The sequence below is a fragment of the Varanus komodoensis genome, unplaced genomic scaffold (genome assembly GCF_004798865.1).
Source record: "Varanus komodoensis strain SLA01 unplaced genomic scaffold, ASM479886v1 scaffold13_1, whole genome shotgun sequence".
Classification (NCBI taxonomy): domain Eukaryota; kingdom Metazoa; phylum Chordata; class Lepidosauria; order Squamata; family Varanidae; genus Varanus; species Varanus komodoensis.
In genome coordinates, this window is record NW_025335408.1 from 5,806,690 (window position 1) to 5,933,538 (window position 126,849).

The window sequence follows — 126,849 nt, forward strand, 5'->3', positions numbered from 1 at the left end:
GATGGCCACAGTTGGTCCACCCTGAGGACATAGCTAACAATCATACCTGAATATTATTGTCATTCCTACCACAAAATTGTGCTTGGAGACTCTTTGTAGCAATCATTCCTGCAACAATACCAACTGGCTGAAATTCTGATGTCTTTTTTCTCCTGGAAATGATCAAGCAGAAGGATAATTAACTGTAAAAATGAATGTGGAAAGAAGAATATCTGTGTCCTTATTAACAGTGCAGAAAGCTTATAAAAGCCAAATTACACACAGCCAGTTATTTGTATTAAGAAGTAGGCAGTTCTTTCTCCCAAGTTATGACTAAAGCTAATGCTTATAGCATTGGTATTCATTATTTTAAATGAGGCCATGTAAGAAAATGGATGCACAGGAATTGAATAAAAGAGACAGAGGAACTTGTCACTTTGACCATGGGTGAAAATACAGGACCAGCAGACCAAGTCTTACAGATGAAGAAACCCTCAACACCTGCCCGATGTAAAAAAAAAAAGGATGACAAAAATGTACACACTATCCGTTTTCTTTAATTGAGATTTCCCCAGTTTTGAACTTCAGCTTCTATCCATCCCAGCCAGCATGACTACAGGTCAGGAATTGTCTGAGCTGCAGTCCCAAATATATACCTTTAGGCTCCATTTTCCTCTGATTATAGTTAAGCCTCAGGACACACTAACAGCAATAACCACTTGCATCTTTCCTGCTTCTAGCACCCACCAGCTTCCACTGGATTCCATTAATAAGAGTTAATACAAACCACTGAAAGAAGTCCTGCATTGTTACATTTAAAGAAGAGCAAAATAAACAACATGTTCTACAAATGGAACTAAAGTTTGGGATCCTTTTCCCAGCTGCAGAAGAATTTTTAAGAAGAAATCCATGGGAGTCACTGGTCATGTGAACTCCAACTGTCCCAAGTACAAAAGCCGACTTGGCAGGTGGATCTGGCTTTAATGCTGACTATGGCATAGCATCCTCCACTGCACCTGAGGAGACTCAAAGTCCCCTCCTAAACCTTGCTGCCGCCTCATAGCGTGTGCTGCCTGAGGTGACTGCGTCACTTTTCCAAAGATGAAGACCAGGTGTGCCACACCACTGGAACTAGAAATGTGTAGAAAGGGATGCATTCAAAGGCGAGCGAAGATAGAGGGCAGTGGTGTGTGTCAAGGAGAAAATGACAGACAATAGGATATGGAAGATCCATTGCAGGAAAATAGGCCTGAAGCAGGCATGGTTAAAGAGGTATTTTCACTGTGGTGAGCCATTTTGAAATTTAGCCTGTATAGCACAGTCGTATGTAGCATTAAGAATTTATGATAAATTTAATCTTGCTCCGAGGTGGCTGCCATCTGTCCCCATGCTGTGGCTTCCTTTGGGTGTCTTCTCATTTATCTCCAGTTAATTATATCTACCTAGGGGTAAATGTAATTGCTACCTCTTCAGACAACAGCCAAAGGGAGGCAATGTGGCATGTGTTCTAGCCAGAATCTGATTCCTGATTGCATGAAAGTATTACAAAGCTTGTTGCTGTTGTTTAACAGAACAAAACCTGAACTTTTCCCAGTGCTCAAAAAATTAGAGAATCTTTCTCTCTTCTACACAAAAGGATTTGTGTCATCTTAAACACTAGATGTATCATGGGATAGGCATGCACAGTCTATATGTAACCCTAGCGAAGCTGTTTCTCTGTGATAATATGCAGGGGGAGCAAACTACTGAATCAGCCCAGCCAGCAACAGAAGAGACTCTGCAGCGGGGAGAAGGCCAGTGGCCTAGGATTGATGGACTGAGGTGGCCCCTAACTTTACAAATTTCAGGCCCAAGTTGCAGTTCCAGAAAAAATGATCTTTTTGCAGCATCTGTGTGTGAAAAAGGTCCTGGAGAGAGCTTAAACTCTTAAAGCCTCTGTGGATTTCTCACCTAGTTGCTCCTGCAGTGACTCTGCACAGCCTTTCTGACTGTGTGCAGTATAAGTCCTTTTGCAGCTAGAATTGTACTATAGTTAAATATATGCCAAAAATTATTTGGCTTTATAGATTTCTGATTTTTTTAAAGGAACTTATAATTTTGGAGCCACACAAGGTAAAGTATGTGAATTAACCCGTAACTTGTATTAACCAGTAGGCAGGATTACATTTGCACACTTCCTGGTGGCAAGGGCCATAGCCCTATGGTGGTACAGTGCCTGCTGGGTCTCGAGTTCAGCCCCCAGTATCCCTGGACATGGCTGGAAAACTTTCTTTCCAGAGATTTTGCACAGATGCTGACATGAGGCTGGATGGCCCAAGAGTCTGACTCAGAATAGGGGTAGGGGAGCTTCCAATGTCATCACACGTGTATACACTATGCCTCCAATGTTCACAGTTTTATTTTAACCTTTTGCAAACCTTATGATGTGGCTTCAGCAATACACACAAAATAATTTGCTCATTTATTTTGCCAAATATGTGGAATGCTGCTTTTCATGGGCAAACCCAGAAGGAGGCAAAATTACTCACGTTGAGGCTGGCTGAAGTGGAAATCTAGCTGGGATAGTTGGAATCCTCACTCCCTCTCACTAACAAGCAATACAGCAATAGTTATGTGGGCAGCCTTTGACTCAGGCACTCCTAATATATTTTCTCCTCTATTTCATTCCACCTACAAAAGATAGAGGTCTGTCAACTCTTATCCTTTGCTTTTTCCACTATTTGATAAATTCCCAGATGCCCAGCTGTTAAAATAATATGTATTGTGGTCTCCACAACAATGGCTTCCTACCACTTGCTGCTGAGAAAATGAGGTAGAGGAAAGGGAAGACGGATATTTCAGTACATCTTGAAAACTATGAAAAGAGTCCTCCAACACATCCTTATCTTCTGAATCATCTGACCAGTCTAAGATTATTAGAATAGCATCAGAATGCAGTGTCTAGTACAAATAAGGCCTTCTGCTCAGATCTCCAAAATAGTAGCACAACTGCTCAGCTTACATTTGCCCATGTCTTAAAATGAGTAAGATAAGAAATTGATCCCAGAGCTGCACACTTCTGCCATTTTACTTCACTGAAAACCTTTTCAGCCTATCTGTGCAACTTTTTTTTTCCACCCCAGCATCAGTGAAAGGTTTTGGAAGGAATGCAGGCTCCAGTCTATCTTTTATCCATACCATCAGCTCATTTGCCAGCTCAGTGTTCTGTCATCTCAGAAACATCATAGGATGTGATATTACTTTTCCCAGATGGAAGTTGAATTGGTTCTATTTCTTCCTGTCTGAGGTATTACAGACCTTCTTCTGGAGTCCTTCCTAAGGAGTGAAAATAGGAGGGATTCAAAATAACCTTGCCATGTCCCCTTTTTTCCTTTTAGTATGCATAAATGTATGCTTCATTTTTTTAAAAAAAGGTTCTTATAAATAGATTAGCCATGAACTGACAGTATAACTTTGATTTTTCTTCCTTTTCCCCCCTCAGTTCTCATATTTCTGTACCTTGACGCAATATCTGTACTGCCAGCATCCATTGTAACTGGAGTAGCTTCATTCTCTCTGGCTAAGCTAACAACAAAAATAAGAGTTAAGAACACAATCAGACCTCAATGGAATGATGGACTCCAGTCCAAAATGCTCTCCCTGTAAGATCTCTGGGAAGAAGCAGAACCCAGGAGTAAAAATCTGGCTCAAGAAGAAGCAAAATCTTCAAGTGAATGCCAGACTTGAGCAGAGCATGTGGTATGGTTGGAGCTATCCAAGGTCCTGAAACTCCCGCTCGACTCTGCCCTTTCCCTGCCTGACTCGGCAGCACTCAGGTATCCGTAGTGCCCTATGGTCACCTGCTCATGATAACCAACACAGTGGGTAATGGGGGTATTTATTTGTGCAGTTCTTCAGCTGTTCGAGGGCTAAAGGAGACAACAATGGCATGCTGTGGAGGGGCTGAGAGGTTGCCTTGTCAGCATCCTGTCCATTGTTCCACAATTGGGACCATCCCTGCACACTTGCACAGCTCTGTGCACAGCAAACGTGTGAGACTCAAAGAGCTCACAGGAGACTCATCAAAGAGCACACCACTGTCCTCGATGCTTTCTGAAAACCAGAAACAAAAAAAATCCTCCCTTGACAAAGCAGTTTGAAGGATAAGACCAAGGATAGCCCAGGAACCTATTAAAGTACAGCAGTGGAAACAGCTTAGCTGTGAGGGGGGGAAACAGCTCAGACTATTCCACATTCCCACATGGAAGTTACATACATGTAGGGAATCACATGATTCACATGTATATGATTTAAATGTTGCTGTACATATGTACATCACAGTATACCTATGCAACAGTTTCCAGGCATGAAGGATAATCCTAGCTTACTACCTATGTATAGGAATTTTCACGTGGAAATCTTTCCTACATATTTGAAAGGTTTTTGGAATATATGGATGGACAGAGCACTCACCATTCACTCCTATGAAATGGTGAGAACAGATGTCGGAAAGAAAAGATATTTATGAGAAAGAGAGAAGTGGAAAAAGAGCACAATGTGTTCAAGAGAACCCTTACACACCCAACATGCAACTATGATTGCTCAACTACCTCAGCTCAAGACTTCATGAGAGAAAATGGTATAATTAGAGCTAGCCAAGGTCCTGAAACAAAGGCGTCCCATAAAAAGGAAACAACAGCAGCCTTATAACAAGTGCATCTTCAAAGTCTCTGTTTGTGACAATTTTTGCCAGATTTCCCCAACCTGGTGCCCACCAGATGTGTTAGACTACAACTCCCATAACACAACTCCTATAATTCCATCATAGGCCAATGCATCTGGAAAATGGATGCTTTATGCATTTATTTTAGAATGACCATGCATGATAATATGTTCAGTTACATTTTCTGGGAGTGTTTTAACACTGTCAAATGAAACTACATTTTTGTTAATTTATAGTGGTTTATGCCTTCTTCACATATCAGATGGCAGTTGCTGTGATGTCTTGCTGTGACCCTCCTTCTGGCAAAGTACGGCCTTTAAATGGATTTTCTTTGGCAGTACATAAAGAAACGGAATGACACAAGGAAATGGGGAGAAAAAGAAAATGCAAGGAGAGGGAAATGGAGAGGAAAGGTGAACACAATGAGAGAAATCAGTGATCTCAGTTGAAAAACAGACTATTCATCTGAGGTAGAGTGTTAGAAATGAAGGAGTATACATATGCCTCAAATTTTATAGACATGAAGAAACGTGCTCTGACAGCTCAGATGCAATTGTTGAGTTCATGCAAAATGCAGCATCCAGACTGATAGCAGAGACTACAAGTTTTAAATGTATAGCAACCTTATACTTCCTTCCACTGGCCACCTGCACATTTTCAAGTCTGATTCAAAGTGCGGCTTTTGACTTACGCAGTTTCACAAGATCCAGAACTATCATAGCTAGTGGAACACTTCACACACCTGCAATGAACCTACCAAAATTTTATACTCATCATCTAAATCCCTTTTCCAAAAAAAAGGTGGAAAAAATGATAGGAAGATCCTCTTAGTAGTGGCTCACCAATTACAGAATGATCTTCCCCCATGAGGCCTCCTTAGTGCCACTATTTCCTTTACTACAAGACATTTGGCACCAAATGATGAGCTTTGTAGTTGGGGATTTTTATTGTTGATTATCAACATTTTTAGGAATGTGGTTTTTTTTCCTGTTTTAATGCTTATATTTAAACAGCCAAAATATTCTGTGCAGAGGGCTCTAGCTATTGGGTGGTATGGAAAAGTAATAAATGACATAATGGCCCTTAGTGATGAAGCAACACCCTAATTGTTTCAGTGGTCCTTCTCTGCAACCCTGTACCAGTCTAAGGATGTTTATCATTTGTCTACCAGTATGCTATATTTGTGTCACCTTCTTGAATAGTAAATGCATAGACATTGTAACATCTGGGATTTTCTCGAATGAGCCCTTCATTACTAGAATCAAGCACTGCAATTTCCAGGTGGAGGCACCATAGATCCATCTTAGCATTTACTGAGCATGTCCTGAACAGGAGATTCTAGCAGCACCCTGCATTGCTCTTGGAGTCTAGGCACTCCATTACCTTATAGATATATATATAGTGCAAGGAACAAGAAAATGGCTAATATCTTGAAACTGATTGGGTTTGCCTACCAGTGCTCTGTTTAAGTCATTTCCATAGCAACGGAGGAGTCTCCCTTGGCAACGTATCATCCCTCAGTGTGTGCAGCTTTGTTCTGGTGGATCATATACCCAGAGGCCCCAAATAATTACTTGTAAAATGTGGATTGCTATTATTATAAAGGCTATAATTAGTTTTCCCAGATGAGAGTAATAATATTTGTCTCAATATATTATACTATTGCCCTAATAGTCTTATTTTATTGACATCAAGTTACAAAATGGTCATGATGAACACATTTTTTTCTATGACAAGGGGTACATGTATTGCTAAAATAGGGATGTCTTTTTTTCTGGCTGGAAAGGTGAGGTGATCTTCTCCCACTGTGCTTTACGTTCTGGGTTGTTTATGTGCTGTCAAGGAGGACTGGAGACATACACTGCATAATGTGAAATATATTTTTCAGTTCTTATGTACGGAACACCCACCTACACACACACACACCATGTATATTCTGGCATGGATAAAATGTGAGTCCCCTTTCTGGTCACTTAAACGATGAGCACTTAATTCCCCACCATCAGTGCCGATAGAATCTTTGAAGTGCTTTTCTAATCATCATCCTTCTGGTCCTTATCATTAGAAAATCCATTACAGTGCTTGAGCCTTTCCCTCTGCCCAAACACACAGAGCTACTGCTAGGATTGCAGCTAAGTGCAGAGGGAACAGAGAAACCTGAAAGGTCAACAAGCACTATCACTGTCCCTGCTACTCGAAAGGTCCCAGTGCTTAGACGCTGCAGCACAGCTCAAGTACATCACTGGTGGAAGACACTGAGGCTTTAGCCTCCTCACAGAAGTTGACCTGAGATCATTGTCAGTATTTTTGAGGTGTCACGTGACGACTTCATTAATGTTTTGGTTTGACCCAGCATATTCTGAGTAATAGGGTTATCCAGAAAGCAGGTGACAGCACAGGGAAATAGTCAGGCATGAAGGTGTCAGCTAGAAACATAGAAATATAGAAACAGAGCGAGTCAGAAGGAGCCTCCTGAGCCATCTAGTCTGACCTCTGGCACCAGCGGCTCTGCTCACGACATGCCCACCATGTGCACGTCCAGCCTATCCTTGAACACCTGCACTGATGGGGCCTCAACGACCTCTTTTGGAAGCCCATTCCACACCCCTGGGGTCCTAACTGTCAGGAAATGTTTCCTGGCATCCAAATGGAACCTTGGCTCCCTGAGCTTTGCTCCGTTGGAGCACGTTCTGCCTTCCTCTGCAGGGGAGACAGGTCTCTACCCATCTCGGACATTCCCTCACATACCTGTATGTCGCCAACAGATCCCCTCTGAGCCTCCTCTTCTCCAGGCTGAAGAGACCCAGTTCCCTCAGTCTCGCCTCATACCCCATCCCCTGCAAACCGGCCACCAACCTTGTGGCCCTACGCTGCACTGACTCTAACCTGGCTATATCCTTTCCGTAATGAGGGGCCCAAAACTGAGCACAATACTCCAGTTGCAGGCGCACCAGAGTCATGTAGAGTGGTAGTAATACCTCTCTTGATCTAGAAGCCACACTTCTGGCTATGCAACCAAGGGTGGCGTTCGCCCTCTTGACCACCGCATCACACTGCTGACTCATGTTTAGCCTGCAGTCAACCAGCACCCCGAGGTCCCTTTCACAAGTGTTGCTCTCCAGCCACTTGTCACCTAACCTGTACTTATGACACCTATTCCTATGCCCCAAGTACAAGACCTTGCACTTATCCACATTGAACGCCATCCTGTTGTCTCCTGCCCACTTCCATAGTCTGTCCAGATCCTTTTGGATCTGGAGAACCTGCTCCCCAGTTGTGGCCACTGCTCCAGTTTTAGTGTGGTCTGCGAATTTGATCAACAGACTGTTCACCCCTTCTTCCGTGTTGTTAATGAAAAGATTAAACAGGATCAGCCCCAGGACAGAGCCCTGGGGGACCCCGCTTGTCACTGGCCACCATCCCGATGATTCCCCGCTAATGGTTACCCTCTGCTTTTGGTCAGTCAACCATGCCCTAATCCACCGGACAGTGCTTTGTGTATCCCAAAACTCCTCAGTTTCTCCACCAGGATATCATGGGGCACTTTGTCAAAGGCCTTGCTGAAATCCAGGTATACCACATCCACTGCATCCCCTCCATCTAGCCATCTCGAAACCTTGTTATAGAATTCCACAAGGTCTGGCAGGACCTGTTTTTGCGGAAGCCGTGTTGTGTGGCTGTCAGCCTCCCTTCCCTATCTAGCAGCACTAGATCTCTCTCTATTATGAGCCTTTCCATTGTTTTTCCTACAATGGACATAAGGCTAACAGGTCTGTAATTCCCCATGTCCCTTCTGCTACCCTTTTTGAAAATTGGAACCACTGATGCCACCCTCCAGTCCTCTGGAACTTCACCCATTTTCCACGAGGTCTCAAAAAATCACTGTTCTCCACGAGCTAGGTAAGGGAGCAGACAGGCAGAAGCAGCCAATGCACAAGAAGAAGACAGAAACATGCTTGAGTGTGCAGGTACATAAAATCCAGAAGCAGGGTGAAGTAGGAGTTCAAATGTCCAGAGCATGGAACATCAACCACTGTGGCATTGTCTAGGGGGAAAGAGAGCCGGTACTGGTACTGAAGAATACGTGCATCAGTGGGTAAGTATACTGTGAAGGGTGCTAACATCAGATTCTACTGAGCCCTACTCAAGCCTGAGCTGAAGACTCTCAGGGCTGGCCCAGTCACTTTCTCTTGAGGAGTCCTTTTCCACAAGCAAGCACTCCTTTTTAGGAGCCCTCCTAGAATGCAGCTTGAGGTGAAAATGTTCCCAGAAATCAGGGGTTACTTAGCCTCTACAATGGAGGCAAAGTCCTCTTCTGACAAGGCTGGGCCTGCAGCCATTTCTCCCAAGGGCCTAGGTGACTTCAGGTGTTCTGCCTTGGATGACTCAGTGGCATCTGTATGTGGGAGATTGAATGTCTCCTCAGATGCCAATTTCTCCAGCAGAGGCATATCAGTTATTCAGCCAGGCCTTTAAATTAGTTTCAGACAAATAAAAGTTGGGCATTCTTTGTATGTGCTATGACTGATATTATAGACTGAGCTGTTGATTGCATTTTTAATGCTGCATTTAATTTTTTTAATGTTTTGCCATTTTCTTCTATTTTAATATTCATTTCTTATTTTGTAAGCTACCCAGGGAAGATGTGTTGATGGGTTGCCATATAAACCTGGCAATAAGAAAAGTAATAAATAAGTAATTCGTAAATATTGTTTGCTAGGTTTTTTTTCCATATAGTGACAATAGTTTCAGCTGTCAGAGAAACATCCATCATTAATATTGTTTCTGGATATTTTCACATTTTGGAAGTAAATTGCTGTTCTCTGGAGGAAGTGCTGAAACTCTTTGCAACTTACTGATTGCCATTGTTGGCAGCCCCTGTCCTCAAAAAGCAAAGTGCTGCTAGCATGTTGTCCACGTAGAAGAAGGAGGGACAGATGGCTGACACCTGTCCCTCCTTCTGGTTCTACCCCCAGCCAGAGCGTTCCAAGTGGTCTTGTCAACTGCCCCTCTGGCCTGACGGTGCTGCTGCTTAATGCCAGGTTGGCCCACAATAAATCTTCCCTCATCCATGACTTGATTGTGGATGAGGGGGCTGACCTGGCTTGCATAACAGAGACCTGGGCAGGAGAGGGGGGGATGTCGCCCTCTCTCAAATGTGCCCACCCAGGTATCTGGTTCAGCACTGTCCACGTCTGGAGGGGGAGGGGAGGGGGGTTGCTTTGGTTTACCAAGCCTCCATCTCCCTCACGGGACTTCCAGTCCATTCGAGGCCAGTGCTGGAGTGCCTCTACTTGGTGTTGGGCGAACGAGACAGATTGGGGATTCTGTTGATGTACCATGCACCCTTCTGCCCAACAGTCTCCCTGCCTGAGCTGACAGAGATCATCTTGGACCTGGTGTTGAAGACCCCCAGGATGTTGGTCCTGGGGGACTTCAATCTCCATGCCGAGACTGATCTGACCGGGGCGGCTCAGGACTTCACGGCCTCCATGACGGCCATGGGGCTGTCTCAACACATCAGTGACCCGACCCATGAACGTGGACACACTCTGGACCTGGTTTTCTCGATGGAGCATGAAGAGGGTGGTCTGAGGGTGAGGAATTTATGTCTGACACCCGTCATGGTCAGATCACTTCCTCGTGAGGTTTGTGCTCGAGAGCGGCCTCTCCCTCTGTAAGGGTGCGGATCCGATTGTGTGGGTCCGCCCCTGGAGCCAAATGGATCTGGATGGATTCCTGAAGGCCCTGGGGGAGTTTCCGGCTGACAAGACTGGTGCTCCTGTCGAGGCTCTCGTTGAACTATGGAATGGGGAGATGACTAGGGCTGTGGACACGATCACTCCTAAGCGTCCTCTCCCGCCAGGCAGAGTCCACTCTTCCCCTTGGTATACATCTGAATTGCGGACAATGAAGCAGGCCGGGAGACAGCTAGAGCGTAGGTGGAGGAGATCACGGGATGAATCTGACCGAACACACTTGAGAGCCCACTATCGGGCCTATGCTGTGGCGGTGAGGGTGGCGAAAAAGAAATTCTTCTCTGTTTCCATTTCTTCCTCAAAATGCCATCCGGTGGAGCTTTTTCAGGTGGTGCAGGGGCTGGTAAATCTGGGCCCAAAGAAAGATCTGGTTCCACCCTCGAAGGCCCGCTGTGACGACTTTGCCAAGCATTTCAGGGAGAAAATCACTCAGATTCGTCACGAGCTAGACTCTACTAGTGATTCAGAGGCTTCTGGGGAGATACCAATGTCACTGTCTGGTCCAAAATTAATGGATGAATTTCAGTTATTGCAGCCTGATGATGTGGACAAGGTGCTTGGACGAGTACGTCCCACCACTTGCCTATTGGACCCTTGCCCATCTTGGTTAATTAACAACGCCAAGCACGGGATTGGGACCTGGATCTTGGAAGTGGTTAATGCTTCTCTGAGGGAGGGTTGGGTACCTGCCCCTTTAAAGGAGGCGGTAGTCTGACCAGTCCTGAAGAAAGCGTCACTGGATCCAGAGATGGCCACTAATTATAGACCAGTGGCCAACATCCCGTTTCTGGGCAAGGTGTTGGAGCGGGTGGTGGCGGGACAGCTCCAGGCACTCTTGGATGAAACAGATTATCTGGACCTATTTCAGTTCGGCTTCAGACCCGGGTATGATACTGAATCTGCCTTGGTCGCCCTGTATGATGACCTGTGCAGGAAGAAGGACAGGGGGAGTGCGTCCCTGTTGGTTCTTCTGGACTTCTCAGCGGCTTTCGATACCATCGACCATGGTATCCTTCTGGATAGGCTAGCGGGATTGGGGGTCGGAGGCACTGCTTTGCAGTGGTTCCGCTCCTATCTCAATGGCCGATTCCAGAAGGTGGTGCTGGGGGACTATGGCTCTGCGCCATGGCAGCTATGCCATGGAGTACCACAGGGATCCATTTTGTCCCCTTTGTTGTTTAACGTCTACATGAAAACGCTGGGAGAGGTCATCAGGAGGTGTGGGCTGCGGAATCATCAGTACGCTGATGATACCCAGCTCTACCTCTCGTTCTCCACCAATCCAGGTGAGGCAGTGGCTGTGCTGAACCAGTGCCTGGCCAAGGTAATGGGCTGGATGAGGGCCAATGAACTGAAGCTCAGTCCAGACAAGACGAAGGTCCTGTTGGTTGGCGGATCGGGCTTCGGGGAAGGTGAATTGAACCTCATCCTGAATGGGGTTGCACTCCCTCTTATGGACAAGGTCTGCAGCTTGGGAGTGCTCCTTGACCCAGAGCTTTCACTGGAAGCTCAGGTGACAGCGGTGGCGAGGAGCGCTTTCTTTCAGCTTTGGCTGATCCATCAGCTGTGCCCCTACCTGGAGAACGACTGCCTGGCAACAGTGACACACGCGTTGGTGACTTCCCGACTTGACTTCTGTAACGCGCTCTACGTGGGGCTGCCCTTGAAGACGGTCTGGATACTTCAATTGGTTCAAAATAGAGCTGCCAGGCTGCTGATGGGGACTGGGCGTTATGTTCACATGACTCCAGTTCTCCATAAGCTTCACTGGCTTCCCATTGAAGTCCGGGCCCAATTCAAGGTGTTGGTTATGACCTATAAAGCCCTTAACAGCTTGGGTCCTGGTTACCTGAAGGAGTGCTTACGTCCATTTATGCCCGCCCACCCCTTGAGATCAGTGGGGGAGGCCCTTCTCCGCGAACCCTCCGTGAAGGAAATTAGGAGGGTAAGTACCTGGAGAAGGGCTTTCTCTGCGGTGGCGCCCAATCTATGGAATGCGCTCCCCAGAGAGGTCTGCCTGGCGCCGTCGTTATTTGTTTTTCAGCGCCAGGCGAAGACCTTTTTATTCAAATGTTATTTTAATTGTTAATATTATTTATTTATTTATTTATTTATTTGGCCAGGGCAACTTTATACTGTTAAATTATATTGTTTTATATTATGTTATTTATTTATGATTGTGAGCCACCCCGAGGCTTCGGCGAATGGGGCGGCATAGAAGTTCCCTAAATAAATAAATAATAAATAATTTTGTGTGATCAATAGGAATAGCTTGGGCTCTGCATTCCTTTATTTATTCTGTGTCAGTTTAAAAAAATCATTGGCAAACTATTCACATGCAGTCATAATCATACAATATTTGCTTAAATGAAAATGCACAAACATAATGAACTGTTAGATGCTGGTGATCCTTCACTAGAAATGACTGGGAAATGAAGGCCTTCAGAACAAGTAGTTAGAAATGAATATGGACCAATTCTTAAGACCATTTTTCTTAGAAGTTCCTCCATCTCCAATTTTGTGAAGGAAGAAACAAACATTTTGTTCACAGAATTGACTATGTAAATTACTGCCTTTCAGTTTCTCTGGATATCAAAGGCAATGAGGACCTTTTTATTTACCCATGCATTTAAAGCTCTTGTTCTAAAAGCAGAAAAAACACCTTTCAGATACAGTCTCATTTTTGTGTGCTATGTCTTTTCAATATTATATTGTATTTTTCCTCAGTCCTGTAAGTCACCCAATTAATAAAATGTGGAAGCCCATCAACTCAATGTCCAATCCAATAGTGACTTAAGCGAGTTGCTTGCTGAACCCTGCTCTCTGATCTACACTATAGAGATGACCAGGCCTACCTTAAGAATGGCTAATATACATGTCACAGTACCAAGTAACCCTGATCCATCAGTACCCTCTGCTGTTTGCCCTGCCCTTCCTATTATCTTTTTGCTGCTGCTGTTTGCCCTGCCCTTCCTATTATCTTTTTGCAGGTAGTCCTGATTTTCTGTGGCTGCCTCTACCACCCTTAAATCTTCTGAATTTCTGGTAAGTAGCATGGGGTTTAGGTAGTGTAGAATTTGGAATAAGGATTTCAAAATGGGGGTGGGGACACAAACTTTGAACAACAAAATAGTAAATATTTACTGAAGGGGAAAAATATGAAAGGCTACAACACACACACACACAGTAAAAACATGAAAGCAAATATATAAGAAAATGATCAGAGTTCATTGACTGCATTCCTGCTTTATATAATTTTTTCTCCACTGGTATTTTACTGTCAGACTGCTCATCTTTTCCTAGCACTCAGCAGCTCCATGGTTTTCTTTCTCATTCTTCTTTCCTTCCAGTCTTTCTAACTCTTTTATCCTTACTTTGAGCATATACCTCTACCCAAAAACTTAGCAAGTTTCTGACCTGCAGCTAATGCTCCTGTCCTCTCTTGCTGTGTAGACTGCTTGACCTTTTGACTCAACAAATGCTGAAAAAAATATAACCTGTTAACAGCCATACTATACAAAATGATAAGATTCTACAAAATAATTTGAACACTGGATATGCTAATAAAAGACTAAATCAATATGCAAAAGATGAAGCAGCTAATAGCACATTTGTTAGCTTTTTCATCTTCCTCTGTGCAACACATTTCCTGTTCTCAATAGCTATGTTCTGTAATATTTTGTCTGTATCATCTCTTATCACCAAAAGTCAATGGGATGCTAATATCAAGAGGCACATTCTCATTACACTGAATATAACCGGGTCCTAATGCCCTTAGACAGGGAGAAAGACATGCAGATAGCCAATAAAGGCAATGTTGTCTGACAGTATATTTCACAGAAAATTGATTTCATTGTCCTCTTCATCCAGTTCCAAATAAAGGTTGCTTCTGAGACAAAAATATTAATAAACTAAGAAATATGCCCTGAAAGCTGTTTGGTGACTTCTGCTAAACTGTCAGATTACCTTCACTCAAAACTTCTATTAATCATATTTTAAATGGGTGCAGTTATAAAGGCAGTATGAGAAGGGATGTCTTATTCCTATAGACCAGGTACTGCAAAGAGCATCCTCATCTTTGCTTCTGCAATTATATCAGTAGTGACATAAGTTAAACCTTCTGTATAAAATGTTGTTGCACTCTCCATGCTTGTCATCTTCCCATGGCCCTCCCTGACTAGGCTCTCTGAATAGCTATGACCAATTTTGAATCAGATGAGGTGTGATAGTTTAGCAAGATGGACTACTGACCTATAAATTGGCAAGTGCAAGCTTAGATCCAAGGCATGTCACAAGCTTGGGTTGTGTCATTTTTACATATTCTGCTCGAAGCACCACATCACCCAGTTACAAGCAAGCGTTCTGAGTTGAGGGGCCTTTCAGTGAACCACAAAATATGAGCTAATTGGCTACAGACCTAAATTCCTGAACTGGATGCCTATTTTCCTGGACATATTTGTAGCTGTTGGCTGTTTCAGGCACACAAACAGCTAATGTAGAAAACAGATGGCACCTACATTATGCCAGTGTGATGGACAGTGTAAACTTGGGTTGGGGAAATCTGAATTTAACCCCTGATTTGGCCTAGAAGCTCACTGCATGGGGTCTGCACAACTTAATGTATTCAGTCTAGCATACCCCACAAGGATCAATTGAATAATTCCATGTACTCCATGGAAGATGAATGAGATAAAATGACTAATGGTAGTTTCGTGAAGGAAAAGCAAAAGCAGTGAGAGAAACCTGAGGCACAGCGAACGGCGGTTGAAAGTGGACTGATGAGAGGGCGGGAACCTGGCTATTTATACGATGGGGGAGGGAAGGCAAGGTTCCCGCCAAAAATTCTAATGAGCTGAAAGAATCTTCCAGAATGCAGGCGCTGCACAGGTGCAGCATCCATATGTGTGAGGCAGAGACCATGATGAAGGAAGGAAGAAATTCACCACTGTGCAGTCCCAAGGAATAGCAACAGCCCGATAAGTGGACTTCAGTGGCCAGCACCAAGAGTGCAATACGAGTATCATATTTTGTTCTTTATTTGCAGTTTCCAGGAAAATGCAGCCAGTATAGAAGGCTCTTGGCAGCTAACAGTGGAGTGAAACTATTTTTTTTTGTTGGTGGGCCCAGTGCTCATAATCTTCTAGATGTGTGGTTTGTTTAGAAGCCTATTCCAAAATAACAGCAATACATGCTAATAATGTTGTCTATTATCATTTCTCTTCAAATTAAATAGACTGAACCATTCTAAACAGCCATCCAGGTTAAGATATGTGCTGGAATTTCAGTAAAATTTAAAGCTTCCTTGTATCCAACCCTAGGCAGAAATAATGTTCAGGCCAATGTTCTTATTGTGTAGTTAGGGTACACTCCTACTGCGCCACAGCAGTTGTCCATCCTGTGCCCGGCGCAAGGTGCATGGATCTCAATCTCCACTGCTGTTGCATCTTATGCCAAGTTTTATTTATTGTCCAGATGACATCCAGAGAAGATATAATGATGACCACCGGTTTGGATACCTTTAAAAGGCTATTAGACAAATTCATGAAAGAATTTCGCATGACTACGAGTCCTGATGGCTACACACTGTCTCCAGTATCAAAAGCAGTGTGCTTATATGTACAGCAGTTGCTGGGAACTTGGATGAGAGGATGCTGCTGCCCTAATGCGCTTCTCGTGGGTTTCTGATGGGCGACTGATCGGGCACTCTGTGAACAGAACGCTCTTGCAGATGGACCCTTGGTCTGATGCAGCATGCCCCTTGCAGTTGTATGATTTAAAAATGTTGCTGTCTTTCAAACTTTGACATTTTATTAATGAGAGTACTATGGTACCTTTCACTGGCTGACTTGTAAAAAGTTGAATGCTCATTAGATCTAAAATTAACATCCAAACAATAACAGAAATATTTGCATTATTCCTTCTTTGGTTCTCAAGTGGCATTTCTCATGCTGTAACCAAGAGAATTAGAGGTCTAGATCCATGATCAAATCTCAGGATTCCTTTATAAATTCTCTTCTCAGCTTACAATAATCAATTTTCATAAACAGAAAAATATACCAAGTGATAGTTTTTCACTTGGCATTTCTCATGCTGTGAATAACTGGTAATAAAAATTGTCTTTGAAAGATGACAGAACCCTGGAATGATGTGCTACAACAAATCCTAGCCTTATTTAGAATTTCAGTTTTCATTTTACTACATTTAAAGGCCATTAGTGATTATGCAAACAGTGTTATGTTACACAGACTGAACAACAACAGAAATTTTAAACCACATTTATTTTAATACAAAATGTGTTGCACCATTACAGAAGTAATCTTCTCCATGTATTTTCACATGCATGGATAAACTTAGCATCTACATTTTGTTGCAAAATTATGTTGGTCTCCAATACTGTTGGTAAATCTTGGTGGGAATGTTTTCCCATTTGTGCTTTTTCAATCAGTGCTGTATAACTGTCTTGTTTTTTGCATTTTGTAGGGGAAGAAGAGGACCTATAAAAACCTAATTTATTCCAACCTTAAATGCCAGTACACCTCCAAAGTGAATGTTGCAAATTGTGCTTTATATACACAGCATATGTATCAAAGCTGCAAAAGTATTGTGATCCAATACGAAGCACTGAGATAATCTCTGATAATATTGGGTGCAATCAGTTTTGCTGTTGCCATCCATTTAGATAGGGTTTCTATAGGTGTTGCACAAGAAGAAAAATGAAGTTACATACCAGCAGGTACAGTCTTAGTTGACTAACACAACCCAGAGAACTGCAGCTAGAAGGCTGAATATCTCTTTATCTTAAATTATATGTATTTTGGTAGATGCTTTCAAGTACCATGCATTTTATTGGCTAGAGTACTTCTTTCACAGCACAACGAAAGCATTTTTAAAATTTGAAACACCTAGAAGCATATAGCATCTACACTTTAAGTGTATGTACAAATTCAACAAAATATCTACATAAAAAAGCTTACTTAAAATTAAACTTGATGCAAGTTATGAAAAACCAATTTATTGGCAAATGAAACTGAGCATTCCTTCAACCATAGGTTGTTATATAAAATTTTGTATTTGGAGGTAAACCATTCACATGATACAGAGTTTGTGTATATGATTTTCTAACTGATGACAGTGGTCATTTGTGACTAAATTTACTTAGCTTTTGTCAAATTACTTGAAAGCTACAGTTCTTAAGTAGCAATTTACACACTGCTTCATGCCAAGCACATTGCTAAAGCTGTGTCACCGTATTCACTGGGACTTGGACCACTGGAAAAGGACATGTGCGGTTGTGACCATGGTGTCATAGTATATCGTGAGAAGTACTGCATTCCTGTGTTAGCAGAATGTACTATTTAAGCCATTTTTGTATGTAATGCGTAAGTCCATGAAAATATAAGTTGCATTAGCTTCTCCATAGTTTATATCCATAAAAGGTAAAAAAAAAAAAGAAATCTTAATGCTCTTTGAGTAACTTAAATACAAATTCTTCTGAATTAATCCAACTTATCTGGGAATTTAAAAAGAATTAAATTACTTTGGCAATGACAGCAGTTCAAGAATCGTCTGCTATTGTACTGGCCAGGTGTGCACACAATCCATTGGGAACATTTCCTTCAGTGGCCCATGAACAGGTTTAGAGTTGTGCAAGAGCCCTTTTGCAATTCTTTCATTTCATCGTCAACTTGCAGGGGAAATGTTCCTGGTGGGTTATAGCCAGCTACAGTACAATATGGAATGCATATTACTTAAAGGCACTGAATGTATTCTGCCCTGTATGTTTCTGGAATAACTTTTAGCTCATTTGAAAATTTTGCTTCCATAGCTGTACAAATTCCAAAATGTATTACAATGTATATTGTTGTATGCCCTAAAAAAAACCCCCCAAACAAAACAAAAACACAACATACATTGGATGTCAAAAAGAGAACACTGTACTGCAGTAATACTCGATAGATTAGAAAGACTATAAAGTAAGAGAAGCAAAGAGCAGGTATCAGGATCTCAGTAAGCATCAGCAAATGCAGGTGTCATACTTAAAGTCATTGATCATATACTGTACATACTGTTCCTAACTGTCTTGCAAAAAGACATCATGATAGCTAGACATTAAGTCACCAATTTCACAACAATGTCCACAAAGACATTGAAGTTCTATTTAATACTACTATAACACTCTGACAATGAAATGTACTTCATATCCAGGGATTCAGTTGAGGACTGCATAACAAAGTATCAAAATCATTTTCAATGGCATAACTGGCTTTGTCTGTGATATATGCAGCACTTTGCATGCATTATACTGTATTTTCAGTATGCTTAGTTTACATTGCTCTTTTTAGTTTTGTAAAAAAGCAAGTTCTGTGCAAAATGTTTCCAGTTTTGCATTATGATTCATACTTACTGTTGTTATATAGAGTAACGGTTTCACCTATATGTACTTAGAGCATAAACACTTTGCTGGGTAAAACATTGGTTTTCTTCATGTCCATAACATGGGGATGACGTACAAGTGCTTGAAAAAATAATGGCAATGTTGTCGGAATGGGGCACAGCTTCTTTATCTAGACAAATGAATTCATTGCATTAACTGGAGAAGGAGCCTCAGAACTTTCATTTCCTTCTGCAGGTTCTTTCTCTTTTTTACCACTGTATTGTCCAATAAAAGAGCCATCCTCATTGAACTGACCATTGACCCCTTCTCCATAGTCAACTAAACTATCATCGCTGTCCTCCTTTTTCACAGTCCTGTCTGAAGGTGTCCTGCTTCCTTTTTTTAGAGGCTTGTGGTCATCAGCATCACTGAAAAAATAAAGAGGTTTTCTTTTTACAGTAATTGACACATAACTGAGACAAGCAATGTAAAACCCACAGTGCATGCAGATTTTTGAAAAGGATGCGGCATCCCACAGTCATTTAGTAAACCCAATCAAATGGTGGAAACAAATTAATACAATGTAACTGACATGTATATATGGTGCAGTAATGGTTTAAACGCAGAATGCCTCCAGCAGTGGAAGTCTATTTCCCCCACCTTGCATGGCTTCTCGGTGATTACAATAAAAATCAACTCCCAATTTTGAAGCAAAGTAAGAAAAATAATGCAAGCATTAGGAAGGGCCTTTTGTTCTTCAAATATAAAGCTTATGGTGTGTTGTGAAATTAGTCTGTTAAACTTCTTAATTCTTGATTCCTGCAGATGAATGAGGAATGAATTTGATTAAATGAAAAAACACAGATTCTCCTCATTATTAGGAAAATACAATAAACAGTTTTGCATTTGGGGTAATTTGTTACATTACAAACACCAGCTTTGAAACATTTAACCTTACCTTTCAAGAGACCTACATATTCCATTAAAAGGGTGCAGAAGAAACAAATGAAAATAGCCTAAGAAGAAAAGCAAAGTCCATATCCTGATATTGATCAGATTTGGGTTAAATCAGAACCAGAGCTCAATTCACCACATTTTTAAATTAAAGGAAATTGGTGTTTCCACAGAGTGATTGACTATTTTAGAAAGATCTGTTAGCACCTATGGAATAAATGGTTTACCTAGTCATTAGTAGGAGGCGGTGTTGCCAACAGTGTGAAAAGATGCTGCTGTTGCCGGATGGAAATATGATAAATACAGTCTACATACAGTAACGGCACATGCATCATGGTCTATTCCAGTGATCAGCTATGCATACATTGGTAGTCATTCCCACAGTCCAGGCGTGCCAGTGCATCCTGGTGCCCTGCTACCATGCAGTGATGGATGTGGCCTATGCTCTTCTCGAAGTTCAACCATGTAGCTATAGCAGCACCGTAAGAATGGATTTATATTACCAGAACAATTCCAGACTCCATCCCACATGCTATTTGACAGGAAATAGTCACATAGAGGGGTGATGCACGTACCTTATCTCCCAGAGCAGCATGCCTCATCATTAATATGGGAAGCCTTAGTTGTCTAATCTTTATTATTTTCACAAAGGATGCAGCCATGTGGAAATGTCTTCCAAACTATTCTGCCTATGTATAACTCAGACCTAAGCTTGCCAATTAACCTGGGTGACATGTTTTGTAGTTTGGCCATATTCCACACCTGTCACTTCATAGCCACTTTTCTCACCATTTACATGACTAAGAGAGACCATATCCTACACAGCAGGACATGACCTTTAACCTCACTGCAGGGTTATCTACAATGCCAGGTATCCACCCGTGTGAATCTACATGAGGAAGCCAGTGTATGGACATACTACCTATGGGGTGCCTCCAAAGAAGGCCACTTTCTACAGTGTCTTAGCTGAAGTCTTTAGCTTTAGTTCCTGTCATGGATTTGTGCCAATCTGGGCCAAGCAGAAGTATGCAGTGCATGGAGCTTTGCCCATGGAACATAATATATTGACTCAGTGTTGTTCCTTGGAACAGGTATGAATTACATCTAATCATCTCCTTACTTTGTTCTGCTTCTAAACCCAAGCATTTCTATCTACTTTGCCATGTAATTTTCTGTTAGGCAAGGTTTAAAACCCTCAGCATAGAGGAGATAGGAAAAGGACAAGGTAAAGAAATGTGCATTAAGATGATGCACAACTGTAGTACATCTCTTCCTCATAAAATTTTTTTTGGTCTACTCTAAAGTAATTTTTGCTTTTGAAATTCCTTCATTGTTTGATAGATCATCTCATGGGGAAATGCAGCTCTGCTCCTAGTATCACAAGGGATTGATCCTTGATCTTTGCTCTTAGCTTCCATTGGGCTATCCTGTCCTCAAAACTTTTGAGCTTTCAGCCCACTTTCCAGACAGCAAAGAATCTAAGCATTGACAAGGAATACTCATGTTCTAAATGTAGATCGAGATACGGTGTTCGTGGCTATATCTAACAAACAGTTAAACTTGTCTCCTGGAAATTACTGTACTCTTCATTGCATAGAGGAAAAATTGCCTTGCTGAATCCATCTTAAGGTACTGGGTACTGTATGACAGAGTGGATTGTGGAAGAATTTACAAGCTGTGTGTCACATATCAGGAAGAAAATGACTTGACTGCTTTGCATTAATAGCGGACAAACTATTAGATGTCCATGTCCTAATGTTGCCCATGTCATTATTTATCTGCTAGTGCCAATGTGCTATACATTGGAATATATGGAATGCGAACAGCTTAACTCAGACAGGAGAGGAAGGTGAAGGATACACAAGTATATTTAACTTTCAGAGTCACAACTTATTTTGAAAAGTCACAGAAATGGGGCTTGGGGAGAAAAGCTAATCAGCTCATGACACACTCCAAACAATATTTACTCTCAAGTCCTACTAAGTTAAATAGGATTCTTTCATTAGCATAATTAAGTTTGTAGGTGTAGTTTGGTGGAAAGCAGTACACTACACTTGGAATATTATCAGGCATGTGCATAAGATTTTGAATCATTGGATATATATGATTTATATAGTATGTTTTATATTCAGAGGAACACTGTGTAGATTTTACTTCCCAACTACACATTACATGCTCAGTATGTGAATTTTACTTCCATTCACTACAAGCTGTCTCATTCTCTGTCTGTTTTGACCCAGATCTCTCTCTCCCTCAATGTTTCAATTTTGAACAGTATCATACAATATAATTTTTAAACAATACTCTGATGAAATGTGAGTTCCCATATTACAAAATCATCAGATTTTCATTGTGATACAATTATATATGCAAATTTGTGTTTCTTCTGAAGTCTTCAACAGGACTTAAAAATGTTTTGAACTAAACATGTTTTGAACTAAAATACAAATAAAGACACTCCTGAATATTGTAAAGCTATATCACTCTTAAGAAAATGTTATTTATATCCCACACTGGTATCTTGTGTAAGTCATTTTTACCTGTATAAAGCCAGAACAAACTGAAAAATTTACTTTTTGTGTAGTGTTATACATAAGCAATCAGCAAACATGATGAAAAAACAACAGGAATACGGAAGAAATCATGTTACTCCACTGTCCCTATTTTTTCACGTGCAGAATATCACAGCAGCATGCACTTCAGTACATTCTAATGGAGTGATCACTTCTACAGTGGATATTGTTACACAAAAACTTTTGCAATCATAATGACAGCAAATATATTATCTAGCACCAAAGATAATGGAGTAGCTCCTTGCACACTGGAGTCACTCCATGGATATCCATGCTTCCCTTTGGCTTTTCCACTTCCACCTCATTTATTAATTCTTATAGCAATTTTTAACAATATGCATGGCCTATCTGTTGTAACAAACAGTATACAAATTATGACTAGATGCAAAAAAGTTTTGACATATAAGGAAAAGCCTTGTTAAACTAGAACTTACGCTAATGGACTGGAGAGAAAAAAATTAATCTGCTCATGGAAGGAGAACTCCAAGGAACAATGACTGGGTTTTAACAAAGTTTCAGTGGGGATTGAGTATGAGCTACAATGAAATGTGGCTCTTGTTAAAATGTAGGTGAGTTCAGAAGTTCTCAAAAACTGATACCTATTGGAACAATCTCTTACTTTTCCAATATGTGATAGTATAAAGGAGGCTTTAAAATGACAATTAATCTTTATATATGAGTATTGGTTATAATAATCATTCAAATATTAAGATCCTAGTTTAAGATCTTAAACTTAACATCAATCTCATGTTTTTCCATAAATCAACTCCTGCTCCAAAAAGCCTTTTGACAACTGTCCTTGAAGACAGATACTTTCTACTGTTATAATTATATAGGGGGTAGCAGCAAAGTTATTCATAACAGCAGTGAATTGTTCCAGTGAGGTCTAAAGCTTTAATCTAGTATGTTGCTCCTGATTTTAAATAATTGATCTAATGATACTAATAGAGTGTTAGTTGGTGGACAACAGAACAAACCCATCAGTGTGTGATGAACATGGTCTGTATTAGTTTTGCAAAGGTGGTAGGGGAAGCATAACTGCTACAACTCAACTGAGAGATATTCTACACCGTTCTGCCCCCTTGCATTTTCAATGTAACTCTCCAGCATGGTACAGTATACCTTGTTTCACAGAAGATATCATCAAAATGTCTGAGGAAAAGGAATATTTCCACCATCAATCATCCCATCAATCTACTAAAGGGTTAAGAAAATTACCCAGATACATTCACCTTAGGAAAACTGTATGCAAACCATATTGGACAAACTCAGCTGATGTACATTAACTGGACTGTTGATATTTGAGGGTGCAATAAAATGGGAAACTCCCGCCATGCGATCCACCCAGCCCATGTGTTCTCCTCCACCTATGTAAGGAGACTGTGTGGGCTGGCTCTGTGCATCAGCAAACATGTGTGGAAGTTGTGCATCTTCCTAGCGATGTACTCAAAATAACACATGGAGGTCAACGTGCCTGACAATGAATATGCTTATATCTCCCCCATGTGAGGGAAATCTTTGGCTTGTCAGGACTCCCTCCCACCCATCGTGAAGAGTCTCTACATGCACATCAGTACCTGGCTTGTTCTCACACTTGCAGAATGTCTGGTGGCAAGTGCAGCACTGTGAGGGACAAGTGCTACCCTCCTCTCTGCATGTGTGAATGTTCATCTGGACCACCAGCAATCTGGGATACCAGCAAGCATATGTGGCTGAGCACTGATTTCCAATCTGCCATGGTGATTAATTTGGTTTTCAAAAGGAAGTTGACTAACAACACTGCTAAAGATCTACCTTGGTGTTAAGAAAGAGTTCATAGCAGTAATGTTTACAAGAAGGTCACCATAGGATTGTATCTTTCCTGCAGTTCTTTCTGTTACTTATTTATGAAAATGCACCCCTTACTGGATAAAATTGAAATGCACTATTTTTTTTATTTTCATTTGTGGGATCTACGTTTATTCCTGAAGAATTAAGACCATTTTAAAGTATATCATTCCTTTAAAAGAGAATAAAATTCCCACCCTTACATGAATACATTTTGTATGGTTAGTCTAATTTTCACAATCAGGTTTATGCATACTATTGTTTTCCTCAAAAAATCATTAAAAGCTTTCACATTTCCATTGCAGCAGAAAAAAAAACATTATTTGCAGTACTGATACACAGACTGTTTTGAAAACCTGAATATCAAACATGAAATTCAATTGAATACAAATTAAAATTAATGTTTTATATTATATATTATATAAGATATATAGGAACATGCACTCATAAACACACAATAACTACAAAATACAAATGCTATATATAAAAACAGCTTATGCATCCAAAAGGTCCAATAGGTCCAATAATTTTCTGAATTCTTCTTCTTTATTCTTTGTTAATGTTGTAAATATTTATTTTGATTTCTTTTTCAATTAACAATCGCATACTAAAATCAGATCATGCTGAGCCGTATACATGGATAACGTATAGAGGAATTGTTTTGTATTGCATGATACTTCTAGTGTTCCATAGCCCAAAATATTTGGACTTTGCTAAAACCTATATTTTTTTTTCATAAAAGGAGCTCAGTCAAGGAGCTCAAGCATATATATCCGATATACACTTTAGATAAATTGCTTTGAAAATAATGGGTAGCAGCACTCATTTCAGAAAGTTTTTTGTTTCATTTATTACTGTAGAACACAGTAGTTTCTTAGAAAATAAGTTAATTGATCAGATTTTTCTCACAATCTTATTTCTTGTAGTTTTATTTTACAAATATCCATATTTATTGTCTAAATAATGAAAAAATACTTACACAGTTGGTTGAATTGTTTCTGTGATTTTTCTATATGCTAGTAATGATGCAGATTCTAATGTCTGTATAATTAAAAACAAAACAAAAACAAAACTGCAGATTTACACACATGTGTACCTGCACAGAGGTGGACACTAGTGTGAGTGCACTGTTACAGCATATGCAAAAATCATACTAGGAAAAGGGGTGCCCTCCTTTTTGCACACTAAAAAAGGAAGTGATAACACTGTTTCCATAGGGACTGCATCAAAGGTTTAGCTGGGTTACCCAGGGAACCCATCTCAAATGGAAAGGAATGAATTTAAAGTGACATGACTTTTGCAGAAAAATTCTCGTCATGGTTTGGAGCTCAGATGAATGGATTCAGTATTGTTCTGAAGTGAGAAACAGGAACAGGAATGGGGAATCTTGAGTTCCAAGTGAAAAAGGCTGAGCATTAGTTTCTTTCAGTAAAAGTGAATGAAGGGGAACAGTGGGTGTCTTGAGGGAAAGGTAGCAGGGTCTAAAGTAGACTTAATAAATGAAAGGGCAGCAAAATGGTTGTGTGAAAGCAAGGCTGCTCCTACAGCCTATGTTGCTTTCCTCTCTCTAGTTAGTCATAATGCATAACTAAGACTAATCCTAGATACAATCTATTACCTTTGGGTCCTTTAAAACTGTTATTCCAGTTGAAAATCTACACATGCTCAGAAGTATTCTAATTTAGAGTTCCTAAAATTTGATGTTTGATCAATGAAAGCATTATGAAACATCTTTTACTAAGACATAGACAGAACAGGAAAATCACATAATGCATGCAAGAATGACAAGTAAATCCATTTTGCTTATTTGGTTAAATAAAGCTCATCTACAGAATACTCAAAGCAAAGATCGTAAGGCTGAATTCAAGGTTTCACCTTGATTACAGAGGAAATTCTTCCAGGAAGGGCACAACATACTTTCTCACATACTGTACACCTTTGTCTGGTAAGTTGCATTGCACAAAAGAAGAGTCTGTATGCTGCTAGATAGCATATTCTTTTGATTGCTGAAATTTCAGAAGCTAAGTATACCTAGCATATGTTAATAAGTTTATCAAAGAAATTAAAAAAGACTGTGTCTCCCAGATATACCTTGGCATTACAAAGCAAAGTCAACGGTGTCAAAGGAAAATTAATTCTTACTCCTAGGATATGTACTGCAGAAAGCATATTGATTGTCTGACTGGGAACTTTGAAAGATGTAAATGAAAGGTTTGGGGATTTTTAAAAGTTTCCAATAACAGCATTATTTTTTTAATATCAGACAATTTAATATAATGCCACTAATGTTTGCTCTTCCTGCTCATGCAGCTCTACAAACCATTACAATTTTAATATATGTTCTATGTGGCTTATTATACAGATGAATACTTGCATACTAACCCCAGCCCATCTTAGTATATCAAAAATTAACATGAATACCTGAACAACTGCAAAGTAAATACAGATTTCAGGATATCTGGATTTTGTTGAGAGATGAGAGGATGACAACATCAAGTAAAATTGAATATTTGCTATTTGCAGGTATAAAACCTGTTATTGTAAATTAGTCAGTTAAATGTTTACATGAATATTTATTTTATACAAGAAATATAAAATAAATACATATTTGTATTATCTTATGGAATCTTTACTCAAACCATCTGATTAAATTTGAAATTTTCTTATAAATACCATTTAATAGTTTTTATGACACAAATAGCAAACTTGAAGGTGATAGATGAGAGACGCATGCCAAAGTGGTAAGATAAACAAAGTGAGGCTAAAGAAACTTAGAAAATTATACAATATAAATAATGAAGTTCATCAAAAGGTTTTACAAATTCATAGCAAACTTTATCATTTCTTCTCAATTAAATTTTATTACCCACTATTCATCTTCTCACTTCAGAGGCAGGCAGATACAAAATGTAGAAGAGGTGTGTGTGCACCTGTATTGTGAATGTGAGTCCGTTACGCAGATCAGCAGCCAACTCAACTCAATAAATTATTCCATAGATTATGTGCAAATAACTCAACATATGGCTGACAATATATTCAGTTGATAAAATGTATATATTTAGCACAGGAACAAGAAAGAAAAAAATAATCCTGATTGCAGTAGAAGAAAAAGGCATTTAGGTGGATTGAGAAGCACAGATAAGTCAAGTGTGCTTATTATTGTGTTTTTCATGGCAACACCCAGGACACTACATAATCTCTTCATTCATTGTAGGCAACATACCCCTGTAGTACTTGAGTTAAAAAAGTTACCCATGAAATTTGTGGAAGCATCCTGAAAAATATGTAGAAAAGGTGAGGAGCACTAAGTGAATAACATAACACTTTCTGCAGCTTACTGATCCACTTTGCACCCCGGGCACATCCCACAGGCCCTGCCCTAAAATGCTGTTGGCTGGGTTCTGGGAGTCAAGCCTTACAGTGGATCTGAAAGGGAAACTTTTCCTTCTGATTTTCGGAATGATAGGCAGATGATCCTTAGCTACCTGTAGTGGAGATGCAATACTAGAGTCTCTTCACTAGCAGCCTAAGCACTAGAATCTTTCTGGGATAGTGAGTTGGTTTCGGTCAGAAAAAAAAACCATTCTGGATGATTGTAATAAAAGCAGAATGTCTCAATGAATAGGGTGGATTAAGTAGATGGATCTTCAGGTAAGTCTTAAGCTTGGAAAACAAAATCTCTATTAATTAAAAACGTCTGCCTACCATGTGCTGCAGTGTCACCATGCACTGGGCAACTCACAGTGGGGTTTATGTCACACAAATAGTTCCAATAATTTTCTTTATTGTTTTTATTTTTTAAATTGGAAATATAGCACTAAAGTTATGGGAAAAGGTTTGAAATACACGAATTCTTGGGTAAGGGGTGGATAGAGAAAAGTTTCCAAAAGGGCACATTGCATCATGTTTAGCAAGAATCATGGAATAACTGACTCTAGTGGTGGTGGGCCACCCATTTGCTTGCATCTGCCTTGTCTCTAAGCGAAAAGAAGCAAATCCCATTACCACCAAATGGCCCAGGAATTCCCATCTCAAAAGAGATTTCAGTAGAATGAATTAAATGTGTAACTTCTCTTAACTACTTCAGATATTCTGGTTTCATGCAATTATTTACAAACTGGCAATGGAACTGGTGATTTTACAGATTAACATGCAAGTTGTTTTGAGACATATATTGAAATCCTTTCTTAGCTCCCATGTGATTTGATGATTGCATCTAGAACTGAGTTGCTTGACTCGTAAAAACCTTACCAGAGAATTGGCAAAATTCTGCATGACTATCAAGTAGTCCAGGAAAAAAGGCATCCCATGTACAAGCTGCATTTGAATAATTTCTCCTGGTCAATAACTGTCAGTATTTGATTACTTTGGACCATTGTTATTAGTTCACAGTTTTAAAAATTATTGTTTCCCAGCAAAACCGAAATAGAAGAAACTAATAATCTTTAAAATGTTCTGTACTGAAAGAGTCATGGAATCACACCGGATCTACTCTTTGTCATTCAGAATTATACAGTGCATTGCTTACTGCAGTGAATTAAAATACTGAGTTACCATTACAAATGAGAAATAAAGTGTTTAGAATTGCACCACATAAAACTAAACATACATTTAAATATAACACAACATAAAATGTAACACGCAGCACTGATCATTGAAGGAAATAATGCTCTCTTGTTTAAACCCAACTTGTTGGATTAAAACAGTAACAGTATGTTTGAATTATATTACATAGTGCTGCCCCTATATATTCACTAATTTGAAGAGCATGCTTTTTTCAGGCAGAGCATGCAGCTAATTTGTTTTCTTTAAGAATGATTAATGGTTTTTTAAGAAAGACAGACAAGAAGAAACTGCAGCTACTCTAGGGCCATTCTCTGGTTTGTATCCGTTTACTTTATGATGAAGCTCATCTTTTATGTGCTGGTTAGGTGTTTTGCTTTGTTTTGGTCAAACAAGATGCTTAGAATTTTCTGTATCTGATTACTGAGCTACCAAGGCAAAAACCAAAATCTAAGTAGCGCTGCAGTCAATTTTATTTTCACTAAGTTTAAATTTAACTCAGGACAGTTATATGCTCTGCTTTATTCCTGCTTCTAAAGGAATAAGGCGGAAAGTTTAAACTGCAAGAAAAAATAACACATGCACAACACCCCCGTAAAAATCACATTGAACATTAGAAGCACACAAACCAAAGGTATGAATGAAGTAAAACCCTCGATCCAAATTTGTTTTAAGTATTGGGATGTCAATACTGCAATTTGGATCTTATTTTACATTTCCTGTTGATCGCAATGTATGATTCCCTTCATAGGCTGTAACCCTCTCTCACTCACCTAGTGGTAAGCCCCACTGAGCACAATGGCACCTACTTCTGAATAAACATAAAGAGTATCTCAGGGTTAGAGAGTGATCCAGAGGTGGTGTGGAAGGCTGTGAGGGAAGACCTCAACAGAAGCTCTATTGCTTCTGGAGAATCTTTAAAGCAATGGACATGCTGCCATAACTTTCCATGCTTTCTGCTATGCTGTTTTGCCATAATTACCTCATCCATGGCTTTTCTAAATCTTCTTAGAAATCAATAAGCAATTATTCACCTGATAGCTAGATATACTGATATTTGTGTTGGTGAACTGGGAATAGATCGCAATAGAAACATCAACATATTTGCCTAGAACACCAACTAAATATCTTAATACTAGAGTGACATCATGGGTGATAATGCTGAGCTGATTAAGCTGTTATTGCACCCAACACTAAATGCTACTGACTAAGGTGCAACAAGCCTTAAAAACAGGTTGCTATATATAGGTCAATATGATCAATAAGAATTAACATAATTATTTACCTGTATTCACCAAGTGTTCCATCATCTTCTTTCATAGGCTGTATTTCTGGATCACCATGAGCATCCTCCTTTTCTTTCACTAAAACATACATTTAAAACAACCAAACAAACAAACAAACAGTGAATTTAATCCAGACTTTGACATGTTTGGAATAGACTGATTCAAATCAATGAAACAACCTAGCCAAGCCTAATGCAAGTCACATTGACTTAAATGGGTATACTCTAAGCATGACTAAATATTGATTCAACCCAGTACATATTAGAATTAATTATAAATTGGGAAAGAATCTTGCAGGAATGAATTCTTCTGTGTGGTAAGTAGATTATATGATCTGATGTTGAACCAATGCAATGGTCTGGATTGCCAGCAGTGCCAACTTGATATCATGGATAATAATTTTAAAGCAATTTGCTTTTCAAATCCATCACACTACTTTACTGCAACTAACCTAAACATACCATTAAATGTCTGCCTTTTACTGGTTTCCTCAATAAAATTATGAATACTGCTTCTCACTTTAATAGCTAGGCTGTTGCATGAGAGCCAAGAATTAGTTACATATTAAAATTCTTTCATTGCATAAGTATGGCAGAAATTTCTTTGCAAACTTAAACAACAGGCTGCATTTTTTTCTACTCAAAGCTTATTCAAAACACACTGAAAGATTATATTGCTCTCACCACTGTCAAATTAAACTGATCTGGTAAATCATAAGAGTTCACAATAATTCAATAAGGGAGTTCAATATACAAATATATTGACTAGATCTCGAGGGGCAGCACAATTATTTCTGCCCTTGACAGCTTTTGAAAATGTTTCCTGAATAGCAGGGCCTCATGCTTAAAAGGAAAAAAAATCAGTTTGTGATATTTATTAAATCTATATCCTCCTTTCTAATTAAATATACTCAAGCCACCGGAGAAAATATGGATAAAGATTGCTCTTCAAAGTGTGAATTCCCAGTAGGCATGTTTAAGTGCTTGGGCTTCTTGATGAAGTCCTTAAAATCCTTACCATTAAGAGTAATGATTATATTAAACTGAATTTAAATATATTAATTTACATTCATATTTATTTATTATTTATTTATTAAAACATTTTTATGCCGCCCCATTCAGCGAAGCCTCGGGGCAGCTTACAACAATAAGTTAAAATAATTATAATATAAATCAAGAATATAAACATTAAATTAAAAATACAAAAATACAGTATAAAATAAGCCGCCCTGGCCAGATAAAATCCAATAATATTAACAGTTAAAATGCCGCTTGAATAAAAAGGTCTTCGCCTGGCGCCGAAAAACAAATAACGAATGAATCTTACCTGGATACTTTCCACCTTTGTTTCTCCGTATGAAACAAACGATCAGCAAAATCAAGATTAGAAGAGCAACTGCACACATAAGACCAATGAACCATCCTTGAGTAGCAATGTCAACCTGACGACTTGCCTTTGCTAGAAAATGGAGAAGGTTAAAGATTATACTAAAATGCCTAAATGCATTAGAGGCATTTTCTGCACATCAATTCCATACAATATATGATACATTAATTCTGTACCACTATCGGATGTATTGTTTCAGAACATTTGGCTGGTGTACACATTTGAAGCATGATCCACTTGGAAGGCTTCAGTTATGCCTACTAGATTCCTTTTCAGGAATGCAACAGGATTGCTAAAGTAGACGCAGCGTAGATGCATCTTTCTCAGATTTTACTGAGTTACTGCACTGTGCTTGAAAGAGAAAAATGTGCTTTATAATAGCAACAAATGATCTTAAGAAGCTTTTTGTTCCTTTTCTATAAAATCTTTAAACCTTAAATACCAACTTAGTGATAAAATATGTATGTATAATATTTAAAATGATTATAATATTGACACATAAATGAATAATATCTTTCATTTTCTTAACAGGTTAGCGAAATCTGGGATATTCCAGACATGCAGTTATGGGGCATTAAAAGGTTAGCGTCAAACATTATAAGACAACATACGCATTTAACATTCAAATGCTGTATGAAATGTCATGCTAGCGGAAGAAACAATCCATGCGTAACACATACCAAATATGTAACAAGCAGAGGTAGTAACTTATTTATGCAGCTTCTGGTATTTGTGTTAGTGTATGTTCTAATAAAGAGTGTACATTTCTACAAGCCAATACTGCATTTTTAAATTTCATAAATATTTATAATTGTGCCACACAAATTGTTTGCTTTGCCAGATTACACATTGTTCTGATGGATACAGAAGCTGCTAGCACATGCCAATCATATGAATCCACCCCATTGCATTCACAAAAAATGAAATAATGCCTTATAATGATTTGCTTCTTTAAGAAACCACATACCCTTTAGAGTTTTATAACACTGAGTCTAATTTGGGGTCTCACAACATATTTCCCCTTCTCTCCCATTTTATATATTTATAAGACTGGATCCAGAGTTCCTGAAAGTGGAACTCTGCTTATGCGATCCTACTGCTGGAGGGAGAAGCAGTTCGGAGGAAAAATAAGAAAATGGGAAGAAATATGCAGAGTAAGACAAATGTGCTGAACATTGTCAAGCTCTAGAATTTTGTTCCCACAGAGGTCAATCAAATGTGAATGGGAATCCCAACCAGGATATGAATATAATATCACTCTTCCTCTTTGTGTTCCCCATAAAGGCAACATAAAGCTATCATGCCTAGTAGATACTGAAAAGGCTCATTCGCCATGATTTTTATCATTTCCTTCTTTGTTCTGCAGCCTCAAAGGGATGAAGGGCCCTCCATAATAAGGAAAGGGACAGATGCTGCACAGGAAGAGGGAATTGGTGGAAATAACCTTGGTGGCACTTCTGCTGGATCTCAGTCCCTCCTTGAGAGACAGGGACTATTGTGATCCAAGTCTATATTACAAAGCACAGTAATGGTGTCAACTAACATTTACTTCTGAACAGAGGCAATGTCAGTAGCCTTCCAAGTCTTTCTCTCTCTCGAGGTCGGTTTTCTGGGTTTCCTAGAAAGAAGTCAGGGAGATCCAGAAAAAATGTCCCAAGCCAACGTAAGAACTCAGCAAGGTATTTCCTATCAGCCCCGTGCTTTCTAACTCATCGCTTCTGGTCTGTCACTCCCCCAAACCTGTTCCCCACTCTTTCCTTTGCTGAACGGCTGACAGGAGTGGAGACTAGAAGGTATCTGCTCATAGCTAGGCTGCTACCCAACTAGCAGTGTGAAGGATGTAAACAGGTGTGTAATATACAATTCTTACATGAAAGAACAACCATACTGTGCTTCTTTGAATTCTGGTACCTACACAGGAAGTATGTCCCAGCATGGGCTGCCTTCACAGCATCGGCAGCAGCCTACATCCTTCTCCGCAGGAAGGACCTGATTTTTAATGTCCAGGTTATGCAGTGATCTGGTAAAGCTACCTGATTTTGCATTTTTGCTCTTACACGCCAAGTTATCTTTTGGCATGTGGAACATGCATAACTAGAAAGGTCTCATGCTATCCCTTGGAATTCCTTTTTAATTCTATACATAATGCTTCTGTTAAAAGTTTATCCAGCTTTTCAATAGATACAGAATGTGGCTGGGAAAAAAATAACTGAGAATATACTGTGCTTGGACAATTAAGTTCTGCTCATTTTATCTATTTTTAAGGAAGCTGTTAAACATTTAATCCAAGTCAGATATAGGTAAGTCCACTGAAATAATGATATACTCAAAATATATAACAAATCCTCTGACCCAGAGATGCTGACATGCTCCCCAACCAAATATATGATCACTGCTACCAGATCTGGCTATACTGATTGCCTGTGAGAAGAAAGATGTGAATCCCTGTGGTCCCTGGAATTAGTGCCCTACCTCACATTTCGTTGTTTCTTTCAGAACTGACTATAGTAATTATGCATTAGGCCCAGAAATGACACTGCAGGAGAAGAAGGGTTCCTTTAGTTAGTGGAAGGAACAGGTATCCAATAGACCCTTGCATCTTCTTCCCTGCTGCAACCCCGAGTGTTCCTCACACACTGTTCAGGGGATCTCCCAGCCCTCCAGAATTTTCCAAGGCAGAGGAGATTGCAGAGGAGCAGGGATATGAACAAATCATCTTTCTACCTTCTGTTGATGGAGAGCCATCCCATTTATGGGATTGTGCAATGAACACCTCAGGATACAGCTCCTTATGTTCAGCAGAGCCTGAATGTATACCGAATGCAGGGGTTTCCATGGCAGAACCCCCTTTTCTATACATAGAGAAGGGCTTCATGCAGTACAGCAGTATGTACTGTTTATGTTTCGATTCATGTACCACCCAAAATGATTAAGGCACATAGTTTTAACTTTCAAACTGCACTTTTAACCTAATTTTTTGGTATCCTCCGGATAATTACTTGACCATACATTCTCTTTCTAAACTTTGCAATGTGCATGCAATTTATGACATGCACAAACAAAAGTGTACTGACAGTAACAACACTTCCCAGAACACTTATTTAACAACATGTTTATGAGAACACCACTCAACATGAAATTTTTTTATTATGAAACCTGTTTTAGACATCATTAACATTCATTTAATCATGGACAGTCACTTTTTCATAAGGATAAAGTGACACAAGGTATCCATGTACAGAAGATTCTGTACAAAACATTCTTATTAATTTATACTATAGTATACTATTACTATATCATTTGTTTTGTGGCATTTTAGTCCAACAGAATATCAAATCAATATATTTTTGTTGATGTAGTTAGAATGACCCCCTGTGATAAACTGGGTTTACTTTCCTGAGGCATAAGTATTCTCAGACACCATTTCTGACTCATAAACAATAAAAACATACTACCCAGAAACGAAGAACGCCAACATTAAAATTTCCTAGTAATAGCAGCCATGAGAAGTGCATATTTTCTTTGAAAAAAGAAGACTGCAAAGTGACAAAGAAAACTTACAAGAAGATATTCATTGTGCATAGCAGTGAAGCACTATGGGGCTATGAGACACATATTTAGCTCTACTTCAGAAAGCGGAAGAAATTAAAATATTTTGATACAACACATCACTACTTCAAAGTTCCAGCACTTAACGCATCACAATTCTGAATGCAAAACAGAATTGGTATGGTGCGCCTCACCTGGACCTGTCTCAAACACAGCCTCTGAACTCCTAAAACCAGAAAGACCCTCAGCACCAACCCGGACTTTATAAGATGTTCCTGGTGTTAATCCTTTTAACACAAAGAAGGTCCGGGAACCATTAATATTTTCTTTTTTCATTTCTTCTTTGCCTACAAAATTTTTAGGAACACAACATATTGGAGTATTTAAATTAACTCAAATTCATTTTTACATTTCTTACTGTCAGTTGGCAAAATTTAGATTTCTTTTTCAAACACACCTCACTTTATTTATTAAAATGCAGTATCTGGGTAAATAATAATCTAAATAGTATCTGGTTTTCACCCATTAAAAGGATGAATAAAATTGCCAGGAAAATTAAAATTAATCAGTCACTGGCCTGGATTAACTTTTTTTTTTCAACTCTAAATAGTAAAGTATAGCTGTTGAAATTTTCTTTACATTTCCCTTAATTTCTCCATGTTTAGTCAGAAGAAGGGAAGGATTAGAGATGGAAGGAATTTAGGTAAAGGAATTTGGAAAGCTTAATCAACTCTCAGTTTCAGTTGGTAGCTTATCATTTTATTTTTAAGAGAAATTCTCCATTCACATTTTGGTTCAGGACTGATAAAAAAATGACACAGAGCTGCTCTGAAACTGGATGGTTCTCATTGTGGTACTGCTGCTGCAATTCTATTGCACTACCACTGCAAAGCCAAAAGCTTCTGGTGCCTTTTGGGTGATTTTCATGGTGATCTGTGATGTCAGCAACCAGGATTGGCATTGCACTAGAGGTCTTTTATGCTAGTGCAACATAACTTATATTCATGGTAGTTACACACTAGCTAATGCCCTTTAACTGGGGAATGCTGATGGTGCCATCTTCCATCTCATGGAAATGAAACAGGAATGAAATGTCAACTAATGAAAAGCAAGCATCTGTTGACACTGTGTCAAGTGTTTAACTCTAAGACGACAGCAGTGTCAAACTGCTTCCCTGAAACTGGCTATAAAATCTGCCGTTCAAAATCTTAAGAAAGCGCAATTAGTCACACATGAAATTCATGATTCAAAAATCTACAGCTTCCCTATATAGTAAATTAAAGCATACTGCAAGAAACGTTTTGTTGTTAGCTTTTCCAGTCAAAACTACTTCTCGATTGTTTTGCATTAATAGAATTTTTATAACATAACCTTTGAACTCCTAAAACTGCACAACTATAAACATCTATGCGACTAAGCACATATCATGACCGGCAGCTTTTATACACTTTAACCAAGCCAAGGTAGGAAAGTGTTACATGTACAGAAGGTAGGATTCCTTGCATATATATCCAATTAGATGGAAAGACACCACTTCAAATAAGTTCTCTATGACTGGTCCCTTCTCTGATCCAGCAACTGAAGCTGTACGTGCTTTTCAGAATAATGCTGAAAAATCTGCTGATCCATTTCTTGGGAGGCATAATGGGAGGCTGATTCAGGCAGCCTGATAGCTTTTCCCTACTGAACAGCAGATTGGTGGTAAATTAGCTGCTTTCAAAGGATTCTGCATACAATTGTATCAGCTCCATGCATTTTTAGTCAGATAGGGAGGGGCATTTGAGTTTTCTTAATGGCAGAAAGCCCTAAGATAATAGAAGGAAACTATGCTATAGATAGATAGACAGATAGATAGATATACACTATTAATCAGCACTTAAAGAAATGCTATGTTCGTATTACCTCAATGTAATTCATAGTAAAAGGTTGCCCCTTCATTTTTTTCCAAAATTAAGTCAATATTGACCATTTTCTATTATTAAAATATGTTGAAATATATTACAGCATTTAGAAGAATTCAATGAAATGTCTTCTTACTGCCTGCCACACCATATTCAACATAAATGTTCTCATGAACTGGACCCTCAAATTCCCAACTGACATTGGCATAGGTCTCAGCAGCACTTGCCGTAACATTTTTGATCCTTGGATACAATGGTTGCACTGAATACACAAGAAAGACAGAGCAAAATGTGAAAGGTTGTATGCATCCAATACAATCAAACTTTCACTACTTTACTAATCTGAACTTATGAAAAATATGAAAATTGTTCTTTTTTCATCATGAAAAAGGAAATGGACTTACCATGAATTCTCATTTGCAGTGATTCTGGGCTGGGACAGCCCTCAGATAGAAAAAATACGTCTGCTTGGTTACCAGGCACGGTTCCCTTGCATATAGCACTGAGAGAAGTTTCCTTTCAGCTCAGGTCAAACTTAGTTCCTGGATAAGCCCCTACTATGAACTGGACATTGACCAGACTATCTATGGAGCCAGAAATGCCTGACACTCAAAATGGATTTCAAGATCATATTGTAAATATAGTGACTTCTGACGTGCACAAAAAATTTTCAGAAAAAGATCAGTCTGTGTTTTAGATACTACAGCAAAGTCTTAATTTGGGTTACAAGAAGCTACTTGTATGTATGGTCCTGCTAAAAATGGGTGTACATCAACATTCCATTGTCCAGTACTATGGACAAGAGGCTGCTGCTAGGGTAGAATATGGGGAAACAGATTAACTTCCTATAGACAAAGGCAGCAGACAAGGGTATATTTTATCTCCCCACCAGTTCAATCTGTACACAGAACATATCATAATGGAAGATGGATTAGGATCAGAGCAATGAAAATTGACAGAAGACACATTCATAATTTAAGATGTACAGACAGTATTATCTTACTGGCAGAAAGCAGCAATGAACTGAAATGACTCCTCGTGAAGAGGAAATGAAAGAAGAAAGTGGACAAGCAGGACTACAGCCTGATAGTAAGAAAACAAAAATAATGGCTATAGAAGAATTACACAACTTTAATGCCAACAATGAAGAAACTGAAATCATAAAAGATTTTACATAACTTGGCTTGGTTATCAATTCAAATGGAGGCTGTAGCCAAGAAATATGAAGAAGACTGAGACTTGGAAAGGCAACAATGAAGGAAGCATAAAAGGTCATCAAGTTTATGGATGTTTCACTGAAGACCAAGCTTAAATCATCTCTATTACTGTATTCTCAATCACTATGTTCAAAACACATTGCTGTGGAAGAGCTTTGCAAATACCTTGGCCCAAAAGAGGCCAGGACAATAAAACTGATGTTATAACGTCAGCACCATAATGTCAAATGGTGCTAGGAAAAGTTGAAGCCAGGAGGAGGAAGACCACCAAAGATGGGATGAATCTATTTCATTAAGGAAGCCACAACCTTAAATTTGCAAGAGTTGAATAGGGCTGTCCACCAGGGTATATTGGAAAGCATGCTTTCATAGGATGGCTATAAGTTAGGGATGATTTGATGGTACATAAGAACAACCTCTAACAATATTGAACAATAACTGGCAAACAGTGAAATCATCATCAGAGTAAAGAAGTGTCGAGTAGGAAGTGACATTCAATTTAATCAGTTTGATAAGCTTTATACTCGTAGATGAAGACTGTAATAGCTTGGCAACCATGGAAGTGAACACCTTTGTCCCCACTAAGGATTGTCAGAAGCATGGAAAGAGGGACCCCGATATTCCATTTTCTTGCATACTGGTGATACAAAAACAGAATTCACTTTTGATTGGCACTTATTTTACTTCAGCTTATCTTTGTAATCTTGGTAAGAAAAAAGGCAGTACAATTTCCTCAGATCAATGGAAAAGCAAAACCTTATAAAAGAGAGGTAGATTCCAATAACCATCCCATCTCCATGGAAAAATAATAATCTCTTGTTAATAAAAGGAGTATTAAGTCTGGAGATGCCATGAATGAAAGTAATAGATGGCAAAAGCTGTCTTCGTGGTCAATTCTCAAACTGGCCAAGAATTCAAAAGTTTTTGATGGTACAGAGATCTTGGACGTAATATTGTGAATCTTTTTGCATGGATTCAAGACTGATTACATGCATATACATACATACATACATACATACATACATACATACATACGTGTGAGTATTGTATTTAAACTTACTATGACCTAGGATACTAATGATAGGAACAACCTGGTATTTCAATGTGCTAGTCAATGTGTGGTGCTGAGTACCAGAAAGAATTATGCTTCAATCCTCATTTTGGTTTAGTTTAGTAGATTTAGACCAGTACCTTGCCAAGTGTCAGGTCAGTGAACCCAGTTGGTGTAAAGTTAAAAAAAAATCTAAAACATTATCAAAGTAACTCTGTTATAAAACGTGGTGCATCTCAAGCTCTAGGAGGTCAGATGTAGTCATTCTGGTAGATGCGTTCCAAATGATCTTGAAATGATTTTTTTAAAGAGATGGGAGATCCCAAGGTGGATGGAATAGCAACCAACTGAAATTTAGAAACCAAAGATTCCTGGACTGGAATGAAGCTGGTAGAATAATCATTGTTCTTGTAACTCTGGATGAGTCCAAAATTCAGAACAACCAAAATTTTTAAAAATGAAAATCACTAATACACTTAGCCAAATTAGCTTCTTGTTGGCTATAGTATTCACATCACAGGCTTGAACTCATGTGACTTTTCATGAATGCTCAATTGACAATTCTATACAGGTTGCGTATTTGATGGAAAGACCAAGGTAAACCGTTTTGAACATTACATATTATTCTGCTCAAAATAATAATTGGGAGGCTTCCTAATGAAGTGTTATTACTCTTTTGCCACCTTGCCTATTGTCCATATGAATCCTCCTATCTTTGAACTTGACCCAATGTCTGTTCAGAGAGAGGAATTTCCCACGAAAGATTGATGAGACCTGCATATGAAATGTGGAATGGAACAGCTTGGTTTCCTCCACCTTGGTTGTAATCCTTGTCTTAGCTTCATCCCACTTGCCTAATTAGCAAGCCTGTATCTCCTCTTCTTCATACTGTTGCCTTTCCCCTCCTCTTTTTAAAGTGTAGGATATGAAGGCTTCACAATTTTTCAAGCTCACTGCTTCTGACAAACTGGAAAATTCAGAAGAAACATCACCTTGCATCTCTTCGGGTAAAAGGCATTTGATCCCGGTTTTAAAAAATCTTGCTGAGACACCGTGAAGGGTGGGATATAAAAGCTGGCCTAAGCATGGGAAGAAGTGTAGGTCAGGAATGCTGAATAGTGCACAGCAGTTCCTTGAAACTCAGTGCTAGATGTCCTATGTTTTGCACAACTGGAGGAGAATGGGGAGGAGAGGAAGCCAAGAGATACAAGGGATAACAGAAGAAAAAGAGGAAAAATGTGCCCAATCTCTTTCTTTTCAGGCACTGGGATTAGAGTTGTCCCCATATACAACAAGAAGAAAATGTAATTTAAAAAGTGTTGGAAGTTGCCTGATTAATTGTCTCAGCAAGTTCGGTTTGAAAGATGAAGAAAAGCCCCTCTTTATTTTTTTTGTTTTTTGGCAGTATTTTTTTAATTTTTTTGGACCCTACCTAATAACCAAGAGGACGTAACTCTGAGGTGTGTTCCAGTCTGAAACCACTGCAGATGAGTGAAACCAGGATTGACAAATGTTATATGTGACTCTAGGATTAAAAGACATAGTACATGAAGCTAAAGTAGGCATGCTAATACAATATACAATACAGCTAAGAATTTAATTTTATGCAACTCATTTGCAAGTCTACCCCATTGTAGTCATTGAAACATTTGCAAATAAACAGACATAGTATTGGACTGCGTGTTTATGAATTCTACCGCTCAACTGGAAAGCCTGAAACTGCTTTTAAAATCATACATCAAGTAGCGATATTTCTATATGTTTATGAGAAACCCCAAAGACATGCAGACATATGATTTCCTAGTTCCATGCTCTTTCATAAAAACGTTTCCTTCCACTGGTTTCCGTTGCATTTGAGCTGCTTAAATGGCACTTTATATTGATAAAAGAAATAATAATACCCTTATAAAATGTTGGAGGTACAGTATGCATGACAGGGGAAGTTTCAAAATGGTTCTCTAATCCTTCATCAGACAAGGCAGGAAAGAAGAAAACAAAGAATGAAAATATTTTTATATAGAAAAAATGTTTCAAAAATCACAGTACCGTCTTACCTGTTAAGTAAACAATACATGCGTAAGTGAGCGCCCATGCAGCCTATTTTAAATACATTGTACTCAATACAATAGGACATTATAAAAGGAAAACAAGATCATTAAAAAAACACAATTATTTGATAAGCTTCCTTGAAAGGCTGCAGTCTTGCCATCATTCACTGTTCTCAGTTGCAAAGGTCCCCCCCCCCCCATCAAGCACTGTGATCAAGCAAACACCATTCTTATTAGTGGAACTGCATGTGACAGATACAATGAATGGTGGATTTCATTCGCTGTCTGATTCTATGTGGTACTTAATTCAAGTCATGATCTCAGAGAATAAACATTCATTTTATGAAACCCTTTAAGAGGCATAAAATACTCAGAGAAGCTCCCTCCACTCTGCAAAGAAATTCTGAGCAAGCTGTCAGTGGAAACTTCAGATTTTTGGTTTCCAGAAGCAGTCTTATATATTCAAAATATCCTTCATGTATCTTGAATGCCACTTCTCTCACTGTGTGTACAATGTCAACTTTTGAAATAGGTGCAAAATATAGCATTAAAATATTATTTGCATTACTCAGGGGTAAATTAAAAAATATAGATGACATATCTAAAGGTGTCATTTAAAGCAAACACAGCTAAGAAAACTTGTCATGCTTCTTTTGCCTTAACATTTATATTCCAGTCCAGCAACTGGGTCAGACTTACTCCTCTTTGAATTTAAACCAATTCTCTATAATCCTGGTATGCAGCACATCTGCAGAACATACTTCAGACTGTCTTTTAATTTTTATTCAGTTGCTAAAGATATTCTGATTTTGAAAAGATTATCAATTTAACTTTATAATCTATTTACTGAAAAATTATTACCTATTCAAAGAGTCAGCAAAAAATCAGTTCAGTCCTACCACACTGATGTGATGCTTCTAAAGTAGCAGCATGGTGGAAACAGAGATCTGGTAGCCCAAAGCTGCTGAGATGTTCTTTGGCATAACCCCCACCAACACAAAAAGGATCTGTGCAAGATCATGATAGTGCATCTGTGCTTCTTCCTTTCTTTGCAATGGGACTGGTACAAGGCAACTGCCCAAGGGAGTTTGCCTCTATTACTTACTGGAAAGCAGAATGCAATTTGTACTTATTGACTTAGGCAGCAAAGTGCCAGGGGCTGTCCCTGCATAAATAAAAAAGTCTATTTAAGAAAATTAAGATAGCTATGTTTGTTTACAATATGCCTATTATCACCTATTTCTTATGCTAGATTAAAAATGTTGCAAGGGTGTAATCTTATACATGTTTAGATTGGAAGTCCTACATTTTGCAGCCAGCTTAGAAACTATACAACTTTTCTTTTGCACCATGAGAAATGCTAATCTAAAATGTCCCAAACCATAGGTGTTTGCTACTACAGATGCTTTGTAATGCTTTTGAAAATGCCCAGATACATGAGTATCTGATAGGTGTCACAGAGCGGAATACAGTATCACACAAGCACATGATGTGGATTTTGCTCTCTTTCCCTCTTGAACCTCTCTCCTAGCAGGAGCAGGGATTGCATCAGAGGTCAAATTTTGACAGCTTGCAGAGAGAGAAGGATCCCCATACACACATTTGCACGGCAGATCCAAGCAATACTGGGAGTGGAACTACTCCACTGAATTTCACCCTCTGAGTTCAAAGGGTAATCTGGTTCACCCTCCTAAAGGGAGGTGGGGAAAGAGAAGATGCCAACCTGTCTCCCAGCTGGTCGGCCTCTCTTTCCATCCCACTTCCAATGCATCTCCTACCATATTGTGGGAAGGACCCTGACCATTTATGGTTGTTTTTAAAAATAGTTTCATGAATGATAATCATTGTTACCTGTAAGCTATTTGACAGTCCTTCAAATATTTGAAGATGGCTGTTATATTGATTTGTGCCTCTTCCCTTGGCTAAATGTGCTCCATAATGTCAACCTTTCCTCATAGAGCTTGGTCTTGAGGCATGTTCCAGTTCTCTAATATACTTCTTAAACTGTGGTGTCCAAAAGTGGACACACCACTCCAGGTGAGGGTTGTTGAGCTTCGTGATAGAGTGATTCACTGTCTTAGGGCATGGTTGACAGACCACAAGCAGAGGGTGATTATCCGTGGGGAATCATCAGGATGGCAGCCAGTGATGAACAGGTGGGAGGGGGCATGGCTACAACTTGGAAGCAGGTTATCCAGATCCAAAAGGATCTGGATAGGCTGTGGAATTGGGTGGGGGTCAATAGAGTGGCTTTCAATGTGGATAAGTGCAAGATCTTGCACTTGGGACACAGGAATAGGTGTCACAGGTAAAGGATGGGGGATGAGTGGCTGGATAGCAGCACTTGTGAAAGGAATACCAGGGTACTTGTCGACAGCCAGTTGAACATGAGCCAGCAGTGTGATGTGGCAGTTAAGATGGCAAATGCTGCCTTTGGATGTATAGCCAGAAGTGTGGCTCCCAAATCTAAGGAGGTGTTGATACCACTCTGCACGACTCTGGTGTGCCCACAACTGGAGTAAAGCATCTAGTTCTGTGCTCCACATTATAGGAGAGATATAGCTAGGTTAGAATTAGTTCAGCACAGGGTCACAAGAATGGTAGCCAGGTTGGGAAGGAAGACATATGGAGAAAGATTGAGGGAACTGGGTCTTTTCAGCCCAGAGGAGACTCTGAAGGGAACTTTTAGTGACTTATAGGTATGTGAGGAGATGCCATGTGGAAGAAGGCCGTGATCTGTTCTTTCCTGCAGTGGAGGGCAGGACGCATTCCAATGGAGCAAAGCTTAAGGAATCAGGCTTCAGGTTGGATATCAGGATGCACTTCCTGATGGTTATGAGCCCTAGGATATGGAATACACTTCCTAGGAAGGTGATCAGTGAAGGTGTTCAAGGAAAGATTGGACAACCACATGCTGGGGATTACATAAGTGGAGGCGGCTAGAGTTGGGGTGTCAGACCAGATGGCCTGCGAGAGCCCTTCTGACTTGCTTAGATTCTATGTTTCTGTTTCTAAAGCAGAATAAAATGCATCTGTTACCTCATAATCTGGATAGTATGATGAATCCACCTAGAACACATCAGTGTTTTTAGCTACTGCATCACACTGCTACTACAGCTTATATACTAATAAAACCCTGAAATTCTCTTTCGTATACATGCTGTCAAGTGTGACCTATCCTGCATGTGTACATCTGGTTTTTCCTAAGTGCAATATTTTATATTTAATTTTGGTGAAGTTTCTGTTAGTTGTGACAGTTTTTCATCCTGTCAAGATCCTTTCTGCCTTCTTATATTTGCTATCCTCTGCAAATTTGATGAGCAATTCCCTCTGCTCTCGGCCAAGTTATTCATCAAAATGTTGATTAACATTGGGCCACTCACTAGAGCTAACACTGATGGTGAGACAGTATTTCTTAAGTTCTGACAAGGATGTTGATAAGGCACTTCAATGGGAAATAGCATTGTCCAAGAAGTTAAAGAGCAGAGATAACTATTCTTCCTTTCCTGCACTAGACAAGGAGAAAGGGGAAGAGAGATCTTTGTGTGCAGCAGGAAGTTTCTCTGTGCTGGAACTGGACCTGAATGACAGGGCAGAGAGCTGGATTTTTTTTTTTTTTTTTGCAGGAAATACCATGGCATCTTAGGTTCCCTTAGACATCAAAAGCAACAGCAAGGAATCTGCAGTGAACAATCACTTTATCTGTGTAAATACCTCTTTTTTAGGAAATATTAGGCTGGCTGGAGCAGAAACACAAAAGAATGGTCATTTACCATGATGGGTTGCCATTATGTGTGACCCTAACCTCAGTCAAGACTAGCTTTAGCGTAAGTTGATGTCTCCATTCTCAACAGTCTAGCCAGATTCCTTCTTATGCTTCAGCTTCATGTACTGCTAGTTAATTAAGGAAGAAGAAGAGGAGGACGAAAAGGAGAAAAAGCAGCAGTAGCAGAAAAAGGAATTTCTAATGTTCATCTATAAAGCAAAAGATATGTAAGAACTTTGAAACTAAGTTCTAGCCATTCCAAAAAGAGAAATTTGCCGTATACTTGCAAACAGATCCCTTTTTATAATACAACAGATGTACACAATTAAGCAATCGCGGTAAAACAGCAACTGAATATTACAGTAATTTCTTCAAGGAACAGACTCAGTTCTGATCAACTACTCAAGGACGTTTGAACACCAAAATAATAATTTGCATGATACAATATATTGCTACTACCCTTTCTTAGAATGTGCTCCACTGTGCAGGGAAGCATTCAGAGATGGATTTGATACTGCAGATTATAAAGCTGGCAAATCCACTGAGGTTCTAGGCTCACAAAAATCTAAGGGACATTTAGGTTTGGGAAATTTTCTGTCCAAATAATCCAATAAAATAGGCAGGATATTTAGAGAAATATCTATAAGGGGCTGAAGTCATTTTAAAAGAATCTATTTGTGGTCAAAATATATAATAATCATTTTAGGGGGAAAAGAAATACCTATGGGCTAGCAACAAGGAAAATATGGAATTCTAAAAGTAATAATACTAACATTCCTGCCCTTGTTTAATTTTTAAGGACATAGCTAGAGTTTAGGGCTAATCCAAGTGGACAGAGGAATAAGCTGCCTAGAGAGGTGGTGGGCTCTCCCACACTAAAGACATTCAAAAAGAAACTGGACAGTCATCTGAATGGTATGGTGGAACTTGGTGTCCTGCAACAACAGGAGGTTGGACCTGATGGCCTTCATGGCCCCTTCCAACTTTGCTATTCTATGATTCAATGATTCTCAGTGAAACAACCAATCATTCTGATAAACAGGCACAATATGAACACTTCTAAACATTACTGGAAACAAGGGACTGAATTTTTTGGTGGTATCAACAAATAGCAGTATGCTCCCAGGGTTCTGTACAGGTTGATCTGTATACTGTTGAAACCAGAAATAGCAGCAGAATGTAAGACAAACAAGCTAACAGAAGCAGCCCTGGGAATTCAGATAAAAAAGATAATAACTCCAGCATGTCATTCACAAAGCACTGAATAAAGTTCTCTAGAGGTTTATAACTAGAATTCAAAAACTGCATTTGTACGCTTCGGGGAAATGAAATGATTTGGATCATACATTTTTGCATCACATGCCTTTTTGTTAAAGACTGTTATTTGTACTGTTGTGAATGTAGTGTGAACAATACTATCAAGAGAGAGGAAAAAAAAAAAGAAAACCAGTAAAGAAAATCAATGGCAAGAAATTGCTATGATGCAGCTTATTTATAATATTTTATTGAACTATATGAACAACACAACTTACCATCTTTTAAAAAAATGGAAATTTAGTTAATGACCAACTCAGATCCTGTCTGAAACTGTGATTTTAAATTCTGGAAGGAATAATCTGAAGCCACAATGCTTCACTGACACACTGTTCTCCAGTGCTCCATAATTCTCTACTATTGATTAATTGTGCAGCTTATCTTTTTACCTTTTAAATATTTTTGTTTCTTATACTAATAACAACAACCATCTCAGCTTACTCTCAGAGCATCTATAATCTCTGAAGCAAACAACTTCAGAAGCAAGCTTCGCGAAAGAAAGCCACCCTACCCGTGCACCCAAATAAAACAACAGCTGTGGGGAACCAAGTCAGTCTTCGACCTACACCAGTTAGCTGAATTCCATCTTTCCTTAAACTACATTAGCAACACATTGAACCCTCTTTGCCATTAGGGGGTACTCATACTGCAGAAAGTGCAGCGTAGCCAATGGACAGGGGAATGAAAGTAGGGAGATGAGCCTAGCACTCTCCCTTCACTCCTGGTGGAGACAGTAGCACCATGGGCAGGGACTCTGAAGGGGAAGCCACATGCAAAAGGCTTCCTGCTTTCCTGCTGTCACTACTGCTATAAAAGAACAGGCTGAGCCGTAACGGAAGAAGCTATTTCCATAGTACAACCTTGTTGCCTCAACAGTCATCAGGGAATGCATAAAGATGAAAGACGGCATCTATGCTTCTGCTTTTTGCATCAATAAGGCAAGTACCATATTAAGGACAAGGACAGGTGGCCAATAAACATTTCCTTGACAGTTCAAGGTCTTATTTAAGGAACCCTGTTGTTCCAGCTTTTACCAGCTGCATTTATTTTTTCAGTTTAGAAGTCTAAAGAAGAAGTCCACACAATTGATGCTTAGTTTTATTTTACCTTTACCTGCACATACATCAAGTGGGAGAATACCAGCATTAATGTAGGAAAATAAAAGAAGGACTCTGTGTAATTAGATACAACAAAAGGAACACACAGATATATGAATACATGTTATTAATCTACATGTTTTTATTAAAGCAGAAAAGCATGCAGTTAAATAAAAAATTAAGCATTTACACTGAAGAGTGATTTTAAAAGCACAGCCTTATGTTAATAATAATGGTTTTCAAAATAGACAATTAAAATGCCCTTCTTAACCATTCAATCTTACAATGTATTAATGTACAATTGAAGGGCAGACCCTTTCTCTCAGGCCGCAATCTTACTATACATTTACCCAGGAGTATGTCCCATTGAGTTCTATGGGGCTTACTTCTGAGTAGATATCTACAGGACTGCACTGCATTTCACAGTAGGTAAAAACTTCAGCACTGAGAGAATCTTGGGTTGGTTGGTCCTAATAATAAACTTTTAGTCGCTTCTAATGGACCAACGCTATTTTGTATTTTTTGCCAGTTTTAGGATAAAATCCAGCTCTCTCTAGTCTACCATAACAGTAGTTTCTACAGAAATGCTTTATCGGGGAAGCTCTTTTTTATGGAAAGTTGTTTTCTACGTGTGGCAATCTGCCACTGTTCAGTACCTTAAGTACTATGCCACGTCCTGTTCTAGCTTTCATCCACATTCTGCGATATTGCTAGATTTAAGGCAATGACAGTGTCAGTGATTTAGTAATCTTGAGCCTGCAGCTGGATTTGCATGGCTTTCTGTACTACATCCTTCCTTACTGCTGGCAGTGATCCTGTGGTGCAGAATGTTCCTGCCCAGATCAGACTAAATGATGAAATGTGAAAAGCAAAGGGCTGGTCCGGATGGCAGCTTTCTGTGATCCTGGCTGCACACTGCTGCGCATACTAACAAGGGTTTCAGGACAGGCAAAAAACTCTTCCCATAAGGCACATCTGTGCTCACGTTACAATGGTCCAATGTTCAGCCCTTTTCTGCAGACTTGTGAGGGAAAAGCTTTGGCTGAAGCACACACTAGCACTTCTGGCCTGCATGATGCATAGATGCTGAAAGCAAGCACCTAGTATTCAAAACTAGGGCAGCCCAGATATGCCCACATGAACTGGAAATGGGAAGTTTGGAAACTGCTGTCCTATCATATAGAAATGCATGGCCTCCAGCTGCCAAGTGAATATAGGATGATTTCTAAGTGTGTTTCACGTCACTGCAATCAAATTTCTACTTGGAAACCAAGGTGACTATTACAAAAGTTGGCTTTCATTTGTAAAACAAATATAACCAAGTCTATTCATAGGGCAGTTCTCTCCTGTTAAACAGATATGCATAACTTTTCTAGGCATAAATATAAGGATATACTGCTATTTTTAAGAGCGCTACCAACTTCTTAAAACAGTATTCCTCAATTAAACATAATAATGTTTACTTATTTTTAGAAAAATACTGTCCCAAGACCATTTGGTGGTGGTGAACATACAAAAGTTTTAAATAAATAAAAATTGCATAACTATTCAAATTTAAGTAGCCCATCTTTATACATACCCATCTTACCTTCGTCCATAATTGTTACTGCCTCCTCTGTTATTTGGCTTCCAGAGCCAATTGATGTATGTGCATAGAAATAAAACTTGTATCGAGTACTGTAATTTAAGCTTCTTAATATCCAGCTGGTCTCATTGGCTGGAATATCAATCTCTTGCAAGCGGCCTAATTCATGTGTATTATTAACTGTAAATTGTAAATTGACAAAAACAATGTAGTCAATACCTGCTTGGAAACATCATGTTGCATAAATGTTGGATTTAAAAAAAAGAGTTAAACGAGGTCCTGAATTCTAAGATACATGTGTTCCATCGAGTCATATATGTGTCACATTGATCACCATCATGCATAATTTATTTTTTGTCTAAGGTTTAGACAAAAAAATGTTGCATGCTAAAAAGGTAGGATTTATGAAACCATGAGCACCTAAAATGGCTTAATTTTTTGCAATACCCATATTGGTATTTCTCTGGTGTAATACGTGAAATAAAGTTATGTAGTGCAAAGCAGATGATGGAATACTCAATACTTATTATGGAAATCCATTCTGGGTTGGGTGATGGTGGCATGTAAGAATCGGGCTGCATCTTATCATGCAGGAAGGTGGGAATCACAGGCTGATCCTCCTCCAGCTTTGCCTCTGCGTTCTATACCTGGCCAAGTTCAAAACAGAATATTGGAGACACCAAAGCCATTACATGAAAGATATCCCTCTTGGTGGCATTGGAAAACATGGAGTGTGCATAATTTTCAGGTTAAGAAAATTATGACAGCCGCATAAAGAGTGTGGTTGGATGCTTAGTTGCACCCAAGTTCAGAAAGTACTTTCAGAGGCATCGAGTATTTCCAAGCAGCTGCAGTGCAAACTGTTTCCCATATGTGCAGGACAGCAAAAATATTGCAATAGAACACAATGGAGTTTCCAAAGGAGAGGATATTTGACTTCACTATGACCACTACCAACCTAGAATTTATTTCCCCCAATGTAAATATTTTCGAAACAACATAACAAGATCCAATTACATATTTTGTAAGCATTTATTGAAGTCTCCCTCCCACCAAATCTTTACTTACTTGGTTGAAACTTCAATGTATATCCTACCAGAACACCATTTGGATGAGAAGGGGGACCCCATTCCAAAGTGAGAGAGTCCAGACTTGGATTAGTAATCTTCAAAAAGGAGGGTGCACTGGGAACTTTTAAGGAAAATAATAATAATTATTATTTATTTAATATTGATACCAGCCCACAGCCAAAGCTCCTTGGGTGGTTTGTAAGAAGAACATTTGTTAAAACAAGTTACACACTGAGATAAAGTAAAGCATAAATATTATACAAAATGCTATAAAAGTGTGTATGATCCTTGGGTAATGTCCAAGGGTATAACTTCACAAACTCAAATAGTGCTAGCAGAGCTCCATCAAATCTTCCTGTTGCACAAGTGATTGCAACAAGTAAAATGTGCAAGTGTTTGTGCAAATGTAATCCATAATTGGTTGCATAATAACCTATGACCTTAGTTGGATTCTCTTCTTTGCCTAGCAGGTTCTGCTCCAGCAGAATGACACTGTTATTTATGTGTATTTTGGCTCTTTACTTAATGCAATACCAATTGTTATGACCTACATTTTTGAGTTTACTCAAACCCTAGTTCAAATAAATAGACTTAAGCTTTCAATTAAAATTATTACTTCTTCTTTAACAATGTATATCTGTAAGACAGATGAAAATGTTCAGGTAATGCATAATAACAATGCTTAATTTAAACAGCTAATTTGTACGGTTTTCTAAGTGCATACCTCCTTCAGGAGTTTTAAACGTTTCATCAGGTGTTGGTGGTCCTTCTCCTTTCCCATTAAACACTCTGACATTCAGTTTGTAAGAGCTATAGGGCTCCAATCCTGGCACCATTCCATGGGTCTTGTTTCCACTGAAAACCAAACTCTTTTTTTCTGCATGCCGCTTAATTCTTCCAGCTAAACTTTTCACTTTCCAGTAGTAAATCTAAAAAATAAATATATTATTTAAATACTTATCTAATTTCTGGGTTTGTGTTATAATATTTTTGTATGCTTAGATATATTTTTGGGACAGACTGGACACTTAACAGAATGGATTCCGAATTAGACAAAGTATACACACTGAAATCAATGGGACTTAAGTTAGTCTTGACTGAAATTTCAATGACTTCAACAGCTTTACTCCTATAAGGAGTAAGAATAGATCCAACCCAGTAGTCTTATTAGTACTGAGACATATAAATTTAATCAGGATTAAAAGAATGTAATCCAATCTTATTTCTAAGCCATATTCAGTCTAATTCTATCTGTGCTTGTTCAGAAGCAAGTTCCAGAGTCCAACTTAAGTTAAATATCATTGGGGACAGATCAGACCATTAAAAATAAGTGTTCTTCAGATAATGTATAAGCTAGCATTGATTTTTAATGACAACAGATTCAAACCTAGAAATTCACTTTTATTCCATTATAATAAGTTGCATCTATTTTGGCTTAATTGTATTGCTTTTTATGTATAATGTAAACAACTTGTGATGCAACGGAATAATACTGAAGTTATTTAATATATGATACTGGTGGGTTTCATCTAGTACACTGCTATGTAGAACACAGAATCATTATTATTAGAAGTAGAATAGATACCTGTGTGGCTAACGGGAAAAAAATATAAGAGTAATAAAATGAGACTAATCCCAGGTTGAGTCATGCTATATTAATTTTCTGAATGTTTTAAACTGTGCACTTTTCAGGAAACACTTCAGGGTAAAGAATATCAGCAGTCAGGCAAAAAATTGTTTTTGACAGAAATTAACTAATGGCTGACCATCTAGCAAGTGAAACACGCAAAGCTCAACATTTATTTTAATCATCTGGAAACAGACAGAAAAGCTATTTTGCCACAGCATGCTGAAAACATAGTTGCTGCTGAAAAAGAAAAACCTTAAAAGCTGCAGTGCTGTGCGTATTTAGGCAGAAAAATCATCAGAAAAGGACATGTCTGACTATGGAACACTGGGAATTGTAGATTTTTTCCTGTCCAAACATAGCTAATAAATAGGATTGCACATGAAAATTTCAAAACTTATAGTCAGAAGTTCCAAGCCCAACACAAAAATGCTGATTAAGTTTTTATGGCTAACTTACTTTGTATCCCTGAAGATGACCTCGGATATACTTCAGTGGAACTGGATCCCACTGCACTTTTGCTAATGTGCTGTTTATAACTTGCACCTGCAAATTGCTGGGGGCAACCATTGGCACTATTGAGAAACAAAAACAACAAAACTTAGGTTAGAGCCACCTCTATGCACTTCAAGTTTTCAGAAATGTGACTGTGAATCCCTACACTGCACCACAATATTATTACTATAGCGGTGCTTCATAGTTCAAATGACTCTAACTTTGAATTATCTGGAGTTAGAATGTTAGAATTGCTCTGCAGTTTGAATGATGCTTCTATGTTCAAGCTGCAAGTGAAATGAAAAAAATGTAGTCACTGCAAAAACATCATTTGTTGTGTGCCCAACTCATCTCTTGCATTTTCAGTGCTCTTTTTCGCTTTATTTTTTGTTAGATACGAGGTGTGATCAAAAAATAAGGTGAATGTTTAAATTAAAAAAAAATAACAGTAAAAGACACATTGCTATCGATCCCCCTCAAAATACTCTCCTTGCTTCGAACACACTTATCCCGTCATTCTTGCCACTTTCTGAAACAGTTTTGGAAGTCCCCTTTCATGAGTGTCTTTAGTTATGCTGTTGTGGCTGCCTCAATGTCCCGAACTGATTCAAAACATTTACCTTTCATGGTCAGTCATTTTGACTTTGGGGATGAGCTGGAAGTTGCATGTTGCCAGATCCAGTGACTAAGGTGCATGAGGACAAACCGTAATGTTTCTATTTGACAGAAATTGCCATACCAGAAGTAATGTGTGCTTTCAACATAACATTCAGTAATGTAACATTACTACTTTGAACTTAATTTGTTTCAGGAGGCCATGTTTGCTGTTCATCGAAATGAGTATTGTTTAGGAACAGATTAATTTACTTTCCATTATTTCTGATGGGAAAACCTGAACTGGACTTTGAACAATTCAGAGTTCAAATGGCCTCCTGAAATGAATTAAGTTCAAAGTACAAGGCACCACTGTACAGATGTTTCAGATAAGTTAAGATAAACGAAGAAAACCTGCAGCAAAATTATGGCAAATATTGTCAATTTAAGAAACTTACAGTCTTCCCCAGAATATCCAATTGTTGTTATAGGTTCAGGTGCTGATCCTAAGTCATTTATGGCCTGTACTTTTATCTCATATGGAGCAAATGGAGGAGTACCAGACACAATATATTTAGATACATTTGCAACTGTAACAGATGTCCATTCATCATCACCATCCTTCTGCCGCCAACTGACTTTGTACCGAAGCCCTGGACCATTGGACTGAAAATGTCTTAAAGGCTAAAATGCAAAACAAATGGAAGCATTGAATAATAACTACACACTTAATTTTCCAAAATATACGAGAGAGAAGATGATATATAAGCAGAATACTAAAATGTCCAGTTTAGTAAAGGACAATCCACTCTCAGCATACCCCAGCCATGCTTTCTGTCTAAACATACATAGGATTGCAACCTTAATTTGAAATGCTATTCATCACATTTCTATCATATTTAGATGCGTCCAAGCATAACCTGCTTGAGGAACCTTATTTCTTTACACAGATATGACTCTGTCTGCCCTAAATCTGAAAGACATGACACAAAAGGAAAGGGATTGAGAAAGAGGTGGGGGGAAGCAAACTTGGGCAATGGTTCTTAGTTGTGATCTTAGATGCATGTTTACAGGAATTTGTGTACTTTTATTCCCATATTACATTGATACATTATCTTTAGAAAAAGGCACTTCTGTGGAGGTGGCCTAGTCACTGTATTTAGATTTCCAAGTGACAAAGGAGTTCAAAAACATGATAACTTGCAGATTGTTTATACTGTCAATAAATGCATATTACATTAGATATTTAGAAGGCTTTAGTACTAAATGATTACCACTCTGAAATCACCATAAAATCCACTTATCACAGTACACAGTGCTAGCAGCCCATAATAATATTTGAACTATGCAAGATACCACATCAATGGCATCAGATGAAAGGTTGCTTAGCCACTAACATGAACAGGATGAGATGACTGGTGCTCCAAGAGGATGTCTTACATAGGATGGCAGGCACAATCCTATCAGGATGCCTGTAAGGAAGCAATCTTCATCTCCCTGCCCTCCCACTCTGCATTTTTCCTAGATAGGTTTTTCTTTTTTTAAGCTGGAACATCTTAGAGCAGGAGGAAAGGATGTTGCAGTGGCTTCAGGATACACTATATTATGGCACCCCCAGTCTCCTACCCTCCCTGTCCCTGAAATTCCCCTTTCCTCTCTTCGAGGGTCACTTTCCTGTCTTCAGAGAGCAGCTGGTGCAGTTCTTCTATGCCAGATGCAAGGGGATTGTAGGCAGAGTTCGAGCTCTGAGGACAAAGTGCAGGGCCATAGGATTACTCCCTAAGTTTGTCTTTCACAACATTTTCCATTTCTCAATATGCACATCTTCTCACACACTTGAGAAAAGTGAATTGGCTTCAGATTTATACAGAACTTCATATTTTACACGGATATTTTTAAAAGTGCTTCAAGATCTTTTTTTTAAAGATCCTTACCTCCCACATGATCACCAAATTATCTGGTTCTGATCCATTCCCTTGAACACCGCTAGGATTGTCATCTGGTTCTAGAAATTAAAGATTTGTATTTGAATAAGCTTTTCCTCCTGAGTAATTGAATACTAGCTAGAAACTAAGCCTATAACAGTAAGCCATAGCATTTATTTACTTGCAACTTTTGTAAAGTATTGTTCAGAGGCTTCACTTGGCTGGCTCCGTCCTATCTCGTTGACAGCTATTACACGGAATGAATAATTAACATAGGGTGACAGCCTTAATTGCACAGTTGTGAGGAAGCCAGGTACTTCTGTCTGGTAGTTCCATACCCCTGGTTCACGCATGGCATCTTCATATTCAACGATGAATTCTGTATATAAAGGGACAGAATTTTACATCAGAAATTAGTACAACTAGCTAAATAAAATGGTTTCAGACTGAATAACTTGAGGACAACTGAATCTCTCTCAAGACAGCAACATAAAGCAAAAATTTAATATGCTTGAAAGCATAAGAAGTGATCAAGAGTCCTTTGAAAACAGAACTGCCCAGGACTAGATGTTGTCACACCTTCATGAAAATCTGAGGGGATCTGTTGACGACATACAGGTATGTGAGGGGATCCACACAGAGGTGGGTAGAGACCTGTTCTCCGCTCCAGAGGAAGGCAGGACATGCTCCAACGGAGCAAAATTAGGGGAACCAAGGTTCCATTTAGATGCCAGGATGCACTTCCTGACAGTCAGGATCCTGAGGGTGCGGAATGGGCTTCCACGGGAGCTCGTTGAGGCCCCATCGGTGAGGGAGTTCAAAGATAGTCTGGGCATGCACATGGCGGGCATGCCATGAGCAGAGCCGGCTGGAGCTGGGGGTCAGACCGAATGGCCCGGGAGGTCCCTTCTGACTCGCTCTGTTTCTATGTTTCTAAAATTGATTTAAAGGAAGAATGGGGCATGATGAAATCATACGTAAGTATTTCTGGACAGCAGTAGTAACAGATAAATAGAATTTAGAAGTAGATACAATATGCCATGAGAAAGGTGCTGATTCTGATGGATGAGTAGTACATAATACTATTTTGCACTGCACTTTAGTGCAGAAACTTTCTAGCACGTATTTTATGAATGATGCAGGGCTCAGTCTGATGAGGCTACCCATAACCCTCTGAACCTGAAGGATTATGAACATCTTATGTAAAGCAGGTAGAGCATGGGAGTGATGGCTGCCTTCACACCTGATTCACCCAGAATTGGATTTCAGAATCTAAGCATGGTGCTTCAGAGTAGGATATATTGTTTCCTACTAGGATATATTGTTTCTTGGCAGCGGATGTCTCCATTTTTTCCCATCTCCTGAAACACCTCCAGAAACTCTTTTCCAAAGTTGTTGTTATGACCTCTGAGAAGCAACCAGAGTGATTTTTTCCATGCAGACTGCAATAGGGGTATGAGGGGAAATTCAGGCAATGATCCCAGCTACAAGACTTTCCAGCCTTGGAATTAGGAATACAAAAAATCCTATGGTCATCAAGATTCTTTTTTTTATTTAAAAAATAAAGACCTTTATTTTATTTAAATGTTATTTTAATTGTTAATTTTATTTATTGATTTTAACAAACTTTTTGCCAGGATGTCCCCAACATTTTATGTAATTGTATTGATTATATTTATGTTTGGAAGCCGCCCCGAGGCTTATGCGAATGGGGCGGCATATAAGTTCTCCAAATAAATAAATAAATAAAATTCTATGGGCTTGAAAAATCCTATGGTCATCAACATCAGCCTTGCCCAACCTGGTGGCCATCAGAAGTATTTGGACACAACTCCCAGAGTTCCCATCCAGCAGGGCCATTGGCTGGGAATTCTGGGCATTGCAGTCCAAACGTGTCTGGAAGGCACAAGGCTGGAGAAAGCTGCATTATACAGAACCCACAGAATTACTCTGTTAGCTGTGGGACCTCAGTGAAATACGTACTTTATTTATAGCACAGAAGGGGATAAAACAGAACTGTGAATACCATAATTAGAAGTGAATGACATGCTTCTTTAGAAATATATGTATTCCTTATATGAAATATATGAAATATTGAATCTATTTAATGAATATTCCAGTAAATTCATCAAACCGTACTTGTGGTGGGACTATTATTGTCATTGCCTGGTATCCATGCAAGCTGAACACTTCTTTCTAGATGATCTGTCAGTTCTAAGTCAAAAGGTGGATCGGGACGATCTGCAACCCAAATTAACACAAAGATATAAACAGTTACTCTCTATGGAAGATCCATATTCCACCATGTAAAACCATTTAGTGGTTATTAGCATGCAACTGCAATGAAAATGAGTAAGTGGTTTTTCTGAGAAGCAATGTAAAAAGAAGGACAGAATTGTTACAAGACAATTTTCTTTTGTATTAAGAGCAATGGCAATTATTGAGAAGTAGCATGGTTAACCAGGAATTCTAGTTTATGATTAATGATTATGACTAGAGAACTACTGCATATGAGAAAAGCCTTCTCTTACACAAAACAGAAAATAAAAAGTCATACATATTTACAAAGAAGAAACTGTTTCAGAATTACAGTAATTAGGAGCATTCTGATAAGACATGCTTTCTCATAGTAAGGTTTATGTTATTTTTATTAATTTAAATTCAGCTTGTCTAAGCAATCTAAATCAATATATCATCTTTGTTCAAAAAATAGGAATATTAATCTGTAATTACCCACTCTGGACAGGTATATCATACACATTTTAAATTGTTCTAGGTGTCACACATCTCAAATTGTCATCAAAATGCCTGTGTTTGTATGTGTGAGTGTGTTTGTAAGAGGATAGGGAAGCATGGAATTTACCAAAATAAAACCATCTGAAGATGCAAAAACATGACATATAAGCCCCAGTAAGCTGCTTTAACACAATCTGACTTTACCAATGCATGTCTTGGTAATTTCCTCCCCAGAGAGGTCCACTAGATACCAAGTTTGTTCTCTTTCTAGTGCAGCTGAAGAACATATTATTTCTCCAAATTTACTGCTATGTGTCCTCCTATCTTGCGGTGCTTCTAATGCTAGACTGGCCTGCAATGAAACAGCTCCCCAGTATACTGGATGTTGCCTAGAGCATAAATAGCATTAAGTCTCTAAGTGAAGGTGACCCAGCACACTCTAGGCTGCATAACTGTGCTTATTGTGTGTGTGCAACAAAGATGCTTTGATTTGCTATCTTCACTGTATCCTTGTCTAGTGGTCCAGCAGAGCTCATTCATTCAGTCTAGGGGCTTTTACCCACAAATGTGGCCCTAGTCTAATGTCACCACCTGTCCAATTTTGTGAGATCCATTTCTGCCTGACGCAGTGTACAAGAGGTATGCAGCAAGCTAGTGACCACATGCCCTTCCTGGCTAATAAAAGCTAGCCTGGAGGGAATGACAGGGTGGCTCTGGGGAGCATTAAAAGCATCTCCGTGTGAAGGCTTGAAAGGGTACCCTGTCCTGAAGGAGATAGTAGTGTGACCACTCCTTGGATGTAGTTTGTGGCTTTGCATGACTCTTGCTCTTTCTTGAAAATGTACCTTCTTTCTCTAGAAAACAGGTTTCTTCCCACCTTAGTTGACATCCCACAACTGGATGGCAAAGAACCTGAAAAAAGGCATAGTTTTTGCTTTTATGATGTAAGGACAAACTGAACTCGAGTCCATGCTTCTTAAGTGCTCTTTTAGACCACCTTCTAAAAGAGACACTTTGACTCTTCCTTCATATAAATGATAACAAATATTACCCTGGGATTTTGGGAGAAGTAAACATGCCAGCCAGAGAAGTGAGGAGCTCACATGCTAGAGGATCACTGCTGTCACAACAGGAATGGTTTTGGTTCAACTTTCATTCTCAGCTACCTTGGGAGATCTTTCAGTTCACCTTAGACAGAGCTGATAAAACATAAGTCTGCTGATTCTTGAACACTCTGGAAGTTAGGTCCCCACAGGTTCAAAAAAGGTGGGCTCATGAGACTCATACAAGCATGCAAAAACAACCAGTGCTGTGCAGTTGTTAATACATCTTCACACGTACCTCACCTGCATCCTGACTACCTGAAAATAACTAAAGATATATAGGTAAAGTGTGTCTTGGAAAAGTGCCTATAATGAACTACTGTTGCTGCTGCTGCTGCTAATAATGATGATAATAATAATAATTATTATTATTATTATATCCCTCCTATTCCTAGCATTGGGGCTCACAGTTCCCCATCGTACCAATATATAGGCATATGGCAAAGGCTCTCCAGAGAAAGTGTTCTATTGTTACGTAACCTTATCTAGCATTATTTATGAAACATTATTACTATTACATGAGTCTTGAACTATGAATTCTGCAAGTGGGAACAAGGCATCTTTATGCACAAACGTGATAGCCTGGCCAAGGAAGTGTTGTTGCCCTATGTGTGCACCAGAACTCTTCTACGCAGGACTGTTAATCAGCTATATCTAGCTCTGTTTCATTTTTATAATCACAAGAATTCCTCCTCTGTTTTTCTGCCACCTAACAGCGTAGCTTTCTAATATAGTGGATCAGTGCAAGTACACAGGTAAAAAAAGTATTTTTGTTGGTTCTACAATTAAATATTCCATTTTCTCTGTTCTAAAAAAACTGGCTGAAAATGCTCTTTAGACACAGAAGCAAAACTGGAGCATCATCACATCACCCAAAAAACCCATAACCCACTGTGACTAAGAAATGATACTGCTCAGTAAATGCTCCCTGTAGAAAGCTCCTTAGCGACACTACAGTAAATGACTGGGGGTAAACAGGTAATTAAAACGACCAGCTGAGTTAGAAATCAAGCAGCAGAAGGTCCCAGTGTGATCCCATAAAAGGCGCTCTTTCTGGTCTGGGTTCCCAGATGAAACAGCTCATTGCTCCAGCACAGACTGAGCTTTCTGACTGTCCCTTTCAATAAGCTTGCCGGCCTGCCTGCCTGCCTGCCTGTTTATTGACTGAATTCTTGGCCTAACTGTAGACTGTCAATCCAGCCTTAATATTCAGGCTAAATTGCAAAAGATGTAGACATTTTAATGTGATCCTTGAGCTATCTTGGTCTTAGCTCTTGGCAAGTTGGAAAGAGCTGATATGTACATACCTTATAAAAACTAACTCTGTTTAGAAGTACCTACTTTGGTAATTGTGAGGACATATGTCAATTTAAACAAAAACAACAACAAAAATCTATGTGCCACTAATGTGCAATAGTGAAACTAAAAGGTGGGATCTAAAACCTAATTTTCCTGCAATCCATATTACTAAGATCTGATCTTCAGAAGGAAGAAGTATTTATACGTGTTCCTCTGCTGGGAAATCAAACCAGTGTGACTAGTGTGTTTAGTGAAATGTATATGATTTTGTATATAAGGGCATAATTTTCTTTTACGCGAGAAAGGGAATGACTATTGCATGCAGAGACAAAACACATGGAGATATGGAGAATTCCCAAACAAGGATGACAGTGAGAACCATATACTCAGTGGAACTTTGTACATGTAAATCCTACTGTGATCAAAATATTGGGAAGCACAACCCATTGTGGTTGCCAGAACCCTCTCAACTCATTAATATTATGGGTATCCTATAGAGGATGGAAGGAGCATGGAGGCAACAGCCACCTCCATGGTTCTCCCGCCCTACAAAGGCTTGCCCCAGAAAGTTGCCGACACGTGGGGGAGCTTCACTCCTCCCCTTCCTGCCTTGTGGAATGCTCACAAACCTCCAGTTCCAAGCTTGGAGCCACAGCAGGAATGGCTTCCCTGCTTGTTCTGTGGTGTCATGAGGGAAGTTGTCTCAGAGCTCAGACTGTTCAGCTACCATAGGACTAGTCCCTGTGATGCTCAGCACTTACTCTTTGTGTGCACGCTTGTGTGTGTGTGGAGGGGTTTGTATCCATTTTTCTATTTTGTATTTAATAGTTCAGGAATAAGCCAAAGGAATGCTGAATGCTATTTAGCTGAGTGCATGTACATTGAACCTATCACCAGTATTAAACTAGATATAAAAATTTAAAATAATCACCAGGTGTCATATTTTACACAATTTTAGATGTAGCATTTGCTCATTAGAAATATTCACCCTGAACCACATGTTGTGTTTAACCATAATAATGAAACAGTTTAAGCATTTAGCTCGTAAGAACAATGGTAACACAATTCTCATCGGATTCAAAGCAAGTGTGTAAAAATGTAATGAAAGAAAAAAAAGAAGAGGTTTTAAACTGAAAAAGGCAGAAAGTTTAGCAATATTTGGTACATGATGCAAATGAGTTTTTTATTAGTTTACCGTAAACAACAGGTGGAGCTGTTGGAGGAGCTGAAAAGGGATATTAATATAAAGTATATAATCAGTGTTAGTAGCCAGAAAGCACAAGAGCTGTTTAATTAGGTTATTATTACAATGATTGAATATTACCAAAGCAAAGTTAATTTTATATGAAGAAATATACATTTCTAATCATGCACTGGATTGGGATCAAACTAAAAGGAATAGCATACAAAATGAACCACAGCTGTTTATTTGAGATCTAAATAACCATGCACAAAAAGATAATAAACTGTTACAAAACCCTTTGTAATGAATTAACCTTATTCATGAAAAAGTCAGTAAATAAGAAAAGGTCTTGCTTAAGTTTATGTAGAGCTGTAAGAGCTTTTTCCTCACAACACATGGCAAACTGAGATTTCATTCTTTATTTCTCTAACATTTATTTCCAAGAAATCATAACCAGAACAGGAAATCATATGGCTTTCCCTGTTGAGCTTACGTTTCCTAGACCAAAGTTACTAAAAGCACAATCTTAAGAATGTTTAGACAGAAAAAAGTTTAGACAGAAAAAAATAACATGGACGGCTAGGGAATGTTGGGAGTTGCAGAACTTTCTTCTGACTAAACATGCACGGGATTGCACCATAAATATGTGAATCTGTACGTCTGAACTGACTACTTCTAGCAAGGTTGTCCCATTCCATATAGCAGCCAGCTGCACCAACACTACAGTACATACATTTACCGACATCTTGCCTCTTGCACAAACTGCTTATCTAAAAATAATGGCTGTCAACCTGAAGAGAAATACATAATGGGTTGCAGCAAAATCAATTAGATAGTATTTGAGTTTAGAATCTAATTCCTGAAAGGGACTAAGGGTGCAATCCAATGCCACCTGCCCTTGCCTTCATTTTGGCTATTTAGAGGAAGTGGTAAGAAGGAGGATAGAAGAAAGCTTGGCTGCCATTTAGAAATGGCATAAGCCACTGGATTCAGCATCATCCCCTCCCTGTTCTCCTGGCATGCACTCTTTTTTCATCTCCAAGGCTAATCTGCAATGTTGGGAGAAAGAGAGATGGTTCAATTTTTTCTGTGCTGGTGGTGGAGTCCTAGCTGGGATTATGGGCTCACAGACAATGTCAGCTGAGAAAACCTGGCAAAGTTTCCATGGAGAGGTTGCACAGAAAATCCAACACAGAGTGCTCTCTGTGTGTGTGTGTGATGTGTACTGGCTCATGTCCATGCGGCTGTTGCCATCAGCTTTGACTGAATATTTTCAAGCAGGTAGGACCTAAATCTTGGGTGCCTCTTCTCCTTCAAGCATAGGATCAATGCTTTTGAAGCACCTGCAAGCTCTGTATATTTATTACCTTTATGAACAATAAAGGGAATGGACTGGAAAACCCTATCTAAATAATACAGATTCGATCATATAATCCAGAGCATGAAGAATCATATGAGAGGTTTTCCTTCCTTTCTTCCTTACTGCAGCCCCACTGTGCCCCTGTAACTCTCAGAGACAGCATAGATAAGAGTGAAAAGGGCTGCAATCTAATATAAGACAACAGAAACTGAGCACAGGTGCATCGTGCAGGTGAATCTTGTGGTCATAAAAGATGCTCCTGCCCACTTTGGGTGGATTTCTCCCTTGCATTCCAACCTATTTCATCCCATCCTATCCATTTGTGACCCTCAGGAGCAGTGTTTCAGCAGACACACATGGCTGCAGAGACAAGCAGAGGACAGGAAAATCAATCTGGATAAACATCCACATGGCTCATGTTTCTCTAGATTCATCTCTACCAGACTTGCTTAAAAGTCCTCAAAAAGTTAGCTCTTGTGTCTAAATATGTGGCTTAGAATCCAAGCAACTTGAAAATTATTTTGGAAGGTATGTTTATAAATTCGTGGAGAAGTCAACCAATTCAGTTTATCTCAACCTCTAAATTTTCCTGAGCAAGCAAGGGTTACTCTATGATATTAGCGTAAAACCCCTTAGCATTTCCACAGTGAGGCAACTTGCCATGGCTAAATGTACTTTAAGAGAAATCTTACCAACAACAGTGAGCACAGCACTTGCAGATACACTGTCCAGAGTGGTATTAGCTATGCAAGTATATGCTCCACCATCTTTATCAGTGACATTCATAATGGTCAAGTTGGATTTACCAACAACAAACCTGTAATTACAATAGATTTAATCATTCCATTGCTGCATATAACTCTAAATATATATTGTAACAAAACTGAGTGAAATCTTAATTGTTATATGAACACTGGGCATTATTTGGAGATGAACTAGTCTCATTGCTAATGCTGAAGCAATATACTTCATACATTAAACAAACTGTGTCTAGGCCACACATCAACTCCCTGAAAAATTGCCTGCATCAACCAAACATAGTGTACCAAGGGCAAGAACAAACATGTAGTCATTTTCCCAAAAGGTGAAGCAGGATAAATTTTCTGTTGATGAAAATTTATTGACAAAGGCCACACTAATTTCAATTAGGAATGGACCCTTGAAATTTAGCTGCTATTACAGCTGTAAAAGGCATCACTTTTACATTAGAACCAACTAATTCCATAATATCTACTCACTGACATCTTCTGGAACCTTTATTTATTTAATAAAAAACCCAGAAATGGACATAAAGTGCAGTTATATCAGCTTTTGGGGTGGATACAAGGTTGTTTGACTATTTTATATCCTCTTTTCTCTTGCTTGGATTTTCTCAAACACAAGCAATCTAAGAATGCTACAGAATTTCTGCAATGAAAATGCAGTCTATTTTGGGCATCATCCCATGATGGCTGCCCATATCCTTCCAAACTTGAAAGGTTATGGGCATCCAGTAGAGCATAACAAGAGTGAAGTGGCAGGGTTGTCTCCCCCTCCCTTGCCTTCAACAAGTATTTATAGCTGATTTTGACCAGCTAAATATTTCCCCATTCTTCAGGCAAAGGAGGGGCTGAGGTACTGCCTGTATGTAGCAGAAGTCAGTGGTGCCCCTCAGAATGCCCCTTTAGTGTTCCATCTTTGGAGCCTTGCTTGGTGTTGAAAAGGTAGAATGGAGACCCCCTGAAGGCTTTTCTGAATTTGTAGCAGTGACTATACCTTTTCCTGTGGCCAGTCAGATAGCATCTATCAGCCACAGGTTTGTGTCCTTATTAAGATTGTAAATAATACTCTAGACTGCAAATCTGCATGTGGTTCAAGTCAAGTTCCACAAAAAACACTGCAAGTTAATTGCAAGCTAATGAGTTCTGTACTCATGCAAAGCTTAAGGCCTGCCAGATTGGAGCGGATCAACTGAGTTCTAGCTGTTGGCAAGGAATGTGGGACAGCCATCAGTCCCCTGGGAACCTTTTAATTATTGGTCAGTGGTACGTAAGCAAACAAAACAAAATAATATGCAAAAACAAAGATAAGCAAAACAAAGTTCTCTTTATTTCTACCTGCACTGGATAGAATGGTTGGCAATCTTTCTGCTAATTCTTTGTTGAAGAAATTTACCAATTCAGGAATTTAACTAATTTTCTGCCAACTAACTGGTCTGTCTGAATATACACTTTATTAATTTTATACCTTGTTCAAGCTTGCTTTCAGCAGCCTGATACTTTGTGATTTGACAGAAGTTCAGGAATAACATCACAAAGAGAGGGAAGAAAAACAAGATTAGAGGAATGTGACCTATTAGAACTTGTGAAAGAGACAGGAATAAATCTACAGGATAAATTTGAATTTATTGCAGACCTGACAGAATATAAGCAATCTTTAATCTTTTATTATAAATACACTTTTTCTTAATTAAGAACCATTGCAATGATGTAAGTGATTATGTTAAAATAGCAACATTGCAATGTTTTAGTTCCTTTCTTTGCCCCTCCTTCATTTGTGAGGTTTGGTTGTTTTTGTGCTGCACAATAAAAATAGGTATTAAAATGCAAGATTAAATGATTGCAATCATAAGGAAAGTATTTGAATGACATACATCTGTGGTGGGATACCATACACCTATAGTGAAAGGCACTGCTTGAAAAATTAAATATATTTTTGATACATGTCTTTTACAATGTCTTTTAAAAGCAAGAAAAAAGGCTGTTCTATTCCTAGTAGTATTCAGCCACACAGTAATACAGAGAGGCTCCCTTCCTAGGGAAAAAACACTGAAATGGCTGTTCCAAACTAACACTTGCTAAAATGAATAGTTTCAGAGAAAGATCAAGTATTACTGAACTATTAAGAATTTAGGGAGATAATTTAAATTATTGCCTTAAATATTCAAAGATTTCAACATGTGAAAAAGGAATTACAGCTCCTGTCCAACTGCAGTGATACATATATTTTTTTTTAATCTCACCTTAATTGGTACAGCAAGTAGAAATGGAAATTCTAAACACTTCAATATGTGTACTACAAACATGCTGTGTATGTGTGTTCACATACTGAGGAATGTGGATTGGCAAATCCAACTGAGGTGGATTTCAAAGGAACTTGTTTCTGTTGATTCCAGTTTACTCTTTATAAACTACTTGAAAGTTTATCTTGCATATGTAAAAAGAGGGTGCATACTTAGAAAATGTGATGGATGTTTTTTAAATGGAGAAGAGTACTTAAGTCTACAAAGAATTATTAAATGTTTATTCCTTGGAGAAATCAAATCAATGTCAGATATGGGTTTTTCTTCAATGATAGACAACTCAGTATGCACAGCATACTCAAAAGTCCTACCACATTAAGTATGGCTTACTCTCAGATAAATATAAGGTATATATATAATATAGACTGCAAGCTTAACTGAGTTCTAAGATTATGCATAATTTTTAGAAAAGCAGATTCCAATAAGGAGTTTTATACAGAATACTCAAGGGGGAAACTTTCAGTGCTAGATGAATGAACTTATTTTTATAGGATTTTACTGGATGTAACATCGTGCTTTAATTTAGAAGATTCAGTACTGATATCTTTGAAAGGAGTGATGACTAGGCTTGTAAGTTCCACAGTTAAAGGACTAATGAATCAACTTATCTCATCTCTTATCTGAATGTGAATATGATTTCATACACTTAATGTTAAACCAGCTGTTTTTTCTATAGTGTTTTATAGGCTGATAGGTGATAGTTTCTATTGCATTATTTTTGAAAAGTCTGAAGTGTATCTACTGTATTATATGACTGAATCTTAAAGTGTTTTATATAAGAGAGGAAGAGAGAGAGAGAGAGAGAGAGACAGACAGATAATAAAATGAAAAAATTGGACCTCAACTGTCTAAGTAATATTAAGGTAAGAACCCTATTAAGTAATTTGATTAATAGGCAGAAAACAGATGTGTTATACATTCTGTAGATTACCTTGTATAATCCTCACGAGACATTAAATTATACTGTCCCATTAAACAGATGTAGGAACATTTGTATTAGTTCTGTCAATTGCCTTGATAAAAACAGTTTTATTACCTTGTGGAAAATCAGTGTGAAAGAGGAATTTTGTACATACCTTTCATCATTTGGTAATTCACCATTGTTCTTCAGCCATGTTACTGTGGGTATTAAGGTAGCATCATGTTTAATTGTACATTCAAAGGAAACCTGCCCCGTCCGTTGTACAACTTTATATTCAGGCTTCTTAATAATCATGGTTGGATCTGAAACATAAAATTGCTATTAAAATATTTAGCAGCTGGTAACTGATGAACTGTGATTAGTAGAGGTTTATAACTGAGACACAATTTCTTACCCTTGATTTCTAATTGAACTTCATTTTGTGCCTTCCCTAGTTTATTTCTTGCTACACAGGTGTACGTGCCACTGCTATCCTTCTGGGCCACAGGAATTTCCAAGGTGCCATTTTTATGGAAAACATACTCATTTCCCTGGAGAACACTACCCTTTACTCCTTTAAACCTAAGTGTTAAAAACAATAATATATTAAACAAGTTTCAACATTTGGAAACAAGTGACCACTAAATACACATTTACTCTTAAAATTAACACAGCTGCAGCAGTATTCCCTAAAGTGTAAAGAATAGGGTTAGAGTATAATATTTAGCAGAGCAATTGTACGGACCAGATTGGTCAAAATGTTAAATATATGACTGCACTGAACATTACATGAGCAGAAATCTGCTAGCACAATAGAACTTCATCCCTGTAGTCTTTGGCACCTTCCAAAAGTCTCCTACAGGTATTTTCCATTCCTCTGGAGCAGAGTTGGAGGGCTTGCAGTGGGGCGGGTGGCGGGGGGGATGGGGAATCATGCTTCTCCCAGTTCTGGTGATGAAACAATTCAAGGTGTTGGTTATCACCTATAAAGCCCTCAGCAGCTTGGGAGCTGGTTATCTAAAGGAGCACTTGCGTCCATATATGCCCTCCCGCCCCCTGAGATCGGCAGCAGAGGCCCTCCTCCGGGAACCCTCAATGAAAGATATTAGGAAGGTGAGTATCCGGAGGAGGGCCCAACCTATGGAATGCACTCCCCAGAGAGGTCTGCCTGGTGCCGTCATTATTTGTTTTTCGGTGCCAGGCCAAGACCTTTTTATTTAAAAGTTATTTTAATTGTTAATTTACTGATAGTATTTATTGGGTTTTTATGTACATGCTGAAATGTTTCCGGATTTTTTAGGCTAATATAATAATTATATAATTGTTTATTTATGTTGTAAGCCGCCCCGAGGCTTTTTGTGAATGGGGCGGCATAGAAATTGTTTAAATAAATAAATAAACTACTTCTGTCAGTGGAACAACACCTTCCGATTCACCCCAACATTATTTAAGCAATAGAAGGTGTGGGGGCCCCTACTAAGGTTCACAATGAGAACAGGTAGAGGATTTGATCCATGCTTGTCTGCCAGAGCCCTGACAGAAATTCCATTGTCTGAGCCTGCTTTGTGGAGTATGTTTGCTGGGAATACAGACGGAGGAGAGTAATCCTGCCCTTGCATGCAGCAGTCCAGTTTCAATTGCTCTGTCAGCTCGTCACAGTTATCGTATTATCTAATTTTGTCTGAAGCAGAAGGAAGAAAGATTACTATTTAAAAGAGGAATTCGGTGACTGTGTCAAAGCTGCCTCCTGAAAAAGCAGAACAGGACACTTCCCAAGCAGGAAAGGAAAAAGGGCATAGAACTCTACTTCAATAATTAAATTACCAAAATATGCATTGGATTAAATTATTGCTGTGAATGAATGAATGAATGAATGAATGAATGAATGAATGAATGAATATTTTTATACTGACAGATCTTACCATTCAATTTCAGGCACTGGTGAACCAAAAAAAGCACAATCCAACAGTGCAGGTTTGTTCTCAATGACTTGATAGAGTTTATTCTGTAGCGTGAGGATTCTTGGTGGCTCAGCTAAAATAAAAAAAGCAATACTGAAGACAGAATTTAACCCTTTGGACATATCTGCATAGAAAAGTGGTGCACAAATATTTTGAATAAATAAATACACTGTGATGTTAAACTGTAATGTTTACAGTATATATCACAGTATATATTGCAATTTTAAATTAATTTCTTCTGCCTCTTCCTATATTGTGGCGTGGCATTAATTTTTCCAGTTTCACCGTTAACAACCACTAAATATTGTTACAGGCAAATTAAATGATGACCATTTCTGTGTAATTTGGATAGTGTTTCGTAGGGAAAGTAGAAATAGAAGAAAAAGCCGAAGACCGAATATGAGATAGATTGATTCCATAAAGGAAGCCACAGCATTGAATTTACAAGATTTCAGCAGTTCTTCCAGGGACCAGACATTTTGGAGCGCATGCATTCAAAGGGCTGCAATAGGAGGAGAAATGTGATGCAAATAGAAAGAGAAACACCTCCTCCCCCCTTACTCTTCTTGTCTTCACACTACAGGATCTAGTATAAGTTGCTGTCCTCTCCATCTGTCCTGAACCAATGGCTCATGGTTAGTTGCTTTCTCTGTTGCCTTTGACACTGCTCCCACTGCGCAACAATGTGACTTTTGCTGCCTCTACCACTTGTCACCTGAGGGCCCCTGAGGCTTGCTTGGTGGGAGCACTGGAGCCAGGGAGGAGGCAAGGGGTGTTGCTGCAGAATGGAGGTGGAGACCTGGCCGGACCTGCACTGGCCATGCCTTCATAGCCAGTTGGAGCACAGGGCGCTGCCGATTCAGTATTGGTTCAGACATCAGGGGTTTCTATTAGGGTTACTGTGGCTTTATTATTGTTATTTTATCATTCCTGATATTGTTGCATTATTGATACTGTTGATATTTGATATTGTTGTATTTTCATTTTTGATTCAATGCATTATATATAATTCATTTTGGATTTAGTATATTGCTTTACTATGCATTTAGAAATTGAATTTGTACACCACAGCCCAAAGGGCTATGGGGTGGGATAGAAATGTAAATTGAAATGAGTCGATGGTATGGATAACACAAGTGCCATGGCACCCTCAATAAATTGCAAGGGCAAAATGCTCCACTCCGTAACCCTAACTGACTCATTGCTCCCTTCAAAAACATTGTTAAATATTAGAAAATATTAGGGCCATCTTCTTTTTTCTCCCTTTCTAGCCTCACTGTCTCTATTCCATGTACTTCTTTAGCTCACTTTTCCTCTTAGCCTTAAGACTTGCTGTTTCTGTAGCTCTTTGCCTTGCTATTTGCTCATCCCTCCCAGCATATAGTCCAACTAGTTGTCTCTTGACTTTCTTCTGTTCATTTTTAACTAGACATGCTCTCACTGCAGCCATTATGTGACTAGCTACATCCTCCATGAGAGCCAGTTTGTGGTGGTGCCCAAAGCAGTTTCTCAAATTCCCAAAAGTGCCTATGGCCACCCAAAGGCTGGGGGATTCTGATTTAGAAGGACTTACATCTGAGTAAGGATGCAGCTTAAAGAATTAAAGGTGACATGGAAAGTGACACATCATTCTAAAATATTGTAACCAGTTTTCCTAGGACTTTTAAACTTTGTGAGCTTACCTAAAACATTCACAAATGCGTTTGCCAAAAGATAACCATATTCATTAGAGGCGTTACACTGGTAAACAGCACTGGACCTTTCCTGGACATCAGTGAAAATAATTGTATCACCATCTACTTTTCTGCTAGGATCTTCAGGAGCAACTGTTGAAAATATACAGGAAATATTTAAAACGTACATATGCTTACTAGATTAACAACAAATGAGGAAGGATTTAAAGAGAGATCTGAAATTTTCTAAGAAATAAAACAACATGTCAATTTTGAAAATTCAACATCTTATATTACCTTTAACAAACTACAAGCACAATTACCATATAAAGGGATCAAACAAATGGGAAAACAGTTCTATTTTGTATTCCAAACAAACACTGAGCGAAGTGAAATTTCTTATCTATCCTCTTTACACAGTCAAAATTAAGAGTAAAGTGGAACAGGCAGTTGTTAACATTGCCTAAGTGGAAAAAGTGAACTTTCAAGGCAGAGTGAATAAAAATGTTTTTTAAAAATAAATATATTCCCACGTGTTAATTAAATTATATCAAGTGTGCCTTAAAATAAACTATATAAAGTATGATCAGGATGTAATATAATTATACCAAAGAATGCATTTACGGTTTATTAGCACCACATGCCAACCTTGGTGCTTGTATTATCATTGCTTTAAACTAGAGTTTCCTGTTATAGCCAAATCTGAAATTGTGGTTTAATCTTGGACTTTTTAGAGGAACAAGAGTCTTATATGAATACACACAGAATGCTCTGCCGTCTAATCCCCTGATCTGATACAATGTTCTGATTGGCTTGCAAGGACCCAGTCTTCCTAAACCTTTCTCAATTATTTTTAAACTAGACATGCCAGAAGTACCTCACACTTTCTCCATAAAAGTCTAAATTTTATCTCTGAACTATAATAAGTCTCTAAGCCCTGCTTCTTAGTAAATCTGAGCTTTTATGATTGGCATGACCTTAAACTGATGGAGAGAAGGTTCCACCAGAAAAATTGCAGCAATTTTGTCTGATCCATTCCAACACAGCCTTGGCACTGCATCCAGACCGTTTTGGAAAACGGCCTGGCCTCTGGAGCTGATTTCAAGAGCACAAAGGGTAAGGGGGAACTAGCAAAAACCTCCTCCTCCACCATATCTTCAGCAGACTATTCTCTGACTGCATTTCTTCCCATCGCTGAACTGGGTCCAATCCTTTGAAATTCACTTGCTTGGTGACTGGCTTAAAAATTGTTAATTTTTTTGATAAAACAGATTTGTTTAGCAGAAGGTACTCTTTTATTTAAAACAAACAAACAAACAAACAAAATGCCCACATTATATTGCAGAATAAAAGTGCCTGTCAAGATTTTTTCTGAAGGTGTACACTCATGCACACATGCAAAGAACATATCTTTGCCTCAGTATTCCACTCAGGGTGAGTTTTTTCCCCTTCAGTTTTTGTGATCTTCAGCACAGAAATTAAAAAACCCCAAAGCCCTGAGCATCTTTCTCTTGTATTTTCTGTTGAAAATAAAAACAGTGTCATCCCATCAATGGCCCACAGAGGCACACTCCAAGGTCTACAGGGATTCTGTGGCTTTGAAATTCAAATATTGCTGTTTTCTTTGAAATGATGCCCTTGGTCTACATCTTCCTGCACTGAAGTAGAGACTATAAAATTTGCAAAATACTTTAATCTGTGTACAATCAAAGGTAGGCAGGTCCAATGCATTTCACATCAAAGAATCTCTTTCTCATGGGAAGATAATTAACAGCATGCTAGCCACAGAATATAAATAATAAAACACATGTGCTTTGGCTAGATAATACCTTCATAAACTATCATTCCAGTAAATAATGTCTAACTGGTCTAGCTGCATCTCAAAAGAAAAATAAAACATTGAATTTAACTGCCCCCTGCAACACACGCAATACCTTGCTCCTTGGCAAGGTGAAAATATAATTCATAATTTGTGTAAATAAACCCTCTTTCATAGGTTGCCTCTGCTCTGTTAGGGCTTAGAAATGTAGGTATTTTTTACCCCTTTCCTCCATTGAAGATTGCGGCTCTCTCTCTGTCTGACAAAAACTTGAAGTCTCTTGAGTCCCTGGCTCAAGTAGTTGCTTAGCAACTTGGTAGAAAAAGGGATGCAATCTTTAGAAGGAAGTGAGTGGCAGCCGACTTCATCAAGGTGAAAAAACTGCAACTCCCCACTGAGTGATTTTCTTTCTTTTTCCCTTATTCTTCTCCTTTTCTCCTAGGCCTTTGGCTACTTGGCAGGTTATTCAAGCCCTTATCCTGAAATGCCTCGCAGTTTTCATCTTTTTTAGGAAAGGGATTTGAACTTGGATCTTACACCATATTATTTTGGATAAAGTAAAATGGTCCTTACTGTCAATGGGAACGCCATTCGACAACCAGCTTATGCTGGGTTTGGGTTTGCCATTAGCTCTGCATATCAAAGAACCATCTTCTCCAGGAGATAATACAAGGTTTGTTGGTTCTCTTATCCAGTAAGGTGCAGCTGCATTTAAATAAACAGAAGAATACAACTGTTAGTATCAATTTTATTGTCCTTGTGAAGGTATATACAATCTTAGATAGACTGACATGAATTACTATGATGGCAGAATTCCAATCATCTAGGGAACAAAGAATGTTTGCAATGAAATTCCTCAGAGAGAAGTTAAAATTGTTTGTTTGACTGTAATTATTAAAACTTGCACAGACACAAAGCATAGAAGGACTTTCATATACACTATTGTGGATTGGACTGAAATCATAGGAAGAAGAAAAGAGGACAGTGAGATCAAAAGCAAGGTGGTTGCAGGAAGGATGTAGAACAGACAATGTACTTACAAACATCCACCTGAGAAAAGGGTAAATGAAGAAGAATTAAAGCTTGAGGAAAAGAGTTGGAAACAAAAAGTAATGAGATAGAGTCTCTGAAGAAACATCACAATGCCTAAAGTCTGACAGGGCTGTAGAATGACACAGAAGAGAAGGACACAGAAGAGAAAGGAAGATCAACCAAGAAAGACAGTGTCCAAAGGAAAACAATGAAGTAGCCAGCCAAAAAGAAGGAAATGCAAAGTAACCATTCCTGGAGGTTGCATTGTTGAGAGAAGAGCCAAGAAGCAAACAAAAGTGGGATAAAACCTCCCACAGAATCCCATATACAGAAATAAAGTAGGATGGCAAGGAAGGGTTGAAGCCCAGGCAGGAGGAAGTACAATACAGACAAGAAGAAAGAAATTAGGGAAAGAAATTTCTGCCATGACTTCTAACATCAGCACAGAATCTGCAAGGAGCAATGTGGGTCAAAAAGCCAAAAATCAAGACTAAATTTTAGATTGATTCAAACTAACCAGTTAAATCTTTGCCTGAAGGGCAAAACTGTTTACAAAACTCTGAAGTCTATCTTGAAAATAAAATCAGATTTGGGCTTCTGCTTCATAAGAATTCCTGCGGATTGGGTTTAGGATTTACCAATTTAGCTAGCAGATTTCTAAGGAACCTTAGGTTGTGCAAGACATGGAGGCCTTCAGCACACTGTGCAACAATATCAATAACTAGCACAAAGCATGCAAGGACTCTGCACGTACAGAGCAATGTACAGCCACTATCCAAAACTATATTTTTCACTGGAAAACAGGATTATTTGGAATTTAGAACAGTTTCAAAATTCTGCTTAGATCAACTTTGTCATAGTACAGTCAAGTGATCCCACCCTCTGAACCATTATTTTCCTTATGGGATACACGTACACACCTATACAAGATTACATTAGCTTTACCTTTGACAATTACCATAATAACATGGTGAGCAGAACCCAAAGGATTTGTTGCCATACATTTATATTTTCCAGAATCAGCTTCAGAAATATCTATGATTTTGAGCGTTTTATGAAAATTTTCAAAGAAAGTCCTGTTGGCAGGAAGCTCACCACCTTCTTTAATCCAACGGATAACTGGTGTAGGTCTAGCAGGAAAAATAAAAAACCACCAATGGCAGTTGAGATTAGAAGAATTGGTGCAAGAAACAAATATAGGGAATGAATAAATTGAAGAAATTATAATTTCACTCAGTGTTGGTCCTACCTCTTACTCTTAACACACAGGTGGGCATTTACGCTAGGTCTCAAAACAAGGCTGCCAGCAGAATACTCATGCAATAAACATAATTGTGCAAGCTCCATTACCAAGATCATGTGATACCTTACAAAATACAGCTGGAAGACGATATTATGCCCCACTAAAATGCTGTTATTCTGTGAAGTGGTGCGATTTTTACTGTTATAATAAACTGAGAATAGAAACCACTGGGTTGAATCCAAACAGCTCCATGAACAGAACTCCATTCATGGCCCAATCCTACAGAAAACAGGGCAGGGAATTTTTACTAGTTCTCCACAGCCCTGCAGCTGTTTACACCCTGCAACATCTCCTCCACAGGAACTCTATGGAACAGCATAGGAAGTAACAAGGAAGGCTGCAAAAAGAAAAGGAAATTGGTGAAAACAGGCTCTGTTAGGAGTCTCCACTGTATAAAAGCTCTTGTATGCATAGAAATAGCCCTTTTGTTTGCAAAAGGGCAACTCTGGATCCTTGCTTTTATAGGGACACATGACATATATATTCAGGCAAGAAACTGTCTGCCATTCAGCAATATATATTTTTTAATTACACAGTAAGATCCAGAGAGAATTAGGTCACCTGAAGAGGCTGAACATCTAATCAGCCTGAGGGCCATCAAGCTTTGATGAAACAGTCTGGCTCAAAAGAGTAGCTCCGGCAGTTCTGCCAATTTCCATTCTAAAACAAATGTGTATCTCAGCTGTACTTACAATTTCTAAAGTATAAATGACAAGAGAAAGTCTAAGAACATTTACAAGAAGGTTTATTTTAAATCCAGACCTTGTCTTTCTCTATGAATACAAGGACAAAGGGGGCTTGAAGAACAGAAGTGAAGCAGTATAAAGTAATAATGTATATGTGTATTTGTATGTTTCTGAAATAATAACATATATTCCTAATAAACACTTCATTCCAGCACTGAGGATCCTAGCTGGCTGAGAGTCACAGAACTTATTTTCTGTCTTACAGGAGTGTGCTCTTTTTTGGCAATTTACTCATAGATAAATGAGAATTAACTTACTGTGTATTAAGAGAAATTGCAACTAACTACCAAGCAATTAATTTAGATTTTTTGCCACAGTAAACACTTTAACTATGTAAAAGAATAGCTTCTGTAACTCAAGACAACATAGATTTCCCCTTCCCCTTTTTTCAGAGCTGACAATAATGAACTCATATACAGTGGTACCTTGGCTCATGAATTTAATCCATTCCAGGACTCTAGTCGTGACCCTAACTGGTCGTGAGCCAAGTTAAATTTCCCCATAAGGTTCAATGTAAATATGGTTAATCTGTTCTGTAACTATTTTTTTTCATCTGAAAAATGTGAAGCAAAGTGACAAAGAACAATAAAGATCACGGCCATCTCCCTGCCAACCTCCAGCATGAGCACGGCCATGCCCCCACCGCCACCAAGACCATGTCATCTCTGCACACGCCTGTCATTCTGATGTACTGTGGGGTGGGGGAGAGAAAAGAGTGCGAACGTGGGAGTGCTGAGAGGGAGAGACATGCGTGATCATGCTGGGCGGGGGGAGAGATGGCCAAGATCACGGTTGTGCTCCTGCAGGAAAGAGGGGAACAATCATGGGTGCGCTCGTGCAGGAAAGACAGGTGTGATCTTGGCCATCCTCCCCCACCCCCAGCACAATCACAGCCATCTCCCGACTTGGGGGGAGGCGGTGGGGAGACAGCCGTGATCATGGTCGCCACCCAATGCGAAGTTAAAAATTTTATGAAATTTTTGTTTGAGACCCAATTTGGTCGTGAACCAAAGCGTTCGTGAGCCGAGGTACCACTGTATATTGTATTTTGTACTCAGGAAAAATTCTCATATGCAAAGTATCTGTACTTAGCATTATTTATTGCACAAAAAAAAGAACAGTGGCAGAAATAAATAAAACCTTCAGCAACCTCTTCCTAAAATGTAAATTCTCTGGTAGCAAAAATATGGTATATGTCAAGGCAGGTGCATCACAAGACAAGAAAGGGTGTGGAAAGGGAGAATCACATTAGAGTTCAGAATCATGAAGTTGTACCTAAATGCCTGGAGTGGGTAGAAGGACAAAGGGGGAAACAAACCATGGCCAGCCAGACCAGAAGGGACCCGATGATCTGTCTACAGCAAGAGATTAACCAACCCACATATTTTGTTTTCAGATTATTATGTTTGGAATTGGAGGCAAGCTGTTCTTGAAGTCTGTACAGCACTCATGAGGGAAACCCTCTGTCATCTTCAAAGTTGGCAAAGCACCTTCAAGCATTTCAGTAGAGAAATAAGTGCTATTTTGAAAAAGAAGCCAGTTATTTAAGGGTAAATTAGAACTGCTTCCCAAATTTCATGATACGCTTTAGGTTCCTATTGGCTAACACAATTCTGTCAATTTGACAAAAATAATAATGCCAAAAATAACTCTTAGGGAAAAAAAATTGTTAATATGCAAAACAGAAACAGAAAAGAGCCATTTAGCAATCTTATTTACAGGATTAACTCATTCTTGAAGGATGACAAAGGAATGACAGTATATATATAAGCAATACATTTAATATAAACAATCTCCTCTGTAAAAAACTGGTTTTCAGAAATAAATATTAATGCCCTGGAATCCTATCCATTTCTGCTTCAGAAGAAGACCATAAAGTCCTCTTCCCAGAGCAGATGTCCACATATGCTGCAATTTTAGTGTCTTCCAAGGTCAAGACAGAAAAGTAATGCCAGAAAGGGCGTGATCACAGGAAGACAATGGTAGTTTCCTCAATACACAAGCAAGCTACATAAATTTCTTGAGTCCATGCCAAAGCGCTGTGTCCCAGCTGTTGGAATCTTGAATGGCAAGCCTCTCCACCTTTCTAGAGTTTTTGGAATGACCATTTTATTGGTGGGGAAGAGGAATAGATGAGGTATAAAACCCTAGATGCTTCTTGAAAGCCTGCTTTATGAAGGTACACTTTAGACAATGGATGGATTAGAAGGAAGAGCTAATCCTTACACATTCTCCAGACATAAGGGAGAAATTAGTATTTTGATTGAATAAGTAAATTACCACCAATGAAATGGTTTTCATAAACAAGAAAAAAAGAAAGAATAAGGATTTTTTAAAGGTTTTTTTCCAGTATATGTACTACACCAAACTATTCAGCCTTCTCATTCTTAACATAACACTTTAACAAACACCTAGTGCATGGATATATACATCTAATTAACACATAAATGACTTAAGTGAAACAACTCACAATCCTTCTGCAATGCACTCCAACATAAGGGTGTTTCCTCTTAATTCTGTTTTACTACTTGTGCTGCCAGAGGGTGTTAGAAGACTTGGGCGTCTTTCTGGATATAACCTGGCTAAAATAAAAGAAAAAAGTGTTTAGAAGTATTAATAATTAAAATATAATTCCAAACCTAGTAATGGTATCAGGTAAAATATCTAGAGCACAGTCTAGTTTAGCTATTTTGAATTATTTCCAGTTAGAATTTCTTGAGGATGTTGACAAGGTGCTTGGATTGGTTCATTGCAACCGTATCCCTACTGGATCCTTGCTCCTCTTGGCTAATAAAAGCCAGTAGGGGCACAATCACTGGCTAAGCCAGGGAGGTGGTTAATGTTCCTTTACTAGAAGTTACCTAGTGGTCCCTGGCCACCTGAAACATGTGGTGGTGAGAGCACTCCTGCAGAAACCCTCCCTGGACCCAGAAGAAGTGAACAATTTTTGGGCAGTGGCAAACATCCCTTTTCTGGGCAAGGTTCTTGAGCAGGTGGTGGCCAACCAGCTTCAGGCACTTTTGGATAAAATGGATTACCTGGATCAATTTCAGTTGGGGTTCAGGCCTGATTTTAACAAGGATACAGCCTTGGTCACCCTGTATAATGACCTATGTCGGAGTGCATGTTTTCTGGTACTCCTGGACCTCTCAGCAGCTTTTGATTCCATCAATCATGGCATCCTTCTGGGACAACTGTCTGAGCTGGTCGTGAAAGTGGGAGGCACTGCATTACAGTAGTTCCACTCCTACTTGGATGGCAAGCTCCAGAAGGTGGTGCTTGGGGGATACTGCTCTGTCCCTTGGGTCTTCTAGTACGGGGTTCCTCAGGATCAGTCTTGTCCCCATGCTATTTAGCATCTACATGAAACTGCTGGATGAGGTCATCTGGAGTGTTGGACTGCATTGCCATCAGTATACTAATGACACACAACTCAATTTCTCCTTTTCATCTTCAGCAGGTGAGGCTGTGGATGTGCTGAACCAGTGCCTGGCCACAACAATGGGCCGGATAAGGGTTCAAACTGAAGTTCAACTCAAACAAGATTAAGATGTTATTGGTGGGTGGTTCTTCTGATTGGATGGAGGGAATTCAACCTGTTCTACAAAGGACTGCACTCCCTTTGAAGAAGCAGTTTCATAGCTTGGGGGTGCTTCTTGAGCCATCTTTGTCACCTGAGGCCCAGGTGGCTGCAGTGGCTTTCTACTGAATGCTATCTACCAGCTTCCTATCCGGACAGAGATAGGCCACTATCAATGATATGCTCTGTTAATCTCTAAGTTAGACTACTGCAATGTACTCTATATGGGGCTGCCCTTGAAGACTCTTCAGAAGCTTGTGCAAAATGCAGCTGCCAGATTAATAACAGGAATCAGACGGTCTGATGATAAAACACCAATTCTAGCCTACTTGCAATGGCTGCCTATATGCTTCTGAGCCCAATTCAAGGGCTGATTCTGACCTATAAAACCCTGCAAGGCTTAAGACATGATGCCTGATGGAACACCTCTCCTGACCTTTATCTAACCAGAACTACGATCACATTCTGGGGCCTTTCTCCAATTGCCACTTCTGAGAAAGGCTTGCTTGGTGGTAACAAGAAGAGCCTTTTCAGTGATGGCCTCCCAGTTATGGAAAGAGTTCCCCACTGAGGCATGCATGGTGCCATTGATCCAGGTAAAGACCATCCTCTACCGCAGGGCATTTAAGTAAGTTATTGGGTCCTACTGCTATTAGACAGGGTCTAACTGGGTCTTTTTAAAGTATGATTTCATGTTATTTGTTTTTAATTTGGTTTTAAATTTTGTATTCTCAACTTTTAATGAATTTTAGTGTGTGTAAACTGTACATTTATATATTTTAAAAAAAGAGTTGTGAACTTCATGTTGTGAACTGCTCAGAGAACAGTATAGAAATTAATTAATTAATTAAAGTTAAAACTATTCTCCCTCAAACACTGCAATTGTGAAACTGCAGTGAAACTGACCATTTGTGCTGTTTATTTATGTATACTGACAATCCAGATTGTTACAGTGGCATATTTGTCTATGCTGTTGTTCCTTGTTTTACCAAAAAAAAAAAAACTGTTCAATTTGAGGAAAAAACTTTATAAATTCAATAGATACATTTGAATTCTACTTTTTACATACAAATTCTACTTTTAAATAGAAAACCTGCTCAAACCACTCCTACTGTCCTTTGACACTGTAGTAGTGAGACTGGGTCGTACATTTCTCAGAACCTTCATTATTGGAGGTATGGTTTATGCATTTATAAAACAAATGCACACTTTTAAGAATAGCTGTTTTCTATTATTTACTACAATCAATAAATGAATTTTGCTGAAAATGCGTTTTGCTGATGAGCAGAGGGGGCAACATGGCTGCCCATAGCCCTCCAAACTCAGAAGCTTAGAGACTCTAACGTAGAGAATGGAAGCTCATTCTTCTCCTATCTTGGCAAGAGACTTAGCTGATTTCAGCCATCTAAACATTTTGCTCCAGCATGTGAGAACAGGCTGAGCTGCCTTCAAGACAGTTTGGTATCACAGTTGAACCTCATTGTCTTCTAATGCCCTACAGACCTACAGACCTCTGCTTCCAAAGTCAGTTTTCCAAGCTCAGAGCTGCAGCTGGCTCGGTTCTTTCCACAGCAACTGAGAGCACTGAGCAAGGGTGCTCCAAGGCTGGATTCCCAATGGTGACCTCAGTGTGCATTTCTGACATTAGAGTCAGAATTCCATTAGAGCTGGAATTCTGATTCCTTCAACAGCCACACAGACTCTGTCTTGCAGCCATGGGACTGCACCCTTACTCTCTCATGATTTTTATCCTTTTTATTCCAATTTCTGCTCTGAAATCAGTTCACGTCGATTTATGCTGAAATACAAAACCCCACCCGCATTGAATAGGACTGAAAATACATATAGTCAGGCAAAGTGGAATACCTCAACTTTAAATGTAGAGACTTTATACAATTAACCACTATGACTTTCCCTGAAGAATCTTTGGATTGCAGTTTGGTGCAATGTTCAGAACCCTTTTAGAGATATCTAAGAAGCCCTGCCATTTGTTCATGGTGTGTCTCTTATATTCTCCCTCTGCCCCAATCCCTGCCGCACATTCACATTATCTACAATTTTACCTTGAAAATTAAAAAAGATTGTTAAACCACTCTTGGTCTGTTGTGCAGATAGTGGTGATATATCATAAAATGCACACCATTACCTGTAAACGCATTGCTTTCAATCCAGATCTCCTGGTTTCCCCTCTGTACACATACACTTCTCACTGCCTTCAGTGTAGCTCTGTGTGCTCTGCAGGCATGCAGATTCTGAGCAGCCCACCCTTTCAGGCAAACAGGGCAATCCTAAATTTCTAAAGGAGCCAGTTCTCTCTGCATCTTTTCATATGTGCATATATGACACATATTTAAGGTGTTTGCTTCGGAGTCTTGTTTTAGAAAGAAACAAAACCCAAGTAAATTGGTTCAGTCCTGCAGAGTGTTAGTGGTCCATCACTACCACATTGCAGCAATTATTTTCTTGTAATCAGACTAGAAGACCCATAAATCTAGCCCAGTAGCACTGGACAGCCATGCAGCTTTCTCTTCTCTTCCTTCTCCCTCAGACTTAAGTACTCTGTAAGGGTCATGTTAACAATGCCCTGCACAAGCCTTTAGTCATCCCATTTCCTCTCACTCTGAAAAGAAACAGCAGCAGCAGTTGGATGCCCTGCTCACTTCCATCTGTGAAGTTTCTAGCCTGAGACCACCAGTAGCACGAAATTGGCCCCTGCCATTGTTCAGCTGCACAGGAGGCCAGCAGATGTAGGCATCTGCTTCCTAATGATTACCTTGGTCTGCCTACAGCACTATGCATCTGCTCTCAGTAGGGATGGGTGAAGAATCCAGTATGCTAGACCTGCACTGACTGACTACATTGTGAGTCAAGCCAGCTCACAGATCTCCATCCCTCAGAAGGACTGTGTATGGCATATTTTAATAGTGATAATAATTTCAAAATCCAGTGATTCTGGTTTCAGTCTGCAATGATGTTTTGGTTATTTTATTGTTTTCTTATTTTAATGGAATTTTTTGGTACTTTATATTTTGTTTAAATATTTCTGTTGCTAAGTTTTCTTAGGCATGTTTAAGGGAAAAGAGGGCTAAGAAATTCAATGAATCCTTGTATTGATACTAAGTATAGGTGGTTGTATGTGGATGTGTGCAGTTCAGTGTACAGACATGAGCCCACCAGTCTGCTGCTTCTTTGAATCTGGGCAATGGTATCAGGTAGTGACCAGGTGGTGGAATGAGAGCAAGGAGGAGGAGGCATGGAGGAAACGATCAGGAGCAATTTGAAGCTAATGCTGGGCTTGTCCTATATTACAATTTTCATCATTTCTGAATTTTGGCCATGCTTCCTGGCTGATGACAAATTGTCGTTCAAAACACCTGGAGAGAACCAGGTTGGGCAAACCTGCTGTATTTCATTTTTTAACATTTGGAAAGTTTGTATGAAGTGGTTTGGCTATACTTTAATGAAACATTAATTCATGTGATCCCTTTTTAAAAATAAATATAAATACAACTAATAGTTATGCAGTTATGTTTTATAGCCTTATAGTGATTGCTATCTCTGTAAAGTAACTTAAAAAGTAATAAATAAAACTGAAATGCACCTTAGAACACAAATACTTATAAACATGCTAAATGTGTACTCTTTCTAGCACACGTATTAAATCAACTTTTAGACTGCTCGTTCAGCATGACATTAAGCAGAATGAGTTTCTGTTAATTGCTTTCCAGCTTTTTTATTACTTAAGATAGAGTGTATATGATTAACTAGTCCCAGTAATAATAAATTATCAGTTAATGTATAAGGAAAAGAAACAGAAAACATAAAAATCAACAAGTTGGTTCATTTGTCAATATATTTTTTGCATGCAACATTACTTCAGCTGTTACTTCTAAATGATTTTAAATCAACTCAAGTGTTTAATAATACATATTGTGGCATGTATTTCTATTGTTACCACTACTAATGAGTGTATATATTAGAAAGATAAAGGCAGTAAGGTTAAGCAGCCATGAAGTGAAGTTAGTTAACTAAACACTACAATGAAAGGAGTAAGGCCAGAGTGGATCTCTGAAACTCACCAACATAACTATCAGAGTCACTCATATTAGCAGCTATAGTGTCATTCAATGAATCCACTGAAATAAATAGAATATTATGAAAAATGCAACCACGCAGTAGCATCTATAAGTCTATCTATTTATATCCATGTGTTCACCAGTGTTGATCAGCTCAGAAGACTGGAATATTTTATTGCATTAACTTATTGACTGAAACATTGAGGACAATGATAAACACTGGTTTTTTTCTTGAGATAGTAAGAAGATAATTGGTATTTTCCATGAAAAAGCATCTGGGCAAGCAAGATATAGAAGATCTCATTACCAGTATATGGTTAGACTGCTACTGCAGTCCTGTAAATCCTGTAAAGCAGATTGTCACTGGAATATTTGTATCTTAAATATTTAAAAGTACTTATTTTATTGTGGTACAGTATTTTAAAGCTCTAAAATTAACTGAAAATAAATTGAAAATTATTTTCACTAATTTATAAATATATGTAATGTGCATGAATTCTAAGATATAGTCTCAAAAGAAAATGCTTATGCATTTCTGCATAATATAATGTAGATATAAAATGAAAATATAGTTCTTCTAAATGCAATGTAGATATATAATAATTTGTACAAACCATACCTACCAGGTTCAACTTTTAATGAAATTGGTTGCTTCTGCTGAATAGTTTGAGTGTGGTTAAATCTTGCATAACATATATAATCTTGACGGGTATCTTCTGGTATTACATTAGAAAAATAAAGATCTCCATTTAGACCCTGGGAAACTCTATTATTTTGAGGCAGCTTTTGAAAAGCTGTGAAATTAAAGGAAAACATTAATAGTATCACTGCACAATAACCAAGTTTTGCTACTCACTATTTTGCTGAACAATCCCCCCACTGTAAAAGATTGACATGGAGAAATCTCTGTACAAACTGGATTCTGAACAGAAGCATTCCATGGCTATTTCTCCTAACATGGTAGCTGTGAAAAGTTAATGGAAGTGGACCATTCTGTGAACAGTTCAGCTCATACTGCTGTGTTTAAAACTCATGCTCTATTGGTATTTTATTTATGTTTAACATTTATCATTCTAAATACAATAAATACTTTAAAACCAACATACATTTAATAAAACAGAAGTGAAAGATTCAAAAGTCACCAGGAAAACAATAAAGCAGTATGTAAGTATCCTATACAAACATCATATAAACTAAAATGCAAGTTTATTAGCAGCTTGGGAAAATTAAGAAATGCTTAAATCAGACATAAAATGTAACTAGGAAGTTGCTATGGGTGTGTGTGTTCAACCTGCTATGGATAAGTTTGCCTTGTCCCTGCAGTAGCAGGTACAACATGCTTTGGGCAGGGCTGCCTCTGAAGACAATTCAAAAGCTGCAACATATACCAAATGACTGTGGATGCCAGAGGACCCGAGTATATAAGCAACTGATCCATCTGTGCTGATTCAGTTGCAACTGCTGTGGTTTCGTTGCTTTATGTTAATTTTTATTTGTGTATTTTTAACATTTGCTAACTGCCCAGAGAGCCTTGACTGTGGGGAGGTATAAAAATGGAATATATAAATAATTCTATGCTATCTGCCTATACATTCCTAAGCCCAGTTCAAAGTATTTTTACCTATAAAGCATGATACAATTCAAGGCCACAGTACTTGATGGAACACCTTCTCTGCTATGAATCTATTCATGTATGTTGAGTGACATCTTGAATGGCTTGAACTTTAGAGAATAACCACAAGTAAGAAGTCTTTTAATGGGTCCTCACACCCCCAACACACCCCTGTGGAATGCTTCTTCCATTGAGATCTACCTGTATAACACTGTATTCCTTTCAGCGTCAGGTCCAGATTTTTTTCTACTCCTCAGGCATTTGCAGCTATATCATGGCCTTGTTATACATGAGTAGTTTAGGTTATGGTTTTTCTGAGGTTTAAGCTGTTTTATCATGGTTTGGTATTTTACTGAAAATTGCATTTGGGCGTGTTATATTTTGCATGTTTTAAGAATCTTGCTTTAAGATGCTTTGGGTTTTGAAGTAAAAAGTATCTAATTCAATAAATAACAACAAACACCTTCATTGAAAATACTTCTTCTCATATTGCCATCTGCTTCACAGTACCCACAGAAACACTGTAGACAAATGCTAGTTTTATACTGGGTTGTGTGGGAGTATGAAGTCTTTCAAATATCACACTCAAATTAGAGGGTGTCTTAAAGATTAGAACCATTTCTTTAAATAATGCCTTAACCTCAAACCTGGGAATTACTGGAACTGGTATATAATTTCCATATGGTATAGCAGCATGAGAGAAAACAGTTTGATACCACTATATAAATGCTATTGTATATATTTAGCCTCCAAATGAAACCAGATAAACCATATTGTGAAAAGCATATAATGCCACCACCAATGGGACTCATGTTTAATATGCAATTGCTTTTTCCCTTGTTAAAAACAGGTTTCTTGCGTCATTACATGACAAAGGATCAGTGTTTATATTCCCAGCTATAGCTCAAGAGACAGTTCCCAAGGGTCTCATTTCAGCTCTCTTCCTGCTTCTTTGCAAAGTCCGTCAATTTGCATCACTCTAGCCCCATTTTTCAGCTTCATACTACGTTTATTTATTTATTTATTTATTTATTTATTTGACACATATTCCGCAATTAAATTAGTCCCAAGGACTCTATAAGCGGATTACAAAAATACGTTTCAACACTACTACTTTACTACTAGACCTTTGACAAACAGAGAAAGCTTCCCCTATTGAGTGGGACAGAAATGAAATAATTTGTAATAAATAATTACAGCATAATTAAAATGTGTGACATCTGGAAGGGATAATTTCTGTAAAATGTTACTGGTGATGTAAAAACAGTGACCCTTGGATGAGCACCATGTCTTAATTTGTAATGGTGACATGAGCTAACCTGCACTGTCATACTGGTTGAAATGTAGACAGAACATGGTGAAAACAGATGGCAGAGCTGGAAAATTGTATCATGCAAAGCTATGAGCAGTATACTTTCTAACAGGAGCAGTATAAGTCCTATCATGAAGGAAGACAGAAATGTGGTAGACCCACTTATGTCCTGTCATTAAGTTTTTCAAAATTTAAGCACTCCATTATGATGGCACTAGCTCATAAACCGGATACAAAGCTTTTCTTGTAGCAGAACCACCAACTTTTCACCTTGATTGTGCCATAGAAGTTGTTCATATCTGGCAAGGGGAAAACAGAACCACTATACTGCTGTTTTAATTGTTTATAGATTTTAAAAGTAAACTTACAGTTATCCATCCAAAATATTACAGGTGGCGGTAATCCCATGGGTGGCCCACAAGGCAGTATTGCATATTGACCTTCAGTTAGCGTTTTTTGAACTATTTTTTCTTTAGTCCATAAAGGGGATCCTGTAGGGAGAGAAAAAAACCCACTGTCATGTGACCTGGGGAGTGAGAAAAACCAGGGATATAAAGAACAAATGTGGGTAAAGCTTCGTAACACAAAATCAATACGACATTTAAACAGTTCAGCATGGCTCTCTTTGGAGTAGCAGCATTCTCAGGGCAAATAGAAGGAACTGTATGTTGTAGCATAACTATTTCAGGGGATTTACTTTCAACTGTTACTTAACAGGCAGAAAGGGATTCTTCCACTTTCCTAAAATATGCATAGGAGATTCTTGGATAATGTACTGCTGGGTATTGTAGAAAGCAAAGCAATTAAAAATAAGGGTGGGGGAAGGCTAATAGGTAATAATTAGACACTGCAGGAACAGACTTTTACAAAACTACAGATCAACCAAAGGACAAATTAAAGATACCATCCTGAGCACAGTTACACATTTTTGTTCTACTGATTTCAGTGTACTTATGTACGTGCAATGTGAAAAGTAGGTCAGTTCAAAGTATTTTAATTGTTTCAGTGATTTGTCTGCCTGCCCAGCTACTGTCTGGAAGCAGCTTGGTTTTAGAGTGACCCCTATATTGGCTAGAGAACAGTACACTGTGTGCTTCTCATCCCTGACCTTGCAGAGGTAGGAAAACACAGTCTTAGTAACTATGACACATCTACAAGGCCAGAACGGACATCACATGAATTCTAATCAAATGTGCAAAACTGATATAAATTGGCCAAAAGTAAAATGAAGGAGTAAAATTAAGTAAGGTATCATGCCTCTCACACAGACTGATTTATATCCAGAATATTTTGAAGCAGATTTCTTCAATGTGCACCAGCAGTACTCATCAGGAATAGCTTTTGCATGAAGAGTGAGCAGGTCCTTTGTCCAAGGGAAAGTATTGTCATTTCCACTACTCTGACTGTTTTTGCAGATCATTACTTGGAATGTCATGCTAGTGGTTCTTTGGTGCCAAAAGTAGTGCAAAAATATTCCCACATTATTTAAATAATTCTCATTCTTTAACAAAAATGAAAATAAATTGGAAAATAAATTCATAGAAGGAGAAATTTCAGATAAATTCTCAAGGGTTTGAGAGACTGCAGAGCAATTAAGACATGTGTGCTAGAAAGAAAGAAAAAAAACATATAGCACTCTTGATCAGTTAACAGTGATTACGCTGGGCAAGGGGAAAAGAAGCCAAATATACACAAATCACAAAATTTCCTAGAATGAGGCAAGAAAATGGAAGCCTCTTTCATGGGGGTGAGGTAAATTTCAGAAAATTGGACGTCAGATTCTGGCACAACAACAAGTCCAGCTCTTCTCTTGGACTGACCCCCACAGATATCTGCTGCAGGACTTTCAGGGGATGAACTGTGTTATCAGCATCCACATTAGAGATGAGACTTATCTACAATCATCCCTAAAAAATTAATTTGAAGGACCCTGGAGAAGGTGCTAAACCCTGAAAAATGTCAACTAGCATTGACTCAAAACTTTTCAGATTCCATTTTTCTCAGTAAGTTCTGAGATACAACTTTGCTTCCCCCATGCCCCTAGAAATAAAAAGCCACTTTACAAATTTTTTTCCAAATTCTCTTCACTGTTATTTTCTGCCATGGCTGCTTTCCCTTTCTCCCTTGCAATGCCTTTGAATGATGCTGGACATGGGATGTTGTGGCGGATGCAAAATGGGCCAAGGCTGCTGGCGCAGTTGATGCTGTTGCCACCTGCAGTGACAAATGAACCAAAACACTCCCAAACAAAACAAGCAAAAAGCCCTTAGGAAAAGAATGGAAGAAGTACTGCTAAAAGGCTCTTGAGAATGTCTCCTTCCTTAATGTCTCTGCTCACAAATAGGGTGAGGAATTTTGGATACCCACGTGCACACATTTCCAGTAGTTAGGTGTGCCATATTTGTGACTGGTGCTAAGCCAGAGTTTGATAAACAAACTCCACCTGCCCTCAGCACAAGCAACCCTGGTTGTTTGGATCTACTGAGGATTCACCCACCCAAATTCCCAGCTGATCTTCCTCTAGGAAGGCGAACTTCAGCATCCTGCTTGCTGCACTTTCCACTATACCTTCTGCCCTTCCTACACTTAGTTCTTTTTCCCAAGCTAGCTTTAGCTCCTACTTCTACCCACAGCCTTGTAAACTAGAGTGAGTGAATGCTAAGTGTTGCTGGAACACAGTCCACTGCCCGCTAGCTTAGTTTCCCCACAACTCTTTCATCCTAATTCTCATCATCATCCTCTTTGTTCCTCTCCTTTCATGCTTGTTAGGAATTCCACAATATATAATGCCCCCACCCCTTATGCCCCCATCCCAAGCCCTTCCCTCCCCTGCATATCAGTATTCACACATGCCTGTTTCATGTTCAGGAACCAGCCTTAATGAGTCACAGCTAATTTACCCATGTAGAATGCAGTTCTCAAGGAAGACTTGCAGGTTTGTTGCCATCATTGTGTTTATATTTAAAGTGACATTGTGCTACCAGGTTAAATTCCCCACATGATAATTCTTGTTTGCAATGAATAAATTAACCAAGTGGCTTGTCCCTAAAGCTTGTATGCATGTTTGGATCATTTGGCGGGCAGGCAAACTCTCAGCCATAGATGCTCTATGACCAATGTCTAAAGGTCATTTTGAGGATCAGTGACATCTCCATGAGAATGTGGTAAGGGCACATATAGGTATATATGCACAAATGGGAATATATTTAGTAAAAACAGAGTGCAATGATTTAGTTGCTGTTATACCTTATCCTCAGCTCTTTAAAAGATTACAGCTAAAGAGCAATCAAAATGTAGAGCCTAATATGAAACCTAATATGTAAGTTTCAAATACATAAAATTCAAGGATCAAAATTTTTGCTAACAGCAATGCTTCATACAATACCCAGTTCAAAACATACTAGGGAAAAAAAGGGGAAATCTCACATGCTTAACTTACTAAAATGTTTGAAGAAAGCAGGCAATTTTCATGCACTTCAGTACTAAGCTAGAATATCAAATACTGTTACCTTCTAACAAGATTGCTTTGATGATAAAAAAGATGTCTTTTTTAAGAAAAGAAGAAAATTAAATGAATCAAAATGTTGGTAAGTAGTAAGATCTTTAAGTTTAATTAAAACTATATAATCAACTTACTTGATGAACGTATGACAATATTATTGGAAACTGCTGCTCCAAGCTCATTTCTTGCTGTGCACTGATAAACTCCTTCATATGATTCTGCCTTTCCTCCATTTTCTTCATTAATGATATTTATTATAAGAGTTCCTGAGTGTGGCTTCATTCTTACCCGTGCATCCTTATCTATGTCAAAGTGAGTTCCATTACGTGTCCATGAGAAGCTGTCAGTTGAATAAATATAAAATATTGACGAAGTTACTCATTTGTGGGACATTTCTTTGAGTCATACAAAGTCAGTATACGTAATTAGAACATAAATGTAATAACTAGAAAGGGATTCACAGGTAGAAAAAGGACACCTATTCAAACAAAAAGAACAATGACACATTGTCTCAATAACATTCTGTTATCATGAACATGTTAAAATGTGTTTGCTCAGCATTTTAATAGACAGTGTCATATAGAGACAAAACTGCAAGTTCTTTGCTAGGAACTGGTGTGCATAGTGACTAAGAGGCCAGGCTGAGTACTAAGAAGACTTCAGTTCAAACTCAAATCTTCCATGGACTCATAAGACATCCTTAGTCACAGCACAGGGTCTTAGTTGTCTTTCAGAGGATCTCAGTGATACAGGCATACAGAATACACATCCATTTCCAGTCCTTTAGAATTCTTCTTTCCTATTTCCCTCAAATTTCAACTCTATAAATAGTCATTAAGGTAGTCTGCCCTCTGTTTCACTATCTTGACCCTTCATGTACCAAGGCCAAGACAGAGAAGGGATGTACAAGGCATAAATCATTTTTCATAGTGTGGACAAAGCACTTTACATGGAAGGCTTTCAAAATGGAACATAAACTCCTAAACATAAAACAAAATTCCAATATAATGGTACCTCGGTTCATGAACTCTTCCGTTCATGAACAAGTCAGTTTAACAGAAATTTTGGCAAAATTTTGCCTCTGTTTTCAAACTCTGCATTGGGTGACGACCATGATTGCGGCCATCTTCTGCTCGCTTGGGCTGCAGCAGAAGCCCAAGATGATGCCGCGCTGCCCACCAAAAGAGAGAGCATGACACGAGGGGGAGCCATGAGGGAGTGCTGGCCTCGGTCAAGGCCTTACCAGCTCCTCGCCACCGTCCTGCTTCCAAGCCGCAGGTAGTCCCCTTGCAGGCGCTCACCCAGCTCCAGGAGGGGGAGCAAGAGTGGGAGGCATGGGACAGCTCCCCTGGCCGGGAGAGGGCCGCGAGGAGGGAGGTAAGGGCTGCTTTCCATGGGCCGAGGTGAAGGGAGGTGAGGGATGGAGCTGCAGCCGGCTGAGCGGGGAACTTCCTGGCTCTCCCCATCACGGGGAGAAGAAGCATGGCAGCTGCTCGATAGCAGCAGCGGCTTGCCCTGAGAAGGCTGCGGTGGATGCATAAGAGCTGCGGCCCCACTCCGTCTTGGCCCATCTGCCCCAGGCTTGGCAAGGTGGTCGTGGCTTGGCCTGCTGCCCAGGGACGTGGCTCAAATTTTTGTGATAAAAAAAATACACATATATTTATTCAAAACTTTTATATGCCGTTTTTTATGTATAACATAAAGTTATGGTTCAGAATGAATTAACCTTATGTACATTGAACCTTATGGGGAAATTTGACTTGGTTCGTGACCAATTCAGTTCATGACCATAATCATGGAACGAATTAAGTTGGTGAACCGAGGTACCACTGTATAGGTACTTCCAGAGCAACAGAGAATTTTTTTCTATGATATCCTTCTTTGAATGGTCTTCCATTTAAAGAACTACAGTTCCGTCTTTCTTGTAATTACTAGATATAGCAATCTGTAGCAAATTCACAATTCTAAATAAATTTGTACAATTCTATATCGATTTGTACTAATGCACAATTCTTCATAGATTTGTACATTAAGATTACAGCTCTACACACACTTCTGGTTTAAGCCTCACTAAACTTGGTAAAGTTTTCTGAGTAGACATGCAGAAAACTGTGCTATAAAGATTCCGTGAACATTTATAAAACCAACATGGTAAGGCCAGAACTTACGTAGGTGGTGGCTTTCCTTTTGCTTCACACTGTATTACAATAGGTTCCCTTGGATCAATGATATAGTCTTTTGGAGATTGCTGTGTTATCGTTGGAGGCTGTGGCACTTTTTGGTGAAAGATGATTAACATGAAAAAGAGGCATTTAATTATATCGTCAAAATGCCCAAAATCACTTTGTAAATGGTAAATCATTTTTTCATAGAATCATAGAATAGTAAAGTAGGAAGGGGCCATGAAGGCCATCAAGTCCAACCCCCTTGCTGTTGCAGGACACCAATTCACACCATCCCACTTAAAAGCACATCACAAAAATTGTACTGTTAATCACAAATATCTAAAGTTCTGCAATCCTGCATGAACCAGCAAAGGGATAAGTCCCCCTGATATGAATGAAGAATGTTACAGTTATGCACCCACAGGACTACAGCTGGAACATGTGAAACCAAAAATTCTACCAGAATTACTCACATCAGCACAACCAGGTTATTTGCATACCAATTCACACTAACATATTAGCAACAAATGTTATCTTCTCACAGTTGATTTTAAGAACAAGTATTGATACATATTTGCCTTACCAGCATGACTAATGCCATTTTCAAAGGTTCTACATGTTGTGTAGAATTAAGACACAAGGGAAGGTCAGCCAATGATTCTATCAACTGGCCTTGCTTTTCATACATTGATTGTTACCCTGTGTAAAAGGCTACATAGTGTTTACTTCTTTTGGAAGACAAAATAAGCTTTCACATTGTTCCTGATCCAAGAACACACTGTATTGCCAAGTGTGAGATTGGATTCTCTCTCCTATTTAACCATCTAAGCAAAAGAACTGATGCCAAGCAGCTTGTTTTTAATGTTCCAAATGTTTGATTAGATTTGTGTGCAAATTCTTGAGTTTGTCATTCTTTTGACAGTTAAATGGAGCATCACGTTTTCACATTACATCAGAAATATGTATGTTTTAAAAACCTGAATAGTCTGCAGGCTCCTTAATCATAACTAGACTTTCTGTTGTCCAGCAAATCTCCATTATGTGCATGTAAGCACCTGTTTAAAGAGATTGTGTTTGTGCTGAGGGGACAGGTTAAAGCATAAGAGGGTACCTTAATGGCTCCTTCACAGGTCTGTTCCAAAGGTCTAACACATATCCCTCCAAGCCACCCAACTTGGCAAAATGACCCACACTGGCTGCAGATAAAAGACTGTCCGTCCATCCATTCTTCTTATGTGAGAAGAACTAGCAGCCTTCCAGGAGATGACATCCAAATCATTTCATGCTGTGTATTGCAAAATGCTTGCCAAGATATCATTGATCAAGCATTTGTTTAAGCAAGTGGAGTACTGTAGAAATTCCAGTATAGATAAAATTTTCTCTTTCTCCTTGTAGAAATAATTGTGGTAGATTTCTAGTAAGTGAACTCTTCCTGAGTGTCTGTAGATGGCTGTCTAAGCCCTTCTTTTTCCTGAAGGAGCAGTCTTAGTAAAAGAACAATATACACCATGTGACAAATCCTCCAGTGTGTGATGACAAGAAAGTAGAATGCACTTTCCTGAAAATACTAAAAATGTTAGAACTGTATCTAGGTCATAGGAAACTAAACAACTAGCTATGTGTGTGCAGTGGGAATTTCACCTCTTTGTTGCTGCTTGAAAGAAAGGAGCCCTAAAAGTCACTTCTAAAAACCTAAAGATTTTCATTTTTAAAAATTTCAGTACAGCAGTAGAGAGAGAACTACTGCTTGGTTAAAAAAAGCAATTGTGTACACCTAGGCACATGCATAAAGAGGATATGTGATATGAGGTCATAGCATATTATTTTTCAATAAGAAGTAACAGTTCAACTTGCTTTAAACATTAACTTTCGCTATCATTTGTTTCCAAAAAAAAAAGCTGTACCCTAGTAAAGAGGGAAGGGAAGTAGGAAAAGAACAAATAAACAAGGAAAATACTTCCTTCCACTGCCTCAGCTAGCACCTCTAAAGTGATGAATAAAGACAACTAAGGAGAGTCAGGTGGGACCTGGATCTGGTGTGGAAAGAGACTATCTAAGGATTAGTATTCCGAAAAGGAATGGTTGCTTGTTAGTGTGAAGGGTGCTTGAGAGTGGATAACAGGTTTATTATTATGCACATTCAGGTTGTGCATGCCTCTAAATCTTAACAGTAGGATAAAAGATGAGCAAACCACACTTATCTATGTACAGATGATTATTTTCCTGGAGGAATAGGAGAAACATCTCTGTCACTGCTACCATGGCACTCACTCTGCTCAACTTAATGAAGACCCAAAGACCAGTCTGCTCAGCTTAATGAGCCTTGCCCTGTGGACAGGAAAATGCCTCTAGGCTCACTTTCCTAAATCAGCTCCTTGTCCTGATCCTAACTCAGTCTTCTCTAACCTTGTACAGTCTGGTTTTCACACTTGTTTCTTGATTGGGGTGGGTCAGCACAGCATACAGACGGGACCTTTCCTTTCCCCATTCAGAAACAAGCTAATTTCTGGGATTGTTCCTAGAAGCACCTAAGCCCAAATGCACATCGCACAACAGGACCAGTGAAGGTGAACTGGCTGCACTGGAACAATCCAGTTGGAGCTGGCTCGGAACAATGAGAGTTGGACTCCAGCACATCTGGAAGACACTAAGTTGGAGAAGGCTGTCCTACTGGAATGATGGGACTAAGACCACATCAAAGACTAAATGGAAGCTTGCACAATCAGTGCAACTTCTAACTGGAATTTAAGAGCAAGGTAGACTTGAATCATGGGACATCACTGAAAGGGAAATGCTGTATGAAAACCTATGTGGCTACACAGACATTGGAACCTTCCGGCAATCATCTGTACATAGCATTAACAACAGCAAACAACAGTATAAACAAAAACATGCCACTTGGACTCCACACTCATTAAGGCACACATGATTTTTATGTTCTAGGTTTGTGGTCAGAAAACTTACATTCTTCAAGGAGTTTTGCTTTTTTCCCCCCACATCAGATTCAGCAGGTGAATTGTAATCATGAATTAAAGAAAATTATTTGTTAGTAAGAAGAAAAAGTGAAATTTTAGCGAAGTTACTAAGAAAATATTCACTCACACTGAAGAGCTTTTCTAACTATTTACACTGAAATAACTGGGACACTTAAGTTATTTTGTTAGCATGACAAGATTCAGTGTAGCTTCTCACACTGTAATGTGTGAAATATTTATCAATTGTTGACTTTTCACACAAAAATACTGCCTGTTACTATGACCTATTAAAATATACAGTATTGCTACTAAAGTCCTGAAGAGGTATCAAGATAGTATGAATGGAAGACTGAATGTAAAGTTACAGCTTCAAGCTGTACAAGCAACATTTATTTATTACTTCTATTTCATTATCAAACAATCAAGTTCTCATGAATGTGAGATCTTTAAGCAATATTTATACTTAAACTAGTTATGTACATTTATGTGTGAATTATCTTCTGCTATAGGAAAAAGTACATTTTTTATTTACTGTTTTATCACTTATGATCTTGACAAAGCAATTACTTATATATATGCAAACAGAAGATAAAAACATTGGTTTTAGACAAAGAAGCAATGTGTGCATTGCACATGAAACCAGAGTTGACTTTGATAGTTTCTTTGCAGCAACCATTGTACTGGAACACATAAGGTACTACTCAGTCTTAGAACTGTTCTGATTTTTTTTCCAGGTTGGGGGCGGTGGGGTGGACTGACAGAAAGCATTTCTTTGAATTGCAGTCTTAGTATTTAGCTTTTTCCTACATATCCCTTTTAAAATATCTGAAATGTTTTAGACTTTAATTTGTTCCTTTGATACATATCACACCTGTTTTAGATCATTAGCATACCAATACTATGACCTTGTACCTGGAAGAAGCCCAACTGAACTCAGCTGGACTAACTACCAGGTAGACATATAGAAGGTTGTGCGATACCTATCTGTTATAAGGCAAAGGTAAGAAAAATAGTCTTGTCTATTAATTCGAATGGACAGAAGTCAATAAATCTAAGCGAACTGTTCATTTTTAACATTTCTACATGTTCCACATATTTTAAATAATACCAGGAATATCAGAACACAACTGCACTTGACAATGAAATAGGCTTTTATAACTAAGGGAAACAGTGAGAATGAGACTATATATACATACAACTGTGATTCTTTGCAACACAAAGTCATTCTTTCTTCTGGCATGGCTTTCTGTTATTAGGAAATTCCTCTACAGTATTCTAAATTCATTCAATATATTTCGTGCTTTAAATTGTTAATACTTACGATCAAGAGGTACATCCAAGGCTGCAATAATTTGACATAAAAAGAGAACCAAGGGAATTCTGCTTCCATAAATGCTATCATCCCTCGCCATCCTTATTCCAAGATGCATCAGAAAAGTTCCACAGTGATTAATAAAGTCTCAGCTTTCCCTTATTGTCAAAAGAAATTTCTGGAAATGGTTGTGTGAAGTTGTGCAATCTGGAAAAGAAACAGTGTCAAACAATAAAAGAGAACTGAATGTTAGTAATGTGCTAGAAGAGATAATCTGACTAGTAAAATCTGTATGTAATCTCTACTTCACACAAATTCAGCTGAAGTCAGCGCATGGACCATAATGCGTAACATGTGGATTTATCACTACACATACAAGTGCTTGGATGATACCACCAAATGTGTCATAGCTATAGAAAAAGGCCAAAGTTCTGTTGCTGACAACATGCTTTCTGTCCAGGAGGTCCCATACTGGATCTCTGGGATTTCTTAGTTAGAAGGATTGGGAAAGACCTCACCTGAGATCCTGGAGTGCTACGGACAGTCTAAGAAGCCACTTCTGGGCTAGACAAAAAGAACTGGCATAGTAGCTGTTTTCAGATGGTGTCTGTGAGTGCATGTGCCAGTGCAAGGGAAAGAAAAAGGAAAGTGCATGCCTCTCTGTGTGCATTTATTAGAAGGTCTGCCTAAAAACTCATGCACAGAGTAGAACAAGCTGTTACTCCCCACAGTCACTAAAGCCTTCCTGTCCCACACAAGGGAGAACTGTGGGTCATCATCACCACTAACCCTCTCTCCTCTCTCCCATTTGTCCCTTATTTCCCCAGAAAGAAAGGCTTGCCAAACATCCTGGTTCAGCTGATGCTATTTGTCATTGTCCTCCCCCTGCCTCCCCGCTCCTGGCTCTCTCTGTGTTTTCCTTGCTTTCCACCAGCTGTTCTCCCACAGGTAGCGGATCCATCACACACTGGTTCTGTATACCATCACTCACTGTTCTGGCCTCAACACAGGTTGCATTGTGCTTCTATCCTGGCAGTTAAACTCACATGCAATCCACCCTTTCATGTAAATCAGATTTCAATTTTACTGATAACACATGAATAGCATGCTCAGAAGATCAATATCTAACTCTAAAGGAGTGTGAATGGAAGGCTGAGATAAAATTAATGGTATGAATAGGTAAGAAGACAATGCAAGGCCAGCTTTCAAGTCTGCAACTCAAGACAGAAACAAATCTATAAAGAGAAAGCTGAAGCAGTTCTAAACATAGAAACCGGGGAGCTATCACAAATATCGCACTGCTCAGTGGAAGCTGAGCAAGGGGACTTCAGTACATGGAGTGACAGTTTTGCAGAAAGCTGATCTTCAACTCTATCATCCAGGAGGCTGGGTGCAAACATGCCACCAGTACAGTCGTATTAACTCTGATATTTCATAAGGTCATTTTCCTGTGTTCCAACATATGAGGCCATTCAAATTTATGCATGTATGTATGTGTAATGCGCAACACACCCTGAGTCATAGTCCTTTTCATTATCTTTTGGCAAACATCCCAAATCAACTAGGGTTTACACATTCACCTTAATATATATTGTTTTCTTAAAAAATAAAATACAAAGAAAAAAGAAAACTAAAGAAAGAGAGATGAGGATGCTAAGGAATCTTACACAAATATATAATTTTATAACCTAGCAGATTTCCGAAAAACAGAGATTTCAGTCTTTCTATCAATCAGAACTTTGTTGAAGCTCATAAATAAAACAGTTATAATTTCCTAAACCAGCAAGTTTTCTAATCACTTTGAATCCATGTTCATCTTTGAAAATGAATGACCAGAGATAGATTTAAGACTTTCTAGTTTATTTATATATATATAAAAGAAATCTATTTTGAGTTTTTGATAATAAGATTTATCTTAAAGCAAGAGTTCACCATTTTTTAATATGGCTATTTTATATATTGGTTATTATAACATTGCTGTAAGGGACCTCAGTCTTCAAAATATGTGCAATAAAAACAGAATGTATATTTATTTATACTAATACTAATTTATGAATTTTACTTTATATTTGTACCAACAATATCACAGCTATTAAGCTGCTCTGTCAACTGCAATTGGGCTTGGAATTTCACTTGGTAAAGGACTGCAGGCCTTTCCATAAATTAGATTGAAATTAATCTTCTAATCTTTTATTATCTTGATTTATTTGAATATATATTGGAAACGACATTAAGCGTGAAATTTATGATTAGTTTTATTCATGAATTAGGGTTACATTTATTCAGTCATATGCAGACATTTTCTACTTGTATTAAAAATGGAAGGATTTCATGTTTATTTTCTCTGTTTAATTCCAGCACTTATTACTCATAGTGCATATGCAATGGAAGTTACTGAGTGAAGTATGCAAATTAATATACACCATAATTTTTAAAAATTAAACACGTACAAAACATGCTTAAAATTTATCTAACACTTACTGTCATCAGGAATTACTCTATAATACAGTAAGCTACCTTAACAGGGCCAATTTCACAATCCGTTTACCTTCAGACCTTTAAAGGAAAGCACAGTAATTCATCTTGGAAATTTAATTCTGTTTATTCCATATAAAAATAAACAGGATTTCCCAGTTAAGCTATATGGTAGCCACTCAATACTATTTATTTATTCAATATGAACTTTTAAAAGCTAAGAGACCATTTCTTCCAGCAACTGATAATCTATCCATATTTTCAAAATACAGACAAAGTGAAATAAATCATATTGAGGAAGTGAAGAAGTAAGGAATCCTGTAATTCTCAGCATCTTGTCTTGCTATGACAACTGATTCCATTGGCAACTACTGACACTGAGACATTGTTGCCCCCCTGAGACTCTGTGAAGGACGAGATACAAAAACTTCACATAAATAAATAAATTTCCATTTACTTTGATGAGATATGATTAACATCCAACAGAAATCAGTTTTATTCATATTAGTAGAACACATCACATGAGAATGGTCTTATGTTTTGCATGCAACAAGTTCCAGATTCTATCCATGGAATGTCATGAGAGGAGTGGGAAGAAATCCTGTATGATACCCTGGAGAGCCACTGCCAATCAAAGTAGACAACTCTGAGCTAAGCAGATCAATGTGCTGACTTTGTATAAGTTGCTTCCTACTTTTCCTAAAAAGAGTACACTTGCAGCTGGTCAAAATACAGGAAGCTGTAAAAGTTGTAACACTTCCTTGCTACCACCAAAATTATGCTTTATCTCCTTTCCTATAGTCTTACAGTCATGTAAGAAATTTTCGATCTCGAGGGAGGGAGGCAGGGAGATTGTAACTACATGGAATAGAACCATACAGAAACGACTCATATAGGCCTAAGTGAAGGTGTGAGATGAACAGGCATCAGGCATTCTGGAATCCTAGGATAGACACATGGTCTCTTACATGGTAAAACTAGACACATGAATGTACCCGTTCAAGAGTATGCATACACATTTTTACAGAATGAATTGATATCCATGTAGGAAATCAATTACGGGTGAAAAGGCCCTTGACAGGAGTTGTACAATGTAAATAGAATGCCCATTGGTCACTGGAAACAATACTTTGCTTACCTCTTCTTTCTGAAACATTGATGAACATTTTCCCCATGTTTAAGCTGTTATCTACAACCAGGAAGAGTAGATTAACTACATCCTGAGAATGTGCATCATATTCAGTACTGGTCATGAAGATGCCAATAAACCAATAAAAGCATAACCTTAGAAATTTAGAAAATTTAAAAACTAACTAAGCCAAAGTTTCTATAAATGCAAAACTGGTTTGCTTTGAAAGCAATGGAACTTCTAATTTTATTTAGTGTCAAGGTGCAAATATGAGAACAATGCTCCTTTTACATGGAAGAGAAAAGAAGAAAAGCTAGACTGAGATCTTTTCAAAAAGGAAAAGGGCAGAATATAAATATACACATCATAGAAAGCAATAAATACTACTCTGACCTAACACGATTACACTTTTCTGTCTCTTCAGTAAACAAGGAAATATTACTCTGCTTACTTACTGACACTAAGCTATTTATTAGCAATCTTTGAGGAAGGCTTTTGTTTAACCATTGGGACATTAAAGTCTTCCAATTCTGCAATGTCTGTGTTTCTGTTCATTTTTCTGAGCTATAGCATAGTGAAACATCCTTTAAATAAATTAGGAGTTATCCCATCAGCATATTCTATATCAGCATATTCCCAACAGCATCACACCAAACTAATAAGTACCACACACTTATCAGTTAACAAGTGTCACAAAAAAACTAAATAAAGAAATAATACATTTTCATATCATCACTCCTTGCTTCTGTTATTTATGGTCCTTTTTAAATTGCTGAGGTAGCAGGGAAGGGACAACTTTAAAAAGCTGCAAAGGAAAACTCACTGAGCAAGGTATCACTGCCTGGGAGCACTGCCTGCCTACTGTAAAAGGTATGTAAGCACCATGCCTGTTAATGCTTCATTGTGAATGTCAGGTAACACAAGCCTCCATAATTTGTCAATCAGATAATAGTTGTATTGTCACTTAACAACCACTAGCATTGGATTAAGCAAGATGAAGAATGAGAAAGATTTTTTTTAAAATACCAATTACACTTTTTCTGGTGTTAGAAAGCTGAAGTGCCAATTCACGTAGTTTCCCCTCTCAAGTGACTGCCACACTTTTTTATTTATTTATTTATTTATTAAAACATTTATAACTGTTTTCTTTTCTTCTTCTCCCAGCTTAATCATTCAGGAGAGCAGCAGTAATGCTCATATATTGGAACTACACTTTTTTTGGTTTGTTTTTGTTTGGCAGGGGAGGGGAGTGAATCTAAGATAACCACCACTTTGGATGGGAACTCAGCAGTTCTCATTAATTCATTCTTCTTTACTGTCCGATAGCTGAAACTCTTATGTGGGAGTTTCACTTTTATTGCACTGCCTTCTTGGTGAGAATGTCCAGGGGATGACTAGCAGTGCTGGACAGGGCAGAGGGGGACAGGTTGCTACATTTGGAAGTGATTTTTCCCCAGTCCCTTCCTTGCTAAGACATAACAGCTAAGGACAGTTCCGATGTGGTACACACGCACACTGCATTCAAGTTTCAGTATTATGATAATGTGCCTTATTTGATCCACTAGCATTTTTCATGCAGAGTGGATGTGACTGCATCTACATTGCCAATGCACTTATAGTTTGTACCAGTGCAGGTATCTACTAGTGCACCGAATTCAGTGAATTCATATAATCCAGTGCCACCCACATACATTCACTTGAACTGCTTAGAACATTTGCATACAGAGAGTATAGGCTGTCTTCTCAGAGACTGTTTACATATAAAAACAGTGAGTTTCAGGTAGATTCCAAAATTTTAATTCTACCATTAAGTAATATAAAATTACATCCAGTCTCTTACCCTTTTCATCCATACCTTACTAATAGTTCTTTTGTTCATTCTGAACTGCAAACCCTGACTCTAACCCTAACCATTGTAATTTGTTGGTACTGATTACTTATTTCAGCTGATATAAAATGCTGACCATGTACAGTAAAAAGGGGGAGGGATATTACTATGCACATGCACACAGTTTCTCATACTGTTTATACATGCATGCAATCACTTTTAAACATTTTTATGAACTTTATATGTTTCCTTTAAAATATGAAGCAAAATAATCTGCCCTAATTCACTTGTATCCATTCCAGTTGATACATAGGCCCGTTCTCAACTCTGAATAGTTTTCATTTGGCCAAACATATGCAAGGTTGTGAAAAACAAAGAGCAAAACCCTCTGCTACAAATATCTTTCAATATAACTTTCATATTATATATTGCTAAGAACCACCCCACTGGAAAGAAAAATCATTAGGGCTAAAAAGCCATATGCAGTATAAAAATTAAACAAATAAGAGACTCATCCATTGACCCAGACACACAAAACACAGACACCAAGATTCTAGGACCAAAAGAGACACTCACAACTTACTGCCTTCTCCAAGATATAGTTGCTAATTCTTAATTTGGAATGTAAAGTAACACTGAAGTCAATTGTCCTGATGACAATGCAGCCCTTGAAAATGAATCAACAATTGTCAATTTTAATGTAGTTGCATGCAACATTAGCTGTGTGTTGACTCAAGGAACATTGTTTTACAATGTAATATAGAAATACTGCACTAGATACTTGCCTCTTTTAAATTAACTTTATAGAGCTGCACTTCTCATTAGCACTTGGAAAGTAATAGCACTGTCCTTTTTTATGCTAGCAGAACATCCAACACAGAAAAGAACTACCATTGTTAACTCTCATTTTCCCTGCTTTCAACATTTATTCATATATTACAGAAAGCATTTCCTCATTCTAAAGAAGAGATCCTTAGGTGGTCTGAGCAAGAGAGGTTCAAATCTCATTCAGCCATTAATATCACTGGGTAACACTGGGCCAGTCACTAACCCTCAGAATAAGGTGTATCAAAGATGGCTGCAATGATAAAGTGGAAGAAGACAATGACTATGTATGCTGTCTTGAGCTCCAAAGATGAAAGATGAGATGTATGCAAGTAAATGCATATAAAATATGCAAAATCTATGTTGTTCATTCCATGTATTATAGATTCCCATCAGATTACAATATGGCAATAGACCTTCTCTGTGGGGGGTAAGATTGACCTGCCCCTTGCAATACATTAGGCACTGACAATCATCTACTTACAAGGACTACTGAAAATGTACTCATTTGCCCTGCCTTTTCCCAACCATTAACTTGTACAAATGCTGCTTTTGCAGATGTTTTATAATTTGCTGTAAACAGTTTCAGGATTTTTAAAATGGGAAGCAACATATTAATAGTCTAACATTTTAAAAAATCACAGAAAGGTCACCTGCTTGTCAAGCTGAAAACAAAGATATGGGTTTTGGAATATACATTAGTACTAGTATTTGTGAACAAGATAATTTAGCCTTCTTACAACTGTCTTAAACTTTGCATGCATAAAACATTAGCGTAATCAAAATGTAGATTACAAGAGTGTGGAAGGTAGAAAGTCACCAGCATTTTCATCAGAGTCCCAAGGACATGATTGTAAAGCCACTATGGAAGATGTACATGGTAAAGGAAAAGTGGGGCCAAGAGAGTATTGCATCACTCCAGGAAACTGTTGCCAAGCTACCATTGCCAGATCCAGGCTACAGATTGCATATTGCAGAGCTGGAACTTTTGAATACTGTAGGCCTGTCTCCCTGCTGAAGGGCCCAGGTGCCTACAGCCCCATGTCGGGACAACAGTTCTCCCTGTGAGGAAACATCCAATCAGTATCCTTTACTGTGTGCTGTCCAGGGTCCTGACAGTACCTACCTAGCTTTAGCCCTGCTCTCCTGAAACTGACTGTGCTTTATTAATGTGACCTTGTTTAATGAACTTGACTCCACTTGATCCTTTTCTACCTGCAACTGAAGTTTTATAACTTCATGGAATAGGGATGGCTCCACTGGGAGCCAAGACAAGCCAGGTCAGACACCCCTTGGAATATTGTGAAAGAAGCAGGGCAATTGTATAATAGAAGCCTAGTCTAGAAGCATCCTTTATTGTATAACATCAAAAATCCTTTCATATGAAGGGCTATTCATGTTTTTGAAGATGACAAGGTGCAGTCATTCTTGTTGCTGTTTCTTCTAGGTATATTCCTCTTCTTTGCCATATTTATCTATTTAATTTGTATTCTTTTAGATCAGGAAGTATCCTCAAGGTGGCTTACATAAAATACAATAAAATACAAAAATTGCCAGTGTTCCCACACCAACATGTGCCACTGCTCTGGGACAGAATATCCTCCCTGTCCCCCAAGGGCTTCAGATCTTCTTCCTGCCTAACAGGAGGTACAACAGCTAGACCTTAGATTAGCTGTCAGGACAATATGACAGTGGGAAGAGTTGCCTTGAGAAGTCATGGGCTCTCCCACACTAAAGACATTCAGAAAGAAACTGGACAGCCATCTGAGTGGGTGATGTACATTGGTGTCCTGCAACAGCAGAGGGCTGGATCCGATGACCTTCATGGCACCTTCCAACTCTTCTATTCTTCTTGATTCCAGCTGTTGTCCAGGAGAAACTTATCCTCCTGGTGCCTGGTTAAGTGCACCTTACCCCCTAAGGCAGCAGGTCTTTCAACTGTCCAAGGACAAAAGAAAGGAGCCAGAAACAGCAGTTGTGCTTTAGAAGTGCTGCTTAGGAAGGTCAGTTGATCTTCTGCTGCCTTGTGTTCTGCTTATACAGATGTTCATATATGCTAAACAGCCATTTCCACTAACATTCAAAATATGATACCACTGGAAAGCAACAGAAAGAATGCTTCTTGTGGTGTTCATACATGCCTAGGAAAAACTGGCACAGAAAACATATGCTAATTGTGTTACTACAGAGAGTCAGTAAATCAGTCAACTACTATTTTTTGAGAAGTTTGGGTTTATTCTTCCAGTTACATTTCCAAAACTGTACAAATAAGAAAGAAAGAATGGAAATTGTTCTTAATAGAAATCTGGTAACCATTCAAAGTGAAAGCACACTATGGAGGAAATACAACATACTTTATAACCTTGCACAGTAAAATATTCCAAATTCTGGTAAGGTTTTCAAGTGAAGCGTTATATAGTTGCATATGATTCAGACTTATAAGAATTCATCAAGTAACTTGAATCATAGAGCAATGAATCTATTTTCTCTAAGGACTTCCTTGACTACAATAAACTCAAGTGCAATAACTGTACTTTTCACTGTACATTTTTCTCTTCAACTAAATAGCAGTAAATCAATGCCTTTTTCTTTGAAATTAAGAAAAATATTCTTATTCAGAAATCTAGGATAAGCAAGCAACAATTTTACATTTACAGCAAAAAAATTCATATACTGACTGGTTCCACACAATTCAAGAAAAGGTATTTTAAGATACAACTTTTCTTATAATTCAAAGTGAGAAATGTAAGTGATAAAAATGAGGTATAACCTGGAAATTTTACTTTCTAATTATATTTCATTAAATCCTAGCAACTGACTATACCTCTCAATAAACTTTGAGTTCATTAAGCATGTGCATATTTTTAAACCTTTAGACACACATTTATTTTCAATAGTTGTCTTGACAGCAGAAGCCTATTATACTTCAAAATATTTGTAATGGTTTGAATCCTTTTGCTAATATTTCACAATCTAATGAATGTAGTGACAGATGAATAGATGCCAGCATTTCATAATTTCACGCTGAAATGTGTTTCCTGAATCACACTTCTTACAAAGCTGAACAACAAAGAATTTATCCCAAAACTGTGAAAGCCAGAAAACCATATGAATTGCCATCATTTGGAAAACTAGACACCATCACTATTTGAGTATCTGTTCTTTTGTCATCCTAGTACTGACATTACCCATTCTTTCAGCAGGCTTTAGAAACTGCTGCTAGTCATCAACATTCTAGTGAAGCCACAAAGCCTTGCAATATTACTGGACCATGTAAAATACAAAAAACAAAATGAAAACACTGAGCTATTGAAAAGCAGACTTACTGATGCCAGACAGATGACATAAGGTTAACATACGGATCTGCTTACTCTTAGTAATTCTGTAAGGGTACACAAATTCCTCATGTATTCTATCATGTCAGTAATTTAACCATTTACATGAAATGCCCAAATAACATGGCAGCTTTATGGAATAATCTTAAAACAGCAAGTGACAGAAGATTTCACAACAGAGAAACTGCTATTTGTAAGCCAATCAGCTTGGTAGGGCCAGGCTGGGAGGTCCGGAGGCAGTGTTTATCCCTCCTCCCCCACCATAGTTTCCTTTTTCTATGTTCATTCCTATTGTCACAGTGAAAGGAAAATAAATATATCAACTCTATGCAGAAATGATCCATGCATGTGTCAGGGGAACAAGAAGGCTTAGGGTTCTGCAGATCCAACTCCCTGCTAGTCCAGCACACCATTTGGGACCGTACTATTGACATACTGGCAGTGGTAAATTTACACTACTGAACTTTCCGTAGGGAAACCAGAGGCAGTTTTGTCATATCCCTATGCTGGTCTTGACCGATAATAACACAAGTTTTAATCCTTTCCTATAAATTAGGAATGATCATGGAGGAAACAAAAACATAAATATTAAGTATTCTCATGGTTGCCCTAACCTTCCAGCACTAATAGCAGCTGGGTTTTGTAGTTGTTATCTTGCTTTCTGACTCATCATGAAGGACGAAGAACCCTTTTCTCAAGGGCAAACTCATCTTGCAATCTGATCTAGAATTTCTGGCTGCAGGCCAAACCCTTGCAAACTTAACCTTCTTACAGTAGTGAAATATCTTTTGCTAATGGGATAGTAGGGTGAAATAGACCCCAATTTAGCTTTATTTAAAAAAAACAAAACTACAACTGAGTTACATTTTACACTGACTTCAATAGAAATCAAAAGAAATTGACAATTACAGTGGAGAACACAATGTCCTTCTGTTACACCTCATTCCAACCACTGAAGTGTAGCACAGCATGTAACTATTTCTGTTCCTTCCTGCTGCAGCTGCAGCTGAAAAGCTGTTCATGAACATGCAATGCGGTCCAGTGTTGTAGTTGCAATACAAGTAAGTGTCAATTTGAAAGTTATCTCACCATCAGAAAAAGAGCTTCTACTTTTTGTGCACTTGCGATTGAAGGACTTCCATTAAAGTTTTGTAGTTGAAGAAACTACATTGTCTGTGGCTGGTAAAAGATACAGTCATATGAATGGAAAAAAACCGTCTGTTGCTGCCTTTTCAGGCTATGTGATACTGACATAGACAGAAAAGTGAGTGTCATACATTAGCAAATGTCAAAAGTCACCGCACTGAAAAGAAACCAGTGCATACAGCTGGATCCCATCCAATTAACAGAGATCAAAGCAGTCAACTGTCAACAAATAAATTCATGTCACAGATATATGTACAAACACACACTACTCTCTGTTCTGGCTTGGTATGCACAATGCTTTGAAATAGCAAGATTACTTGACTATGTCACATTGATCCTTTATGAGCTTTGCCCTTGTGTTGGATCTCCTATTGGCAGAACAATGTGCATTCGCAGCAATTTTCTGTAAGGAGAAAAAGGGCTGAATCTATTTTGTCAGCTCATGAGATTTCACAGTAATGGAGGTGTTTTGTGCACAATTATGCACATATTAGCAGATTGTAGCTCCCAAAAGGAACAAAAGCCACCAATGGAAGTGACAACAAAGGTTAAAGGACTTTTAAATGAGGGAATCAATGAAGAGTTTTCTGGTTGGGAGAAGACAGGGAAGGGTCACGTGGAACAAAATGAGGTCTGAGTCTGCATGCATATTGAATTTTGACTGCCCATATTTCTGGACCAGGCTAGGCAAAGTTTTCACCTAGTAAAGAAAGCATTTTCAATCGAAATGAAATGTGCTATGTGACACTTCCATAAGCTGGGCATAGTGCAATCATGTTCATTATCCTCTACACCAGGCATAGGAAATCACCAGCCTCCAGGCCAGATTGGGCTCATGAAATATTCGCATTCTGTCCTGCACTGGAGCCCTGCCTTTCTCCTGCTGCTCAGCTCTTCCCTGCCAATCAGCTGAGCAGCATGGAAAGCATTTTCATCAAGGCTATGAAGAGGAAGGGGGATTTGCAAACTTCTCTCCCACCCTGCCATACCCCTGATGCTGTTAAGCCAAGAAAAAATAGCAATGGGGGAGGGGGGTTGTGTGTGTTTATGTGATGGGAGGCATGGGTTAAATTTCCTCTCCAATGACTACCAGCGGAAACGTCTCCCCATGCTGTTTCCACCTGAGAGGTGGTGAAAAAAGAATAGGACTGCACATAAATGTTAACTTAACCTATACTCCCATCCCCTTTTCTCCACTGCACAACCAATCAGAGGGAATGAGAATGAATGTGAGAATGCATGGAGGAAAGTGAGCATGCATGAAGGGGCAGGGTGTGTGAGAGCTAGAGAGGGATGTGTGTATCAGTGAGAGTGTGGAGGAGAGGGAGGAGAAAAGCGGGAGGAAAGGGAGTGTGCAAATGTTCATGCCATATACTATGATTGCTGCTGTTGCTGCATGATATTATTACTCAGCCCAAGATGGGAAGTTCCCCATTGCAGATTATCCAAGGTACGATATATGGCATTCTCAAAAGAAAAAAAGCCCTCTCCCCAGCTCTAACCGCTTACAATGTTTTATTTCCTTCATAATTCAGGTGGAAAGTTTACAGAACAGCAACCTTGGAGCATTTGCTTTAAATTTAGCTGCACACAATAGTTTGAAAAAGGGAGTTTAATACATGATTCATGTCCTCAACATGCTGCTAGACACCTACATGAGAAAATGGTGTGCTGAGGAATGGAGGTCTTGTGTGTATACTTCTGTAAGTGTAGCAGTGAAGTGAATCCCTGTACATGCTGAGAACTCTTACTTGCATTAGACTGCTAGCAGGTTTTGGACTGAATTTATGTTAAATCTGAACATCACTGAATGCAGGTTTCAATTTATATATAAATGAAAAAGATGTACAGTATTTTACAGAATGAGTGCTAACAAATACCACCTTGTGAAGATAGTTATTATACTATTGGATACAAGATTGCAGCAGGTTCCTTCCCCAATAAGCAATGCAGTTGCAAAGGAAGTGAAATGTGTTACAGAAAAATACAATACCATTAAGTTCTCCCTCACTGTTCTCCCCAGTGAATAAATACATTCCAGTTTCAAAGTGCATTATATAAATAGTTTACTACATTAATGGAGGGGAAATGAAAAATGCATGCACCATGATGCCTCTATCAATATAATGGCTTTCTACGCTGCATGTACAGAAAAGGTTTTAATTGTTAGTATTTAATTCATGGAATACATGAGTACTTAATATTCACATTACTGGTTATTATTTATTCGATTAGGTTCATTCAAAAACTTGCAAAACTTGCAAAACATACTGCTTATGTAAATTGAAATTTGCAAAATGAGGCTGTTCATCCTCATTTTTGCAGAGGGGAAGGCCATACTGCCTACCAGCCATACTGTTCAAGGGACAAGCTGATGCAGATTTGGTTCACTCTGGACAATCACAGGTGAGTGCATATATTCCTGGTTAAAGTAGCCACATACTCAAAAGCACTATGCTGTGCCAAAAAGCAACTTTCCAGCCATATGACAAAAATATAGCAGTAGCACCAGCTCCAGCCCAATACAAGACTTGTAGACTGAGGGGTAGAAAAACAGAAACAGCCCACAACAGTTTCTATTATGTTTCTGTCTCCTTATAGTCACATCATACATAATTACCACTATCATAGCTTTGCTCTCTAACCAGTGCTTGCTGCAACATCTACTTATGTGGTGTTCAGAGTGCTGTCATAAGATGGCACAGGGCAGTCAAACAAAGAGACACTGGCCATACTGCTGGACTGAAAACCACCAGAAGTTTCGCTGAGACCCATTGGTTTGAGAAAACAACAGAGTCTCTAAGTGGCTGTCATTCAGTTGATAAAATCCACGCCACTCCAGAATAAAGGCAATGCATACTGTACACTCAAACCAGCAAAACAAGCTACCTAAAACACACATAAACTACATTAAATACAAATGTGCAGGCAATGCCTCACCTACAGGCACACACAGCATAGGCAAAAGAATGCCAGTCTCTCTGCTTTCTACAAAATCTTTAATATGTTTTACATTTTTTAAAACATCTGGATGGAGGGGGAGCCTGGCAGGCATCAAGCAAAGTATCCATGGATGCCAGGTTTGGGATCTCAGGGATACAAGACTGCCTTTAGTATACATTATTTCACAAATGAATCCTAGAAGATGGTGATGACATTGTATTTATATTCCACCATTCTTCCTCTTGAAAAGGAACCCAAGGCAACCCAAGCCATGTTCACCTACCCTCCATTTTACTCTTACAACAACTCTAAGGGTATATTAGACTGACACTCAATGACTGGCCAAAAGTTACCCAGCAAGCTTAATGGTTAGGTGAGTCACATCACCTGAGTCTCAACCCCATTAACTACTCTGTCTGATTGGCAATACCCCCATACCAGGACATTGTATTGCCAATACCACCTTGGCCATAGAGGACTCTTCCGGGTTGACTATCAGCTCATCTTTGTGAATGATTAAGTGCAGCATGTCTAGATGGAGAGCACAGAGTTCTCTAATTTAACTTACGGAGAGCATGGACACAAGAGAAGTGACCTGAAACATGAACAGACACAGGTTGCAGGTATCCAGTAAGTTGCCTTAAGCTTCTAAGTTGATAGGACAGCTGAGGTGTCACCTTCATCTTTTCTTTTAAATAGGCATTTGATGCTTTTAGGGGGAGCCTACCAGTACTGAGTCAGCATTGCTCATGTTGTTTTCATCAGCTATCAAGCTCTCTGACAAACCAATTCAGCTAGGAGGGCCACACACATACAATACAAGAGCTATCGCCTCCTTTACAGTGGGGTTGGCAGCATGCATCCTTGCTGTAATTTAAAAAGAAAAACTAAACTAGTTTGTAGAATAGATGCTTTATGTGTGGCCATTATTTTAATTTATCAGCACTGATTGGGGAGAGCTGTGGTCTATTTGCTCCTTGGAGGTCCAAAATTTCCCAACTCTGTTCTACAGCCTGAGGGGTAGCTGTATCTCTCAACTGTGCCAGGGCAGTGTCAAAACAATCCACATAGTTGTGCATCCAAATGCGCTTCATTACAGGGCTAACATGTGGGCTCCAGTAACTGCCCCAGGGCTGCACTGAGCTCTGTGCTCGCCCACCTCCAGATAAGGCATTGTCCCACAAAGAAGACCAGTTGTTCTCCTGCAGCTGATGTTCTTTGAGTTACTATATGCAGTCACACAAGCAACCTACCTTTGCCACTACAGGTGTCATTCTGATCTATTCTTCTACTTCCTTAATAATATCCAAGGTGGTGGAAAGACAGGAGTGACACCCCTTGAGTCCATGTACTGAGTGTCTGGAATAAAATTTCTCCATCTCTAGGTGTGATGCATGGAGACCATGACGAAGAAGTACAATTATAGCTAAGCAACCTGTATTTCTGTGACAAATATGTGTGTGTTCTATGAAGTGGAAAGAGTTACTATAAACCTTGAAAGGCAGAACCATGTGAGGAGGTGATAACTCCCCATGAGGTGCAGGTGATTTCAGCACACATCCAAATGTGAGAATTCTTCTCACTGTGTTGGGAAATGCCATGGAGAACTGGCACTCTATATAAATATATGCCCAGCATGGTACCTTTGCACAAGGACAAATGACATTCTGTATTCACTTATAGCTTGCTTTAATTGAGTAAGGTATTTCTCATGCTCTAAAGATGGTTTAAAGAAAGCCTAGACCATGACACACTATAGAAAAACATAACTTATATTTTCTAGTTTAAATGGATATTCACTTATTTCTCAACCATTTACTTTCCAGAAACAGACAAAATGAAAATGGTTTTACCTTTGTTTACTATTCAATTCTGATGAAGCCAATTTGAGTCTGACTTCTTTTTTTTATTCCTTGGTTTTCAAAAAGCTAGTGAAACAAGGGATGGGGTAGAGCAGATATTAATGGAAAAGAATTACAAAGCATTATTTTATTTTGAGCTTAATTTTATATTGTTAATTAAACATTTTAAACTCTCTGTATTTTTCAGGCTATATGCATTAATCTCTTGCTGTTCTGAAACAGCTTCTAGGACAGGAATGGGCAATTTTGGCATGTGACTTCCAACCAATGATGATAGGTGATGGAACCTGCAGACTAAAACATTTATTGCTATAATTAAAAGAAGTGCAAAGGAGAATCATTCAGCATTTACTGAATGGCATTTTGGTTGCTAATAAAGGAACAAAACTACAAATTTTTTGCCACATGATTCTGAATTTGCATGCTTAAAAAAAGAAAAAGAAAGAAAGAAAGAGAAATGGTTAAAGTCAACGTACAATTAGGATTATATTCCACCACTTCTCAGTTTTCAAATGCCAATCCTTGTGTTAAAGATCAGAATGGAGGACAAATAATTTATGACAAGAGAACTGTATTTCTGCCTCTTACTCAGCTTGAAATTACATCAAGTATCATCTGAGTGGATAATATGGTGTCAAATAACTCTGTGAAATGATAAACTCAAAGATGGTTCCATGACAAACAATTTCTTACGCCACTGCATATTTAATTTGAAAAAAGTCAAGCATCATCCTATTGAGCCCTTGGAAAATCTTATTTACCATAGCCATACAGTAACTCAGTACCTTCCATGTGTTTTTAACAATTCCTCATATTTGCTTGCTGCTGCTAGGATCTGTAGTCCAAAACACTGGTAAGTTCTTCTGCTTTTTTGCCACTTTCCAAGCCTCCTTTGGTGATAGGACTTGAAATAATGCCTCATGTGTTGATTGTAGTGTTAGGAAGATTCATGCTGAGAGAGGCACTTGGTCCTGAGCTGTGTAAGGTTTCATAGGTAAAGATGACCACCATGGATCAGGCTTGGAAACATACAGGCAGCCAATATAAGAGGGCTAGAATTGGTGTTATATGCTCAGATCTTCTAGTCCAGATAATAAATCTGGCTGCTGAATTTGCACAAGCTGCAGCTTCTGAACAGTCTTAATGAGCAGTCTCAATAATCTAACTTGTAGGTTACCAAAGCATAGCCTACTGATGCCAGGTTAACCCTATTAAGATAGGAGCATAGATGGGACACCAGATGATGCTGATAGAAGGCACTACATGTCATTCAGGCTATTAAGCCTCAGTTAAGAGAGACAACTGAAGGAGAACTTCCTGGTTATGAACCTGGTCTATCAAGGGAAGAGCAACTTCACCCAGAACAGGTTGAGTGCATCCCATCTGGTCAAAAGCAACTACCTGCTATCAGCATTTCAGTCCTGTCTGGATTGAGCTTCAATTTACTAGCCCTTATTCAGTCCACTGTTATAGCCAGCACTAATTTAGCCCATCTACAGTGACCAATTTTATTTTCCTGGGCTCCAAGGTCACCGCATATGGAGACTGCAGCCAAGAACTTAAAAGACGCTTGCTCCTGGGGAGGAAAGCTATGGCAAATCTAGACAGCATACTAAAAAGCAGAGACATCACCCTGCCGACAAAAGTGCATACAGTCAAGGCTATGGTTTTCCCAGTTGGCTGTGAAAGCTGGACCATAAGGAAGGCTGAGCGCAAAAGCACTGAGGCCTTTGAATTGTGGTGCTGGAGGAGACTGCTGCGAGTCCCCTGGACTGCAAGGCGATCAAACCGGTCAGTCCTAGGGGAGATCAACCTTGACTGCTCTTTAGAAGGCCAGATCCTGAAGATGAAACTCAAATACTTTGGCCACCTAATGAGAAGGAAGGACTCCCTGGAGAAGAGCCTAATGCTGGGAACAGTTGATGGGAAAAGAAGGGGACCACACAGAATGAGGTGGCTAGATGGAGTCACTGAAGCAGACTGTGTGAGCTTGAGTGGACTCCGGGGGATGGTGGAGGACAGGAAGGCCTGGAGGAATGTCGTCCATGGTGTTGCGATGGGTCAGACACGACTTCGCAACAAACAACAACAACACAGCCTAACAGATGAAACTGAAAAGTAGAATTGCATGCATTCCAGAACTGCAGGCAATCACACTCTGCAGATGCTGAATAGCATGGGGAGACAACACTGACCACTGAGGAACCCCATGAAGAAAAATCCACAGAACTAAGCAATATACCCCTTGCATCATTTTTTGGAGCTGGCCATCCAGGAAGGGGTAAAACCACTGCAATGCAGTATGCACTCCCCTCTACTCCCAGCTCAGAAGGATGATATCAGTGGTATCAAAAGCTACTGAAAGTTCCAGGAGCATCAACAGTTGGGGTCTAGGTCTGGCCATTGTTTACATGGACGTCCAAAAGGCTTTGGACAAAATCTCTTACCAAGAACTCCTTAGCAAACTTAGCAATCCTGAAATAAGAAGGAAGGTCTTATGGATCAGTAACTGGTTAAAGAAAAAAAGGCAGGAACAAAGAATAATTGATAAATTCTTTCACTTGAGGAATACAAACAGTGCGGTCCCACAGGAGTCTTGAATGGCACTGATACTTTTCAACTTATCCATAAATGATCTGGAATTAACAGTGAAATGTGTTCCAGTTTGCTGCTAATACAGATTTTGGAGATCTTGAAAACAATTTTTGCAAACATATGAGGTAATGTGACGATCCAGGTCAAATATGCCATCTTAGCTTTCATATAATTCAAAATTGATAGCTGTACAAAGAATGGTATATATTAAAATAAAATGGTTGATGGAAATGTATAATACCAAAATGGAAAATAATATATTAATATTCTTATGTCCAATCTAAAAATATCTCTAAGCAGTTAATCAAAGTACTGACCTGGGTGGTAAAGAAATAAATGGTATAAATAAAAGTACATGTTCTACTAATTTCTTGTTATAATAAAATTAATACAATTATGAAAGAGTAGTTACAAATCAATGTTGGGACAGCAGTGAACAGAAAATGTACCAGCATCTATTTACTGAAGTTGAAACAATAAAGATCGATTATTTACATTTTAGTGCATACATTAGTTAATTATAAAAGATATGCAATAGGTATAACATGAAATTCCACATGAGTTAAATGTCAACAAATCTGAAAGAAAAAATATTACCTCTATGAAATCTATTCAAAAACATGAGATCTGAACAAAATTCTAAATACTAGCATGTCTCCATCATTCCCTTCATCACTCAGAAAGAGTACGTAGTTGTATAATATCCTGTTTAAGACAACAGTTACTTTGCCAATGACTTTGGCAGTCTAGCACTGTTTTTAATATGCTTTTGGACTTCAGCTGTCCTTTTTTATCCTAAACAACTAGTAAATTCAAAGCATTTAGTTTCTTCACGTTTTTTGAATTTTTGTTTCTTCATAAATTTTACCAAAACAGAGAAAATGTCACAACACAAAATTATGATAAACAGCTGGAAATAACAAGAGGTAATAGAAGTAAATTCCGAAAGAGTTTGCATGTTACCTTATGAATGTACTTCTGTTCTGTTGCCCATCTCTTGAAAGAAAAAAAATAGAAAACTATTGATTAAAAACTCTTCCTCTCTTTGTAATCCTGGTGATAAATCCCAGTGCTGCTGAATTCTGTTGCTGCTGGACTTTGTGCAGCAAGATGTACAAAACAGGCTGTTTTAAAATGGCCAATCACATCCTCTTTGGACCTCCCAAGCTTCACTGTGTGATCAGGAAGGGCTTTGTAGCAATACAATAGGGGTTAAATACTTTCCTGTATTTAAAAGCAAGAAAATCTACTCAGTTGCTTGAAATTCTTATTTTAAAGGGGGTTCTATTTGTTTTTAAGTAGTAGCAGGTGTCAGTAAAAGCGGCATTCTAACAGCTACTAATTCACAAAGTGGATGACTGTGCAATAAGTATCAAGATTTCCTTCAGATTTTCCCCTATGTTAAATTTGTCTGCACACTACTTGCTTTTTTAATTTGAAACACCTGGTTCTATTTTGATCTAGCTATCAGCTAGAATATTTGCTAATAAGATTAGTACTGTTCTGGTCAGATAAGGATGGGAACTCCACAAAATAATCTCTTTATGGTGACAAAGGAGCCTTTCAACATAGGGAAGGAAAAATACTCAGAAAGTCAGGATGTGTTAGAAGAAATGACCACATTATACGCAAGGTTAACGCACCAGATTTATCACTTTCTCCGCTTTGCTTTTCAAGCAATTGCCTTGACACAATTAGCCAAGAACAATGATGCCTTTCAAACTTCCCTCTGTGGAAAAATATGACATCTATAAATACAATATATCTCCTTGCTGACAGTGTATACAATGTGAGTTCTAGAAAAGTCAACTCAAAATTGTTTCCATTGTCATCTTTCAGGCTCAAAACAATCAGAAATGTTCCTTTGAAGCCCACGTATCCTTGAAGACCAGTTCAGAATCTTCACAAAAGCACAATCACCATGTAACATAATCTACTTCAAAGCATATTGTCAAAGAATCCTAACAATAAACCCAGCCACATGACCTCTCACACAAGACGTACTCTGACTTGTCTTTGTTAACGATGGTCATTCCAGGCATGTGTTATCATTAGCCTTAGAGTTAGGGTTCAATTAGTAGACAATGATGTATTCGAAAACAATATTACTTTATTTAATAAATATACACATATTTTCAACTTTTTTTGCTAAACTTAAACTCATCTGTGACACTATCTTTTTATTCCATGAGCTCATACGAAATTGAATATACTGTAAATTAAGCATGGTATAAAGTTAATATTAGTACTATTTTAACTCTTGCAGAAATGCTATAGTGGCAATGTATCAAAAGATAAATGTTCCTAAGCGTCATTCATTTCAATGGAAGGAGTTAAGTTCATGCAGAGTTTGCTCTGGACGGATCACTAAGTTACTTCTCAAATCTGACGTTATCATGCCTTGCTGCAATTATCTTTTCACCAGACTGTGGTGACTGGGCAACTTATTTCATAAATGAACAAACGTAGCTGTGTGATTAAAAACAGCATTTTAAATGGAAGTTCTACAGAGTTTTTTAAAATTTATTTTAAACAATGACAGTTTTCCATTCTTTAAACATGAATGGGAGAAGGACAGGTCTGATTTTGTAGCTTGATTGACCAAGTCTAATCAGAATTATTTCTGCACACTGCTTCACTACAGCAGTAGCCCCATTAAACACTAAATGCTTCTGGAACCCATCCCCTTTCAGCCTCCTACTGTGACCCATTACTTCTCAGACAGTAGCTACTCAGTGGGCTACTCAAAACTTCCAAGGGAATAAGGCACTGCACTTAAGGATCATCTCAAACCACACTAAAATATATTGACTTCTAGGATAGCTTCTATTTATAACTAAATCATTTGTGTGCATTTTAAAAGATTTAGCTCTCTTACCTTGCAAATGTGAATTTGTTTTGTGTTTAATTGGTCACCAATGGCATAATTTTATATTTATTTTCAGCCTCTGAATGAATTAAACTAGCTGATTATTAGTATTTATGTATTTAATAGAAATGTTTTGGCATTTACACATATTTGTTATATGTATTTCAAACACATTAATTTAGTTAAGAGTGGAATCTCACCCATATTTACTCAAAAGTATGTTCTGAGTTAAAATGGGACGTACTTCTAAGTCCAATTGCAGTCCAACATATGGCTCTTTTTAAATATACTTACATTTATTCAAAATTATTTTCCCTCTTGGCCAAAGTGTTTAACAACTGTTATGGGGTACTTTTAATCCTTTTAGAGCAAGAAGAGCTTTAAACGCCTAACTGCTTTTGGAACATTATAAAAGGTTTAAATAAGCTGGAAAGTTGTATATTAAACAAATCCCTGGTGTAGCGATCCAAACACTCCACAGAGAGCTGCTGAAGTGCCCTGGGTGAGGTTGAGCTGCCTCACCTGTAATGGTGGTAGGGAATATATCTGCCCTGAAAGCTCCACCTGCAGAAAACTAGTCAACAGGAGGGTCTGAAATAGGGTAACCTGGCATGGGGCAGGATGGCTTGGGTGGTCCTGTGAACCAGCATAGAGACAGTGAACAATTTTTCTTCATTAGAACTAAGGGGGCGACTACAAAAACAAATATTCCATGCCAGCAAGCTGGGAAATGGTAAGTTCACTCATTTCCCATTTTGTTCCACATGACCTAGAAGGAATTTGGAGGTAGTAAAAAGACTAATTTGCAATCCACACCCATGCTTATGGTTTTAGGATTATGTATGGTACAGACTGTGTGAGATTGTATGGGATTATGACCTTAGGCATGCATCCAAGAGAGCAAGTACCACACTGACAAGGCAAGTCTGCATATACACTACTTTGTGCACAGTTGCCAAGGTCTAACTGCCTAGCTGTCACCTGAAAAACACAGGTAAAGGGGAGAAAGTGGCTATGTAGTTCTCTTGATTGTAAGTGTTGAACTGACAATTCTCAGCACCTTCTCTATTTCAGCACTTCTTCCAGTCTCCATCTATTCCAGAAAGGTGAGATATTTACTCCCTGCCCTCCTACCACCAAAACACACACGTACACACACTTCAAGGCTCCATTTAGAATAATTTACTATTGTGGCCACAAACCACAATCAGGGGACCCTCACACTTTAAAAAAAATGCAGAAAACTATGCAAATCCAACCCAAGTAGAACAGAGGATAGATTTGTGACCTGCAATAGCATAGCAGTTAATACAAGTATTCCGTTAATACAAGTGTTCAGTTTTTTCCTCCATTTACTTCCCATCTATTAAATGTGCACAATTTCTCCTTTACTTACTTTCCGGACATTAAATTTGCAACGGTTCTGCATTTTTAAGAACTGTCAGAAACCACAGCAGCCAAAGCAGTAAGTGCTCCGAAAAATAATTGTGAAAGTAGGGGGTGGTGTGGAAGGGAGTCAATATCTGCCCTTTCTGGAACAGATGGAGATTCGGGGAAGAGTTGAAAAGGCAAAGGAGAAATACTGACATCTGAAACAGACAAGAAAATTGACAAGGCAACACTGTACTTACTGAGTAGCCTTAAGAGCACTTTTAAGACAGACCGACAAAAATGCTGTTAATAAAACATGATGGTTTGTCCACTTTGGTATCAGTGGAAGGGCAGTCACTGGTGAGATCATGAAAGTGAGTGGCAAGTTTTGTTACTCTTGTTCAGCAGCACCTTAACTGATCACCACGACCCATGATGAAATCAGCCTACAAGGGTCAAATGACAGAAGGGTCCATCAGGGGCAACTATGACCCTAAAGCAAGCTATGGGTTCTCAGAGCAGTTTCTTCATGCAGCATAAACCACCCTGCAGAAACTGCATTGGGTTTGGATGACTCAACCTCCCACCCCAGCTGGTCAGTGTTGCTTCTTCTGTTTAAGAGAAGTTAAGTGTCAAAACTATTCTCCAGGAGCATCTTGAGTGGTCCTCCACCACCCAGAACACTGTTGTAATAGTACTGGTGTTGAAGGAGAAAGGCACAGAGGCTTGGCACTCTGAGCTAAACCCCACTGATCTCTCTTAGTCTTGGCAACATAGATGAAGAGACGTTAATGTCTGCCTCTCATCTTACTCAGATTGAGCTGGATAAAAATCAGTCACTCCCTCTGGGAAAAAAGGAAAAAAGTATTTGGTTTCTGTCTTGCTCAGGACACAAATGGACAGCTGTTAAGAACCTGCCTCCTCCACAATGTTATCAACACGAGTATTCCTTGCACACAACTCAACTTTAATTGTGTCCCAGCACCTCAGACAACTTCAGCCCTAATTCTTTGTCCAGGCAGTCCATTCGAAACCTGGCTTTTTTACCCACATTATTCTGTTTTTAGTATAGAGAAGTATGAAAAACATGATTAGAAATATAACTATGGCAGTGGCATAAAATATAAATTAAATTATTCATCTTATACCTTTTCAGACTTGACAACACACAATATGCTGCTTTAAAGTATTAGAGTTAAATAATAAATTAGTGGGCACACTACTGTGTAACAGGAAATATGCTAAATGTTAGAACCAATGAAAAAAACATTGGCAAGACAGATAGGTTAGCTACAGCGCGCGCGCGCGCGCTCTCTCTCTCTCTCTCTCTCTCTCTCTCTCTCTCTCTCTCTGATACACACCCACTCCGCAGTGCAAACACAAGATCGTCTATCCTGCTCCAGACACTCCCTCAAGCACCCTTGAACATTCTCTTCTTTACGTACATCCTAAATACCCCATCCATTCATAGACACGCAACCATGTATCCTATTCACATATCATGCAAGCACATACACACTTCCTACCATTGCATTGGGACATTGCTGGAAAATATCCAAACCTATTACACTGCTGCCACGATCAAGTATTTAATGCTTTCTGTTTTGTCAACCTTCTTTGCATCTCTCCAACCCAGCTGCAGCTCTGAAGTTGCTGTACTCAGAGTTGAAAGAAACATGTTGGCTGTGAGGGTGGAGGGATGGTGCTCCAAATTCAGAGCCTTAGTGCTGATCCTGGAGCACTTTTTTGAGCTGGCACTCAGAATCTTCCATGGCTGTCTTGACTGCATCAAGCAGCCATAGGACTGAGCCCTTAAGAAAACAGTAAGCTGTATGTTCTGTTAAAAGCAGCCTGTAAATTAATAAAATAGAATCAAACACTTAGTTGGTTGCAATACATTTATTTATTCATATGATTTTATCTGAATATATAGAAAAAGTCTGATTCCCAACTTTGTTCTAGTAGTAGCTTGACAGTTCATTGAACCCAATGATAAAATCACTCCACCTGATGCCCTAACCATATGCTTCATTTGTCCCCTTACAGAAATGTTTTTAAAAGCTGAGCCAAACAACCTAGTGATCATGCCAAAGTCTACCAAATTTCAGAGAATTGCTTGGAAGTCATACTTGCATAAAGGAACATGCATCAGTTATGATAGTTTATCCTTTTCTGTGCTAGACCTCCTGTATTTATGCAATATTCTCTTTCATTCAGCAGAATTTCAAAGGAAATGATATGCGTGTGAAAATAAGTATTTAAAATGATGTAAGATAGAAAAAAGAAGAGCATCATGCACATGTCCAGTAATATCTAGTGCCTTATTTCAGACAGACAGACGGACGGACGGACAGACAGACACTACTGAACTCACTGACAGGAAACTCTAACTTTTCAAAGTTTCAAAAGGCACAGAGTAATCCATTGTCAAAGACTGTAAGGAGGGTGCTTTTCTCATGCCTATTTTTCACCTCAGTTAATTAAAATGACAGTACTAAATTTTGTTGAAGACAGTGATTTTTTCATGGCAAGTATCTACATGCCACAAACCCTCTAAATAAATAGCATTGAATTATGCATGTTCTTTAATGAAGATTATAAATATGTCTGCCAAAGAAGGAAAACAACATATGGGCAAACATAATCCATTCATCAGTTTATGAACCAAATGTCCCCCTGAGTATGTAAAATGTCTATGATTCCTGAATGATGGATTTTATATTTGGATCAGTGACTGAGTTAAGAGCTGTATAAAGCATTACATATACAATTATGCCTCCCTATTGACAATACATTTGCTTAGGATACTCATTAGCTTTATTTGCTCCAAAAATAAATCACATACATGCAACATATTGTATGTATGCTACTTCCAATAGGACAAGTGGAAATAATTGTTGTAATAGGAAAAGACGTTTTAAAATAATTATCCATAACTGATATGGGTCACAGTTGTGAATGAACCATTTCTACAGGGAAAGGGCCTGCTGTTAAAGGAGGGAGAGAAACTAAACAGGAGATATGAATCCTTATTCTGCTCATATCAGACAAATTTCCTCGATATCACCAAGAAGATAAGGTGAAATCAAAAGGCAGGGTGAGTGCACAATTCTGGAGTCTCTGAGTGACCTTTCAATTCTTCCTTGCTTTCTGCTAGAAGCCTATCGAGGGAGTTTCATCTTTGGAACTTTCCTCTGATCTACTTCACATTTCCTGCTTTGGAAACCCTCCATTCATTTTGGTAGCCAAATTAAGTCTAGTGCACTGTTCTATCAGTGCTTCTAGAGAACTTAATAGAGCGCTTAAGAAGTGATTCAATAACTCTCTTGTATTTCTCTTTCTGTAAAACCACCTCATTAACAATATAACTTGCTAGTATCAAACACTACAACATTACAGATGCAGTACTAAAAATAAATCAATCATCATATTATTTTCAGTATTTGTAGGCTCACCTATAGTGAAGTTATTAGGATGGCTCACAATATTCCATGTATTTTTTTTTCAATCCAAGGCACATACAATCTAAAACATTTAGTTTTATGCAGATGTGTTAGTCTATTCCAGATGGGTGCTTCCTATTTTGGTGTGGATTTCTGCAACTCACTCCAACTATTCTTAAGCATTAGTAAATAGGACACATGTATATAGACATGCCTTTCTATCTTATACTCTCAAGACGTGTTTGACTGCAATAACCAGTGAAGAATAATGGACGTTGCAGTCCAATGTATCTGAAAGTTCAAGGTTGAAGAAGATAGATATAGACAGAAACAACAGAGGTAAGTGAAATACAGTGGAACCTTGGCTCATCAACTTAATCCATTCCAGGACTCTGGTTGGGAGCCGAACTGGTCATGAGCCAAGTTAAATTTCCCCATAAGGTTCAATGCAAATAAGTTTAATCTGTTCTGTAACCACTTTTTTTTATCAGAAAAATGTGAAGCAAAGTGACAAAGAACAACAAAGATAGTGGTCATCTCCCTGCCCCCAGGATGATCAAGATCGCGCCTGTCATCCCGACACGCTGGGGGCGGGGGAGACGAGCACGATAGTGGGCGCGCTGTGGGACAGAGAGACGGGAACGAACGGGGCATACTGGGGGATGGAGGGATGGGCGCGATCTCGGCCATTTCCCCACCCAACCCCAGCATGATCATGGCCATCTCCTCACTTGTGGGGAGAGATGGCCGCGATCATGCTGGTTGGGGAGGGGGAGATGGCCGAGAATGCGCCTTTCTTTCCTGCAGGAGGGGGCCCATGATCACACACATCTTCCCTGCACAAACGCAACTGCGAACATGCCCATCTCCCCACTTGGGGGGCGGGGGAGATGGCTCCGATCTTGGTCGCCACCCAATGCGGAGTTCGCGACCCACATCAAAATTTTCATGAAAGTTTTGTTCACAACCCGATTCGTACAGGAAGTTGAGAAAACAAAAACATCTTTCTGTCTTGTTTCATTTTTGCACAGCGACATTTTCTGCTTCCAATTTCTCTCAAAATATGTGAACAGGTTCACCTAGGATGACAGATACTTAAGGAGACACTCTAATAAGGAACTGAATTGGCCACTCAGAGATAAAATGTGCAAATGCTGTCTTTCAAATCCTGTAACTATCTTGTCTTCTATCAACCTTGAAAAAATAACAATCTGAGTGGACTGCAGCCAGGAAAGACAGTAGTGATATCTGACATTTGTAATCATTTGACTGAGGGAAGTAAAAAAAATGCTTCCTACATGCATGCATCAGAAAAATCCCTTCCCCTACTATATCCAATAAAGCATTCCCAGATTATTTGAGTTTACTATATTTATGCTTTGGAAATACAAAGCCAATGTTCATACTATCTATGAATAATACTTTGTCTAAACAAACAGTTCATAAAACAGTTTTAATCTAACAATGGATATAAAGGAAATAATGTAACATACTTTTGAAGTATATTGTGTAAATATAGCTGTAATATGCTGAAAAAAACAAAAATGTGAAAATGTTTTTAAAATATCACTGAAAGAAAAAAAATATGTAGGATGTATATGGCCTTATGCAATCAGAGAGAAAATAACAGTTTAATTCATGAGGCAATGTTGTCATCACTCAGGTATTATATTAATGTTGAACACAAACAAGAAATGCCCATTTGATTCTTTGTTCCTAATCAAGAATTCTTAGCTCATGGCAATACAGGGTGGGGTAGGTAAATGCATTCCAGTTATTTAGTCTTTTGCAAAATAAAACTGTACTTTTAAAAAAATGAACCTTAAGAGTGAAGTTATGAGCTCAGTGGTATTTTTACTACCACAATTACTCAATACAATATAAATTTTGTGGCCTATACATAGTGGTGTATGTTCTACAGTAACTAATTCTGCTGTAGCCATACACAAAGATCAGTGCAGGGGACTTTTGAAATTTTTAGTTTTTTTAAATATATCTCAGAATAGAATAGTTGGCTTTATTGTATTATTTTATAGATTTATATCAAGCTTTTGTGAATTAACTGACAACGCATCTAATAACAATAATTAAAATAAAGCACCAATATATTGAATGATAAAATTGTGTGCCGAACATTTTAAAACATTGGCATGTAAAATAAAATGAATCATAAAAGGATCAAAAGAGGAATCTCATCAGAGTTCCACAGGGAGAGAATTCTGTGCTGCAGAAAAAGCCCAGGGAGCAGGGCTTCAGAAAAGGATATTTTGAATTGGGTAGGCCCATAGTTTAGGTAACTAGAACCCAGACTGATATAATCTTTAAAGTCGTCTACTAGCATCTTAGTAACTTGGTATGCGGTGTGACTGTGGCATGACAGGAATAATGTATGTTGACTGTGTAGGAGTATAACAGAACTAATAGCTACCTCGAAAGATGTGGTGCTTCTTTTTCTCTGGAGTTTTGTTTCTTATCACTTCTTTTCTTAAAACAGTAAAAATGCCATTAATCAAACTGAAAGTTCACTTGTATTATTATGGTACTGTAAGAAGACAGACAGCATGTTAGGCTTGTATGCACTTCAAAATGAATCATGAAATTTAGCACTTTTTGCCTCATTATGGAAGAATAACATCTCAGAATACTATATGGCAACAATACTAATTATAATTAATGCCAATAAAAGTGACACACTTGTCCAATTCAGGGAGCATAACAGAACCTCAAACTTAGACAAGAGGCATGCCCTTTAACACTGGGTGTATTCACATGAAATGACAATCCACAGGGTGTACAAGCCAGTCAGTGTGGGTTGTTTATCCCAAGACCAGGAAGGTGCTCATCAGATGACCGGCTATCTTGTGGGTTCATACTCACTCCTTTTCCTCTTGGTTCCCCCATGGGTATCCAAAGGGACATCATGGAAGGAGTGATTCTTTACTTCCTTCCTGCTGCTACAGTGAATCCAAAAAGACTCACAGTGGCCATTCGCGGAGGAAGATTATTTCACCCAGCTCTCAAAGCAGCTACAGCATTTTCCACTGCCTGCCCTCCACCAAGCCCCAAAAGACTCCATGCAGTAGCAGGCAATAGCAGAGCAGCGATTGCTTCAGCCAGCTTTTGCCTGGGCTGCAGTGATCTCCACTTCTTGCAGTGCGGAATGGAGACTGGTGAAGCCGGCTAAGCTGAGTCGCTGACCCAAGTGATCCATGCTCCCTTATTCCCTGCTGCACTGATAGCAGTCCCTGCTTGGGCATTTGCGGGGTGGCTGTCAGTAGTGATCATCTGCTAGCCATTTAGCAAAAGTGGCAAGGGAGTTTTGCATGTAGCTGGACCTTACCTACAATGATTCATGTCATCTGCGTTTGGATGATATGACAATTCATTCTGGATCAAGCAGACCCTATTACAAGTCATGGTTTCTCATGGAAATAAGTCAGAAATAAGGAACCCATGCAAATTGATCCCAGATTTATACTACACATAATCCTATCATGCAAACCCAGTCATTGGTTTTGCAACAGTCCAACACTAGCTTATGTAGACGGAATGAGAAAGAGAAGAGATATAGTCAAGGTAAAGACAAAAGGACAAATCCCTTGGGTCCATTTTTGTCTTAGCCTTTGTTATGAACCATTTCAATAAACTCCATGGCTTCATTAACCTTCTTCCAAACACCTGTGCTGAGACTCATCCCAGGGGGAACCAGGGAGTGGGAAATGTCCTTTTCTCTTCATGTGAGCTCAGAGATGTTGGGTTAGAACTAATGTAATGCTAACTGGAAAAGTACGTGTGGAGTTATTGGTCTACTATTGGTTGTATGTTTCACTATGGGCTGAGCAAATGCTAGCAGAACTACTAGAAGCATCACCTACTGTCATGTAGTTGTAATTAGTCCTTAAAGTACTTGGGCAACAGGTTGTACAAGCACTTGCACAAGAGGAATTTAAGTACTGGATTTTAAATTTGTGGAAGAATGAAAATAGACTGTCCATAATATTGGAAATTGGTGCTAATAAATAGCATCACTAAATATAATCCATTAAGACTAAAGGGCCTCCAAAATGCCAGGAGACTTTTATAATACAAAGACTGATTGGATTATAAGAACAATGTTGCTAGATTCAGAGGACTTATATTAAATAAGGATATGACACATTATATACATAGAAATCAATATATATCTTATAGTTCTTTCCCTCTGAGTCCCTTAGCTGAATGCATTGCTGGAAATCAGGAAGGTTCATCTGATAATTTAAACAGCCATTACAATCTAAGCAAAATATAGTATTTTGAAGTTTTTTCTTCTGTTTGCTATCATTTCACAGCAAAATCAACCTCTTATGATTCCAAAATTTCTAAATCCACTTACTGCACTCTGCTAAATTGCCTGTTTGCTATACATACTAATTTGTTCACAGTGATTAACCCTGAATAGTCTGTTATCATGATGGGTAAATTGAACCAATGGTAGAGACTGGCATGTCAAAAATCAGTTTGGAAAAGTACTTGTGCCTCTAAAGGTAGAAAGAAATATTTCCCTGGAATGAAAGGTTAACATTTGCCCAAATACTTTGATTTGCATCTTGGAAAAACTATAATGACCACATCCTATATGATGAAGTGAGCTAAAGAACTGTAAAAAATGAGCTAAAGAATAAATAAACCAATATATTCCGTGTGGACAAAATCACTCTCCACAATTTTACTGGGAAAGGTGTGAAGACATTATCATTTCAATGAAAATTATGCAACTATCACTAACAAACATACAAATTATCTGTAAAACTTGTCATTTTCTTTAAAATAACCTTGTCACATAACAGATGTTCAAAGAAAAAGTAAACATAAAGTGTATTCTTTATTAGAAAGAGGTGCATTTTTAAAATGAAAACAAATTGTTTTTTAAAGAAAAGTTCCAAGAATTTACCACTCTTTTTGTATAGATTTACTGCAAAGATAAGAAAATTTCCCCCATTTTGCTTTATTCTTCCTACATTTCATTCTATCCTGGTTTTTTTTACACCTCCTTAATTCTGGTTTAATTAAGACATTTATTCCACAACTAGAGCATGTGCGCTTTATCACAGCTTTTACTTCCTGCAATTTGTTTGTAGCTTTTTTCCCCACTGCTACAGATGTACATATATACATTGCCAAGACAGTGGGAAGAAAAACTTTGATGTGATTCTACTAGATTTGGCAAGAAGTAGGGATTCAAGAAAATTTTTCTGAAAATAACTGTGTAATTTGAGGGAAAACAGTGGCATGAAATGTTCCTGCCCTAATTTGAACTTCTGACTATTCAGAAAGCCTCCTTTGGTTAACTTAGTCTCAGTGGACTAATTGCTCATTAGACATAGATAGGTCTGCACTATTAATCTCTGGTTTTCTCCTTTGCATAAAAAAGGCATGTTATACATTTTGATTTCATTTCAAATAAAGTTTTGTTGGGTATTTGCAAATTTAAATTCTTCATTTTTACAAAAGCGTATAAAACCAAAATGATTCACTTTGATGTGAGTGAATTTTCTTAAAATTATCATTCTGATTTTGAGCCAGCCTTGAATATTGAATATACATGTGGTTGCATCATTGTCACCACTTAGAGATCTCTCTCTCTCTCTCTCTCTCTCTCTCTCTCTCTCTCTCTCTCTCTCTCTCTCTCTCTCTCT

The 126,849-nt window shown here is 38.6% G+C and overlaps 1 protein-coding gene across 2 annotated transcripts; it reads right to left on the reverse strand.

Moving 5' to 3' along the window:
- Nucleotides 1–18,793: 18,793 nt before the first annotated feature.
- On the reverse strand, nt 18,794–95,537 carry NRCAM (neuronal cell adhesion molecule). Of its 2 annotated transcripts, XM_044423077.1 has the most exons (27): nt 95,363–95,537; nt 91,070–91,175; nt 89,036–89,241; nt 85,768–85,890; nt 83,099–83,269; nt 82,479–82,535; nt 77,290–77,401; nt 73,716–73,900; nt 72,312–72,443; nt 69,929–70,072; nt 68,208–68,319; nt 66,701–66,867; nt 66,461–66,608; nt 63,016–63,140; nt 56,782–56,883; nt 54,824–55,021; nt 54,652–54,722; nt 53,176–53,401; nt 52,088–52,203; nt 50,726–50,930; nt 50,000–50,122; nt 48,935–49,111; nt 36,990–37,115; nt 35,147–35,299; nt 31,344–31,475; nt 30,017–30,095; nt 18,794–19,242 (listed from the first exon to the last, which is right to left on the reverse strand). In XM_044423077.1, exons 1-27 carry the CDS (start codon nt 95,469–95,471, stop codon nt 19,005–19,007), a joined length of 3,843 nt encoding a protein of 1,280 aa, XP_044279012.1. In that variant the 5' UTR covers nt 95,472–95,537; the 3' UTR covers nt 18,794–19,004. The 2 variants fall into 2 exon arrangements, with proteins under 2 accessions (XP_044279012.1, XP_044279013.1); XM_044423078.1 differs by lacking the exons at nt 35,147–35,299; nt 36,990–37,115.
- Between the last annotated feature and the right edge of the window lie 31,312 nt (nt 95,538–126,849).

Excerpts from the sequence above, each read along its gene's own strand:
- NRCAM (XM_044423077.1), bottom strand. The coding sequence starts at position 95,471 with ATGCATCTTGGAATAAGGATGGCGAGGGATGATAGCATTTATGGAAGC. Across the intron at positions 72,444-73,715 it reads TATTATGGTAATTGTCAAAG|CTGCACCTTACTGGATAAGA; the intron begins GTAAAGCTAATG and ends ATTTAAATGCAG. Across the intron at positions 53,402-54,651 it reads ATTTGGTGATCATGTGGGAG|CCTTTAAGACATTTTCAGTC; the intron begins GTAAGGATCTTT and ends TTTGCATTTTAG.